This window comes from Benincasa hispida, chromosome 1, assembly GCF_027475165.1.
Source record: "Benincasa hispida cultivar pf3 chromosome 1, pf3_genome.v1.1, whole genome shotgun sequence".
Classification (NCBI taxonomy): Eukaryota; Viridiplantae; Streptophyta; class Magnoliopsida; order Cucurbitales; family Cucurbitaceae; genus Benincasa; species Benincasa hispida.
The window spans coordinates 29,835,949-29,980,127 of NC_143478.1; the positions used below are offsets into that span (position 1 = coordinate 29,835,949).

Consider the following 144,179-nt stretch of genomic DNA (forward strand, 5'->3'; position numbering starts at 1 on the left):
AATGTATCAAATACATTATAACAATTATATCATATATAATTGAATCAATTTAATTATATCATATATAATTAAATCCCACTTATTAATTTGAACAATTCAAATTAACCCAGAAACTGATTCTCAACTAAATCCATTTGAACAACCAAGGGGACCTTATGAACCTGTAGCTTGAAGCTCCAACGGTACATGAATAATTAATTAAACTCTTTAATTACATTATCCACCACCTGTTAATTGTCGGGCACTTAACTAAAGACAGACAACTGCACTCTTCGCACTACAGATATATTTTTGTGTCCATTAGATATAACCAATTAACAGTACGATGACCCTTCACAAATGTCTCGTAAGTACGGCTAGGCCAAATTACGTTTTGCCCCTATAGTTACATCTAACTTCTTAAGTACCACTGATCTCTCTAATGAACAATAAATCATAATCCCACTATGACTAAACCCCTCTTGGGCCAGGAGAAGGTGTGGCGTCATATTGTTCAAGACCTGGAATCAGCCCTTAAGGGAGCAATTTATCTACTTACCCCTGCTTCGGGGAAGGAGTGAATTCCATCTTGTGTAGCTGTGTTCTCAGCTCCCCAATCAGACGAATCCCCAAAATGGTAGGCTTGTTGAGTCGGTGATCTAGTCACTCTCACCCATACAAATCAAGGGACCACCCTCATAGACAGGAGTTCATAACTCACTCAAGATTCAGGTCATGTTACCTATAGTTATCCTGGTGAAATGAAAGTCTCTATTATGAACGGCGTTATATAGTGAGCCTAAACATTTCATGGTCCGGTCTTATACAAACTCCTTTGTATTGAATATCCCCGCTTGCATGTCTATACTGAAGGAACTCTAAATCTAGAGAACCAGTGAGTGGGCAGAACGTTCCAAAGCCCATTGTAAAAGAACATAAACATTTACAATCAAACCAAATAGTTATGCATTAAAGACTATATTACAACATGCTTCTTGTGTTGGGGATGATGCCCTAAACTCTCGTGTCCTATAGTTTGTAAACACAGTTTTGAACAAGCGTTTGTGATGTATAATATATAATATTTTCTTCACTTATTGTCTATGAACATTAGATGGTTTATTTGTTTTACCACAAACCAATAAACTAAAATCTCTGGTTATCGTTTGTAACTTAAGCATGTATGTGGAGACATACAAGTGGATCATGTCTTAAAGGATAACCAAAATGGTCTGTAGTATATGGACATAGGAGGGAAACCTTATCCTGGTAACGTTATGGATGTGGCCAGTTTTGTAGAATAGATACAAGTGTTGTGACTTGCTACAGATGGCTTGATCCTGATCATTCATGTGGGGACATGTGAGCGGGGGTTTCCTATACAAAGGATTTTGTATAAGACTAGATCATAAAGTATTATAGTATCGTTATATAACGTCGTTCATGACAGAAACTTCACTTCACTAGGATGACCATAGGTAACATGACCTCAATCCTGAGTGAGTTGGGAACTCCTGCCTTTGAGGGCAGTTCTTTGATTTGCATGGGTGCAAGTGGCTAGATCGCTGACTCAAACCTACCACTTTTGAGATTCGTCTGATTTGGGCATTAGGAACTCAGCTACACAAGATGGAATTCACTTCTTCCCCAAAGTAAGGGTAAGTAGATAGATTACTCCCTTAAGGGCTGATCTCGGGGCTTGAACGATGTGGCGCCTCACATCTTCTCATGGCCCGAGAGGTGTCCACACATAGTAGAACTATGTTGTATTGTTCATTAGAGGGATCAGCGGTACTTAAGGAGTTAGATGTAACTACAAGGGCAAAACGGTAAGTTGGCCCAGTTGTACTTACCATCGCATAGCGTTGTCGCATAGCACCATCGTATAGCGTTGCCATATAGCACCATCGCATAGTGTTGTCGCGTAGCACCATCGCATAGTGTTGCTGCATAGTACCAGTCTACCACATAGCTCTTGCTCATTGTGTAGTGTTGCACCCATCATCTAGCGAAGCACGACTATCGTCTATCACACCCGCCCATCGCGTAGCGCCATCACCCAGCATCATCGTCTAATGCTGATGTCGATCGTGCAGTGTCAACGCCTCATCGTCTAACGCTATCGCCTATCGCATAGCGCTATCATCCGTCACATAACGCATCGCTTAGCTCCCCGCATTGCTACACGATTGTCTAGCGCCCGCTTACACGATCGTCTACCTCATTGTGTAGCGTTACTCACTTACTATACGATCGTCTACCTCATCGTGTAACGACACTCCTTTGCTACACGATCGTCCACCTCATCGTGTAGCACTGCTTATTTACTACACGATCAACTAGCGCACGCAACTCCAATGCCCAACGCCCATGTCCGTGCAACTTGAGGCTGCCGCATGCTTTGCTAACCTCTCAAGACATAGTTTGCCGCATGCTTGTCCCCGCATAGCCTTTCTTCTCAGCCATACTTCAGCCACTTTCAATGCCCAAATAACCTCTAAAATGAGCAAGGCCAACGCATTGTCTAATACTTAGCCATTTTCTAGCTTCCAATGCATAGTTTGTTTTGGCTTCCTACTTAACCCAATTTTCACTAGTTAAGGCTTATTTCAAAGCTACTTAACAAATTTGTTTAAACACTTGGATTTTTCCTTCTTTTTAACATAGGATTTAACTTTCACTTAGTTAATTCCTTTTATCACCTACTTAAGTAGGGAAAATGGAAATCCGGGTTTCACATAGACTCTATAGTAAGAATATGCCCAAAGACACAAGGGCCTTTAAAAACCAAATTTATAAACAAACAAAGCCTTAAAGCAGAGTATTTTATCGGGAAACATCCACCAACAAAACCACATTCACAAACATTCATCATATGAAACAGAATGCAGAATTTGTAAAACCCACCATTACTGTAAAATCGATTCAATAAAAGAAATGAAATTTGGGATCAGATAACTAGCAACCTAACTTTGATACCTATTGAAGGAACCCAAACTGAAGGGAACCGTAAGCGGAAGAAAGATCAACCCAAATCTCATTTTTATTGAATATAAATTTTATAGTAAAACAAAGAAACAATATATGCATTTATATATAAATTACAACATGCTATAAAAAGGTTTTAGAAACCTTACCTTTGAAGATCTTTCTTCAAGATTCCCTAGAATAGCACACGAAGACGTGAAGACTTTCTTCAAGGAAATTTCAATCAAGAACGAACATGACCACAAAGACTTTCTCCGTATTCTCAGGCTGAGAACCCAGGAGTGGTGGGCTCTAGCTATTTTGGATTGAGGAAAACTTAGTAGAGAGGAGAAAGAAGATTTGCAAATTGTTCAACAACAATTCCAAAAACACAGAACTCTTCTGTTTCTTTTCTCACTGTGTTAAAAAAACGATCTCTCTCTCTTTTTATCAAGCAAGAAGAAGAAAAACTCTTTTTTCAATATGTCAAATATATCAACCATCCACTTAATGGGTGGAGAGAAAAAAGCGGGAAGGGAGTTGTAACTCCCTTCCTTATTTTTATTTTAAAAATATAACATTTAATATGTATATATATATATATAAATATGATAACTAACTTATCATATATTATATATATTAAATTATATGTTATATCAAATATAACATATAACCTATAGTTTTAATATTGTATCACATACAATATAACCTATAGTTTCTTTTCTCTCTTATATGACATTTAATATAAATCACATTTATATTAAATTTAATAACTATGAATCCAATGCATAGAATTTATATTTGAATCTTATTCAAATATTTATTTTCTCTCACTAAAGCTATAATGTATTAAATACATTATAATAATTATATCAAATATAATTAAAACAGCTTAATTATATCATATATAATTAAATTTCTCTATTAATTTGAACAATTCAAATTAATCAAAAAACTGATTCTCAATTAATCCTATTGAGCTACCAAAGGAACCTCATGGACCTATAGCTTGAAGCTCCAACGGTACATGAATAATTAATTAAACTCTTTAATTAAATTATTCATAATCCGTTAACCGTCAAGCACTCCACTCTTCGCACTACAAATATATTTTTATGTCAATTGGATATAACCAATCAACAGTACGATGACCCTTCACAAATTGCTCGTAAGTACATCTAGACCCAAATTACCGTTTTACCCCTGTAGCTACATCTAACTCCTTAAGTACCATTGAATCCCTCTAATGAACAATAGATCATAATCCAACTATGACTAAACCCATCTCGAGCCAAGAGAGGGTGTGGCACCACATTATTCAAACCCCAAAATAAGCCCTTAAAGGAGCAATTTATCTACTTACCGCGACCTTGGGAAAGGAGTGAATTCCTTCATGTGTAGTTGTGTTCCCAACTCTCCAATCAGATGAATCCCTAAAATGGTAGGCTTATTGTCAGCGATCTGGCCACTTTTACCCATACAAATTAAAGGACCGCCCTCATAGGCAGGAGTTCACAACTCACTCAGGATTCAAGTCGTATTACCTATGGTCATCCTATGAAATGTAAGTCTCTATTATGAATGATATTATATAATGAGACTAAACATTTCATGGTCCAGTCTTATACAAACTCTTTTGCATAGAATGTCCCAGCTCACATGTCTATACATGAATTATCAGAATTAAATCATTTGTAGCACTTTACAACAATTGTAACACCTATAAAACGGGTCATACTCGTAATGTCACCAAGATAAGGTACCCAACCTTATCCATCTACTACAGACCATTTAGGTTATCTCTTAAACATGATCCGCCTGTATGTCTCTACATACATGTTTAAGTTACAAGAATAACCTTGGATGTTAGTTTATTGGTTTGTGGTTAATGCAACTAAAATATCACATATTTTATTAAATAGACAATGAGTTTGAATAAAATATCATATATTTTATTAAATACACAATGAGTTTGTTAAATAATGTTTCAAATTATAAAACCCTACAAGATTTAGGGCATCGACCCCAACATGTTCTACGGATCCAGATTGTCAGAGATCGTAAAAACAAAAGGTTGGCTTTGTCTCAGGCTTCGTATATTGACAAGATGCTTGCCGAATATTTGATGTACAATTTCAAGAAGGGTTTATTACCTTTCAAGCATGGAATTGTATTGTTTAAGGAATAATGTCCTAAGACTCCTCAATAAGTTGAGGAAATGAGACAAATTCCCTATGCATCAGTTGTTGGTAGTCTTATGTATGCAATTTTATGTACCAAACCAAACATTTGCTATGCAATAGGGATAGTCCGTCGATATCTATCCAACCCAAGATTAGATCACTGGATAACGGTCAAAACAATCCTCAAGTATCTTCGAAGAATGAGGAACTATATGCTTATGTATAGAGATAAGATTTGATTTTTACAGGATAGACCGACTCTGACTTTTAGATTGATCGGGATTCTCGAAAATCCACACGAGGGTCAGTATTTACTCTAAATGGAGGAGCTATAGTTTGGCAAAGCATCAAGTAAGGATGCATCGCAGACTCCACTATAGAAGCTGAATATGTAGCTACTTGTGAAGCTGCTAAAGAGGTCGTTTGGCTTAAGAAGTTCTGTACTGATTTGAAAGTTGTTCCAGATATTTCTTTGCCCATCACACTTTATTGTGATAACAGTGGTGCTGTAACAAATTCCCAAGGAACTATGAATTCATCGAAGAGGAAAACACATTGAACGGATCACTTGATTCGGAAGATTGTGCATTGAGGTGACGTGATTGTCATGAAGATTGCTTTAGAGCATAACGTTACTTATCAGTTTACGAAGGCTCTCGCGGCTAAAGGGTTCGAGGGTCATCTAAAAAGTCTGGTCTATGATTGCAGCATATTGTATAGGACGAGTGGGAGATGTTATTGGGGTATAGTGTATGCCCTAGTTTATTTCATTTTTTACTTTATATATATTGTACATTAGGCTCCTTAAGCTTTAGAATAAGTGGGAGATTTTTGGGATTAATGTCCTAAATCTCTTGTATTCTTGTAGTTTGTAATCATTGTATAAACAAATTGTTATTTTATGAACATATACTCAATTTAATAAACTAAGATCATAGGTTATTTTATGTAAACAAGTATGTAGATACATACAGGTGGATCTTGTTTAAATAATGACCTAAATAGTTTGTAGTCGATGGATAAGGTCGAGTACCTTATTCCTGTGACACTATAGATACGACCCGCTTTCAAGTGTTATAAATCGCTACAAATGATCTAATGATCATTCATGTGGAGATATGTGAGTGGAGGTATCCTATACAAAGAGTTTGTATAAGATCGGACCACGAAATGATTAATCTCATTATATAACACTGTTAACAGTAAAGACTTACATTTCACTAGGATGACCATATGTGACATGACCTGAATCCTAAGTGAGTTGTGAAATCCTGCTCATGAAGACAGTTCTTTGATTTTTATGGGTGAAGGTGGCTAGATTGTCAACTCAATAAGCCTACCATTTTGGGGATTCATCTGATTGGGGAGCTAGGAACATAGTTACACAAGACGAAATTCACTCCTTCCCTAATGTTGGGTCAAGTAGATAAATTGCTCCCTTAAGAGTTGATTCGGGGTTTGCACAATGTGGCCACACCTTCTCGTGGCCCGAGAAGAACTTGATCATAGTTGAACTATGATTAGAGGAATTAGTGGTACTTAAGGAGTTAGATGTAACTACAGGGAAAAAACAGTAATTCTGACCCAGCTGTACTTACGAGCAATTTGTGAAGGGTCATCACATTGTTTATTGGTTATATCTAATGGACATAAAAATATATCTGTAGTGCGAAGAGTGCAATTGTCGTTCTTTAGTGGAATGACCGACAATTAATGGATGTTGGGTAATTTAATTAAAGAGTTTAATTAATTATTCAAACACCATTGGAGCTTCAATCTGCAGGTTCATAAGGTCCCCTCTGTAGCTCAACAGAGTTTTAATTGAGAATTAATTTTGGATTAATTTGAATTGTTCAAACTAATTAAAGGAATTAATTATATATGATATAATTAACTAAATTAATTATTTGTGATATAATAAATATAATGTATACTATATATAAAGTTTTTTTAGAAGAATTTGAATATGATTCAAATACTAATTATGTGAATGAGATTCATATAATTAAATTTAATATAAATATGATTTATAATAAATATCATAAATAGTTGAGAGGAATTAAATGTTTGGATATGATTCAAATATTAATTATATAGATGAGATTCATATAATTGAATTTAGTATAAATGTGATTTATATTAAATACCATGCATTGTGGAGTGAAAATAAATCTATAGGTTATATTGTATTTGATACAATATAAAACAATAGGTTATATGTTATATTTGATATAACATATAGTATATATACATATAATAAGGTTATTATTATGTATATTATTATTATTAATTTAATTTGATTAAATTGATTAAATTGATTTTTAATTTAATTATAGGGAGTCCTTAATTTCTCTGACAAAAACATGCAAAGAGGTGGTGGAGAATGGGAGAGGGTCATCTTCTTCCTTTTTTGGTGGAATTGAAATCTCTCACAAAAAAACTCTCTCTGCAGAAAATCACAGAGAAGAAAAAGTTATTTTTTTCCTCCTCTTCCTCTTCTTCCTCTTCTTCACTCTTCTAATTATTGGGTAGAGTCCACAACTCCTGCCAATTCTCAACCCTAAAGAAAACAAAGGGTTCGTTTTGTGGTTGTGTCTACCAATTGGAGATCGAAGAGGTTCGAGATTCATTCAAGGGAATTCGTGAAGAAATTGGCTTCAAAGGTAAGATCTCCTTCCCAATTTCTTATGGTTTAGCATACTGTAAAATTAGTTTTGATTAATGCATAATTCTATTTATTCTGTAGTTTTAGAATTCCGTAAAACTAAAATTGGGATTGATCCCCGCTTCCACTCAGAAACCGTCACTGATTTCCCTTCAGAAAATTTGTCTCTAAAAGTTAAATTTTAGCAACATATAAAGTTGTTGCTAAATGTGGATCAATAGTCATTGCAAATATCTTTTGCAATATATGTCAGTGTTGGTAAAAGTATTTCATTAATTAAAAAATAATATTCAATTTAATATATAAACCTGTTATCACTGGTACAAAACTTGGGAATTAACTCTTTCACTTCAACCAAAGTAATATAATTATTCGTCCCTCCACAAGCTATAATCAACTTACAAAGATTAAAAAAAAAAAAAAAAGAATAGAAAAGAAAAGAAAAATTAGTAACTATAAAAAGTACAAGACTCTAAAACCTTAAAATTACTTGTTGACCCTAAATAATTGTCTTTTTGAACTTAAATACTTCAAGAAGTCTCATTGTTAGTTTCACCACACTTAGCTTTTTTCTAATGAAGTTGTCAGTATCACCACACCCAACTTAAACTCAAGCATCTTTCTACTTCCGTCCTGAATGTTTTCAAACTAAGAAGAAAGACTAATAAATCTCAAATTCATTTGGTAAAATGCATAAACATAAACACAAAGGTAGATATTCACAATTCCAACATAAACCTCTTTTCCAATATAGTTTAGAGAATTTATTCCAATAATCTTAATTAAACTACAATAATTTTTAAAGAAAATGTTCTTACTTTAACCATAACCTTGCAAATTAATTCAAACATTGAACTAGCTAGTCTTAAACTACAAAAAGAGTTTCCCAAGATTATAAACTACTTTATAGCTCATTAATTGAGTTTGCAAGGATCCAAAGAGAGTTTTTACCTAATAAAAAATGTTTAAAATAACTACAAATCCTTCCTTGCCAAGAAATTATAACAACTCAATGGAAACATAATCAATAACTAAGTTATGACTACCATAACTACAGGATAGTCAAAGCACTCCAACACATATTCTAATCTAACACTTTAAAACAAATTAAATTTTAAGAAGAATGTTTTATAATATTACCTTTTAAAGGGAACACATCTTGCTAGTTTGAACTCCACTTCTTTATTGTACTTCCAAAACAATTGCAAAATTTTCTAGACAACAAAAATATAGTTGTAGAGATTAAACTTAGTTCAGTAATAACCAAATGTTTGGGTCGATCTTAAAACACATTAATCTAGTTCAAAATTATATTCAAAGTCCTTAAGGAAATGAAGAGCTTAATACCTAAATTGTCAAAAAAAAAAAAAAAAAAGCTTCCTTATTCGCTGAAATGAGTATTACGGAGTCCAAAAATATAAAGAGATCATTTTTATAGTTAAAATGAAGAACTAGCTCAGAAGATTACACCAACTAATCATAGACTAGTCTCATATGTCCATACGTAATTTAAGCAAAACTTCTCATAGCAGAAAACCAATGAAATCAAAACAATTTCTCAACCCTCATTCAGCCATTCAAATCACCCCTAAATCCATTACAAAAATCTATAAAAAGAAACAGAAATGTCTTCAAGATTGATTAAACCTCAAGAACCCATGAAAATGGGAGTTGCAGACAATCAACGCGGCATCATTTCAGACCACCAATCTGCTATTTTTCTTCATTGGTCTACCTAAGAGTTTTTACCTAATAAACTTCACCAAAAGGGCTTAAATGCTTGTTGGAAAGTGATTTGAATTCTCTTAAATATTCACAATAAATATATTAATATGAATCATGAAAAGGATTAACAGAGTCTTTATCACTATAAATTTTGTAATTGCACATGTTTTCTTTCTTTTCCCTCCTACTAATTGTCCCTCAAAACTTTTATATAAATGTAAATGGGTCTCTAATTCTTAGCACATTTCTATTTTTGTGTATTAAACGCAAATGCCATATTCATATTGTTAGGTTTTATGTCCTAAAATTCGTGGTTTGTAAACGATAAAACTTATTCTGAAAATTCAATAAGTTTTTATTGAATATATCAATTACTTATTTTATTTTAGAAATAAATCCAATAAACTTAAAAGATCCATGACTATTACATGAGTACTTGAACTTTATGTGGAGACATAAAAGTAGATCAAGTTTGAGTAAATAGTCAAAATGATCTATAGTATATGAATGAGATTGGGTGTCTTATTCTAGTAACACTATTGGATGTCGCCCACTCTGTAATTGTTACAAAAGAGCTATAAAGTGCTACAAATGATGTGATCCTAATTTTTACATGTTATGACATGAGGAGTAAAGGTGTCCTGTGCAATGGGTTTGTACAAGATTAGATCACGAAATCAGTCACTCTTACTTTATCACGTTGTTTACTGTTTAAGACTGACTATTCAAAGTGATGTCCTAGGTAACTTCACCTTAATCCTGAGCTAACTATGAACTCCTGTTTATTAGAGATTATTCTTAGATTTGCAAAGGTGAGGGTTGACTCAACAGCGCCGGCTCAATAAACCTCCATTTCAAGGGTAAGAATGGGTAGATAGCTGGAGACATAGGGTACAAGATGGAATTCAATCCTACCCACTTTTAGGGATAGTAGAGAGGTTGTTTCCTTATGTGCTAACTCTAAGTCTTGAACAAGGGGCCTCACCCTCTCATTAGCTCGAGAGGGACTCGGTTTGTTGATCGAATCATAAACCAACTGTTAATTAGAGGATCAGTGGGACTTAAGAAACAAGAGGTAATCTCAGGGGTAAAATAGACATTTGACCCAGACGTTATTACGAACAACCTATGAAAGAGTTAACTTACTAATCATGGTTATATCGAGTGGACATAATATATCTACAGTGAGGGGAGTGCAACTATGGGCTTTAGTGGAGTGACCCATTAGTTAATGAATGGGGGTTAATTCAGTGTAAAGAGTTTAGTCAATTAATCTAGGATCGTTGGAGCCCATGATCTGTAGGTCCACGAGGTCCCTCTACTAGCTTGTAAATGGATCAGCCTTAGAATAACATGATAAGTAAATTTGAAACGTTTAAATTAGAATTAAGGGAATTGGTAATTATATATGATATAATTGAAGGAAATCGAACTCGAGATTTCCATGAGCAGTGAAAATAAGATCATTCCAAGTTACAAACATGAATGAACATTACATATTACAGTCGTATACAAAACATGTGGTTATGCAATTAATATAGAAATTACAGTATAAACACTACAAATGAACAAGGAAGAACTCTACAAACATTTATAGACTCGTCTCCATGCACCTTTCTCATGAACACTCGAACATAGCATCCTCGAATGCTCGAACAACATGACCACAACACTGCACGAACACTTCACGCTCGTCCTCAGTGATTGCCTCGATCACGAACTCCTCAGCAATACAAATGGTCTCCACAGAACCTCGACTGTGTCGAGTTGAGTATAACACCACCAAGAAGGCTACCTTGATATTCTCGGTGTGAGAATCTAGAAGGTGGGCTCTGTTCGGACTTGGAATGAAGTAGATGAAGGAGGAAACATTGATCGTGTACACAACTGGGCAAGTGGGAGATGGCGGAGACCTATCGTATAGGGCAGGTCGATGCCCAATCGTTTAGCTAAAACTATGTGGTCGTCTAGCAAAAGCTATGCGATCGTTTAGCTCGGTGTCTGTCGCCTACAAACACTACACGATCATTTGCTTCGGGCAAGCTGTCGTTTAGTAAACATTGCACGATCGTTTAGTTTGCCACTTCATGATAGTTTAGCTCGCCCAAGCTGCCGTTTAGTAAATCTATATTTACCTGAAGACTACCGTGAGATCCTTTCTGCGAGAGAGAAATCTCAAAAAACTTTTTATGAAAACTTTTGTAAAAACCTTACTAAAATTAGGAAAACAATTTTCCTTTTTAACTCACGGTTACCATGAATCTATAATAATCGCCTACTCAATTGGTTATTAAAGAAAAAGAATTAATTATCCAATAATTAATATTATTATAAATATAAATGATAACTAACTTATCATACTATATTTGTAACCTATAGTTTTAATATTTCATCTCATGAAACATATAAACCATAGTTCTTTTTCTATTCCATGATACTTAATGTAAATCTCATTTACATCAATCCTCCACTAGATGTATCTCATACATCATACCGGTTATATCATATATAATCAAAATACCTTTTGTCAATTTGAATATTTCAAATCAACACCAATAACTGATCCTCAACTGAATCTATTGAGCTACTAAGGGGACCTTATGGACCTGTAACTCGAAGCTCCAATGCTACGTGAATAACTGACTAAACTCTTTAGTCATGAGATCCACCATCTGTTAACTGCCAGACACTCCACTAAAGACCGACAACTGAACTTTCCTTACCACAGATATATTATGTGTCCATCTTAACCAATCAGTAGTGTGACAACCTTTCACAGATCACTCGCATGTACAATTAGGCCAATAACCGTCTCTGTAGTTACATCTGATTCTTTAAGTACCACTGATCCCTCTAATGAACATAGTCATAGTCCTACTATGACTGAGTCTTCTCTTCCAAAGAGAAGCTGTGGCCACTATGTTCAAGTCCCGGAATCAGCCCTACTTATCCTTACTTCGGGAAAGAAGTGAATTTCATCTTGTGGATTGAGTTCCCAGCACCTAGATCAGACAAGTCCCCAAAAAGGTAGGCATGTTGTGTTGACAATCTGGCCACTCTCACCCATACTAATCAAAGGACCGCCCTCAAAGGTAAGAGTTCCCAAAACACTTAGGATTGAGGTCGTGTCACCTATGATCGTTTAGGTGAGATGCAAGTCTCTAGTATCAATGGCGTTATATACGGAGTCTAGTCATCTCGTGGTCCAGGTCTTATACAAACTCTTTATATAAGACACCCTCACTCGTACGTCTCCAAATGAATGATTAGGATCGACCATCTGTAATAGTTTACAACACTTGCAAACCTCTACAAAGGGAGCCGTATACGTAGTATTACCAGGATCAAGTATCCCACCTTAATCCTTATACTACAGACCTATTTAGGTTATCACTTAAGGCATGATCCACCTGTATATCACATATACATGCTTAAGTTCACATAAGATAACCAAGGAGCTTTGTTTATTGGATATGAGTAAATGCCAGAATTAAATAACACTTATTTTATTCATCAAACAATGTGTATCATTACAAAACAACGAGACTCCGAGAGAATTAGGACACCAATCCCAACAATAATTACACGTTTAATTTTGGAATTAAATGAAACTGGAGAATAAATTAATATTTAAATATGATTTAAATATTAAATTCATGAATAGGGATTCATGATGGTGGAATTTATATAAAATTAATTTAATATTTGATATTCCATTAATTAGAATTAATTATTTATTATTAATTTTATTAGAAAATTAATTTATGAATTAATTTTGTAAAATTAATAAAGTTTTAATTTTGAAAAGCAAAATTGATTTTAGAAATAATTTTGAAAATCAAAATTTGAAAAAACACAAATGGAAAAATTGGGAGATTTCCACTATCCAACCATATAGCTCACTCATTTCCCACCTTATTCTTGATTCAATCTTCCAAGCATGAGGTGCTCTTCATGCAACCTTCTTCTTTGCATGATGGTCTTGCAATAAATAGGAAAGATTGAGTTGAGAATCAAGCATGCATTAGTTGAGTTTTTGCTGAAAAACTTAAGTTTAAGAAGGTATTCTTCAAAAGGTGCAGCAGTGTACTTCTTCTCCAAGTTCCCTTTATTCAAGCTTATTTTGAGTCCCACAACTCAATTTAAGGCTCCAAGAGAATAGTAGGGAAGGCCTTGAGGTGGTTCACAAGAAGATTTGGAGAAGATTTGTAGTTGAATTCAAGTTTCAAGAGGTTCTTCAAAGGTATGAACCGAATGGTAAACCATGGGTATGTGATGCCTAGTTTATTGTATTTCTCTGTAAAACTCAAAAACTCAGTATTATATATTAAGATATATAGGTTACCACTGGAGTTTTAGTCTAAGTGGGACTTTGTTGGGTTTTATGTCCTAAAACTCGTGGTTTGTAAACAATAAAACTTATTCTGAAAATTCAATAAGTTGTTATTGAATATATGAATTGCTTATTTCGTTTTAGAAATCTAATAAACTAAAAGATCCATGACTATTACATGAGTACTTGAATTTTATGTGGAGACATAAAAGTAGATCAGGTTTGAGTAAATAGTCAAAATGATCTATAGTATATGAATGAGATTGGGTGTCTTATTCTGGTAACACTATTGGATTTCGCCCACTCTATAGTTGTTACAAAGAAGTTATAAATTTGTAGTTTAACAAAGGAGTTATAAAGTGCTACAGACGATGTGATCCTAATTCGTACATATTATGACATAAGGAGTGAGGGCGTCCTGTACAATGAGCTTATACAAGATCGGACCACGAAATCAGTTACTCTTACTTTATAGCGTTGTTTACTATTTACGACTGACTATTTCAAAGCGATGACCTATGTAACTTAACCTTAATCCTTAGCTAACTATGAACTCCTGTTTATTCAGGATCATCCTTAGATTTGCATAGATGAGGGTTGGCTCAATAGCACTAGCTCAATAAACCTCCATTTCAAGGGTAAGAACGGGTAGGTAGCGGGGGACATAGGGTGCAAGATGGAACTCACTCCTATCCGTTTTTAGGGATAGTAGAAAGGTTGTTCCCTTAAGTGCTGACATCGGGTCTTAAATTAATTTAAATATTAAATTCATGAATAGAGATTCATGATGGTGGAATTTGTGTAAAATTAATTTAATATTTGATATTAAATTAATTAGAATTATTTAAATTGTTTAATTAATTAATTATTATTAATTTTATTAGAAAATTAATTTATGAATTAATTTTGTAAAATTAATAAAGTTTTAATTTTGAAAAACAAAATTGATTTTAGAAATCATTTTGGAAATCAAAATTTGAAAAACATAAATGGAAAAAGTGGGAGATTTCCACTATCCAACCCTTCTTTGCATGATGTTCTTGCAATAAATAGGAAAGATTGAGCTAAGAATCGAGCATGCATTAGTTGATTTTTTGCTGAAAAACTTGAGTTGAAGAAGGTGTTCTTCAATAGATGCAACAATATGCTTCTTCTCCAAATTCTCTTTATTCAAGCTTATTTTGAGTCTCACAACTCAATCTAAGGCTCCAAGAGAATAGTAGGGAAGGCCTTGAAGTAGTTCACAAGAAGATTTGCAGGTGAATTCGAGTTTCAAGAGGTTCTACAGAGGTATGACTTGAAACCCTCTTATTATTGTATGAGCATACTTTATTTATAGCCAAAATTAATGAATTAGAATGCTTATTGATCATTTTTGCTTCCGCAGCATACTGATATACTCTTACACATACACGTTTAACTACTAACAACTATAGAAGATTGCTACTTCAATCAGACACTTCAGTGATATATAGACCAACATGGAGGAATAGTATTCTAATTCCTTACAAATCATGAATCTCCCCGAACATTAAATTCAATAAAAATAAATAAATAAAAGTTATGTCAACTCCATCTTAGCTGGAAAGCTTCGACTTTAATCCATCCGAAAGAACACTATTAATATAGTTATCTTCTTATTGGCCTTTTCCAGCTATGGCTTCTTTCACTACTTTGTGGGTTGGAAAAAAACTGAAAAAAATGCATTAACATCTTGTAGTTTTTCATCTCTTATTTGTACAAAAATTGTGAAATTTGCGTATTTCTAAACTTTTGGTAACTGATAGTTGATATACTTCTTAAGTGAGGTTTCCATTTTTCCTCAATGTACTGGAATTTATACTTGATTGAGGGTTAATTGAGTTGAAAAAGTTCATGAATTATTTGGGAATTTTGTTTTTGGTTGAATACAAGTAAAGTAACTTCACTTACCCAAACCTTACCCTCATCTATCAGAATTGAATTTTGATATTCTTAAGAGCAGTTTTGATAAATTGAGAGGACAAAGATGGTGAAAGGGAGAGGGGGAAAACAACAAGGAGAGAGAAAAAAAACTCATCGATTGATGATTTTGAGAGATGTCGAACAGAGAAACCATGAGATTGTGGGGGATGCCAAGACTAGAAGAATGATGGAGAAGAGAATCGCCGAGAAGAGAGACAGGCACCAAAAGAGTGAATTGACGGGATGACGTGATACATTTAGGGAAATAGAAAGATGGATGTCAAAAGGGAAAGAGTTTGGGGAAATTGAAATGGGGGAAAGATGGAAGGGAAAACAAAATAAGAGGGGAAAATCGAGAGATTATGGAGAGGTCTAAAAATTTCACTTAATTTTCTTACGAAATATTGTTACTTCAAGCGATAAGGTTGAAAGAAATCTAAATAGAGAACTAGTGAGCGGAAGCGGATCGTTTCAAACTCCATTGAGAAAGAACACAAACAATTACAGTCTAAAAGAACAGATTATGCATAACGAGTAAATTATAGCATGCATCTTAATGAAATACAAGGGATCGAGTATAATACCTTTGAAGAACTTCTTCTTCACGTATTTCCCTCGATCAAACTTCAACGCGTCCAAACAGAAACTCGAACACAACGATAAACACAACAAACAACACGAACTGTAGAATCTTCAAACACAATCAAGTAGAACTCGATCCTCGACCTTCGAACGGAACTAAACACCACCACAAAGGCTACCTTAGTATTCTCGGTGTGAGAATCTAGGAGTTGTGGGCTCTGTATGGCTTTAGATAGAGGAATGGAGGAAGTGAATGATCGAGTATGCGACAAAAGAAGGAAGTCTATCGTATAGACTTGATACTCGATCGTGTAGTAAGAAAAAGCCTATCGTATAGACTTGCTACTCGATCATCTAGCAACGAGTAACTATCGTATAGAATACTCGAATACTTGATCGTTTAGGCTGTGAGATACTATCGTTTAGTAAAACTCTTTTACTCGATAGTTTTTCTTTTTGTGAGACGATACGATCGAGTAACTATCGTATAAAATACTCGAATACTTGATCCTTTTTATCTCACAATTACCATAAACAGAAAATAACCTTCCACTCAAGTCGATTATTAAAAAAAATAATAATAAATTATCACATAATTAATATATTATAAATAAATATAATAACCAACTTATCATATTATATTTATAACCTATAACTTTAATATTGCATCATATGCAACATATAAACCATAGTTCTTTTTCTATTTTATAGTATTTAATATAAATCATATTTATATTAATTCCTTCAATTTAATAATGTATCAAATACATCATATCAATTATATTACATATAACTAAATCAATTTAATTATATCATATATAATCAAATTTCTCTTGTTAATTTGAACACTTCAAACTAACCCAAAATCTGATTCTCAACTTGAACCCATTGAGCTACCAAAAGGACTTTATTGACCTGTAGCTTGAAGCTCCAACGGTATATGAATAACTGACTAAACTCTTTAATCACGATATCCACCATCCGTTAACTGTCGATCACTCTACTAAAGACTGACAGCTGCACTATTCACACTACAGATATATTTCTGTGTCCATATAACCTTCAACAGTACGATGACCCTTCATAAATCGCTCGTAAGTACAGCTGGGCCAATTTACTGTTTTGTCCCTGTAGTTACATCTAACTCCTTAAGTACCACTGATTCCTCTAATGAATAACAAGTCATAGTCCCACTATGACTGAGTCCTCTCTTCCCAAAAGAGGGTGTGACTACTAAGTTCAAGACCCGGAATCAGCCCTTAAGGAAGCAATTTATTTACTCACCCTTGCTTTGGGGAATGAGTGAATTTCGTCTTGTGTAGCTGAGTTCCTAGCTCCCCAATCAGGTGAATCCCCAAAATGGTAGGCTTTTTGAGTTGGCAATCTGGTCACTCTCACCCATACAAATCAAAGAACCGCCCTCGTAAGTAAGAGTTCCCAACTCACTAAGGATTAAGGTCATGTCACCTACAGTCATTCTAGTGAAATGTAAGTCTCAATTATCAACAATGTTATATAAAGAGACTAATCATTTCGTGGTCCAGTCTTATATAAACTCTTTATATAGGATATCTCCACTCGCATGTCTCCACATAATGGTCAGGATCAAACCATTTGTAGAACTTTACAATACTTGTAATATCTACAAAGTGGATCATATCTGTAGTGTCATCAGGATAAGGTATCCCTCCTTTATCCATCTACTACAGACTATTTAGGTTATTACTTAAGGCATGATTCACTTGTATGTCTTCACATACATGCTTAAGTTACATAAAATAACTACGGATCTTAGTTTATTGGATTGAGTAAATGTTTATAAAATAATACTTATTTTATTATAACAATATGTTTACAAACTACCAGACTACCAAGAGATTTAAGACACCAATCCCAACAAAGGTAAATACGTTGGTAAAATTTTTTAACATTTAGTGGCATTGATTAATACGATACAAACTGTTTTAGTGACGCTAGTGTAAATTTCGTTGTTAAAAAGGATATTTTGGGACATAATTTTAAAGCGTTACTATAACTTAGCTTTTAGCAACAAAAATGGTCTACATCGCTAAAATTTTGTCACTGAAAATGAATTTTCTTGTAGTGCAACTCCATTTTAGCTAAATAACTACTCATTTTTATATGTTTTTCGTGTTCTTTCCAACCATGCTTATAAATTGGGCAAAATATTAAAGCACCTTTACGTTTATAAATGACTTCAGAAAGTTTAAACTTAGATCATTTTTGGTATGTGAAGTTTTGTTAATATAAGAATGTGGAAAGAATATATGAATGAATAATTTTTATATATTAACTTGAGATTTACATAGGGAATTTATAGAAAAGACGATAACTTAATTATAGTCTAAATACATAAATTAAGGCCTAAATATCTCAACAAAGAAGAAACACTTAGGAGAAACTCAAAATTTAAAGATGAAATGAGAAGTGATTCATTTTAAAGTGAGAGTAAAGTGGGTATTTCACATCTTCAAAGACCAAAAAAACATGTTTTCAAAAATTGAGGTAAAGTATATAGAAGCTTTTAGATTTTGGATTAGTTTGGACAATTTTTCAATGAGGTAAAAAAAACTAGTTTTTAAAAAAGAGGTTTGTTTTGAAAGGAAAAAAGGGTTAAAAATATAAATCCCATATAATACATAACAAAAAATTGAAAAAATAAAAAGAATATATATATAAAGTTTAAGAATTTTTTTTTTTTTTTTTTTTTTTAAAAAAAAAGGAAGAAGATAATGTTGCTTTCAGCAAAAAGAAAAAAAGAGGATAATGTTTTCTCTTTCCCCTACTTTGTCATTTATATCCCGACACTTGCAAGTGGTCTGTTTTTATTTTATCAATTCCTAAAAACACATCAGGATGGAACTAATTTAATTATTAATTTCATTGATTATTAATATCATCTTTACTTTTTCAAAATGATTGCAGATAAAATAAATTAGACAGTTTTAAATATTTATAAATAATATTTTATTGTCTATCTACTATAGAGACTACTATTTGTATATATATATGTAATAATTTACATATAGACTGTGATTTTTTTTTGCTATTATTTATAAATATTTTTAACAGTTTTATCATTTAAAATAATTTATTTATACAAAATTAGTGAAATCTATTAATAAAAATTTGTATTATTAAATTATAGTTTTATAAACACACATTTAACAATAATCTGATAATATATTATCAGGTTTTGTTTAATAAATATCCATATGGAAATATTTAATTCAGAGTTCTTAATTCATGTTCAATTTTGAGATTTTTAAAATTTTAAAGAAAAACATAAATCTAAAAATATTACTCTTTGTTATTACTATTATTTTTTTTTACAAGGAGTGAGGAATTTAAGATAGAGAGATAACATATTGGAAAGAAAATTGTGTAATAATGACGAAGAGAAGAAAAATAATGGATATAAAATTCAGAAAGAAATATATTACAATACAAATATATAGTCTCATATTCTCATTAAGGTCATAAAACCTAATGTTAAATGACCAATAATTAGATGAAGACATTTTATTATAGCACATATCTTTGAATCATAGACTGTAAAGTAAAGAAAAAATAGGAAAAAAGAAAAAAAGAAGTTAGAAGTTGGAATCCTCTGACCTCCAAATGTTACGTTGAACTAAATAATAGAAATATAGGTGAGACGTGAAAAAAGTTAAGGGTGAAGAGGGGTAAGAATGAGAGGAATGCCATGGGTGGGTCTTAGAGAGAGTAGAATAGCAGGAGAATGAGAATAAGAAGGAGAAAGAGAGAGTGAAAAGGTAGAAAGAATTAGTGTTAGGACAATCTTATACTCCGTAGAAGATAAGTTTCTACCAATGCACATTCTCCCTCCAAAACCAAATGGCAAATATCCCATCTTGTGGTTGCACCCGCCATGAATGGTGTCGTGTTGGAACCTCTCGGGTTTGAACTCGTTAACGTCGTCGCCCCATAGGGTCGGGTCGTGATGCATCGCGACGATGTCTATCCATATGTTGGTCCCTTTTGGGATTTTCATGTCCCCTAAATCAATGTCTCCTTTTGCTTGTCTTTGTATGTTTGGGGCTGAGGGGTATAGCCTAAGTACCTCATTCCACACCCATCCCATCTGCATCCACACATTCTTATCATTATTTTTCATATTTATGAAAATTTAATAAAAGTTTATGTATTTTCATGTTCGTGTAAAAAATAACTCTATCTAATAGATTCCAAACTGTTAGTTTTTTTTTTTTTTTTTTTTTTTTTTTTTTTTTTTTTTTTTTTTTTTTAAAATAAATCCATGATATATTCAAAAGTTTTAAAAAGTAGCATGAGTTGAAATTTTCAATTTGATGTCTAAGTAATCGGTATTAAAAAGAAAAAAAATTGAATCGGTCAATGAAATGTTAGACTTTTGATTGAAAATTTAGAGACTTATTATTGAAGATAAAAGTAAAGGATTAGAACTCTTTTTAAAATTCAAATATCAAATAAAAATAATTTTTTAGAACAAAATATATACATAAATAAATTTGAAATTTAAAAAGAACAATTTGATAGTCATTTTGTTTTTAATTTTCCGTTTTCGATACTTATTCTTCTCTTCTTAATTTACACTATCCCTTAAAAGACATTTGAGTTGTTAGTCAAAATCTAAAAATAAAAACAAATTTTTAAAATTTTGACTTGATTTTTGAAAATATAGACAAAAATAGAAAACATAATATAGAAATTTAGAAATAAAAGTTTAATTTTCAAAAAAAATAAAAAATAAAATAAAATGACTACCAAACTAGACTTAAACTTTCACTTTAATTTTAATCGTCTGTTTGAAAAAAAAAATCAAAATATGAATTTAAATCTTGTAATTCGAAATCCAACAATGGGTTTTTAATTTTTTTTCTTGATTTTAAAATAAATATATATCTCAATTTTTGTATATAGAAGGTAACTCAAAAAAAAAAATTAGCAAGTTGACACATCAATAAAAACTCCTATTTTTTTAAAAGAAAAAAAAAATATATTTTTTTTACTGGATAAATGAAATGGTTGCACCTAATCGTGCTATCGACCCATTTTCAATGAGTTGTGTTATAAACATAAAATCATTGTTTTCTTGCATAGTTGAAAGTTAATGGAAAAAAAGTGAAAATATGTAGAAAACCTTTTTGAGAGCAGAAAGCATGGAGAAATCAATATCTTTATCTCCGATCACTTCTTTAATCTCCTCTCTTAAAATCTTTTGCCATTCCGGTCGCGTCGCCAGCAGCAGCAACGTCCAGCTGATGGCGAGCGCCGTCGTCTCATGTCCTCCGAAGAAGAAAGTCTTACACTCGTCCACCACTTCTCTCGGCGTCAGAGCGGCGCCGCCCTTGTACTTGTTACTTTGACTCTGAATCAAGCGGCTAAGCAAATCGGAATCGGAATCAGAACCGGAGGAGATGAGTTTCCTGTGAGATATGATGGAAAAGAAAAGGCGGTCGATTTGAGCACCGAGTCTCTTGGCGGCTAGGGTTCGGCCCGGGTACAGAAACAGACTGCTGAATGGGACACCCACGTAGCTGCTGTTCGAGAACAGAGTCAATTGAAGAGCTCTCAGGCTGTTCAACGCCTCTTCGCCGCCGCCGCCACTTGAAATTCCGAAGCTTGCTTTTGCGATTATGTCGCCGGCGGTTGCTGTGATTTCTCTCTCCACGTCTATTTCCGATTGCCCGGAGTTTACGAGGCTTCTCCACTCTTTTACCATTTTCGTGGTGGACTCCAACATGAACTTTGTCATTGCCTGAAATTTAAATTATGTTCTTAGACAAAATACTAGAAAAATGGATATCTCAATTAGTTGACACATATTCATCATATAAATCATTAAAGAAAAGCACATTATCCTTAACTCTCCGAAACTTATTATTGTTATTATTATTTTATTAAAAAAATTATTTTAAAGGACAAAATTATTTAAAAATATTTATAAATATAATAAAATGTTATCGTCTATCTACGGTAGAGTATGATAGACTACTATCTATAACTATCATGACACAAATAGTAATCTATCACAGTCTATATCGATCTATCACAGATAGACTGTGATATTTTTTTTATATTTATAGATATTTTAGTTTATTTTTCTGTCTTCGAAAACAACTCTTATTATTATTTGATTATTATTTATTTTTAATGTCGATGTTGTTTTTCTTTCATTGATAAGATTTTATATATCATTCACGAATTTTTATAACAGAAAAGGAGATCAATATAATTCATATCAATATAATTTATGTTTTTTATCCATGACTTTTTAGTATAGTCTTTATTTTTGGTCTTAGATTTCAATGATTAATTTTCTTGCTTTTTTCATTAAATATTAACTTTGATGTTAATTATAATTACTTTTTGCTAACAAGAGCGTAACTCAATTGACATAGTGTTTATATTATCAATCTCGTGGTCTGAGGTTCAATTTCCTCACCTCACACTTTAAATACAACCCCTTACCAAAAAAATTACTCTTTACTAATTTTTTGCCACTATTAAAATTAATTAGAAATTTTCACATCATAATTTTTTAAAATTAATTAATTGAATGTATATTGAAAATCAAAAGTGAGTTTTAGGATCCGTTTGGATTGATTTCTAAGTGTTTATAAACATTTTTTTTTTGTACTTAAACACTTATTTAAATACTTAAAAATTCAATCCATATCTTTAGTTTATTGACGAAACTCGAAGATAAAATTATAAAATATTGAAATCTAGAGAACAAAATGAAAATTAAAAGAAAAAAAAATGTAACATTTTCAAAAAAAAAAATGAAAGTCAATTAAACTCTAAATAGAGTTTATTTCTATCATTGAAAACTATAAACCAAATGAAAATATTAACCTGAAAAAAAGTAAAAATTTTGGAACGAAATGGGTATTTAAAAAAATAACAATAACAATAAGAAAGTAGAAAGTTTGTTTTTTAATATATAAACTATTTTATTACGAGAAAGAGACAAATCAATCTTATCAACCAAACCATCAACTAATCATCTAATTTATTTGGTCATTAAAGATATTGGTCCAAATAGATTGATGTCATACCCCCACCAACGGTTGCTTGTCTGTTTTCACATTATATATTAATAAACAAATAAAATTTGTCTTTTGCCAAAAAAGATATAATAATCATAAAGATAATAACAATAATTATTATATTTCTTACTGCCTAATTTCATAATAATACTACAACTTTAACGAGTTTGAATTTAGAGTATAAACAAAACGTAAAATTATTGTGCAATAGATAGGTATTTTGGCAAACATGTACAGACCTGATTCGTTACGAAAACTTAAATTAAGAGTGAAAAATGTAAGTTAAATTACCTTCAAATTGGTGGGGTTGAAGGCGGGAGTGAGGATATGGCGATGGCGGATCCAATCATCGCCTTCGGTCATGACGAGGCCATCGCCGAACATCGGTTCTCGGTCGTTTCTGAAGACAGCTGGCTTCCCCCAACTCTTCCCCATCACAGCTTCAGATATCTTCTTCACAAGCTGTGGATCTGCTATGTACAAAAATGGCTCTGTCCCCAACCAATACACAAACTTCTTCCCTGTCGTAATAACAAAAAAAAAAAAAAAAAAAAAAAATCATTCTTACGCTGCATTTCTAATAATTCTCTTACTAGTATTTCTGTAGTAAAATAATTAACAAGTTTATTCCAATTTCCGAATGCATTGTAATATTAAAATTAGCTAAAAATTTAGAAGTATTAAACTAGGTAATTGAGTAATTTGCTGCTTCCATGTGCATTTAAGTGACTTTCTATTGTGCCGTATTTTTGCTGGCTTTTATTTATTTAAAATCAATATAAATACGCCAATTAAAAAGTTGGTATATAATTGAGGTAATAATTAGGCTACACTTTAATCCCATGTATCCCATTGTCCTTGCATGATAAAAAAAACAAAATAAAAATAATTTATTTTATTTTATTTTTAATTCTGTTGCATGGTAGATTTTTATTGGTGCGTTTGCGCATGCTGCTCCAAGGTTTTTTTTTTCTTCTGTGATAGGATGAGAGATACTTGAATGCATATTAAAATATATACCAATATGTATGCATCTCACTTTCATCACACATCAAATGAAGTAATCATAATTTGTTACATGGCAAATTATGATTGGGCAATTTAGTAGGATGGGTAAGTATAGTTTCGTTACATGGGTGGAGGAATCGAACCTCAAACTTCTAGGTCGATAGTATGAACACTATGCCAGTTAAGCTACACTCTTGTTGGCTATGGATTGTATTATTATTTATACTCTTAGTACTTTACTTTATTAGGGTGTAAGTATATATTTACTATTTAGAAAAGATCCAATTATTATTATCTAAAAGAAAAGAAACAAAAATACTAAATTTCAATCTACAAAAAAAGAAATAGGTAAAATTCTAATTTGAGATAAACAAAAATTACCAATTCAAAACAAAAATCGAAAATAATTTTTTTTTTAAAAAAAACCCAAGAATAAGGAAAATGGCCAATTGAATCCAAAACTAAAAACCAAACCAACATGGAGCAAAACCAATCAAATATAAACTATTGGTTTTGTCCTTTATTGGATATCGATTTGGTTCTCTATTTTATAAAACCAATCAGTTTGGTTTGGATTTTAGTTGACCCCAAAATCGAGAAAATGGAATCTATTACTATAAAAAAAAAAGTTTGTGCATCAAAGAATCATAAAAGTAACAAAAGACCATTGCTATTTAAAAAAGTCAAATATATATAAGAAAGAGGGATTTTGTTTGATTTTACCATAAGAATTCTGCCATTGAGCAAAGTGAGGGAAGATAGTTGAATGAATATCATGGGAGAGATTATTTGAAGAAGCAAGGGATGATCCGCCATTAATGGCTGCAGCAGCTTTGATTATCTTCTTCATCTCTGTAATGTTTCCAAGAGGGAAAGTAGGAGAGGGACCTTCAAATCCATTTCTCTTCAAATTTTTATGAGCCAAAATTGGCAAAATCCACCATGAAACCACCACTTTTCCAAAAAAAACCATAATCGTACCCCTAATCGCCCACATGATTAACATAACCAACACACAAATCAACTCCATTTTCTATTAAAATTTAAAAACTTTTTTATGTTAAAGAAAACAAAATGAGAGAGTTGTGTTTTAATTTTGTGTATGTTTATGTATGGATATACACAATATATAGTTGAAAGTTGTGGCGTTGGGTCTAGGGTTTATATAGGAAAAAAGAGGGGAGAGATGGGTCCGGTGGGAATAATAATTGTGGGAATATTTGACTTTCCACTGATGAATATATAAATATATTAAATTGCATATATAATTTAGTAAATAAAAATTTGTTGTACTGTGTGAATGTATTTGACAAATTTTTATTTGTTTTCAATGTGAATATGGAAAATATTGATGTTGCTATATTGGAGAGAATAATGCAACAAAAAATAGACTACAGAAACCTCTGTTTTAAACATACATTTGATCTTTGAGGATTGAATCTTCACTATCGCGTGTTGATTATTTTCTTTTTTTATAAAAAAGATAAGGTTGAGATGAACATTATATTGTCCCATTTTTTACATTTTTTTAGTTTTAAAATCTTTCTATTTGACTGAGAAATGCATCAAAATGATATTCCTTTTTCTTAAAAAAAAAAAAAAAAGGAAAAAAATACATTGTAGAGGGAATTCTTTAAGTTAATTTTATAAGATTGTTTTTAATGTTAGATTATGTGACTAAATCTTGACTCATTAATTTTATAACATAACAATTAATAAATCCCAATAATTAAAACTAAAATGAACTACATTTTTTCTCTCTCCAAGCAGAAAAAAAAATCTTCTTTTCTCTCTCTAATGTCCAGCCCCTCCCTCTGCTTTCTATCTTCCTTTTTGGAATTTGATTTGGATTTTAAAATATAAATAAACCAAATAATTTAGATGAAAGTAAAATTATTTTTTCTCTCCTTTTTTCGGCAAAAATAGATGAGTAAAATTCTAGAGAAATTATTTTAAATAAAAAAAATAAAAATATTTTGAAATATAATAAAATGATAAAATGACAAATTAAATTCTTTTTTGTCATTTTACTATATTTATAAATAAATTGGCTATTTCGCTATATACAAAAAGAATCCAAAATTGCTACTACATACCATGAATGCAAAATTTTGGGTTAGTACTATGAATACAAAAGTTTGGGTTACAATCATAATTAGTATAGCTTAACCAACATCAAATATGTATAATAACCTCAAAATTAGAGGTCGATCCTCAATCCCATATATTATAAAAAAAAAAAATGCATTACACTATTAAATTGAACAATTTTATATTATGTTGTTATTAATTTTAGAAAAAGAACGACAAATGGTTATATAATTGACCTAATAATTAATTAAGCTTCATTAGATACCTATTTGTTTATTTATTTATTTATTCAATTTTTTTAATTTTAGAAAATTATGTTTAGAAGCACTATCCTATAAGCTTCTATTATTGTTATCCACAACCTTCTAAATTTCGTTGAGTAACTATTTAATTTTTTATTTTTTATTCTTAAAAAATTAAGTTTATAGATATTATTTCAATTTCTAAATTTTTTCATTTATATCTTCTTTTTACCAATTGTCTAAAAAACAAGTAAAATTTTGAGAACTAAAAAAAGTAACTTTTAAAAACTTGTTTTTGTTTTTTAAATTTGACTAAGAATTTAATCATTGTACTTGAGAAAGATGCAAATCATTGTAAGAAATTAGAAAGAAATAGACTTAATTTTTAAAAACAAAAACAAAAAATAAAATGGTTACTAAATAAGATTCTAATATTTTAAAAATTCAACTAAGTTTTGAAAACTAGAACAAAGTGGTTTCCAAATTTTATTTTTATTATTAAAGAAAAACCTAGCCATTCAAATGTTAAAATTTCAATATGAAAATCATAGTTGAAAGTCTTAAATAAAAAATATATAAATATTTAAAAAAAAAAAAAACAACTAAAAACAAAATAAGCTAAGTTGATATTTTAGGCAGTGGTATGGACGTTTCTGATATTGTCGGTGCATGAACAGCCTATGTTGTTTAGTGAATGTTTAAAATGTTTTGTTTTTGGTGTCTCTAAAATTGTTTTCATTTTGGATACTCAATTTGATGTTTTTTTTTTCTTTTTTATTTTTTTAAAGTGTCATTTTCGGTTCTTTTTATGTTCAATTAATTAAAAAAACACACACAAAAACATCCTGACCCTACAGACCCAACTTTAATTATTTGGGTAATTAGGTCATGGGTGCATTTTATTTATATATTATTCTTGTTATTAGATGAATCATTGTAAATGGATAATGAATTATCGACTTTTTGGATGGAAAGCAAGCGTTTTATCTACATTTTTGTTATTGATTTTGATTTTTTTTTTCCTTTTCGATCAACAAATTGCAGGATGAAGACATAATAATTGCCTTTTGAGAAGATAATGGATGTTTTATTTACTGTGTTATATTCAAATTGACTTTTAAAAAATGATAAAATGTATTTTATCTCTACTGTATTATATTCGAATTAACGATGAATTGGATTTATTTAAGTTGGCCGTTTGTGCAAAAACGATATCTTTATATATTTTATCAGAGCCCACACACTCTTGATATTCTCACCTTACCCTAAGGAGAATACACATGAAACTTTTATGGTGGCGGCCATCTTGGATCGTGATTGTTCGTGATCGAAGAGGAAGAAATTCGTGAAGAACGGTTCTTCAAGGGTAAGTTTTTTAATTTTTCAAACTCTTATTTCTCTTTTCTTCATCTTTTATGCATGCTGTAATTTTTTGTGATAATGCATAATGTTCTCTGTAATTTTATTGTTCCATAAAAAATAAAGAATTGGGCCAATCCCCACCTCCACAATGGAACTTCACCGTTCCCTCATAAGGTGTAGTCTTTTCGTGTATTGTTCTATGTGAGTTAAAGAATTCATTAAAGTCATCTGAGTCGAATTCAATTCCCTATCACTACGAAGTCTTTCAACCTTTCGGTTATACTAATTTTCTACTTCAGTTATAAACTATTTAAAAGTATCAAACACATCACTTTTATTTTTCAATAAGTATAGAAAGGTTGGAGAAATCATGAATAAAAATAATAAAATATCTTTTATTGTTCCTAGTCAAGATGCCATTAAATTCACATAAGTCAAAATGAATTAAATCTAGAGGCTTATATTCCCTAAGTACAAATTTATGCGAAGTCTTAGTTATTTTACCCTGACTACAATACTCGCATTTATCAAATTGATTCGTGGATAACTTAGGTATCATTTCTAGCTTAATCATGTTACAAATTAATCTCTTATTAACATGACAAAGTCTAGCATGCCAAACATTTAAAGAACACAACATATAAATAGAAGATTTTATTTTATTTATATCAAGGTTTAATTTGAACATGCCCTCGGTTGCATAACCCTTCCTTACAAATAAATTATTCTTAGTAAGGGTATATAAATTTGCCTCTTTTGTTTGGGTAAATTTGGCCTTGTTGAGAAGATAGCCCGAGACCAAGTTCTTTCTGATCTTTAGAGTGTGCAGAACATCCTTCAAGGTGAGAGTTTTCCCTAAGGTAAACTTTAGCTCCACCTCCTCATTTCCAACAACGTACTTTGAGTGGTGATCCCCCAACATAATGTCTTTATCCTTAGTTTCAATATAAGTTTTAAAGAGACTAAGGTCATGACAGACATGACATGTAGCGTCAATGTCTATCCACCACCCCTCAGATTCACCTATCATATTTACTTTTGTGATCATGGCTACTAACAGATCTTTTATCAGGTTAGCCTAACCAACAGGACGGTGTCTGTTCCTATAATTCTTAGCCCTGTGTCCAGGTTTATTACAATTAAAGCTAAGGAACTGTACCGTTTCTCTCGAGGAGGGTTTCTGCTTCTTATGATTGTTCTAATTGTTGAAACCACAGTTCTGACCTTTCCTCTTGGTTCCTTTGGACTTTTGGTCAGGCTTTATCACGGCAAAGGATTTCCTAGGAACAATGTTCACCTCCTCCTTCTGGTCCTGCTTCAGGCCCTTCTCCTCAATCCTCTGTCAGGTGATCAGACTCTCCAAAGAAAACTCATTGGTCTTATGCTTCAAGGTGTTCTTGAAATCCTTCCACAAAGGAGGTAATTTATCAATAATAATGACAACTTAGTATTACTCATTTAGGGGCTTACCTTCACTTATTCTTTCATGGGCTATTTTCTGTAGTTTATGGGGTTGGGTGTCCACAGATTTGTCATCCGTCATCTGGAACTTTAAGTAATGGCTGATGACATATTTTTTCGAACTAATCTCCTCGGTGTCATACTTTTCTGCAAGGCATCCCACATATCTTTTGTTGTCTTCATTCTACTGTAATAATCATACGAATCGTCAGTCAAATCATTTAAAATAATTTTTTTTGCATAAGAAATCCCTTTCTTCCCAATCAACGGCTTCTTTTATTTGTTGTTCAGTTGGATCTTCTTTTGAGACAGTTGGCTTCTTTGTAGTACAAACGTCGGCAAACTTCTTGACTGTGAGGAAAAGTAGCATCTTTTACTTCCACCATTTGAAGTTTGCTCCTTCGAACCGAAATGGACAATTGAGATCAAATGTCATAATGTTGTTCTGATTTGTAAGGGCCATTGTAGTAATGGCAAGTGAAAAATGTCTTAAAATTGTTGGAACAGCTACCTCCGTTGGGCAGAAAACGGTTACAAACGAATGGTGTCTAAAGTAAAAAATAAAAAATAAAAAAAAAATTGCAAAACAGAAAATCGGTTATAGGCTGAGTTACGGAGCTTGCTCTCTTTAAACGTTTTGCGGCTCTACCCCTTGTGCAAGTAATTCAAAAAATTTCCACGTCGTCCCTAGGATAAAACAACCCAGAAAAATGAAAGTTGTCTCGATCGAAGTGTACTGGAACCGACCGAAATACTCACAATCAGTAGCTTCTTTTATCTGTTGTTCAGTCGGATCGTTTTTCAGGACAGTTGACTTCCCCATAGTACAAACGTCGGCAACCTTCTTGACTGTGAGGAAAAACAACATATTATGCTTCCACCATTTGATGTTCGCTCCTTCGAACCGAAATGGACAGTTAAGGTCGAATGTCATAATGTCATTCTGATTTGTAAGGACCATAGCAATAATGGTAGATAAAAAACGTCTTAAAATTGTTGTAACAACTACCTCCGGTGGGCAGAAAACGGTTGCAAATGAACGGCGTTTAACTTAAAAAAAACCTACAAAGCAGAAAATCGGCTATAGGCTGAGTCACGGAGCTCGCTCTTTTTAAGTTGTACAAGCAATTCAAAAAATTGTCATGCCATCCCCAGGATAAAACAACTTAGAAAAATGAAATTTGTTTCGATTGGACCTACACCGAAACCGACCGGAATACTCACAATCAGTAGCTTCTTTTATTTGTTGTTTAGTTGGATCTTTTTTAGGACAGTTGGCTTCTCCGTAGTATAAACATCGGCAACCTTCTTGACTGTGAGGAAAACCAACATATTCTGTTTCCACTATTTGAAGTTCGCTCCTTCGAATCGGAATGGACGGTTGAGGTCGGATGTCATAATGTCGTTCTGATTTATAAGGGCCATGCAGTAATGGCAGATGAAAAACGTATTAAAATTGTTGGGACAGTTACCTTCGGTGGGCAGAAAACGGTTGCAAACGAACGACATCTAATATAAAAAAAAAACTACAAAATAGAAAATCGGTTATAGGTTGAGTCGCGGAGCTCGTTCTCATTAAAACGTTTTGCGGCTCTACCCCTTGTGCAAGTAGTTCAAAAAAATTTCATGCCATCCCCAAGATAAAACAGCCCAGAAAAATGAGATCTATCTCGATCGGAGCTATACCAGAACCGATCGGAATACTCACACCCTTCAATATGTAAATTGCACGTAAGAGTATAGGAAAGAATAGATAGAAGTAAGCAGAGAAGAGAGGAGAAAATTTTTGTTTGTTCAGAATGAAGGAATTTGGCGTATTTATAGCCCTTGAAGGCCAACGGTTATGCAAAACCGATGGGGAGAGGGACGCGTGCAATCACCGAACATGCACGAAGGCCACTTACACGGGAAGTTCCAAGGACCACATAAAAGGCGAACGACTGAAATTTTTATTTATTTTTAAAATTTGGATTGGTTGGGTTGGGTTGTCGGATTATAACTTATTTTTTTCTTATTAATTTTAAATACGTAAATTTATTTACAGCACATTACTAATAACTAAAATCTCATAAAATTTAAATGTTAAAAACCAAATATATATGATATTTATTACAAACTTTAAACAAATACAAACATCATAGCAATTTTAAAACAAAAATATTAAAAAATCATAAATCCATTAACTCAAGGTAGGCAAACTTTAAACAAAAAGAAATATATTTATGGAAAATTTTCCTTTTCAGTAATTTTTTTTAGCAAAAAAAATAAAAAAATAAAAAAATTTCAATATTGGAAGGATAATTAGAGTATTTGACATATTATATAAAAAATTTATAATTATTTCGTGGCAGACATATATGTAAATATTGAAATTTTTAATATTTCTTTAATATCCGATCTTTTTTCTATCCATTTATGGAAAGATGTCCCTTTTTTTTAGTAGATTTCTCACTAACACATTTGATTTTTTAAGAAAAAAACTACCACATTTGTTAAGTTAAAAAATAAAATATACATTTAACATGAATATTATTGAAGATATTTCTTGTGAGTACAATTCACATATAACGCCAAGTTTAGAAAGGTATATAAATGAATCAAGACCACATTCGAATATGAAAGATTTGAAGGATATTTAAGGATTGAAAGTTATAATTTTTTTTAACAAGGCACATATTCCTTTTCGGTAGTTCAATCATAAAAACTCCAAAATTTAACGAGTACACGTGGACTCAAAATTTTTCTGATCCTAAAAGCCTATGAAATATTCTATACCACCGTTAAAAAAAAAAAAAAAAAAAAATCTTTTTCTTAGGGTTGTGATTAATTGAATCAATTTTATAGTTTATATTATTTTTTCTATAATATTCAATGAATCATGACATAACAAAAACATGTCACATTTTCATTAAAATAAAGTAATAAAGTAATAAAAGCAACATAAATCATTTGCGAAATAAAGGCAAATAAAAATTGATTCAGATAAAATAAGAATATGTTATAATTTAAAATAAACAATTAATCACATGCATGAAACATGAGCAACTACCTAGCCACCATATAACAGCAAGTGGCTCTCATGTCGTATAACGGTCAACCCTTCGGTCAGTTGACTGGTGCAAAGTCCAGGTGGACGGCGAAGATGAACTCTATAATAAGATATAGAAATTATGGATCTCTAATTTAATTTTGATTTTACTTTTTAAAGACTTTCAAAGTGTATCAACTTCAATGAGTTAAAAATTCCTTTTTCTCTTCTAAGATTTATAAATGGGGCTTGCTGACTCAGCTCGGTTGAAAATTTACGGATAAAATCATGAGATTTTTTATTTTATTTTATTTTATTTATTTATTAGGATAATAGGACCATGAGATTCATGATATTTCAAAAAAAAATATATATATATATAGTAGGGTCGTTTTTTTTTAATAAAAATATTGGAGATATAAGTCTATGACGTAAAAATTGACTTGGTCTCATGTATTTTGCACATAAGTTATCATGAGGTTATTTGAGTCTTTTTCAAAATATTTTCTCGTACTTTCGTCAAATCATGTGTTTTTTTAATATGTTGTTATAGAGATTTATGCATATCTTTAATTTTGATTTTTCATTATGTTTTTCTCATTTTCTACCGTCCAAAAAATAGTAATATATATATATATATATATGAATGAGTTGATAAAAATAAATGATCTACATTTATACCTAGAACATGTTAACCTCTTTAAAATGATTTGCATGTGGTCAAGTTACAAGATAAAAAATATGAAATGCTTATTTTGGATGAAAATAAATTTTAGAAATATTTAAAATGGTAAATGAAGAAAGTGAATATTTTTGAGAACTTACTAGTTTTCAATCAACATGATTAAAATGCATCATTAAAACATGTACGATAATTTTTCAAATAAAATAACAATTCGAATGTAAATACTTAAAAGGTTAAAGTAAAACATTTCATGTTATAATATAATATACTATAGTATTGTAGGTAACAATATTTAAAAAGATGTGCGCAAATGATAGAGAGGAAAGTGTTTTGGCACTAGATGTTGCTTTTAAAAAAAATGTTCCATTCATGGCGGTAAGTACTTTTAGGATAAATGTCAAAATTAAATAAAGTACAAAGCAATTTAATCTTTCAAAATTAAAGAGGGAAGATGAGTATTAATTCAAAATCTAGAGAAGTAATTAATCTCTTTTTTTTTTTTTTTTGGTTACATTAAGACTTTAGTCTTCAAATTTTACATTTTATTATTTTAAGTCTCTAGATTAAAAAGTATTTAACAGATTTAAAACTTTTAGTTTTATATTAAATAGATCTGTAAACTTAAAAAATGTTAAATTGTTATAAACTTTTAATTTTTATATCTAATGTCTTAAAACATATTCAAAATTTTTAAAATCAATAATTTTATTATTCATTAAATTGAATTGTATATTCTACTAATTTATTAAATTTTCAATTTGGTGTTTAATAGGTATATAAATTTTAAAAATGTTCGTCAAAAGACCTTTAGGAATTTTTTAAAGTTTAATGGCTTCTAGAATTAATTTTAAAAATGGGATTCTTTGCAAATATATTTGCAAAAAGCAAGTTGGCTGGAAATTATTTGAAAATAGAGCAGGTTTTTTAAGTCTATCGTAAAGACTGAATTCATATGCACGTGCCACGTGGAAAGCCCTCAGTTCAATGACTTTTTTTTACTTTTTTATTTTATTTTTTCTTTACCAACTTCAGAATTTTTTTACTGCTACCCTATTAACTCTTCCAACACAAATTTTTTTAACCTCACATCCCAAACCCTCATTTTCTTTTTTTTTTTTTAATTTTATTTGAATTTGTCTAGGAATTTTTTAGAAAAATATTGGATATTACTTGAAGAGAAAAGATCTTCAAAGATAATGTATCTTGAACCATTTTCTTGCATCAAGCATGTTGTAATTTATTTTGAATGCATATCTTGTATGTTTACTATAAATTATATTTTTGATAATTAATGGAATTTGGACGATCCGTTTCCGCTCAGGGATCTCCTTCAATACAAGTTCCTTCATAGGTTATATTGTATTTGATACAATATGAAAACTATAGGTTATGTGTTATATTTGATATAACATATAAATTATATGTTATGTGTTATAAATTATGTGTTATAAGTTATAAATTATGTGTTATAGGTTATTTGATATAACATAATTTATAGGTTATAAATTATGTGTTATATTTACTATAAATTATATTTTCAATAATTAATGGAATTTGGACGATCCGCTTTCGCTCAAGGATTTCCTTCAATACGAGTTCCTTCAATAGGTTATATTGTATTTGATACAATACGAAAACTATAGGTTATGTGTTATATTTGATATAACATATAGTTATATATACATTTAATGGGTTCCAAGTGAGCTGCTAATTATTAATTAAATTTATTTAATTTTAATTTTAATTTAACTTCAAAATTAAAGGGATGGAGTTGTAACTCCCTTCCCCTTAATTTTCTCTCATTAAATGTGTAGGGAGTGGTTGTTCAATTTCCACATTTTCATCTTCTCACAGAAAAGGTCTTTGTGAGTTTTTTTACTCGATATATAATCTCCCTACAAGAAATTTCCTTCCACTAAAAATCTCTCTCCCTCTTCCCAGAAGATAGGAGAGCTCACACCTCCTATTAATTCTCAACTCCGTAAGAAGAATACATGAGGTTCACTTTGGTGATGGCCACTTGGTTTTGTTGGAATATTTTGGAAGATCAAGTTTCAAGGAGAGTTTGTGACCGGCTCGAGGGACTACATGAAGAAGTGGTTCTTCAAGGGTAAGTTAATCCCTAACCCTTTTCTCTTTATTTTATTAAAAAGCATGCTGTAAATTTTCTATTTATGTATAATTGTATGTTTACTGTATTTAATTCTCTGAAAATTGAAATTGGGAATGATCCTGTTTTCGTTGCGGACCTCACAGTACCTTTACTTATATCATATATAATTAATTTCCTCAATTAAGTTGAATTATTCAAATTAATCCAAAATGAATTAGATTCTCATAAATCTCAATTGAGCTACCAAATGGACCTTATGAACCTATAGATTGAAGTTCCAATGATACTTGATTAATTAATTAAACTCTTTAATTAAATTAACCAACTTTCATTAACTGTCGGTCACTCCATTAAAGATCAACAGTTGCACTTTTTTGCATTACATATATATTTATGTGTCCAGTGGATATAATCAATCAACGGTGTGTTGACCTTTCACAAATTACTCATAAGTACAGTTGGGCCAAAATTACCGTTTTTCCCTTGTAGTTACATCTAACTCCTTAAGTAACATCAATTCCTTTAATGAATAATAAGTTATAGTCCAACTATAACCAAACCCCTCCCAAGCCAAGAGAGGGTGTGACACCACATTATTCAAACCTCAAAATCAACCTTTAAGGGAGCAATTTCTCTACTTACTCTAACTATAGAGAAGGAGTGGATTTCTTCTTGTGAAGTTGCGTTCCCTGTTCCTCAATCAGACGAATCCCCAAAATGGTAGGCATATTAAGTCGATAATACAGGCCACTCTCACCCATGCAGATCAAAGAACCGCCTTCATAGGTAAGAGTTCACAAGTCACTCAGGATTCAGGTCAAGTCATATATGGTCATCCTAGTGAAATGTAAGTCTCTTCTATCGACGATGTTATATAGAGAGACTATTCATTGCGTGGTCAAGTCTTATACAAACTCTTCGTATAGCACACCCTCGCTCATATGTCTCCACCTGAATTATCAGGATTAAATCATTTGTAGCACTTTACAACAATTATAACAACTATAAAGCGGGTTATATTTGTAATGTCACCAGGATAAGGTATTCAGCCTTATCCATCTACTACAAATCGTTTAGGTTATCACTTAAACATGATCCACCTATATGTCTCCACATACATGTATAAGTTATAGAAGATAACATTGGATCTTAGTTTATTGATTTTGTGGGTTAATGCTACTAAAATATCAAATAAAATACCTCTTATTTTATTAGATAAATAAATTGTTTGTACAATACAATTACAAACTACAAGACCCACGAGATTTAGAACATTAACTCCAACATTGAAAACTTAAACCAAACATGCCCTTAGTTAAATTCTAAAAGTAAAAACTATTTTTCTTTGTGTTATGGGTGATTTTGGACTAAATAATATAATTGACATAAAATAGAGAGAGAAGTAACGAGGCCGAGAAAATAATAAGAGTTAGTTTGTGTCAAGTCCCAAATCAACATGCTCGACAAGGTCGAGACCAAGCCTAGCGAAATAGCTAATGGGGCATGTCACGTGCATGCTCCAACCTAAAACATCAGTCTAGAAGCAAAATAGACCTAGGCGAAGATGTTTGATGACTTATAGAAATACATGTTATTGTTCTCTCAAAGTTGGAATAATTAGGATCTTTAGTGATATAAACGCATTCGTTATAAAGAAAAACGCAAGAAATTCCATACATGTAGTAAACTCATACGAAAGTATCTTTTTTAGTAAAAAGCTACTTCACTAATGCATTTCAACGCAGGAATCAAAGAAATTTACCAACATAAGGGTATGCGTCCGAGAATATTCGACGCATGAAGGATACATTGGCTCATGCATTTCATATCAAATCATCACTTGCAGTCATGGTGGCAGCGTCTGAGCATTTAAGAAGTAGCAAACTGCTATTCCAAGATATGAAATTTAATGCAAGTCCAATCATCAAGTTGTTGGAATTTGCCTATAAAAGGAGAAGCCACCTTCAGAATAAAAAATTAGACACCTTAGAGCCAAAAGTTAGAAACTTTCTTCAGCACCAGTAGATAAACTCTGTCATTTGCAAGCAAAAAGTAGGAGAGAAAACACCATTTCACCCTTAATCAAGAGGTACGGTTGTAGAGAAGCTTGAGAAAGATATCTTCTTCAACTCTTCAGCCACGTTGGTTGTAGCAAGCATTAAAAACAAGCCAAAGAGGACAAGAGATTGAACTTGCAGCTTGACTCTTCTTTTTACACTTCATTTCTATTCACCGTTTCATTTCATTAAGCTGAAATTGTTTGTATAAACACTTGTTATCTTTAATTCAATCTCATCTTTGGCCATATATCATTTCTCCATCTGTTTACCTTCGACATGTGTGTGTTTGTAAATTTTCTGACTTAATGAAAGTATGAAATTTATAGCTTAAATCTCCATGCTTAGTTGATTAAAGTGATTAAGTAGTTAAGTCACTCGAGAGAGCAATTTAACTATTGAGCGCATTAAGTCAGGGCGTGAAGTCTAGAGATATAGTTGCTCACGTCTTTTGCCTGTTCTTTATGACCAACGCATGCACCCTAGAGATAGAATTACATGTGGTTTTCGCATCGAGAGATATTGAACTTAGCATGAACTGAAGAATATAATTTCCAATGCATAGCACATTCATTTGGATTTTAAACAACCATCTGTATCATCTCCATCTCATCTTCATTGTGCTCACATAGGCTTGCTAAACTTGCTAGGAAATCAACACATACTACTTACATTTAGAACCATTCATCCATAAATCTCTTTCTCCTTATGAAATTCTATTTCTTCTTGTGTGTGTGCAATTAGCTTAGTGTAAATAAACAACATTTTTTAAGTTAAATAGGAAACATCTACATTAGATCAAAAACAAGGTCTACGTTAGAACATTCTATAATCCCTCCGTTCGACCCTGGACTTACCAGGAACTTAAGTTAGATTTATACTTGGTCTAACTTGAGAGAACTTTTACGCATTCGCAAGGTGTGAATGCATCTACTATCAACGCATCGTTTAATTTTCTTTCCAAAAGAGAAATCAATCCGTCAACCAATTCCATCCCTTATAATTATTTATCACCATTCTCCTTCATCATTTTAAGCACTTTTAGAATCAAAATCACGGGGCAAACAATGCTCAGCCTCGATGGAAGTCGAAGAAGTCCTTAGCCAAACACAAAACAGGGTATGCCCCTCGGCCTAATACATTGAAGGATTTTTAAAGTGACTTTGAAGTCCTGTTGGGACAACCTAGGTTAACCACTTCTATAACCACTTCCATATTGAGCTTAGATTTTGAAACTCAATATGGTTAAATATTGTACATTTAGAGTTTTTTTTTTTTCTTAAGATTTTAACATTACATTCATTGAACTCATTTCTTATCATAGTTCAAGTATAAAAAGATTAGTATTTTTTAATTATTTCATTTAAGATTAATTGGAATAAGCATAAGTTATGAAGTGAATAATAAAATTGGTCAACTAAACGTCATTGGGTTTTAATGGGTTAAAAGATGATAACAATATAGAAATTTGAGATATTCACGGAAAAATTAAGTAAATTTTGTGTGAGCGTAAAATTGCTTTTAAAACAAAAATAATTTCAAAATCCAAAATTGAACTATGATATGAAATGAGTTCAATGAAATAATTAAAAGATCACTATTATTTTATGCTTAAAATATGATATCAAATAAGTTCTCAATTTATAGCCTTAAACTTGGGGCGTTTTATCAATTTAAAATTAAACCTTAAATTTGAGAGTTGAATAAATTTAAATCCCAAACTAATAATTATATCAATCTAAACCTTGAGTTTTCATAATATCCAAATAAAACACAATGAAAATTTTAAATGGATACACTTATAAAAATTCAAAATTCAAATTGATATACTTAAATGAAAGCTCAATGTTTAAATTGATACAATTATTAGTTTGAGACCTCTAAAATGAAAGTTTAAATGGACACTATTATTAATTTAGGGTTTAAATTGATACAACCCCTACAATTCAAGGATATAACTTGATTATTTGCCCTTCATGACAATGAAATCTAAAAAAAAAAAAAAAATTAGACTCTAAATCAACATAGTTAACCACATTGATTTCAAAATCTAAGCTTTAAATATAAAATACATGCATTGAATCTAAAATAATCTTAATAAGATCATTCAAAATAGGTTTTGAAACCTTTCTAATGTTATACATAATATCCACGATTTTTTTAAAAAAGAAAATATATTCCTAGACAATTTTTTTTAAAAAAATAAAATGAAAATGAAAATTTGATATGAGAGGTTAAAAAAAATTGTGTTAGAAGAGTTAATAGGGTAGCTCTATTTTATCAAGGGGGAGAGATTAAAAAAAATAAAGAAAAAAACGCTGAAATGGGTAAAAAAAAAAAAAAAAAAAAAAAAATAGCGAGAAAAAATTTCTAGCTCACTTATTTTTTGCAAATATTTCTGCAAACTACCCAATTTTTATACTTAATGCTTAGGCACTTCTTAAAATTTACGAGTCTCTTTGGTACAAACTTAAAAATTAAAAAACTAAACTTATAATTTGACCTAAAATTTTTAAAAAAATTTAGACTAATGATAAGTTTGGTTTAATTTTGAAAAATAAGTTGGTTTAAAAAAATTTGAAGTGTTTGACCACTACTCAAAATAGTTTTTGAGACACTTTCAAACGTTATTTTAAACCCTTTTTTTATATCAAAAGGGTTTTAAAAAATGATTTTTTGAAAAACATCTTTTCCTTTAGTTGAGTTAAATGAGTACTAAAAAAAATACGAAACTCATTGAGAGAAACTTAAAAATTTAACCTAAAGAAAGTAAGTTTGAAATGTTGTTATGGTACTTATCACTATCAAAAGAGAAGGAGGCATGTCTTTGAAAACAGTATTGGAGAATTGTTAGCAGCTAATGTTTACTAAAGATTAATTGGTTTGAACTTTGAACAAAGAAAAAAAAGAGTTGAATATGTGTTAAGAAGTTCATGTTAAAGGTGGGTATAGTAACCCTTTAATTTTAAAGAAAGTATAATTTGAAGTTTGTTTATGGGTCAACCAAAAATCTTGTGTCAGTCAAAAGTATTATTTGTAGCAAAGTTAAATGCTCAAAGGTCTTATAGTTTGACATAGCTGACTTTGGAGGTCAATAAACAATCATTCTCAAAATAATGTATTTTTCCGTCCATTTTTTTCTTTTTTTCTTTTTTCAAAATAAATAGACTGCAAAGGGGGAATTAACTTTCTCGTCCTATCTAATGTATTTTCCTTATGCCAAAAAAAAGGAAGAAAAAACAAAAAACCACTTTTGTTTTCTACATTTTATGTGAGTTTTCAAAAACTCAAGTTTTCAAACCTACAAAATGTAGGATTTTTTTGTTTGAAATTTGTTTTCTTTTAAAAAAAAAAATTGACTAAGAATTTAAATCTTTTATTTAAGGAAAGAGAAAAAAAATTATGAGAAAATAAGAATTTTTAAAATCAAATAATTATCAATGAGATTTTAGTTTTGTAGTTTCAAATTTATAATAATTTAATCTCTAATTTATAATGAATATAGCTCAATTAGTATAGTGTTTAACCAGCAGTAAGAGGTTGAATTCCCTCCACCCAATGTATTGTAAAAAAATCATGAAAAATTAAATGTTTTTTTAAAAAAAAAATTATGCTACTTAATTTTTGTTATTTATAAACACGATTTCCCCAATAACCAACATATAATATAAGATTTCTCATTAAATCTTATATTTCATGATAAAAACCTAAATCATTATAATTTTCAAAATACTAAGACTTTGTTTGGTATAATCTGATTTTAGTTTTAGTTTTTGAAAATTGTATTTGTTTTCTTACAATATCTCCTTCATAGTTTTCATATTCTCCACATAACCATTTGAATTCTTAGCCAATTTACAAAGACAATAATAAATTTTTCAAATCTATTTTTTAGACCTTGTTTGGTAACCATTTCAATTTTTTATTTTTGGTTTATGAAAATTAAGTCTATTTCTCTCCATTTCTTACCATGATTTGCATCTTTCTTAAATAAAACGGTTGAATTCTTAGCCAAATTCTAAAAGTAAAAACAAGTTCTTAAAAATTATACCCTATTTGGCAGCTATTTCGTTTTTTAATTTTTTGTTTTTGAAAATTAAGCCTACAAACGTTCTTCCACCTCAAATTTTTTTTCTTTGTTACATACATTTTACCAACAATTTAAAAAAAAAAAAAAAAAAAGACAAATTTTGAAAACTAAAAAAAAAAAAAAAAAAAAAAAAAACCTGTTTTTGTTTCTAGAATTTGGCTAAGAATTCAACTATTGTATTTAAGATATAGGCAAATCATAGTAAAGAATGAGAAGAAAATAGTCTTAATTTTGAAAAACTAGAAATAAAAAAATTGAAATAGTTACCAAACGCGGCTTGCATTTTTTAGTTATCAAAGTTTAGCTTAGTTTTTTAAAACATTCGTAAAAAGTAGATAAAAAAACAAGAAATTAAAGATGAAGTGGGTATTTATAGACTTATTTTTAAAAAAAAACCTAAAAACCAAAATCAAATGGTTACCAAACGATACCTTAATTTTCAAATTTTGTTTTTTATTTTGAAAATACTCATAAAATATAGACAACAAAATATATAAACCAATAGATGAAAGTTGTGTTTTTAGGCTTAATTTTTAAAAATCAAAATTCAAAAATAAAATAGTTACCAAACAGAGCATAAATTGTTACATATCGAAGTCGAAAGACTAAGACCCCGTTTGATAACCATTTGGTTTTTTATTTTTGTTTTTAAAAATTAAGCTTATAGACACTACTTCTACCTCTAAATTTTTTCATTTATTATATACTTTTTACCGATGGTTTAGAAAACCAAGCCAAATTTTGAAAATTTTAAAAAGTAGCTTTTAAAATTTGTCTTTGTGTTTGGAAGTTTTCTAAAAATTCAACTATGATACTTAAGAAAGATGCAAAATATTATAAGAAATTGAGAGTAAACTTAATTTTCAAAAGTTAAAATAAAATCAAAATGATTATTAAAGGACCTAAATTATTATAAATTAAAAGTATAAAAACTATGTGTCACAAATCAAAGTTGAACTAAATCAATGTGCATGAGAGTTCAAAGCCTAGAAGTATTTTTATTCAATAAATTATTAAGTTAATCGTCATTATTTCCATTGAAAAACAGAGTTATGATCTAAAAATAATAATAAGAGTAAATGGTAAAAATCACTCCTAAAATATGGGAGAAGTTGCAATTATATCCTTAAATTTTCAATTTTAAAAATTAAGCCCTCAAACTTATACAAGTGTTAAAATTAGACCTAATTGTATAAATTTGAGAGTTCAATTTTCTAATCATTTTTTGGTCTAATTTATATAATTATTGTAAGCTTGAGAGTCCAATTTTAACACTTTTAGAAGTTAAGGGATCCAATTTTTATAATGGAAAGTTTAATAGTGCAATTGCAACTACCACCATTCTTCAAGAGTGGTTTTTGCAATTTGCCCTAATAATAATTATTATTATTTTGGATGAAATTCCTTTAAAATCTATGCCTCTCCATATTTTCATCAAGTGGCAAACCATGATTTGAACTTGTAACATTCCCCAATGGATTGGCCAAGGTAGGGGTGAAAACGGTTCGATTTAGTTCGATTTCATGACCAAACCGAACAAAATCGATTTTTTAAAGAAAATTATGTGCAAAACCGAACCACAACATTTTTACAGTTTGAATTGAACCGTACCGCACCACATATATAACTATTGGATTTAAAAGGCAACTTATCCACAAATTAAATCCCTGGTATTCTAAGAATTTAAATGACAACTCATTAATTGTAATCATCTCAGTAATTAGTTTTCGAACACTCTTAAAGGTAAACATCTTATAGCTAACAGATGAACAAGAACTATCTCCCACACTCTAATTAAATACCAACTTATTTTGTGTTACATCTAACTTACTCTTCTTAATTTAGTAAGGATTTTTTTTTTTTAACAATAGTGTTTAAAATGCATTTTCATAGTTGAATTTCCATTCCTTCTAAGATGACATGCATACACCTTATCATAATAATTACGTTTAACATGAGGATTGTTATCACTATATTCAGAACCCACACCATAGACAATTTTTTCCTCTTTCTTCTTTTTGAAATGGCGTGCACCACCTATGGGTGTACCCCAATGCACAAAAAGCACGAAACGGTCTTCTCTTTATAGCTCTCCCCGTAAGGAAGGCTGTATGTCTGGACCAGTAACATAGTATATTATTCGTTTGGATTTGTTTAGCTTTGCTTTGTCCAAATGTTTGGCTTTCTCAGTCTTGGAAAGGTGGACCCACCGAAGATGGGAGCCCTTTAACATGTTTACAAAGACTTTCGACTTATTAGAGAAAGGGGGTTCGATTAGTAGAGGGGACGACTTTGCCTCCCCGGAAGAAAAAGAGCCCCGCTCGAGGGACTGTATTTGAAATCGTCTCACCACTTCGATCTTGTTGTGGTGGTGGAAGCATCTCAATAACATCATCATTGAAATTGTTGTTAATTGTGATGGTACCTATAATATATAAAACATAGGTGGGTCATATTACAAACAGATTAAAAGTGAAAAAAGTTAAATGAATTAAATTAAATTATCCACAAGTTAATAAGTAATTGAAAGCGTGGAGTGGAATAAGCAAACAAAAACCCCATAAACAGAGAAAATCAGAGGGAAAAAAAGAGCTCAATTTAAACCAGCAAGAAGAGGAAAAACAACTACTTCATCAACAACAACCACCTCTTTTACAAACTCCAAGCTTTATCATCTCATCAAACTCAAAAAATTCCTCATTATTCAACTTCCAAAACCCCAATTTCCCTGATCATCATCATTAATTACCCTTCTCCATGAATCTCCCTTCCACACACTAACAATTTTGAATTATTACTCTCAAAATTCAAAATGAAAACTCTATTTTAACAGTCTAATTTGGGGTTCTCTATAAAGATTCTTTCACACGAATAACATAGGATTTTACTGATATTAACAGTCTAATTTGTTTATTAAAGGAAAAGAAGAGTTGTGGAGTGAAATAATAAACAAACAAAAACCCTTTAACAGAGAAAATCGAGAAAATCGGTGTGTATGTCTGTGTATGAGAAAATCAGAGAAAATTTGATGCAGATCTTGAAAAGGAAAAAGAACTTGAAAAGGGCTTCAATTGACCAGTTAGTATGACAAATTTTAAAGAACTTGAAAGAGGGAGAAGAACCTACCGAGCAAAGGGAGAGACTAAGAGAGACTTGAGACTTGAGAGAGACGTTCGTGTCCACGTTCGAAGAGTCGTGGGCCCGTGCCCATGGAGGTGGAACCGTGGATAGGTATGGAGGAGGTGTTGATGAGGGTCTCAGCGTCTCACCATGAATTGTGAAGGGGGAGGATGACGACTGACGGGACTTGAGAGCCGAGATTGAGAGGTCTAGTGTGTGTGTGACAAATTTAAACCAAACTGAACCGATTAATTCAGTTTCAGTATTACATGGAACCGCACTAAATCGCGGTTGTCGATTTTGTTGGTTTCTGCAGTTTCACTGTCCACCCCTAGATCAAAGGCATGTAAGAGTAAACTATTAACTAATAAACATTACAAGAGTATCATTTGAGATTTAAGACACTTGCAAATAATATTAACTGTATTTTTTTAACAAACAAAAATAATATAATTTTCTTTCAATTTAAATATAAAATTTCAAATGTACAAAACATTATGGGGAAAAAAATACCTCTATGTTAATCCCAAAAACTAAAACCTATTGTGATAGAGAAGTCTCTCATATCCCACACTCCATAATTAACCTCAATCAAACAACATTTATAAGGACAATGAAATTCTTGTATTCTAATAGAAGGAAGAAAACAGTGCTAACCACAATTTTTCTTCTGAAGTTCGAAAGAAGCTTCCTCCACATACACTCCTCAATGCCACTAATCTACATCATTTACAAGTCATGAAAATGCTAGAATCTTTGAGCTTCAGCAGCGACGGCTGCAGGAGTCCTCTGACATTCCTTAAACGATTAAATCGTTTCTTGAGCGGCTCATTGTGATTATCTGGTGGAATACTCAGAAGCTGAAAAATAGTTGCCACAGGAAGAAGTCAGTATTTGAACTTGTCCACATACACAGTATACACACATTGAGAAAGCATGGAAGAAATAGTCACCAGAATGAGATCTTCATTACAATACTATTGTTTTAAGTAATGATAATGAAAGTAATAGTTTTGTAAGTGCACAGGCAAAAGCCAAAATTAATCAAACTAAGATGAACGACATAGAGAATAAGCTTAAAGGGGTATTTATACAAAATGGGTTCCGACACCGGTTGGCACACTTCGGGTAAGTTTGGGCTGAGTTTAAGAAGCCCTTGGATCTACATCTCAAAGCTGTGGAAAGATTTTGGGTCCCTTGCACACTTTAAACTTGGAGATGGTAGGAACATCTACTTTTGGTCCGATTCTTGGTGCTCGGATTTATCTTTTAAGAACTATCCAAGACTATTTCATGTGGCCTCATTTCCTAATGGAAGTATTAATGACCACTAGGATTTTAATAGAGTTCTTGGAACTTAATTTTCAGCAGACAACTCAAAGAGGAAGAGACCTTAAAATTCCAGCAATTATTATCTCAAATAGAAAACAGAAGAGTTAATTACAATTCAGATTCCCGGATATGGTCTTTGGAGTCATCTGGAAGATTTTCGATTAAATCTGTCTAAATATTTGAATTCCTTCACCGGTTAGACAAAGAAATTTATCAAAACCTTTGGAAATCCAAAAGCACCAAAAGAATTAACATGCTGATTTGGATTCTATTTTTTGGATCCCTAAATCGTTCGGCTACTCTTCAACACAAATTTCGAGACAAATGCCTCTCTTTCTATGTGTCCATTGTCAAGCTAATAGAGAAGATCTACAACACCTACTGTTTGAATGCTCTTATACAAGGAAATGTTGGTGGAAGTTATTTTCATTCTTCAACTTATCTCATGCCTTCGGAAAGTCAACTAGAGAAAATATGTCTCAAGTTTTAGTTGGTCTTCTACTCCCCCTCTAAAGCTCAAATACTTTGGAATAACACAGTTAAAACTCTAACCTCATAGATCTGGTTTGAAAGAAATCAGAGAGTTTTCCACGACAAGGCTCTGGTTTGGACAGATCGTTTTGATTCTAACCGTCTACGATACACAAAAATGAAGAAACAAAGACAAGCAATCATTATGTTACCTGATTAAATATTAACTATCCTTTCAATGTTTTTTCTAGTTACATCTAGAGTTGGACAAAATTGAACCGAACCGAACCAACTGGTTCGGTCCAGTTTCTTTTTAATAAATAACACCTTCAGTTCACTGATGTATAGAACCGACCACTTCGATTCGGTTTTCAATTCAAGACCTAAAAGACCATAATTTCTTTTAATTTAAAAGCCCAAAAGTCCATCAGCCCATCTGCCTTTAGCCTATACCCAATATTTAAAAATACAAAATTGAAACAAATAAAACGCTAAAAACTAAAGAGATCCATCCACCATTTCTTCAACTTTAATGTCTACCATCGCCGTCAGTCGCCACCTCCACGCTCTCCTTTCCTTAGCTTTAGCTGCACTTCAGCCGCACACCCCTGAGTCCCTAACCCATCGCCAGTTGCCACTTCGACGGTCCACCACGATCTTCTCAGCTCCACCGCCTGTCACCACATCCAGCGGAACTTCAACAGCACACTCTACGATCTCCTCAGCTCCAGCTCCATTTATTTAACGCAACAAAGAAACTAAAATTGATTTGGTATTTAAAATGGATTTTGTATTTGGGTTCGGGAAGAAATTATTAAAAAAAAAAAAAAAAAAAAAAACTGGTTCTAAACTAACCGACTTGGACCGAATCAAGATGGTTCGGTTCAGAAACCTAAACCGATTACGGTCAGTTTTCAGCGGTTCAATGTTGTTGCAAACCGATCTGTTCGGTTTGGTCATTGGTTTTGCTGAAAATCGGACCGAATCAAACCGTGCATTAAGGATGTACACGGATTAGGTTGGGTTCAGGAAATTTTTGGATCAATCCAAAAATTTGGATTGGTCAAGTTAGCTATCCGAATGACCCAAATAGGGTCACCAACCCAACATTCGGGTTGGGTTGGATTGGACTGTCGGGTTATGTTTTTTTTTCTTTTTTCCTTTTTCCTTTTTTTTAGATACATTTAAAATCGTCATAACAAGAACATTAACAACCACCTTAAAAGGAAAACATGAATCAAAATATCTAATATATATTACAAATTCCAAACTTCAAACTTCAAACAAACATCGTAATAACCCCACTTTAAAAGAAAAGTATTAAAAACCCACAAATCCATTTCTTCAAGCTGTGGAGGAAGATCGCTTTGCCACGAGAAAAATGTCAAACGAATGTAAAAGATTTAAGAGATCAAACTTATAGATCAAAAGAAGTAGATGAACGGATCAAACTTACAGATTGAAAGAAGTCTAGAAACCCACAGCCTGAAGCTGAACAACAGTTGAATGATGACGAAAGTAGATGACCGAAGAATGGAACGACTGAACGCTAAAGCTGACAAATGAAATGATTGAACGCTGAAGCTAATGAACAAAATGGTTGAATGTTGAACGAAGGACTAAGTACTAACGTGAATCGAAAGAGGCAGATGGAATCGAGCCTGAAGCTGACGAATGACTGAATCAAAAGTGGGAGAGCTAAAGATGAGAGCAAATCGAAGGAGGGAGAGTATAGGAAGTACGTCGACTAACCTCCGAACACCACTTCCGACAATCGCCGTCAACCAACTCCGGCCGCCACCTTCCAACGACCACCGTCGGCCAACCACCACGAGCCAACTCTGATTTCCACCTCCAACAACCTCCAGTGACTGCCATTAGCCAACCTTAAAAAACATTAATAAAAAGACTCCTAGTATATAACAAACTAGACAAATTTATATAAAAACACTTTTAAGAAAGAATTGCAAGATTTTTTATTTTAAGGAGTTTTTATCAAAAATATTTAAATAAAAATGAATTTTCGTAAGATTTTTTTTCTAAGTTCACTACAGAAAAACGGGAACTCCCGACGCCGGGTGTCGATGGATCTCCCGACACCCGTCAGGCGACATCGAGAGAGGGGTCTGGAGTTTAAACCAGACCCCTTCTTCTTCCCCACTCCCCCAAAATTTTTTCTCTCTCCCTCTCAAAAAACCCTAACCCCCCTCCTCCGCCGCCCCCCTTCACACCTGCCACCCCATTTTCCTTCTTCCCTTCACGCCCCCGCCACTCCCCCCCTGTCGCCGCCCCTCTTCACGCCTGCACTGCCGCCTGCCCTTCCCCCTTCGCGCCGCCTTCCCCCTTCATTGCTTGCAAATTTGTTGTTGATTTTCAAGCTTTCATCAAGGTTCGTGCACATCCATTTCATTTATTTTCTCTTATTTTGTATCTTATTTTAAGCCATTGTTTTTAATTTCTAGCATGTTGGTAATGTTGATAATGTTTAATTTTTAGCATGTTACTAATGTTGGTAATTAATGTTGCTAATGTTTAATTTCTAGCATGTTGGTAATCTAATGTGAATTATGAATTATGGATTGTGGATGTTATTGTGGATTGAGTTTTTTTTCCTTTTAATTCTTAAGGTCATGGATTACTTAAATTACTGTAATATATGTTACAATTTCTGCAATTTGGTGGATTATTATGAATTGGTTGGAAATAAATCAATGGTTTTTTTATTTTGTTGGTGATCTCTATCTGAAGAATTCAGCTCAAACTTATGGAGATTCCGCTGAAATCTGAAGAGAACTACAAAGGTATTGTCTTGTTCAAACCCTCTTATGAAAACCTCATGACTAGTATGTTTAAAACTCAAATTAATGAGAATTCCTCGTTCCCTTTCGTGTGAATTCCCCAGCGGCACTAACTGTGTAGATAGAGACTCTTTCCTCTTGCGGGCATAAAAGACCAGTTTCGGAAATATCCCCATTCATAGGTCCGAGATCCATATTATCACTCCCCCAAAATTATGGTTTAAACCAGATCCCTTCTTCTTCCCCACTTTTTTAAAATATTGTACTTAACGCATTTAATATTTTAAAAAAGTTTAAAGAATTTACTAGACATAAAACTAAATTTTGTGTCTAATAGAAAATTGAACTTTAAATTTTGTGTCCAATAGGCTTGTAAATTTTAGAAGATGTTAAATAGATGAAAAGCCTATATTAGACACAAAATTGAAAGCTTGGAGACGTACTAAATAAAACATTTGAAAGTTGTTAAGACAATTTAAACAGTTTAGGGATCTATGTGTTTATTTTGCCTTAAGAAATGAAAATTATGGAACTCAATGCTTAATAATACTTTGTACTTTGTCCTCTAATCCAAGTTATTGTTTTGGATTACAAGTTGGTTAGAAAATATTTATTTTTAAGGATGAATAAAGAATGGATTAAACTAAAGAATAAGTTATCAATGGAATATAGAGGAGTATCATAGTTCTTAGATATGGCAAGGTTTCATGTAAATGATTCCGAACGAAAAAGATGTTCATGCAAGAATTGTATGAATTCAATTTGGGAAAAAATAGATATTGTGGAACGACATCTATTAACATATGGAATATCTCCCTCATATTGTGAATGGGTATATCATGAAAAGCCAGTAAACTTATATAGAAGTCATACAAGTCATTCAATACAGGATGTTGAAGTAGATAGTATAGAGAGTAATGTTGTCGAAGAAAATGAGATGTTGAATCTTATAAACGATTTACAAGTTCTAATTGAAAACGAAAATGCAAATGAATGAAGGATTGAGAATAATGAAATGTCCTTTAATGGTCAAGAAAGAGATACCACGAACTTATTCGAGGATTCAATGACCGAAGCACGTAATGAATTATACCCTGGGTGTTCGCAATTTTCGTCCTTAAACTTTTTAGTGAAGTTGATGCATATCAAAGTTCTAAACGGCTGGAGAAACAAATCGTTTGATATGTTGCTGGAATTGTTAAAAGCAGCGTTTCCAGTTGGCACCTCTATACCTACTTCCTTTTACGAAGCCAAGCGAAAATTGCATGATTTAGGCCTAGGTTATGAGTCTATTCGTGCGTGCAAATATGATTGTGTATTGTATTGGAAAAAGTTTGCAGATTTGCAACAATGCCCTATTTATGGTGAGTCTCGGTACAAAGTTAATGATGGCAAGGGTAAAAAAATACCACATAAGGTATTGTATCATTTTCCATTGATACCGAGATTAAAACGATTGTTCGCATCAAAAGAAGGCGCTTCTGACATGAGATGGCATAAAGATAAGCGAGTTGAAACGGATGATGTATTGCGACATCCAGCTGATGCAGAGGGGTGAAAACATTTTGATCGTGAATTCCCTCATTTCGCTTTAGATCCTCGAAATGTTCGTTTGGGATTAGCTTCAGATGGCTTCAATCCGTTTGGAAATATGAGCACTTCTTATAGTATGTGGCCTGTGGTGATAATTCCTTATAATTTGCTCCCTTGGAAATGCATGAAGGAAACAAACTTCTTCATGTCTTTGCTCATACCTGGTCCAAAATCTCCTGGAAAGGAAATTGATGTTTACTTGCAACTATTGATTGAAGAGTTGAAAGAGTTATGGACAATTGGTGTGCGAACTTATGATTCTGTTGCTGGTGGGTTTTTTCAATTATATGCTACATTATTATGGACGATTAATGACTTCCCTGCGTATGGTGACTTATTTGGGTGGAGTATAAAAGGTTATCCAACATGTCCAATATGCAAATAAGATAACTCGTCCTTCAGGATAAGAGGGAAAATATCATTTATGGGACATCGACGTTATCTTCCGGAGAATCATAGTTGGCGTCGAAGTAGACAACATGATGGAAAAGTTGAACGTAGACCTCCACCAGTCGTAATGAATGGGGAAAAGATGTTACAACAAATAAATACGTTAAACTTTTCTGTGCTTAGCAAACATCCATCGAAGCAAGATAAAAAAAGAAGACGAATTCTAAACTGGACTAAAAAAAGTATTTTTTTCCAACTTCCATATTGGTCCAGACTATTGTTACGACATAAATTGGATGTAATGCATATTGAAAAAAACATATGCGACAATTTGATGGGCACATTGTTAAATATTGAAGGAAAGACAAAGGATACAACGAACGTTCGATTAGACTTACAAGATTTGAAGATAAGAAAGGATCTACACTTGATACAGGTCGAGAACAGATTTATAAAACCACACGCAGCATACACATTAACAAATGGTGAACGGATTTCATTTTGTAAGTATTTGAAATCAGTGAAATTCCCTGATGGATTCGTATCTAACATATCACGATGTGTCAATGACAAAGATGGAAAAATATCGGGGTTGAAAACACACGACTGTCATGTGTTGCTTCACAGACTACTCCCTATTGGTATTCGAGCATACCTACCGAAGAACGTATCCACTGCTATTGTTGAGTTGTGTACATTCTTTCGCGACTTATGTGCAAAGACAATATGTGTAAGTGATTTGAACGGACTACAAGCAAACATCATAATCATACTTTGTAAATTGGAGAGAATATTCCCATCTGCCTTTTTCGATGTGTAGTTCATCTACCATATGAAACCAAAGTGGTGGGTCCAGTTAGTTACAGTTGGATGTATCCTATTGAAAGAAGTTTACGAACAATTTGTACGGAACAAAGCACATCCTGAGGGGTCTATAACGGAAGCATATGCAATGAATGAATCATGGAACTTCTGCTCGCGATATCTAAGTGGGATTGAAACGAGATTCAATAAAGATGAACGAAATGATGATAACATTCCCGATCATGAGATATTTGGTGAATTTGAATTATTTAGGCAGTGGGTACGACCATTAGGGGCATCAATTTTACGGACGCTATCAGCGGAGGGAAAACGTATTACACATTGGTACATTCTCAACAATTGTAAAGAAATAACAGACTATCACAAGTACGTTTCAAACTTTTTCCTTTTCTAAATTCTAGGGTATCTCCTTTGATATAACATTTAAATGATCAATTTTGTAGGCAACATTTGAGGTTAATTCGTCGTGAAGCTCAAAGTGCCTCTGACTTATATATAAAACATCAACGCAAATTTCCCGATTGGTTCAAATCTCAGGTATACATAATCATTTTGTAGGCAACAGTTGAGGGATGATTCATTTTCCGTATTCATTTTTAATGTATAAGTAATTATCAAGTTCTACAACAGCGCGAAAGAGAAGATATCTCTGATGATTTCTTTTCACTTGCAATAGGACCTTCGTTTGAGGTGCGCTCTTACAATGGATGCATTGTTAATGGGGTACGATTTCACACTGTTGAGCGTGATAATCGTCGAGCTACACAAAATAGTCGAGTCCTAGTGGCCGGGGAGATAAGTGAGAACACAAGTGTAGATAACAATTTCTATGGTGTTATAGACGAAGTATTAGATTTCTAATATGTGAACAGAAGACGCGTTTTCTTGTTGAAGTGTAGATGGTTTGACACAAATAACAACAAAAGTAATAGGACACATGTGGATTTAGGATACAAATCGATCAATACATCACACTTTTGGTATGTCGACGAGCCTTTCATCTTTGCTATCCAAGCACAACAAGTCTTTTACATTGATGACATCAAACATGGTAGCAATTGGAAAGTTGTTCAAGTAGTCCAAAATAAACGAATATGGGATGTACCGGAAGTGGATGATGTTGAAAACGCACAACTAGATTCCTACAGTTGTGGAAAGACCAATTACTATACATGGCGATCCTGACTTCATAAACATGATGATGAAGAACAATTATCTCCCAATAATAGTTCAAGTGCTGATGAATAATTTGAATTAGATTACGATGATGAGTAATGATGTATCTACTCAATTCTCTTTTTCTCTAACTTACACGTATTTATTGTTAACTTACACGTATTTAGGAGAGATTTTAAAATCATCAAAAATCACTTTTTTTCATTTTTAAAATCACTCAAAAACACACTTTTAATTACTCAAAATTAATTTAGTTTTAAATTTTATACTTTTAAATGCACTTTTCATATCATCAAAATTAGTTTTGAAGAATTAAACATGTCATAGTGATTTTGAAAATGACAAAAGTGATTTCAACCATTTTAAAATTACTTCCAAACATAAAAGTCCACTTAAATTGAGCAATCCAAAACAAAATAAATTAAAAATGATAAAATATAAAAAAAAATTAAAAAAAACCCGAAACATAATTAAATCTTCATTCTTCTCTTCTCTTTCACTATTTAAATCATGGTTCACACTCCCTTCATCCACAACTTCATTCTTCAATCTTCATATTCTACTTCTTTCCTACCATCTACTCTAATTGCTCAACAATCACTCGACATTACTAGATTTTTTTTCAAGTTTTCACTCTTTTCTTGAATCTATTTTAATCTAACTTAAAATAAGTATTAAAACAATTAATTAGACATTATATATATATATATATATAACGTATCTTCGACGTATCCGTATCTTAGTTTTTTAAAAATTAACGTATCGTCGTACCGTATCGTATCCGTAACATGTATCCGTATCTGTGTTTGTACTTCTTAGAGGACAAGGATTTGGGCTCAAGGGCAAAACGCTAAAGTCATTAAGCCAACAAAGCTCTATTGCGTGAACTTAAATTTCCAAGCTCTAACCCCCCTGATTCATTGATTTCCCAACAGCTTCCCAACTGACGAGATGAGGCCCATTCCCTTCCTCCACTCTTTTCCAGAGAATCTCTCATGAGCTTCTAAATGTTCTTACAAATCGAAACAGGCGCATAGAAAAGGGAAAAGTAAAACATGGGGATCCCGCTCCACACTGATCTGATAAGGGTCAATCTCCAAGCTTAGGAGAAAAAACTTCTCTTCCACGAAGCTAACTTCTTTCTTATCTTCTCTGTGGGACCATCTCAGAACGAGCTAGCTCAGATTAACTCCCAACGGGAAAACCAAAATGGGAAGAGGGAAAAGAACCAACCTCACAACCCACCAGATTCATCTATCTAATAAGGTTATCATGCTCATCGTTTATTCCCAAAATCTAACACTTGCTTATATTAATTTTAAACCTAACATTGCCTTAAAAAAACCCCATGAAGTAATTGAGAATAAAGAAGGAATCCTCCTTACCAGAGCAAAACATCGTGTCATCAGCAAATTGCAAATGCAAAAGAGTCACCTCCTTAAAACCCACCTTAAAAGGTTAAAAAATGCTTCTTTCCACTCCCCTATAAATGATAAAACTTAAAACATCCACAACCAAAGAAACAACAAGGGACATAAAGGATCCCCTAGTCTCAATCCTCTTAAGGCCTTTATCAAACCCTTTGAAGAGCCATTGATAAAAATCGAGTAATTCACATTCCTGATATATCCCCACATCCACATTCTCCATTTATATCCAAACCCTTTCTTATCCAACACCTATCCAAAAAATCTCAATCAACATGGTCGTAGGCTTTCTGGAAGTCAATTTTAAAAATTACACCCTCCTTTGTATTCGCCTTATAATCCTCAATGGCCTTATTCCCAATGAGGGCCTAATCGATAATTTGTCTCCCAACTATAAAAGCTCCTTGGGCCTTAGAAATAGTCGAAGGGAGAACTTTCCTCAAATGGTTGACGAGAACCTTAGCGAGGATTTTATATGCACTAGTAATAAGACTGGTCGGTTTGAAATCCTTAACCCTATCAGCACTCTCCTTCTTAGGAATAAGGCACACAAAGGTTTCCAAAAGGGAACGGTTCAATCAAAATGCCTCTTTCAAAGAATTCTTTAAAACATCCACAACCAAGAGAAACAACAAGGGGCATAAAGGATCCCCTAGTCTCAATCCTCTTGAGGCCTTTATCGAACCTTTCGGAGAGCCATTGATAAAATCGAGTAATTCACATTCCTAATATATCCCCACATCCACATTCTCCATTTATATCCAAACCTTTTTTTATCCAACACCCTATCCAAAAAATCCCAATCAACATGGTCGTAGGCTTTCTAGAAGTCAATTTTAAAAATTACACCCTCCTTTGTCTTCGCCATATAATCCTCAATGGCCTTATTCCCAGTGAAGGCTTGATCAATAATTTGTCTCTCAACTATAAAAGCTTCTTGGGCCTTAGAAATAGTCGAAGGGATAACTTTCCTCAAATGGTTAACGAGAACTTTAGCGAGGATTTTATATGCACTAGTAGTAAGACTGGTCGGTTTGAAATCCTTAACCCTATCAGCACTCTCCTTCTTAGGAATAAGGCACACAAAGGTTTCCAAAAGGGAACGGTTCAATCAAAATGCCTCTTTCAAAGAATTCTTTAAAACATCCACAACCAAGAGAAACAACAAAGGACATAAAGGATCCCCTAGTCTCAATCCTCTTGAGGCCTTTATCGAACCCTTCGGAGAGCCATTGATAAAAATTGAGTAATTCACATTCCTGATATATCCCCACATCCACATTCTCCATTTATATCCAAACCCTTTCTTATCCAACACCCTATCCAAAAAATCCCAATCAACATGGTTGTAGGCTTTATGGAAGTCGATTTTAAAAATTACACCCTCCTTTGTCTTCGCCATATAATCCTCGATGGCCTTATTCCAATTGAGGGCTTGATCAATAATTTGTCTCCCAACTAAAAAACTCATTGGGCCTTAGAAATATTCGAAGGGAGAACTTTCCTCAAATGGTTAACGAGAACCTTAGCGAGGATTTTATACGCACTAGTAATAAGACTAGTCAATTTGAAATCCTTAACCCTATCAACACTCTCCTTCTTAGGAATAAGGCACACAAAGGTTTTCAAAAGGGAACGGTTCAATCAAAATGCCTCTTTCAAAGAATTCTTTAAAACATTTTCCAAATTCCTCTTTATGCAAACGGCAGATTAAATTCTTGTGTTAAGGAGAACTTCATTTGCTTGATTCAAAAAAAGGAAAACGCTACCTTTATAAGGGATTTTAGACCGATTAGCTTAACTACAATAACATACAAGATTGTAGCGAAAGTGTTAACCGAGTGTGTAAAGAAAATTATGCCAAGCATAATTGCTCCTACACAAAGCGCTTTCATTGGGGGAAGACAAATTCTAGATCCAATCCTCATAGCCAATGAAGTGGTAGAAGAATATCGTTCTAAGAAGAAAAAAATGGTGGATTCTAGAACTTGATCTAGAAAAAGCCTTTGACCGAATTGATTGAGTCTTCCTTGAAAAAGTTATTGCTGGAAAAAACTTTGATCCTAGATGAATTTCATGGATAATGGGATGTGTTTCTAGTCCAAAATTCTCAATCTTTATTAATAGAAGACCACAAGGAAGAATTAAAGCTACAAGGGACATTAGGCAAGGGGATCCTCTCCCACCTTTTCTTTTTCTATTAGTTAGCGAGGTATTGAGTGCATTATTGGCCAGACTGCATGAAAAAGACATATTTGAAGGATTTATGGTAGGGAAAGATACAGTTCATGTCTCCATCCTTCAATTCACCGATGATACCTAGATCTTTTATAAATATGAGGATAAGATGATAGAAATTTTAAGAAAGACTATTGAATTCTTTGAGTGGTGCTTGGAGCAAAAGGTTAATTGGAAAAAATCTGCATTATGTGGTATTAACATTTATGACAGCAAGCTGTATGCCATGGCATCCAAGCTAAATTATAAGGCTAACCACCTTTCTTTTATGTATCTTGGTTTACATTTAGGTGGTTATCCAAAAGTTACATTTTGGCAACCGGTGATTAAAAAACTCAAGGAAAATTGGAGAAATGGAAGCGATACAACCTTTCTAAAGGAGGTCGTGCCACTCTATGTAAGTCCGTCCTTTCTCATCTCCCTACTTATTATATATCAATTTTCTTGATGTCGGAAAAGGTAGCCCTAATTGTAGAATGGCTATTAAGGAATTTCTTTTGGGAACGATACAAATGGGACAAACTAAATCACTTAGTCAAATGGGATTATGTCTCTAGATCTCAAGTGGATGGTGGCCTCAGTCTTAGTGGCCTAAAAACAAAAAATTTAGCCCGGTTAGCTAAATGGGAATGGAGATTTATGTTTGAACAAAATGCGCTATGGAACCAAGTTGTGAAAAGCATACACGGAAGAAGCTGGTTTGGGTGGAACACTGATGGAAAAGTTAATTGCAGTCTCTATAGTCCTTGGATTAGCATTTCAAGAACTTGGTTAAAAGTCGATGCTTTGGCTTCTTACAAATTAGGAAACGGAAGAAGAATAGCTTTTTGGCATGACCCTTGGACGGACATTATACCCCTAAAGGATCTCTTTCCAAGAATTTATAGAATATCCCTGAATCCTAATGGTGATGCTTTCGCATTTTGGGACTCCTCAATCACTTCTTGGTCCATTAATTTCAGAAGGCTGTTAAAAGAGGAAGAGTGTGATGATTTTCGAACCCTCATTTGCATTATTTCAGCAAAAACAATTACACAAATTGCTGATAAACGAAGTTGGGAACTAGAAACTAATAGAATTTTCACAGTAAAATCCCTTGTAGATCAAATCTCCAAAGCTTCCCCTATTGAGAAAAGTTTAGAAACTGCACTACGGAAAACTAAAAGTCCCAGGAGGATTAATATCACAATTTGGATAATACTCAACGGCCTTCTCAATTGTGCAGCTATAATGCAATTGAAGCTTCCCTCTCACAGCCTTTCTCCACAGGTTTGTCCCCTTTGCTTGGCAGATTCGAAAGACCTACTGCATTTGTTCTTCAATTGCAGCTATGTTGTAAACTGTTGCCATCTCTTATTTGAATGTTTCAATATTAGTTGGAGTTTTGGTAATATATTCAAGGATAATATGGAGAAGCTGCTTATTGGTCCCACATTTAAAGAAAAACCAAGGTTGATTTGGACAAATGCAGTGAAAGTTTTGCTAGCTGAATTGTGATTTGAAAGAAATCAACGTGTATCTTATGATAAAGCTTTACCTTGGATGATCTGCTTCGAGATTGCTCGGCTCAACACTTCTTCATGGTGCTACCTTGCCAAAGCCTTCGAAGACTTCTCCATCCAAGACATCGGTCTCAATTGGAAGGCTTTCATCTTCCCTCCACTATAGTATATTCTGTTAGAATTGTCTTTTAATGCAGGTTGTACTTTGTTGTAGTCATCTAGTTTTAGTTTATGGGTTCTGTACCGTTTCGTTCCTGATCATATATTGTTTGTAACGGATCCTATTTATTCTTGGAGCCTAGTTTTTGGATTGTCTCGATTGTATCGGAAATGATGAGAGTGGTAAAAAGGTGTCAACCTAGTTGAAATGTCTTAGTGCACTCGTTGATCCTTAGGCTTTAGTTTTGTCTTTTCATTGTATTATTACTCTCACTTTGTATTGTCTCATTTCATTATCTTAATGAAGAATCTCGTTTCCTTTTTCAAAAAAAAATTCCAAAGATTCAATTATCTTGGAAAATAAGCCATGGAGAAGTTTACACCCATTTATAAAGCTATTTAAGGATCTCATGGATCAAGTGATACTACCACCTGAAGCTTTCTCTACCAGAGACCGAACAACATTAAAATCCCCAGTCACACACCAGCTAGGGCCACACACACCATAAAGATCCCCCAATTCATCCCAAAAATCATTCCTCCCACAAATCCTCGGAGGTTTGTAGACCCCCGTGACCCAAAACTCCTTCCCCTCCAAATCGAGAAACGAGATCGTAAGGGAGAAAAAACCTCTAATCACTTCTCATGCTATACAAAAACTTGTCTTCCACAAAATCAAAATCCCCTCGAGGTCCCAACTAAATCAAGGCTTTCCCACCGAACCTTCCTACTTATCCAAATACTACAAATCCTCCTACAACAAAAAAAGTTTCTCTTGGTCTCCATCAAAACAACAATATTCGGGTTCTCCTGCACCAACAGCTCTTTAACTAACCTCTGACATTCCAAGAAATGATTTGCAAAATTGTAAGAAAACTTGCCCTGCTTCCCAAGAAGCTTTCTTCCTGTCATAATTTATCGAACAGTCAAGCTTTCTAAGCTCCCTAGAAAGTTTATTACTTCCTTCTCCCCCTAGTCGTTTTTCCTTGCCCACTACACAAAACAAGATATTTTGATTTTGAATAAGGCAATAATAGAACTTGTGATTTTAAATACCGTTTCTCTCCGTTCTTGATTACCAAGTATCAACCACCAACTTGTGACCACATTCGGTATACAACCTCAAATAAATCGAGTGCTTTACACAAATCCTATTGTAATATTCCTTCTCTCCTCATTTTTTAGATCGGGGCATTTTGTTTGATTCCTCCTTCGTAGGCTCAGGGTCCCCATAGGTCACCGTAAGGCTTTTAGGTTGTGCTTTTTTTCCTTGGTTTACATATATTATAAAATTAGAAAAATAATAATGATAATATCAATATCCCTGAAAGTGTTGCACGCAGAAGTACCCTATCAATAGGTTTCAAGTGAGTAAATGGCTCACGTTTGTCATGCCCGATTTTCTTTCCCATCATTAATATGAATGCAAGTAAAGGGGCGTGGCATTCCCTGTAATAGTGTATTTCATATCACCTTGTTAGAAGGTATTAAAAATTCCTAAGGATAAAACATAAAGTAATACTAACCTTATGTCTAAGACATCTTATAAACTCATCAAAGTTGGCACGCCAAAGAATAACACCATCTGCATCTCCAGGATCTTGTACCATCTCCAGATCATCGTGCTTGCATTACAGAAAAATTATGAGCAAGTACTAAACATGTTTCAACCTGGTAATTTGATACAACATTCTCATACCTTCTCATATATACCTTCTGTCCAGAAATTTGTGAATATTGTTCACTCTTTTCAGCCCCTCTGGTATCACCCATTGAAAATCTTAGTACTTCCATTGGACATGCTGATTCTACAAGACGTTGTTCTAAGGTCTCTGGCACCTTAGATATCTGTAATGAATCCATTTAATGATTCAAAGGTAATAGTCAACCGACACCATATTGCACGAAAAGTTTCAGGCATGAAGTTACCTTGGCAGCCTTAGCACCTCTTTTTTTAGGAGGAGGCTATTCTTCAACTTTGGGTGAAAGAGTTGGTTCAGGGGCTGGACAGCGTTCATCAAAATGGGCATTCAAAAGTTTAAATAGATTGTCATGTACAACATCGAGAATTGGATGATTTCCTAAAAATGCACAAACAATACCTCAGAGACCAAACATTTGTAATAGTAGATGTATTATAAGAAAATACATGTTCCAAACACTTTTAGTGCAGGAGCCGCCTTCTAAATTATGTTTATTTCTTCATTAATGTGCTTGTTGAGATTATTCATAAAATTATGTTCAGCAAAACGTATCACAGTTTTAGCCTTTAGGAAATGAACACCAATTTGATACACCTCATACAGCACAACATATCTGTTATATTTATTCAAGGAAGAAAGGCAACAACATCAATCTCGAAGGAAGCTGAATGAGGATAAGGGAGTTATGCCAGAGAGTTGGTTTCTCTAAAGTTGGGTCTGGACAGTTATTAGGAATTATGTTGTGTATGGTATATGGATTCGTATTTAAGTAAATTAATTACGTAAGGGAAAAACTTGTCTTTGTTTTGTGAAGGGAGAGTCCAAACCTCTTGAATGTTTGGGTTGTATGAAACTTTCCTTGAATGTTTATGAATAATCTCTGGCATTTCTATCCAGTTGTGTATCACAATCTTACTCTTCTAAACAAGATGAAGATGAAAGAAAAACAAGTTTTTCTTTTCTTTTGAAACAGATAGAAATTTAATCGATAAATGAAACCCCAACGAAGTCAAGGGGTGACAAAAGTGGCCAATTAGCTAGAATCAGAGAAATATAGTAGTTAGAGAAAAGCTTTGACATCCTTCGCCCTCCTTAGTAATTCCACTTGTTCAAAGAAATGAGCTTCTTGCTTGAATAATAAAATTTGATATTGGGACTAATATGATCTCTGGGATATGTCCATCTAAAAATCTCCCCATAATGAATCATAACGTTCCATTTAAAATTTGAAATCAATACATGATTTTTAGACACTGAGAGAAAGTAGCATATTAAATAATACTGCAGATAGAAGAAAATAATAATATGCAAATAAAAATACCAGGTAACAAACTTGCCTGCATGTTTACTTGACTGGGCTCTTTCAACCATTTGTTCCATGGAAAGCCTGCCATTCTGCAGCAGACCCTCGAGAAGTTTTCTACACTACAAAATCAGAAACATAAGCCGAGAAAATAAATTAATTTGAAGCTGAAAATTCTCGATAAGACATATGAGTAAATGAACTAACATCTGTATAGGCAATTACAAAAACGATGATAAGAAGCTCAATCTGTACACAAATGATGTGCTTTCCGATAATATAACTACCATTTCGAAACCCCATTTATCCAATAATGTGTCAAGGTGATTCCATATAATATCTTCCTATCAAAGCTAATAAATTTAGGAAACGAATGGGCTTAGACTGAGTCACAACATAAATAAATTCTTTCAAAACACTATATAATCCCAGTCATGTGGGACTCAGTTCTAAAGTCCAGATTCAATTTGAGATAAAAGGGTTGGTGCTCTTTTAGCCCGTGAGTGTTTTTTCTCAATAATTAACGAAGCTTTAATTTAATTAGCTTTAGCAAAAAATACAAAGACACAGAACTCTCTACCTTATGCCACTGCAGTGAAGGCTTGGACATAATTATGTTGGATGAGAATAAGAAGGGAGTTGTTGACCAGTGATGAGGTAAGTTCTGTGAATCGTATAAGAAGTCTGCGTCAGAGGTCCCTTTCGGAGCAGGGTTTCGCACACTTTCTGTCAATGCACAAACAATACAAATGAACAACGATAATACGAAGGAGAAGGAGAAGAAGAAGAAGAAGAAGACGAGGCTGATAATTTCTGAAGCAAAGATTGAGCATTAGTCTCTGGAAAGCATACAGTGACGAGATTTCCGAAGTGTGCAGTGATAATGTGGACGGCATATTTGATGCCGTACTGAGTCAGCACCATGATTCCCTTCTTTAAGATTGCTGTCGTTGGTACTCGCCGTCGTAGTCGCCGTCGGAAAAGAATGAAGTGAAAATAAGGGGTTTTTCTTTTTTTCTTTTTTTCTTTTTTTCTCTCCTTGACAAAAGATTAGGGTTTTTCTCGAGGAAAATTTTTGTTTTTAACAATATATGAGGTGGAGAATCGAATTTTCAGACTTCAAACTTAATAATGTGCTCATCTGGAACAAAAGTGATTGTTCATTGTCTCAAATTCCAATTATGTTACCAAACAATATTTGGATGGCAAAAAAAAAGGTAGACATTAACTCAACCACGAGGTTGATAGTATAAACAGTATGCCAGAGCTATGCTCTTGTTGGCATAATGAATCTTTTTGAACTCATTCTTCTAAGTTCTTTTATTAAACTCATAATGATTTAGCATATATAAGGGAAAATTGTTAGAATTAGCATCAAAAACTTTTCATCATTCACAACTAGTATCATTTGAGAAAATTCGTTGAAATAGTTTTTCTCGATTCATCTCGGTCGAGATCGACCACTGAAATTTAAATAAAAAAAACAAACATTTTTGGACCTTTTTAGTGAAATATTGAGCAAGATTAATACGATTCTTTATATTTGGCCTTTCTTGGTGAAATGTTGCACACAATCTTTTTATATCCATAAGTGTCCGAGCCAGCTTATGCGCACCTCAACTAATCTCATGGGACAACCAACCCGATATTACAACATTTTTCGGTGAAATATCACGCACAATTAACACCAAGATTCAATATATTTCCCAAATCTTGCCTAATTTTTCACAAAATCTTATCTTTCCCAAAATTTAAACATCACCAAGCAATCGCTTAAGATCCATGTAGAAAATCCATTGAAAATTAAGATAATCGAAGTGATAAGGGAACTAAGTACGACTCAAATAGCTTTGATGAGTTCTTTAACTCACATAGAATAATACACGAAAAGACTGCACCTTACTCTCCTAAAATGAACGAAAAAACCGAAAGGAAAAATATAACTTTAGCTGAGTTAGTAGTTGATGCTTTACTTAGTTTAGGAGTTGCGTCTTATTGGTGGAGCGAAATCATCCTTACCGTGTGTTATGTCCCAAATAGAATCCCAAAGTTTAAAAACACAATTCCATCTTACAAAATCCTCAAGAATAAAAAACCAAACCTGTCATATTTTAGAACATGGGGTTATATAGCCTGTGTAAGGATTCTATACCCCAAAAGAAGAAAGCTAGTTAGTAGAGTCTATGAGTGCGTTTTTATAGGTTATGCCATAAATAGTAAAGTTTATAGGTTCTATGATCTAGTAAACTGAGTGATCATTAAGTCAAATGACAGTGACTTCTTTGAGGATAGATTTCTTTTTAAATCAAGAAATAGTGGAGCTCGGTATCCTATAGTCTAACCCTAGTTAGAAATCCTACCTCTACAGAGGAAACCGACCCAAAACCTAGAGGAAGCAAAAGAGCTAAAATCGCCAAGAATTTTGGGGATGACTTCCAGATCTATAATGTAGAAGAAGATCCTAAAGATCTAAAAGCTGCCTTATCCTCAGTAGATGCCAACTTATGCCAAAAAGCCATAAATGATGAGATGGACTCTCTTGAGTCAAATAGAACTTGGCACTTAGTAGATCTAACCCCAGGTTGCAAGACAATAGGGTGCAAATGGATCTTAAGGAAGAAACTTAGACCTTATGGAATAGTTGACAAGTTTAAAGCCAGGTTAGTGGCAAAGGACTTTAATTAAAAGAGAAAACATAGACTTCTTTGACATATTCTCCCCTGTCACTAGAATTACCTCAATCCGTGTCTTGTTCTCTCTCACTGCCCTTTATAACCTCTTTAATTAACTTAGATCTGTAAAGACCGCTTTCCTAAACGGTCAACTTGAATAAGAGATTTACATAGAACAACTTCAGAGTTTTGTAGTCCATAGTCAAGAAAATAAGGTTTGTAAACTAGACAAATCTCTCTATGGTCTGAAACAAGCTCCTAAGCAATGACATGAAAAGTTTGATAACCCAATCCTATCTAAAGGGTTAATGAAAGTGACAAATGCATTTATATAAGGCTGAAAATTATCTTTGCACTATCTTGTGTCTGTATGTAGACGATTTGTTAATCTTTGGGCCAAACTTGCATGTCATAAATGATGTGAAATTTACATTTAGTGCAAACTTCGACATGAAAGACTTAGGAGAAGCAAGTGTAATCTCAAGCATAAAAATGGTTAGGTCTGAAAAGGGAATTTCTTTGGATCAAACTCATTATGTAGAAAAGGTTCTAAAGAAATATAATGTTGGGGTTAATGCCCTAAATCTCATAGGGTCCTATAGTTTGTAAATGTTTTGAACAAACTCATTGTTTATTTAATAAAATATATGATATTTTATTCATATTTTAATTGCATTAACCACAAACCAATAAACTAACATCCAATGTTATCTTGTAGCTTAACATGTATGTAGAGACATAATAATGGATCATGTGTAAGTGATAACCTAAATGGTCTATAGTAGATGGATAAGGCTGGGTACCTTATCCTGACACTATGAGTGTGGCTCGCTTTGTAGGTGTTACAATTGTTGTAAAGTGCTACAAATGATCTGATCCTGATCATTCATGTATAGACATGTGAGCGGGGATATTCTATACAAAGGAGTTTGTATAAGACCGGACCACGAAATGTTTAGTCTCATTATATAATGTTGTTCATAATAAAGACTTACATTTCACCACGATGACCATAAGTAACATGACCTGAATCCTAAGTGAGTTGTGAATTTCTGCCTATGAGTTGTGAATTTCTGGGAACACAGCTACATAAGAAGGAATTCACTCCTTCTCCGAGGTCGGGTAAGTAAATAAATTGTTCCCTTAAGAGCTGATTCTGGGGCTTAAACAATGTGGCACCACACCCTCTCCTGGCTCGAGAGGGGTTTAGTCATAGTTGGACTATGATCTATTGTTCATTAGAGGGATCGGTAGTACTTAAGGAGTTAGATGTAACTATAGAGGAAAACCGGTAATTTTGGCCCACCTGTACTTACGAGCAATTTGTGAAGGGTCATCGTACTGATGATGGGTAGCAATTTGTGAAGGGTTATCGTACTGATGATGGGTTATATCTAATACGCACATAAATATATCTGTAGTGCGAAAAGTGTAGTTGTTGGTCTTTAGTGGAGTGACCGACAATTAACGGACGATAAATAATTTAATTAAAGAGTTTGATTAATCATTCATATACAATTGGAGCTTCAAACGACAGGTGCATGAGGTCCCCTTGGTAGCTCAATAAGTTTTAATGAGAATCATTTTTTGAATTAATTTGAATTGTTCAAATTAATTGAGGGATTTAATTATATATGATATAATTAAGTTATTTTAATTATATATGATATAATTATTATAATGTATTTGATATATTATAGTATTTGAAAGAGAAAATAAATATTTTAATGAGCTTCAAATATTAATTATATGAATTGGATTCATAATTATTAAATTTAATATAAATGCGATTTATATTAAATGTCATATGAGAGAGAAAAGAAACTATAGGTTATATTGTATATGATACAATATTTAAACTATAGCTTATAAGTTATATACTATATAACATGTAGCTTAATATATATATTATGATAAGTTAGTTATCATGTTTATATATATTAAATATGTATTTTATATAAATTAAATTTATTATTTATATATTAAATTTAATTTATTTGAATTAAGGAAGGAGTTACAACTCTCTCCCCTCTTTTCTCACGTGGGTGGTTGAAGTTTTATGGGCATTTGATAGGAGAGAGTCTCCTTCATCATTGGGCAAGAAAAAGGAATTAAAAAAAAAAAGATACGTTATTGAACAGAGAAAATAATTCTCTCTGTAAGTTTCTGAAAAATTCCTTTCCCTCCTCTCTTCTCTCAAATCATTCCTTCACTAATCAGAAATAGTAGTGGGTTCTCTACCTAAGAATACTAAGATCGCCATTGTGGTAGTACCCGTTGTTAGTTCGAGGGAATCTTGAAGTTTTGTCTTAAAAGGTAAGGGTTTGAAACCCTAAGTTTTTGTTTATAAGTATGTTGTAGTTTATGTAAATGCATAATTTTTGTTTTATTTTCTGTAAAAAAAAAATTATTCTATAAAAAATGGAGATTAGGACGATCCCCCTTCCGCTCAAGGTTCTCTTCATTGAGATCCTTCATATAATTACTTTGAATGTAAACCAACATGTACTCCTTATGACCTTAGTGTTAAGTTGTTCAAGAACACTGGTGACAGTGTTAATCAATCTGAGTATACGAGCATCATGGGTAGTCTTAGATACGTTGTTGACTGCACTATGCCTGACATAGCTTATGCTATAGGATTACTTTGTAGGTTTACAAGCAGACATAGTAAAGAGCATTGGAATGCTATAGAAAGGGTTATGAGGTACTTGAAGAAAACCCAAAACCTAGGATTACATTATCAAAAGTTTCTGCTATCCTGGAAGGGTTTAGTGTGAAGGATCTCATATCGATAGTTCCATGAGCGGGTTCAGATCGCTCCGATTTCACAATGACCGAAACACAAAAGATATACATTCAATACTAACGGTTATGCATATAAACCTAATTATCGTCATGCTCAAAACACAATGAATAAAAGGAAAGGGTTCATACCAGTTGAAGACTCTATTCGCACATTTGAACCCTAAGCATTGGAAAACCTCCAACAGATCTACCAGCACCCGACGAGTATGTCGACTGCAACAGCACGATCAAAACGTACACGAACACTATAGCGTGGACGACACAACCACAAGTGAAATCAAGGTATCCTCGGAGTCAAAAATCCAAAGAGTGGGCTTTGGTGAGTTTGGTAGAGGAAGGAGGATAACGCGTCGTGTAAATGATAAGCAAGTGGGAGATGAAATTGTGCTATCGATAGCGGAAATGCTTATCGTATAGAGGAGCTACACGATCGTGTATGAAAGGCTGAACGATCGTTTAGGAAAAACGTATACGATCGTTTAGAGAAAACGTGAGGCAGATGATCATTTAGACGGATGAGCTTCTATCGTATAGGCTATCGCGATCGTTTTCACGAATTCTTTTGGGCGTGGACGAAATTCTGAATGCACGATTGTGAAAAATGAAAACGATTATCATTTTTAATCCGTTGGTTATCATAACCATCACAGCCCACTTCCCACGTCCGAACGTGGATAAATCATTAATTATCATATAATTAATCAATTAATTAAATTAATAAATATAATCATATTATATTTATATCCTATAGTTTGATATCACATATCTATTATAGTATTTTCTCTTCTACTTGATATAAATCATATTTATATCTAATTTCTTCCAAATTAATGTATCTCATACATTTAGCCAATTATATCATATATAATTAACCAGTCCAATTATATCATATATAATTGAACTTCCTCTTGTCAATTTGAACATTTCAAATTAACCCAAACACCGGTTCTTGACTTTATCCAAGCTACCCAAGTGACCTAATGGACCTGTGGCTCGAAGCTCCAACGCTACGTGAATAGCTGACTAAACTCTTTAGCCACGAGATCCACCATCCATTAACTCTCAGCAATTCCACTAAAGACCAATAACTGAACTCTTCTTACCACAGATATATTTATGTGTCCATCGGATATAACCAATCATGAGTACGATAACTATTCACAAATACTCGTAAGTACAGGTGGGCCAATTTATACCTCTGTAGTTACATCTCACTCCTTAAGTACCACTGATTCTGTAATGACCCGACCCCCTAGGACTTAGGTAAGGCCGTTACTAAAATAAATGTATGCATAGGATTTGAAAATGACGCTCATTTATTTGAAATAAATGTTAATTAGATAAGAGAAGTTCAAAAGCCATTTATTAAATGCAATTGTTAAACAATAATAGGGTACCCATGATTCGTAAAGGCTATTAAAAGTATATAAAAGACATAATCATTAAAAATAAGTTTAAGACGGTAAAACTAAATTTCAAGGGAAAAAAATATAAGGACTCTAAATTTCATAATGCGGAAGCGTAAAAACTAATCCCAGTGGCTCGATCACGAATTTCGCTGCGCCATCGCCGGTGCATCTCTACCCTTACCTGAAACATCAACATAAGAAAGAATGAGTATGAAATACTCAGTAAGTAGCCCCACCATTGGGGTCAGGCTAGGCATCTATGTCTTCTAGATACCCGCATATGACACATAAATACATGAAACAGGCAAAAAACTGAGTCCTATCCTATTGTAGTTAAGTATGCCCACAAAACTGGTGAATCCCGGAGGAAACACAAAACTGGTGAATCCCGAAGGAAACACAAACTGGTGAATCCCAAAGGAAACACAAAACTGGTGAATCCCGAAGGAAACACAAACTGGTGAATCCCGAAGGAAACACAAAACTGGTGAATCCCGAAGGAAACACAAATTGGTGAATCCCGAAGGAAACACAAAACTGGTGAGCATCTAATTAATCAATGAGGATATTCACACAGTCTCAACGTGCTAAGATTCAACATTGTACATTTCTAAAACATACATAAAAATCCTTGATACTATGGCTTCATTACATACATATATTTCTTAATAACATATTATACATCATCCATGTATAACTTACATCATAAATCCACAACATGCAAGTATGCCTCAACACCAGTAGATCAGACATCGACATATGAAAACACATACTATCACATACTAACGATCAAGTACTTAGGTGTGTATGTAAATAAATCAGAATTCGTGCCAGAACATACTTTGATTCAGGTCATACTATCAATCAACATGCTAACATTTACTATAACATACACTTATCATGCTAGCATACAACTAAAGCCTGGCCCGTGGGCAGTTCTAGTGGTAAGATTACTTACCTTAAATTTGGTCCCAAATTAACCCGAGTAATTAACCTTCTTACAACTCTTAGAAGACTTTGAATCCACCCTATAACATACATTACAAATATTAATTTAGCACCCCTAGTCCAAAAATAATAAATCCAAAGTTTTAAACTCGTCTTTGGGGTCTAAATCTAATTAACCAAATTAAATCAAATGACCACAAATTTCACTTACCGAAGTCGCAGCTTGGTTCGAGGCCAGTTCCAAAGTTCTATTTATTTGTCCAAACTGAACCTAAATTAAAACCAAAGTGTAATAACTAAATTTTTAACGATTACCCTTAATAAAAAAGGGAACCAAACCAACTACTCACCCAAAACTTACCAAAATTAACGGAACCCATAATCTTGTCGGTAGCACCCAAAAGACTTTAAAATGCCTCCAAACTTTGTATCTAAAATCCAAAATCACAATTAATCCAGTAATTAGGCCCATAATTGGTTGGTTATTCAAAACCTGAACCACAAATCCTCAAATTTCTAACAAAACTCACCCAAACTAGTAGATCCAGCAAGTGGCGATGACATCCTGCTTGACGGTGGTATCGGAGTGGAGTCGCACAACCTAGGCAGCAGCGACTCGTAACTAGATGCGGCAAGCTACAGATTCTTGGGTCAGAGAGAAAGGCGGGCGTGTGAAGCTCTCCGTCGAGTGGTGCATCGTTGGCGGGAGTCGAATCCAGCCGACTGAGAAAGCGGCGGTGCCAGATCGCGAACGGCGAGGTGGCGCTTCAGATCTGGATTTTCCGGCGGGGTCGACACGAAGGTAGAGGGCAAGCGGCTGGGTCTGGGACTAAGACAGCTAGGACGTGCATCTCATATCTATGACTCTATGTCGACTTCAGCGGCTGGGAGGAAGCGCCGACGCAACGAGCAGTGCGAAAGAGGGCGAGCGGCGTGAGAGGCAAGCGGTGCGGAGGCTGGGTCGGCGGTGTGGCTGGGAGAGTTTCGAATCAGATCTGGCGGTTGACGAGGTTGGGTGACTGAGGCGGAGCGATGGAGGTCGGGGAGGGGGGTCTCGATGGCTGCTAGAAGAAAGGGGGAAAGAAAGAAAAAAGAGATAAAAAAAAAGAAAGAAAATGGAAGGATTAAATAAAATAAAAATAAAATATTTTATTTTATTTTATTCTTCTCCTAATCCCCATTATTTTCTTAAATTCCCTCATTTTCCAATTTGGAATTAATTCCTGCCATCAATTTCCAACATAAATTTCCAACATAAATTTCCAACTTCAATAATCAAATTCCAGTAATTACTCTTAAATGTCCAAAATTCCAAAAATTTCCCCAATTAATATAAATTAATGAAATTACACTACAACAAAATTTTGAGGTGTTACATTCTTCCCCACTTACAGAACTTTTGTCCGCGAAAGTTACTGTTGGAACAACTCCGGGTACTGGATTCTCATCTCATCTTCTCGCTCCCAGGTGGCTTCCTTGAACTGACGATTCTGCCATAACACTTTTACAAAAGTTATCTCCCTATGGTGCAATGTCTTTACCTTTGTGGCGAGAATTTCTACAGGTTTCTCCTCGTAGCTCAATTTGTCATTCAACTGAAAAGGCTCAAAATTCACTATATAGAACGGATTTGTCACATACTTTTTCAGCATCGAAGCATGGAAGACATTATGGAATGAAGACAATGCTGGAGGTAATGCCAATCGGTAAGCTACGGGGCCAATTTGCTCTAAGACCTCGAAAGGTCTAACGAACCTCAGACTTAGCTTCCCTTTCCTGCCAAACCTCAGAATACCTTTCATAGGTGCCACCTTTAAGAATACTTTATCATCAGTCACAAATCCCAGGTCCTTACGTCTCAAATCAACATAACTCTTCTGTCCGCTTTGAGTTGTTTGCATACAAACCCTGATCTTCTGCATTGCCCTCTTCGTGGTTTGTACTAGCTCATGTCCTAGCAACTTCCTCTCACCAACCTCATCCCAGCATACTGAAGACCTGCACTTCCATATAGGGCCTCAATGGTGAAGTGCCAGTGGCAGTCTGATAGCTATTATTATATGCAAATTCCATTAAATGTAAGTGAGGGTCCCAACTCCCTGAAAAATCTAGTGCCCAAGCGCACAACATATCTCTCAATATCTGGTCCAGACATTCTATTTGACCATCAGTCTATGGGTGAAAATTGTACCAAAATCCAATCGAGTACCCAATGCTAAATGGAGACTCATAAAAAAAAAACTAGATGCAAAACGAGGGTCATCGTTTGACATAGCTAAAACTAGTACCAAAAGTGGTGTAACAACCCTTTCTATAAATAAATGTTGAAAATCAGCAACACTTCTACACGTTCGAGCTGAGAACTGTGAAAATGGTCATGAAGTTAAGAAAGTCTTATATACCAAAAACATATATCTGAGCCTACCATGTCACAAGGAAAACTTCATACGAGCAGTGAAGAAACTGGTCATGCTATATAATGCGTCATCTGAAGATATGTACCAGTACAAATCTAGTCAACTAAAAACTGCTTCTACTCTAGAAGCGCCGACTGTGATGTCTTTCTTAGGATCTACATGTCTGAGAATAACTATGTCTAATTAAGTCTCACATTCAGCAGAAATTCATCATGAGGCTCTATACTGCCATGGGCTATAAAACTTGCTTTAGCCAATCCTCATATTATTCCTCAGTCTTAAAACAATTATATATCATTGCGTAGACCCTGTTGCGGATGAATCTAAAATTCCCTCTAAAAATGAGGTTTTGAAGTCCCTGGATGCTAAAGCATTAGTCAATTGATAAAACAAAATTCTATAACCTCGTAATAGCCGAAATTGTCCCCTGAAGTTCGTTTTTTTTTTTACGATAAAACCTTCTTGACTCATAAGTCGTAGCTTGAATTACTCGTACTCCCCAGAGCTAGTTAACTCATTGTCAATGCAAGGGAAAACATATTATATGGTACTGCTCCAAACCCACTTATAGCAACTTCTTGCTATCAACTCAACTTTATTACCAGTCTATCCCTTATGTCAACGGTGATATTGGAAGATCCAACTTACTTCCTTTTTCTGCATATACCACTTTTGCCTATCTTGAGCTGGATTAATTTCCTTTTTCAATCAAATTAATGGTCTTGCTAGTTCATGTTTCCAACTTGCACACAAATTCAAAATCCCTTAAATCCTACTAATACCCTCAATGATTTATCTCTTAACTAATGAAGCCTCAATATACCATATCAATAGTTCTCGATCATGTTTATCCTTTCTCAACCTTCTATTTCGACAACAGATTCTTGTGTTAAAACAAAGTTCCATACCAAATCATCTATGTAAGCTATCTTTCCATCTAATACATATTGTCCTAAAGTCCCACATGATCATTAGATATTTTTCTTTTACACCAAAACAAATACCTTGTAACCCCTCTTATCAAGCCTTCAAACCATACTTAACTAGGAGTTTCGAACACATTAAATTTCTTTCTCTTTCCAAAAGAGTAAACTTTCTTGGATACTTTTCTCTCATTCACCCTTATCTCTGATAAAACTACTAAATTCAAGACACCTTTTTTTTTTTTTTTTCACTTTCCATGTGGAACATAATCTCTTTATTAAATTATATTTTACTTAACTCCTCCATAAATCTTATCTCTCTCATTAAGAATTCTACAAGATGGAAATCTTGTAGAATTCTCTTTGCAAATTTGCATACTTTTAAACTCCAAAAGACTTTTGTTTCTTCAAATTTGCCTAAATTAGATCTCCTCATCACAATAAGACTCCGGTTTTTGTCTAGGTATACTAGAATAATCCTTCAACCTAAACAAATAATACCTTACTTTATCCCCTTTAAGTCCAAAGTCATGTCCAACTATTTTAGCTTCCTTTAATGACATCAACTTAGCTAAATATTCCAAAATAATTCTTCATATCATCACATATACTTTATCTACTCCATCAAGTTGTAGTATTATCCAAGTGATTATGACTTATGAATCCTTTCTAAATTTCTTCTCAAAATGTTGGGTTTTTAATATCTTAAAACCTTTAATAAATCCATCGTCTCTTCTTCTTATTCTTCATATCCATAAAACAATTTTTAACCTTATTTTCGAGAAGGTGCCATGTGAAGGAATTTATTTATACTGTCTCTAATTGCACCACAAAACATAACACTAGTCCTTAATGAATTCTTGTCAAGACAATTTTATTCCTAGGCTTAAACATATACATACCTTTATTTCTAAACTGTCATAACTCTATATAGTTTCATCAAACTTTAAGATCTCTGAACTGAGGTATATGTATTTATTCGTTTCTAACATAATTTCCATGAGATAAACTAGTGCCAAGTGACCTTATAATTTATTTTATTTTATTTTTCTCCTTTTGTAGGTCATACCTGATAATCCTCTTATAATAACTTCTAACGAGTCACTGACCTAGCATTAGAACCTGGTGCATTTTAAGCTAAACAAATATTTTAATGCACAACTATCATAAAACTTGTAATTGATAGGACATACTTGTCGATGACGAGGAATCCGTTCATGGGCCACAGGGACAATCTAGACTTACATAGTAAGTCGGTCTACATAACCCAAAACATGGGCTCTGATACGACCTGTAACGACCCGACCCCTTAGGACTTAGGTAAGGTCGTTACTAAAATAAATGCGTGCATAGGATTTGAAAATGACGCTTAATTTTTTTTGAAATAAATGCTGATTAGATAAGAGAAGTTCAAAAGTCATTTATTAAATGTAATTTTTAAACCAATAATAGGGTACCCATGATTCGTAGGCTATTAAAAGTATATAAAAGACATAATCCTTAAAAATAAAGAAAAGGCCCCTTCCTATATCGTATCGAGAGATAGGCTCAGGCGCCTTTACTAATATTCTAAAAGAGGGCCATGCTTTGATTCGAAAGCCCTAGCCTGAATCCCCAGTAGGTGTCGCACTCCAACTTGCTTAATATAACAAAAAGGAATCCAGTGAGCAATCTTAATAGCAGTAGTGAATAATGCCATGTCCTAATATTCTCACTCCTGAAAGCAAGTCAAGCCCGCACTTCGCCATAAGGCCAACACTCTCTCCCAAATGCTATTTGCACCAGAAGACGAGATGAAAGGAGCGGGCATCATAGACTTTCCTTTTTCTCGGTAGCTAGATCAAGAGTCAGATCAGAGTGCAACCCGATAGCTGCAGAAGTAGGGATAATGGCACCAGAAACTATATCGGGAGTTACTCCACGTATTGCTTGACGTAAAACATCTCGTGGATTTGTTTGTCTTTTGTTGAATCTTTTTAATGGTGATAAGCCAATGATTTTTTTTCGTGTTTCAGAATACGGCCAAGTGTAGTGTGGTGTAGTAGTAGGCACTTCTAGGCCCCTTCCCGGCGAGTACATTCACCTACTCCTCCAAATACGGATACACCTCCATGAGCTTTGGCAATGTTGTTGATCAATTCCATAATGAGTAAAGACAGTAAATCTAAATATTAAAAGAAAAAAATATAAGGACTCTAAATTTCATGATGTGGAAGAGTAAAAACTAGTCCCAGTGGCTCGATCACGAATTCCGTTGCACCATCGCCGGTGCATCTTTACCCTTACCTGAAACATCAACATAAGAAAGAATGAGTATGAAATACTCAGTAAATAGCCCCACCACTGGGGTCAGGCTAGGCATCTATGTCCTCTAGATACCCGCATATGGTACATAAATACATGAAACAGACAAGAGACTGAGTCCTATACTATTGTAGTTAAGTATGCCCACAAAACTGGTGAATCCCGAAGGAAACACAAAACTGGTGAATCCCGGAGGAAACACAAAGCTGGTGAATCCCGAAGGAAACACAAAACTGGTGAATCCCAAAGGAAACACAAAACTGGTGAATCCCGAAAGAAACACAAACTGGTGAATTCCGAAGGAAACACAAACTGATGAATCCCGAAGGAAACACAAACTGGTGAATCCCGAAGGAAACACAAAACTGGTGAATCCTAAAGGAAACAAAAAACTGGTGAATTCCGAAGGAAACAAAAACTTGTGAGCATTTAACTAATCAATGAGGATATTCACATAGTCTCAACGTGCTAAGATTCAACATTGTACAGTTCTAAAACATACATAAAAATCCTTGATACCATGGCTTCATCACATACATATATTTCTTAATAACATATTATACATCATCCATGTATAACTTACATCATAAATCCACAACATGCAAGTATGCCTCAACACCAGTAGATCAGACATCGACATATGAAAACACATACTATCACATACTAACGATCAAGTACTTAGGTGTGTATGTAAATAAATCAGAATTCGTGCCAGAACATACTTTGATTCAGGTCATACTATCAATCAACATGCTAACATTTACTATAACATACACTTATCATGCTAGCATACAACTAAAGCCTGGCCCGTGGGCAGTTCTAGTGGTAAGATTACTTACCTTAAATTTGGTCCCAAATTAACCCGAGTAATTAACCTTCTTACAACTCTTAGAAGACTTTGAATCCACCCTATAACATACATTACAAATATTAATTTAGCACCCCTAGTCCAAAAATATTAAATCCAAAGTTTTAAACTCATCTTTGGGGTCTAAATCCAATTAACCAAATTAAATCAAATGACCACAAATTTAACTTACCAAAGTTGCGGCTTAGTTTGAGGCAAATTCCAAAGTTCTATTTATTTGTCCAAACTGAACCTAAATCAAAACCAAAGTATAATAACTAAATTTTCAACGATTACCCTTAATAAAAAAGGGAACCAAACCAACTACTCACCCAAAACTTACCAAAATTGACGAAACTCATATTCTTGTCGGTAGCACCCAAAAGACTTTAAAATGCCTCCAAACTTTGTATCTAAAATCCAAAATCACAATTAATCCAGTAATTAGGCCCATAATTGGTTGGTTATTCAAAACCTGAACCACAAATCCTCAAATTCCCAACAAACTCACCCAAACTAGTAGATCCAGCAAGTGGCGACGACATCCTGCTTGACGGTGGTGTCGGAGTAGAGTCGCATAACCTAGGCAGCAACGACTCGCAACCAGAGGCAGAAAGCTACAGATTCGTGGGTTAGAGAGAGAGAGGCGGGCGTTTGAAGCTCGCCGTCGAACGACGCATCGCTGGTGGGAGTTGGATCCAGCCGACTGAGAAAGGGGCGGTGTTGGGTTGCGAACGGCGAGCCGACGCTTCAAATCTGGATTTTCCGGCGGAGTCAACACGAAAGTAGAGGGCAAGTAGCTGGATCTAGGACTGAGACAGCTAGGACGTGCATCTCAGATCTATGACTCGGTGTCGACTTCAGCAGCTGGGAAGAAGTGCCAACGCGACGAGCAGTGCGAAGAAGGGCAAGCAACGCGAGAGGCAAGCGGTGCGGAGGCTGGGTCGGCAGTGTGGCTGGGAGAGTTTCGACTCAGATCTGGCGGCTGACGAGGCTGGGTGACTGAGGCGGCGGCAGAGCGATGGAGGTCGGGGAGGGGGGTCTCGGTGGCTGCTAGAAGAAAGGGGGAGAGAAAGAAAAGAAAAAGAGAAAGAAAAGAGAGAAAAAAAAAAAGAAAGAAAAGGGAAGGGAAGGATTAAATAAAATAAAAATAAAAATAAAATATTTTATTTTATTTTATTCTTCTCCTAATCCCCATTATTTTCTTAAATTCCCTCATTTTCTAATTTGGAATTAATTCTTGCCATCAATTTACAACATAAATTTCCAACTTCAATAATCAAATTCCAGTAATTACTCTTAAATATCCAAAATTCCAAAAATTTCCCCAATTAATATAAATTAATGAATTACACTAAAACAAAATTTTGAGGTGTTACAGATTCCTCTAATGAACAATACAACATAATCCAACTATGTGTGAACACCTCTCAAGCCAAGAGAAGGTATGTGGCGCCAGATCGTTCAAGCCCCGGAATCAGCCCTTAAGGGAGCCATCTATCTACTTACCCTTGCCTCGGGGAATGAGTAAACTCCATCTTGTGTAGCTAAGTTCCCAGCTCTCAAATTAGACAAATCCTTAAAATGGTAGGTTTGAATCAGCAATCTGGCCACTCCCACCCATACAAATCAAAGGACCGCCCTCAATAGCAGGAGTTCCAAGCTCACTCAGGATTGAGGTCATGTTACCTATGGGCATCCTAGTGAAGTGAAGTCTATGTCATGAACGATGTTATATAACGAGACATTAACACTTCGCCATCAGGTCTTATACAAACTCTTTGTATAGGACGCCCCCGCTCGCATGTCCTCAACACGAATGATCAGGATCAGACCATCTGTGACAAATCATAACACTTGTGACCATTCCACAAAGCGGGTCTCATCCGTAACATTACCAGGATAAGGTTTCCCTCTTTTATCCATTTACTACAGACTATTTTGGTTATCACTAAAGACATTTTCCACTTGTATGTCACCACATACATGCTTGAGTCACATACAGATAACCAGGGATTTTATGTTTATTGGTTTGAGGTAAAGCAAATAAAACAATTAACTGAGTAAAATACAAGATGTGAAGTAAATATCATATATTAACAACACAAGTGTTCGTACATACTGTTTACAAACTACAAGACACGAGACTTTAGGGCATCAACCCCAACAATCTCCCACTTATCCTAAAGCAAAGTGGGATGTACAAAAACTTAGTACAAAACAATAAATTAGGGCATAAAAGCCTAGTACAATAAAATCTCTCACTTACCCTAGTTCAGCCGCGGGCGATCATGTAGTACCCATGCTCCGTAGGTGACCCTCAAACATTGTAGCCGTGAGAGCCTTCGTAAATGGGCCAGCAACATTGTGCTTCAAAGCGATCTGCGTGACGATCACGTCCCCTCGATGCACTATCTCGCGGATCAGATGATACTTCCGCTTTATGTGTTTATTGCGCCGGTGACTCCTTGGCTCCTTGGAGTTCACCACTGACCCACTATTATCACAATAGAGGGTAATGGGCCTAGAAATATCTGGAATAATTTTCAGGTCTGTCAAGAACTTTCAGAGCCAGACGACCTTCTTAGTAGCTTCGCAAGCCGCTACGTACTCCGCCTCCATAGTGGAGTCGGCGATGCACCCTACTTAGTGTTTCGTCACACTACAGCTTCTCAGTTAAAAGTAAAGACTGACCCTAATGTGGACTTGCGAGAGTCCTTATCAGTCTGAAAGTCAGAATCCGTGTATCCTGTAAGGATCAAATCCCTCGAACCATACGCAAGCATGTAGTCCCTCGTTCTCCGAAGATACTTGAGGATATTCTTCATTGCGGTCCAGTGACCCTGGCCTGGGTTAGACTGATACCTACTGACTATGCCCACAACGTAGCAGATGTCTGGACGAATACAGAGCATCGCGTACATCAAATGCCAACGGCAGAACATATGGGACCCGTCTTATCTCCTCAACCTCTTGAGACGTCTTAGGACACATTTCCTTAGACAAAGTGACTCCATGCTTGAACAGCAGTAGGCCCCTCATGGAGTCCTACATCGAGTACTTGAGCAATATCTTGTCAATGTATGATGTCTGAGACAGTGCTAGCACTTTGTTCTTTCGATCCCGAAAGATCTGGATACCTAGAACAAATTGATCCTCTCCCAAATCTTTCATTTGGAATTGGGTAGCTAGCCAGTTCTTAACTGCAGTCAGTAAACCTACATCATTCCCAATGAGTAGTATATCATCTACATACAACACTAAGAAGAATATTGAAGCGTTGATGATCTTCTTGTAGACACAAGATTCATCAACGTTTTGGTCAAAGCCATATGACTTGATCGCAATATCAAACCATATGTTCCAAGATCGAGACACCTGTTTCAATCCATAAATGGATCGATTCAGTTTGTAAACTTTTTGCTCTTGACCTTGGGCTATGAATCCCTCGGGCTACACCATATAAATGGTCTCCTCAAGATTTCCATTCAGAAAGGTCGTCTTGACGTCCATTTTCCAGATCTCATAATTATAATAAGCTGCAATGGACATGAGGATGCAGATCAACTTTAACATGGCAACAGGCGAGAAAGTCTCCTCATAGTCGACTCCCTCTACCTAGGTATAACCCTTTGCCACAAGTCGAGCCTTGAAGGTCTGTACCTTCCCATCAACACCTCGTTTGCACTTGTAGATCCATTTACAACCTATAGGGCGAACCCCATCAGGTTGATCTACAAGATCCCATACTGAGTTGAAATACATCAACTTCATCTCGAGATCCATGGCCTTGACCCATTCATCTCGGTCAACATCCTTCATTGCCTTCTTATAAGACAACGGATCCTCAATGTCGCCACCTGCTACCATAGCAAGGATTTCTGTGAAACCCAGATAGCGAACGGGTGGGTTCGCAACCTTCCCATTATGTCGAGGTTCCTTCAACTCTTGAGGTGGAACCGACCTACTGGATGAACTCCCATCAACAACTTTTGTTGATGTAGCAGGCTTTTCAACAACTCTTGTTGAAGTTTCAGTAGTTTGATTGGAAAGCTCACGTAACACGACTTTGCTTCGTGGACTGTGCTATATTATATGATCCTCCTCTAGGAAAGTAGCGTTTGATGAAACAAACACCCTATTTTCCATTGGATCATAAAAATAACCCCCTCATGTACCTTTGGGGTAGCTTACAAAGAGGCATAACCTCGACCGTGGTTCCAACTTCTTGGGATTAGGCTCAAGCACATGTGTAGGGAAACTCTAAATGCGGAAGTGACGTAAACTAGCTTTACGCCCGTTCCTCAACTCCATAGATGTTTTGGCAAAACTCTTGAAGGGAATACAGTTAAGTATGTACACCGCAGTCTCCATTGCGAAACCCCAAAATGAGTCTAATAAGGAAGCGTAACTCATCATCGAGCGAACCATGTCTAACAAGGTCCTATTTCTCCGCTACACCATTCTGCTGAGGTGTACACGGTGCTGAGAATTGGGAAACGATTCCATGTTCTATCAAATAGTCCTGGAATGCAGAGTCCAAAAACTCTCCCCCTCGATCCGATCTAAGCGTTTTAATCCGTCTATCTAATGCATTTTCAACTTCAGCATTGAACTCTTTGAACTTTTCAAAAGATTCAAACTTCCATTGCATAAGATAAACATACCCATACCTGGAGTAATCATCAGTAAAACTGATAAAATACTCATAGCCACCTCGGGCTCGCACATTCATAGGACCACAAAGGTCAGAATGTACTAACTTAAAAGGCTCATTGGCTCTAGAACCTTTTCCAGTAAAAGGTCATTTAGTCATCTACTCTCGAGGCAAGATTCGCACACTGGTAAAGAATTTTCTTCTAACTCACTTAGAATTCCATTATTCACCAATCTCTTAATTCTATTGAGATTGATGTGCCCTAAATGTAGATGCCAAAGTTGGGCATTTTCTTTTAGAGAAATTCGTTGACGTTTTGATTGAGGCACGACAGTTCTAAACATTTCAGTATTATAGAGGGAATTAATGGCTAATGACCTTAGCACATATAAATTCGATTATAGATTTGCTGTGCAAATAAAAACACCATATTTATGAATAAATGTTTTATTCAAACCAAAGGAAACAATGTATTTACATTGCAATAAACACTTTAAAGAAATAAGGTTCCTTTTTAGGCCAGAAACAATGTATACATCATTTAAAATTAGAAACCTATTCTGTAAAGCTAACTAAAGTCCTTCCACTGCCACAACTGAGACGATGTGCCCGGTGCCTATTCGCATCGTCATCTCACCAGCCTCTAGCTATCGCCAGGATCTAATCCCCTGAAAAAAAAAGAACAAACATGGTTTGTGGCGCCTGAATCAATTATCCAGGCAGAATCATCATTTTCCATTAAACAAGTTTGAAGCACAAGTAAATCATATTTACCTTTATCCACCTTGGCCTTAGCCTTAGCTGCTTTCTTCTCCTTCAGATAACGAGGACAGTTCCTCTTCTAGTGTCCATCTTGATTGCAATGGAAACACTTTCCTTTAGCAACTTGTGAACGCCTCCATGGGGCGACAGACGGTGGGTTGGCAGGTTCCTTCCCTTTTCCCTTACCACCCTTCTACTTCTACTTCCCCTTTGCAGAGTTAGAAGTAGAAGGTGCAGACTTCGTTCCTAAGGTCGAACCTCTATGGAATGTCCTGGAGGATGAAGCAACATTTGCCTCACCCTTCTACCTCTCCTTACTTTTCAATAAAGATTGGTATATCTACAACTCGTTGAGGAGAGTTGTAAGGTTATACTTCACTTTGTTAAGAATAACATTACTAACAAAGTGCAGGAAGCTCTCCGACAAAGAATGCAGGATTATGCTAACCTGGTTGCCCTCATCGATGGTAGACCCATTCAACTCTGACACATTGAAGTGGACCATAATGTTTAGCATATTTTCACGAACAAAGGTACCTTCTTGCATTTTGGAGTTGAATACGTATTTAAGAGCCTCACGCATAAGTTGTTCAGACGGTTGTCCAAACATCCCCCGCAGGGACTCTATGATATCATGGGCTGAGACCATAGGCTCATGCTTCTTGGCCAAGACGTCAGAAAGACTTGCCAAGATATAGGCTCGGGCCTTCTCATTCGCCTTTGTCCATCGCTCGTATGCATCCCGAACATTTCGAGCGGCATTTAGAGCTGGAATAGAAGGACAAGCCTCTGTGAGAGCGAACATGAGATCCTCGATGATTAGTACCCTAAGTTATAAACTTCTATTTTGCAATGATGCCCCAGTGAGACAGGATAAACGCCACCGGTGGGGTGATCAGTTGCCTCTTCACTGGGATGAGACATTCTTCACCATTAGGCAGAACCAACTCTTGGAACTGAACCTAACAGCCACCATTTTTCGGTCCAAAATCGTTAAACTTTAACTATTCCGTGTAAGTGTAACCCCTCGTTTTCGGTGCCAGAGTCCCACCCTAATGCGCTTACTGTAGGGAAAAGACAGATTATGACAAGAGACTAAGTTACCTTATCCTCTTACAAAAGATCAAATAAAGAAACGTGCAAAACTGCCATTTTTTAGGGGGACACTCCCAGAGTACCTCGAGGCGATGCGCAGTAATTTTATTCAACCTAACGAGGGAGACCGAGGGATATGTTGTCGCACTTCTCGCTCCCACTTACTATGAACATTCTTTCCATCCACCTTAATATTGACCTACCCAAACACCATCTGTTGGGGGGACATGCCAAAGGTGCCGCGAGGCCGAGGATAGATCTTACGGTGTGGACTTTAGGAGAAAAGTGAAAGGTTTAAGTGAAACATCTTATGCCCCAAGTACCTCCCACTGAATGTTCTACCTAGGGATTCATTAACCTAGACAATCCAACTACTGATTTTAGTCTAAGTCTTCTTTTTAAAGTCAGCTCATAAACAACGTTTGTTTATGAAATATAAAAAAGTTCAAGTAGTCACATTTAAACACTTTAATGAACTGTTCTTAACTTACATGTAAGCATCAAATCTATCTAATTCACCTTTCCAAGTAAGTTCCCAGCTAGGGGTGTTACGTTTTCGTCAACTTAAATACCCGAACCTAGACAGAACCCGCCTTAGAGAAAAGGTCCCTTATAGATAGATTTGCTACACTTTAACCTTTTATTAGCCAATTTAATCCTAATAAACTGATTAAAAGATTAAAGCCTTAGGGTTTCTAATCATATTAGAACCGTGATCTTAGGTCTATGTGATCCAAGTTTTAAACATTTCAAAACCATGAATTAAACCTAAGTGAGCATGCATGTCTTTCTTATTTCTTTTAGTTCTAATTTCTCTTTAACTCTTAAAAAGAAACAACTAAAAAACATTATACATAACGAGGCATTTATAACATTTATAAAGTAACCTATGTGTCATGCTTCATGCAATGTCCGGTCATTACTATATAACTTTTATATTACGCGTAATAACCAAGCAAACATGCTATCATTCACCCTTATAATATAACGTTTATAATATAAAGATGATGCATGTCAATGCTTTTTATGCATGCATAAATATAACCCTTATATTATATGATGCATGAGCACGCTCTTACATAATTAAATCATGTTTCTTTAAATTATAACAATTACAATAAAGAGATGATGCATGATCATTGCATAACCTAAGGTGGGATTTACTATATGTGCATACCATATGACATATAAAACATACATCGCATGTATTAAACAAAGAGATTAATGGACTGGGATGAGCCTTTAAACCAAAAAAAAGGAATGAAAAACCCTATCTATTACATTTTTTTCATTGAACAAATCGGTTCACAGGTGACCGGGTCTTGAACTGCTAGGAGGTCTTCATCATGTAGCAAACTCCAGCAGGTAGATGATCGCTCAGCGCGTACTAGACGATAGGAGCATTAGCAAACGATCGCGTAGACGATGACGAGGCTGTGAAGCCTGATCGTGCATGCGATCGTGTAACGCGACGACGGGTAAACGATTTACCTTGAGTTACTAAGCGATCGTTTAGTCAGTTACTAAGCGATAAAACTTGCTGACCTAAACGATCGTCTAGCGCGCTTTAAACGATACGTGAGTGTCTCATCATCTAACCGATGCGTGCAACTTGGTAAACGATTTACCTTAAATGCTAAGCGATCGTTTAGTCAGTTACTAAGCGATGAAGCTTGCTGACCTAAATGATCGTCTAGCGTGCGAGCATTAAATGATACTCAGCGATCGCGTGCCCGATAGTCAACCCAATACGACCAACTCTTGATCGCATACCCCATCGTTTAATCGATGCGTTCAACCACGATCGCGTACCCCTTCATCTTTATGATGTGATGGATAGTGATCGCATAGAACCTATTTTGCACGATGAAATCAACTCTAGATCGTCTCCTTCCTCAAAGAGCCACAATACTTGTCCAGAACTTCGACGAACGACTCAAAACTTCAAATAAAATTTGAATACAAACTCGATAATGATTATTTATCCCAAAAATGCAGGGGCCTTTACAAACAACTGCAAATGTAAAAGGAATTAAACAAACTGAGGCAATTCATCCCAAAAACATCCATTAATCCGGCACATCTATAACAGATTTAACATTTAAAACATCGTAGAAATGCACCCACCATGAATGTATATGTTATTTCATTGCAACAGATGAAATCGGAGTATCAGAAACCTGGCTCTGATACCAATAGAAGGATCTCATACCGAGAGTTCCATGAGCGGGTTCAAATTGCTCCGATTTCACAGTGACCGAAACACAAAAGATATACATTCAGTACTAACAGTTATGCATATAAACCTAATTATCGGCATGCTCAGAACATAATGAATAAGAGGGAAAGGGTTCATACCGGTTGAAGACTCTATTCGCACGTCTGAACCCTAAGTAGCGGAAAACCTCCAACAGATCTACCAGCACCCGGCGAGTATGTCGACTGCAACAGCACGATCAGAACGTACACGAACACTGTAGTGGGGATGACACAACCACAAGTGAAACCCAGGTATCCTCGGAGTAAAAAACCCAAAGAGTGGGCTTTGGTGAGTTTGGTAGAGGACGGAGGATAACGCGTCGTGTAAACGATAAACAAGTGGGAGATGAAATTGTGCTATCGTATAGCGAAAATGCTTATCGTATAGAAGAGCTACACGATCGTGTATGAAAGATTGAATGATCGTTTAGGAAAAACGTATACGATCGTTTAGAGAAAACGTGAGGCAGACAATCGTTTAGACGGACGAGCTTCTATCGTATAGGCTCTTGCGATCGCTTTCACGAATTCTTTTGGGCGCAGATGAAATTCTAAATGCACGATTGTGAAAAATGAAAACGATTTTCATTTTTAATCCACTGGTTACCATAACCATCGCAACCCACTTCTCACGTCCAAACGTGGATAAATTCATTAATTATCATATAATTAATCAATTAATTAAATTAATAAATATAATCATATTATATTTATATCCTATAGTTTGATATCACATATCTACTATAGTATTTTCTCCTCTACTTGATATAAATCATATTTATATCTAATTTTCTCCAAATTAATGTATCTCATACATTTAGCCAATTATATCATATATAATTAACCAGTCCAATTATATCATATATAATTGAACTTCCTCTTGTCAATTTGAACATTTTAAATTAACACAAACACCGGTTCTCGACTTTATCCAAGCTACCCAGGTGACCTAATGGACCTGTGGCTCGAAGCTCCAACGCTACGTGAATAGCTAACTAAACTCTTTAGCCACGAGATCCACCATCCGTTAACTGTCAGTGATTCCACTAAAGACCAATAACTGAACTATTCTTACCACAGATATATTTCTGTGTCCATCGGATATAACCAATCATGAGTACGATGACCCTTCACAGATGTTCGTAAGTACAGGTGGGCCAATTTACCGTTTTCCCCTGTAGTTACATCTCACTCCTTAAGTACCACTGATTCCTTTAATGAACAATACAACATAGTCCAACTATGTGTGAACACCTCTCGGGCCAAGAGAAGGTGTGTGGCGCCACATCGTTCAAGCCTCGAAATCAGCCCTTAAGGAAGCCATCTATCTACTTACCCCTGCCTCGGGGAAGGAGTGAATTCCATCTTGTGTATCTAAGTTCCCAGCTCCCAAATCAGACGAATCCCCAAAATGGTAGGTTTAAATCGGCGACCTGGCCACTCCCACCCATACAAATTAAAGGACCGCCCTTAATAGCAGGAGTTCCCAACTCACCCAGGATTGAGGTCATGTTACCTATGGTCATCCTAGTGAAGTGAAGTCTCTGTCATGAATGGTGTTATATAACGAGACATTAATACTTCGTGGTCAGGTCTTATACAAACTCTTTGTATAGGATGCCCCCGCTCGCATGTCCCCAACACGAATGATCAGGATCAGATCATTTGTGACAAGTCACAACATTCGTGATCATTCCTTAAAGCGGGTCGCGTCCGTAGCATTACCAAGATAAGGTTTCCCTCCTTTATCCATTTACTACTGACCATTTTGGTTATCACTCAAGACATGATCCACTTATAAGTCACCACATACATGCTTGAGTCACATACAGATAACTAGGGATTTTATGTTTATTGGTTTGTGGTAAAGCAAATAAAATAATTAACTGAGCAAAATACAAGATGTGAAGTAAATATCATATATTAACAATATAAGTGTTCATACATACTATTTACAAACTACAGGACACGAAAATTTAGGGCATCAACCCCAACATAGTGATGCTGACTGGAACTTCCTCTTGGATAATTCAAAGGCTACAAGTGGCTATATCTTTAATATAGCAGGCAGAGCTATCTCTTGAAAGTCCAAGAAACAGACCATTTTAACCCAATCTACAATGGAGTTAGAAATGATAGTACTAGCGACAACTCATGAAGAAGCAGTCTGCTTAGAAGTATGCTATTAGAGATTTCCCTATGGGAAAAACTGGTACCAGCCAAATTGATCCATTGCAATAGTACTGCAACAATTGCAAAAGTTCATAACTATTATTACAATGAAAAGAGACGAAAAATACATCGTAAACATAGTACCATTAGATAGTTTCTCACTACTGGTGCAGTTAGAGTGGATCATATATGGACTGATGAAAATTTGGTAGATTCTTTGACAAAAGGTGGCCAGAGAGAAGGTTTTCAGAACGTTAGAAAGGATAAAACTCATGCCTATAGAAAGATGAATCACTATGAGGAACATCCAACATGTAGACTAGAGATCCCAAGAAACAAGTTCAACAGGTAATAACTTATCACAAGTGATATATAGTGAATCATGCTAAAATAAACATAGAGTTCCATTCCTACGACCTAGAGTCTGAGCATGATATCCTGAAGCGTAGGAGAGGTTGAACTCAGTTCTTAATGAGATCTATACTTGATGTCAAGTGTGGTATCTAGCTACAGGAGTACTCTTAATAGACTCACCTATGTGAATGTGGAAGTGGGAGCCGCTTCCTATAGAATTTTTTAGGCAAACTCTCTAGAGCGTTCACTACATCGGGATACACGTGCTAGGCCTTAAAGCATGGGCTTTTGAACTACACCCTAATGACATTGTGTGTGAGATGTTATTAGAGATAGAATTCAAAACCAAGGGTTACTCTAATATATTCTGAATCATCTACACTACGTAAAGGTTCAAGTCGTAAGACACCTTTGCTTATGCACAATGTTGTATAGATTGAAACGACTCGATGGAAAATATTTTTCTTATATTTTCAATTTTCAAGTGGGGGATTGTTGGTGAAAATTGAGTTTTAAATGAAAATTGGCTTTTGAAAATCCCACATTGGTTAAATTGGGGAATGCACTCTCCTTTTTATACTCCCATGTTAAACCTTGGGTTTGGGCCCCAAGGGATACCTATGTTTTAGAGGGAGTGAGAAGATAGATCAATGTGGGTACAGTGAAAATTCCACATGCGTGTCGCCGTCTGGTCGGTCGGACGTGGCGAGCTTGTGTATCTTTTTAATAACAATTATCATTTTATTATTATTATTTTATAATAATTATTTTTTTAATTATAAAAAAATTTCTTAATAGTTTCGCATTGCAGTTGGGTTTCAAGGCTTATAAAAGGCGCAACTCTCAACATTTTTTTTATCATATCACTCATTCTCTTCACAATGAAATCTCGCCCAATCCTTTCCATCTTTTTTTTTTTTCATTTTTTTCGAGCAAATCAGTTTGAAGGTATGAGTTCCCAGTTGGTAACAGTGCATTTTCGATCAAGACTTGTTTGGGTTGTTTTATCCTAGGGATGACATGGTAGTAGTATTGACCTGCTTGCACACTTGGACAGAGTCGTGAAACGTCTTAAAGAGAATGAGATCCGTGACTCAGCCTATAACGAGCTTTTATTTTATAGGTTTCGTTCTCTGCCCGATCGCCGTTTTCTAACCGTTCGTTACTGTCCCATTTCACATAAGAGGGTTTCCGTTTCCAACACCTCTCACAAATTTGAAACGTAGAAAAACCTTTCTTTTTAGACTAAAACTTTTCATTTGTTGCAAAAAGGATTGTGGCCAAATAAAGTAAGATTGCAACAAAATCAGATTGAGAATAATAATAATGAAGAAGAAGAATAGAAAGAAAACACACAATGATTTTGTGTGGGAAACCCCTATATAAAATAGGAGTTACAAACTTTATTTCTTATCAAGGAATAACAAGCTCTCTTATAAAATAATCTCTCTCTCTTTTATCTCCCACTTTGATCACTTGGGCGAGATCTTGGAATGGTATGGCAACCATGAGTCTTACCTATTTTATAGTCTAAAGAAATTTGACCATCAAGCAAATCCAATGGCTCCAAATGGTCCTCGATCAATATGAAGGATCTAATGACTGCAAATTGTCTTTGATTAATGTGAAAGAGCTAAGGGCTCCGAATTGATCTTGGACAAAGTATAAGATCTAATGATCCAAAATTGTTTTCCAAAAAATTTCTTGAATAATAAGAAATATTCTTGAAGCATCTTGAATATTATTTAACAGCTTTGTGAAATTTTTTTTTTATGGAAAATAATGAAAACAAAGAAGAGGGAAAGATGTGGGTTGTTTCAAATATAGTAAAATGAGCCAAAATATTTATAAATATAGCAAAATGTCACAGTCTATTTGTGATAGACAGCGATAGACATCTATTAGTGTCTATTAGTGATAGATGATATTAGTCTATCAGTGTCTATTAGTATCTATCATGGATAAACTGTGACATTTTTTTATATTTGAAAATATTTTCAACAGTTTTGAATTTAGAATAATTTTTCTAATTAAAAAGTTAGAAAAAAAAACTAATAAAAAAAATAAGTGTTACGTTAGTTTTCATTAAAAAAAAAAAAAAAACTTAGTAAAAGTCCAAAATGAAAGTAAACTCAAACCTCAAGGATAAAATTGTTGGGTTTGAAAATTCAAGTACTCAAATTCAACCTAACCCAAACCCTCAATAATCAAAGGTATAATTTTTTTCCAAAAATAAAAAATAAAGTTACAAAATTGAAAGTTCAAGAATTTATTAGGTATTTTTTTAAAGTCTAATGACCACTTTATCACAAATGAAAGTTTAGAGACTAAACTTAATAATTCAATATTTTTTTTTCATTTTTGTTAAAGTACTATTTTTTTCTTATATCTCGAAACTTATTCTGTTTTAGTTCATACTAACGTTCCCTTAAAATAATTTGGGAAGCATATTATTTTCTCCCTCAAAATTATGAAAACATATATAGTTTTTTAATTTGTAAGTTAAATAACATGCGGTGTATGAATTAGAACTTTGACCTTTTGATCAATGATATGATATCTTAACCAAAGATTGAAGATATAGCATTTTAATCAAGTGAAATACACTCATATTTGTTAAAGTAGAAGACAACACTAACGATTCTATAAATTTTTTGAAGTATCTACAATAGATTTCTCTAGAATTATGTTGAACATGCATACGAAGAAATATCTAGAAACATCTCAGTCTTTATTTTAGAATCCAAGAAATTTTAGAGGATTCCTTTACATAAAGATACTCCCATAGAAATATCTAGAAATGGTTAGATCAAAGAAATGTTTAGAAAAATCCTCTTGCTTGAGATCCAAGGATCTCATGCTTATAAATATAGGACATCTATCCTCATTTATAAAGCAAACAAGCGAAGAGAGGAAGAAAAAAAGCAAGAGAGTTAGAAATAAATTGAGAGTGAAAAGTGAGTGTGTCTTGAGAGAGTGAAAAAAATATTCTCTTAAAAGTATCTATCTTTGTACATTCTCAATAAACGTTTCTTTCTTCTAAAGAGATTGTCTCTCTTTCTTTTGTGCCAATTTCTTCAACAATATTGACAAGACTTGAGATCAAATATTCAAAGACTATCAAAATGATCATAACAATTGACCTAAACTCGCTTACTTGAAATTGAAAGATTCAAACGTATCATATTTGTTACTAGAAGGAAAAACAAGTGAAGAATAAGAAGAAAGAAAAAGATGCATATTCTCTCTCCTTTTTTGAGGAAATAGACATTAATTTATGAGGTGTTTGATTTAACTCTTCAAGTGTTTAATTTTGAAAATAACTAATTTTTAAAAGAAAATTGAAGTGTTTATTAACCACTCAAAAGAGCTTTTCAAAACACTTTCAAGTTTCAAAATGTATTTTAAACAATTTCGATCGAAAGAGTTTAAATAATAATGACTTTTCTTTAAAAAAAAAAAACATTTTTTCTCTAATCAATCAAAATAGTCGTTAACCATTTATCAATTTATCTCATTTTGGTCAATTAGAGGCCCATTTTTGTGGTATTTGGTATTTTTTAACACTTTTAAAAGTTAAATGATAGAAAATACGTCTCAACTTTAGTGTATGTTTTAGTTATGTCTTTAGATTTTGAATTTTTTATTTTTAGTATTGAACTTATAAATCGGTCCACATAATATGTTTTATGCTAAAATAAATTAATAAAAATTGACATAGGAGTTGCCAATACGAGAATAGTTCTGCAATAATTTTCGTTTTTTATCCCAACTCTAAATATTAAGGCCTCATTTGATAATTATTTGGCTATTGGTTTTTAAAGATTAAGTATCCTTTGAATTTTTAAAGATTAAGTATCCTTTGAATTTCTTACCATGTTTTTTATTTTCCTAAGTTAAATTTTTTAAATTTTAGCCAAATTCCAAAAACAAAAACTAAGGCCCCGTTTGGTAATCATTTGATTTTTTTTTTTTTATAAAAAAATTAAGCCTATATCTCTACATTTTTTACAATGATTTGCATCTTTATTAAGTACAATTGTTGAATTCTTGGCCAAATTCCAAATTCCAAAAACAACTTTTTGAAAGTACTTTTTGAGTTCTCAAAATTTGACTTGGTTTTTTAACTATTAGTAAAAAGTAGATAACAAAAGAATAAATTTGGAGGTGGAAGTAGTATCCATAAATTTAATTTTCAAAAACAAAAAACAAAATAATTACCAAACGAGGACAATTTTTTTGTTTTCAAAACATGGCTTGGTTTTTGAAAACATTGGTAAAAATAGAACAAAGCAATAAATTTAAAGGTGAAAATAGTACCTCTAGGCATAATTTTCAAAAAATAAAAATAAAAAGTCAAATGTTTATCAAGCAAGGTCTAAATGACGATGTTTATAACGCCAAAGAATTAAAATATAAATATAATCGTAAGAAAATTTCAAGGATTGAAGGGATATGTATTTTAGTTTTTAAAACCAAAATTCAATTGGATTGACTTCCTAAATGTTTTAAAAGTAAAAAAAAAAAATGTTTATAAATACTTAAAAGGCCAATTTAAAAAAGTATTATAACTTAAGTTGTCGATTGCGTTACAACAAATATATCCTAAACTATGAGACAGACATCATCAAATAAATAGTATAACATTCTTTACCATGCATGTGAATGGAATTAAAGAGCAAACTAACCAAAGGGGAAAAAAAGGGGAAAATGATTTTGACCTTGAACTAGGTAAATTGTATCATAGTTTACCATGTATAAACTTGCAACTTTATTAATTTAAAAACCTAAAACTTGACAAATTGTATCGAGTTTAATTTTAAACTTTCAATTTCATAAACTTAAATATCAAATTTAGTAGATCGTATCAATTTTAATTTTGATATGACTGAATCGTGAGTGTAAATTGATATAATCATTCAAATTTGAAATTTAAATTGATGAAAGCAAAAAAAAAATGTGCTTAAAATTGATATAAAGTTTAGGAAAATGAATGAACCTTTTTTATATTTTTTACTGTTGAGATCGAAAATTACTAGACAACTTTTAAAAGTCAGCAAAATATTCACATGAAAACTTTAAATATTTCTAGTTTTGAAGAACCCAAATATTTGAGACCCACATGCATCAAATCAAGGGGACAAATATATGTATGAAAATTAAAAAATGAAATTCATAATTATTGTGAGATGGAGTGGCGTAAATTACTACAACAAATTTCTTTTATCAGTTGAACTTTTTTTTCTTTTTAAGTGTAATAGAAGTAAAGAAATTTAAACTACAGATATCTTGATCGTTAACACTAATTAGTCTAGTTGAGTTAGGTTCGATTTGACTTTATCAAGTATATTCAGAATAGAATGTTTGAAAACAAATTTTAAATAATTATTAAATAATTTTTTCAGCTTACAAAGTTTTTCAAATGACTTTTGGGTGCTTTTTATTATTATTTTTTTTTAAGGAAACAAGTCCTCACTTTGCTAAACTTTACATAAAAATGAGATGCATGTGAAGCTGCAGCTCTCAAAGTCCCATAAGTTTATCATTTCAGGTGATGGAAAGGACATTAATGGCTTTCACATTCTTTCAATTGAAAACCCCAATTTCATTAAGACAATGTAAAATGCAGCCATGTGAATGGTGGAACCTTTTCACAATAGTTTTCTTTCTGTTAACCATGAAACTGTGATTAATTCGTAAAAGTTAGTTTTGTTTGATAATAATTTTATTTTTGTTATTTGTTTTTTAAATTTATATTTATTTATTTGTTTCTTCCGATCAATTATGGTTACCCTTTTCTTTTCTTTAAAAAAAAAAAATCTTAAACTTCTAATAAAAAATAAAAAAAAAAGGTATATTTGAAGAACTATTTTTTTTAATTTTCAAAACTTGTCATGATTTTTCTTTTAAAGAAGGACTTCGTTTTCAAAACACCTGTAGAAAGTAGAAAATACAATAAATAAAAAAATAAAAAAAAACTTTTTAAAAAATAGTTTAATCGAAAAATGTTTTCCCTTAGCTACCAAATAGTTCTTAAATCAAATGGGTTGTTCTACCAACTTTGTCTGTGCATTGTCCACATTTTGCTTTGCTTAACCTAACATGATGGTAGTGGACGTACCATCAAACTTTGTATTGATCGATTAGATAAAAAGATTACAAGTACATGTAAATAATGATAAAATACATCTTAATTGATATTAACTTTTGTCAATAAAATTAAAAACCAAACCACATGATCAATTTATGTTTAAAGCGAACAATATCATAATAGTGTATAAATTATAAAACACCAATTAACTCTAAAAAATCATTTTTTTATAGTATAATAAAGTCTCAAGCTTTACCATTGCATTTTGTATTGGTAAAGAACATAGTGATAATTGATTCCCATGATATTGAAATATTAAGAAAGGTAGCACAAAAAAGAAGGGGGAAAGAATAGGAATATGTCATTTTCTGAAATGGACTAATTGCTAAGTTTCTTCCCTGCAATATTAGCTGTTTGATTACAACTTTTATCTGTCTTTACAAAACAAATAGAATCATCTTCTTTATATCAATGCTAATGCTCTCTACACTATTTTCTTTTAATTTGTGTCTTTTTCTTTCTGTCCTCACTCTAACTATCAAACTTTAATTTGTGATTAACCAAAATTTAATGCAATAGAGCGCACGTGTCGTGTTCTCATTGCTCGCCGTGTCCAAAAAGTCAAGACGATGGGAGCTTTAGATCGACCCGTTGGAAGCGTCATTATATTCTTAAAAAGAAAAATAACTCATCTTTTGAGAATACGGTACATTTGTGGTCTCAAATTATAGATAAAAAAAGGGTAAAATATTTGAGATTCTTTTTAGTGAAAACAATCTCTCTTTCCTTTAGTTTAAATTCAAAAGAAGTATTCTAGACGTAAATTTATTTTTCTATTTTAGATAGAGTGAGAATTCGAACATTAAATGTCTTAGCCAAATATATATATCTAAACGTAAAGATCTTATTTTTACCTATAAGATAAAATGAAGATTAATAATTTTTTTTAATAGACAATATTATTATACAACAACAAGAGGGATCCCACAGCTAGGATCAAGGCATCACAGCAAACAAAGTATCTATATAAATAACGCACAATTGGAAGACACAAAACAACCAATCTAAACCAACACAACCTAAAAACAATGAGACGAACAAACCAAACACAATCCAAAGAAATTTAGGCATTAGTTATCAAATTTGCCAAAATTACTCCAAACACACTAAAAACATGAGTACACAAGGAATAACAAATATATAAGGTAAGCTAGTGGGACAAACAAAGCCCACTTGCCCATCTTTTCTTCTATAAATAACCTACAAAAAGGACTATGCTAATTAAGATAAAAATATATTGAAGACAACAGAGTTTCTCTCTCTCTCTCTTTATAAATAATCTAACCATTTTCCCTTTTTTTCTTTTTTTTTTTAAAAAAAATCTTTTCTTTTTTCCATATTTGAGAGTATGAATCTTAGGTGCAGGTGGAGAGTTCCAAAGGGATCGCATTGATCCAATGTTTGTGGAGTTCATTCCCGATTGATTATTGGATCGTGCGATCCCTTAGGAATCTTCCATCAGTAGCTCTAACACTTGTGTTGCTAACTTGATGAATTTCTCCAGGTATGGAAGACTAGTTCTTGTTATATATATGTGTGTTTTATTGGTTTCTTTCATCTATAATAACTTTGTATTATTTACCCATGTAACTTGATTGATCATCATATCTACAAAATAGCCATTTGATCCCTTATGTAATTTTGTTCGATTTAATCTCATCTATTCTCTTATTAATATGCATTTTATACATGTAAATTACCTTCAAAATTATGGCTTTACCCTCAAAACATGTTTTTAAACACGCCATCGAATTTGAATAATTAAATGCATGTATTTAGAATGATTTTGGACATGACAAAACCAAATACGTCATTAAATTTTATTAGTCAAGATGTACAAATGAATTAAGTAATAAAGTAAAAAACTAACCTCACTTAGGCCTTCTTGTAATTACAGTACATATTTTATGTTCAAATTATTTTGATCAAATGTCGTAAAGTTTGTGTTAATCAAGAGATGTGTAGTTCAAATCCTCACACTCTATTGTAAATTAAAAAAAAAAAAAAAAAAAAAACTCAAATCCTGATTTTTGTTAGATTAATTTATCTCGCGAACTTATCTTCTATAGATACATTTTCTTTAAAATTGCTATTCACCTCTAAAAATATTTGGAGGATCATTAATGAATTGATATTTGAGTAAAATATTTATTATTATTATTATTATTTTTTGTGGTTTGTTTTTTTGGTCTTTTGTCTTTTTTGATTATATATATAAAATTAGTTGGATAAATATTTTGGAATAAAGCAATAACATTTTTGTTCGGGTCGGGTCAGACCCATATGGGCCGGTTACTTGGCAAGGGCCAAGCCCAAATTTTCATTGTACAGGGACTGAATCAAATGGGTTTTCTTTTGCGTGGCCCGTACCCATCCTTACTCATTTACCCTTTCTTGTAGTATTTTTAGGGATAATAATTAAAAATATATCAATATTTAAAAAGAACTGCATATATAGCAAAATCTATTAGTAATAGGTTTTATTGTTGATAGACTCTTACTAGTGATATGATCTATCACCGATAACTTTGAAAGTAAAATCTAAATTTTGCTATATCTACAAATTCTTTTGTATTGTACTATATCTGCAAATACTTTAAGCTTGATTATTATATTTGCAACTATCCCTTTTTTAAAATTGACAACCGCTTAGATTTGAATTCTTCTTGATGTTCCTCTATTTGGACGTCACTGCATAGATTCTTTTTACTCAAATTCGTTGATCGTGGATTTTTCCATCGTTTATTTTATTGTCTTTCACTTTCAATCGTCTATATAAATTTCAAATAGGAAAAGATTTGAAACGGACTTTGTAGATGTTGAGAAGGTAAATATTTAATTAAAAATATTTAAATTATAAATATTGAATTTGTGACAGATTTCTTAGGGATACTCCTTCCATTGATATTTTTTTAGGGATGACTTAGGATGCATTTTCAAAATTAAAAAACAAAAAGGTAGAGTGGGAAAAACATAATAAATGACTACACAAATTTAGACATTTTTCACTAAAAACTAAAATAGACTTCTTTCAATTCCAAGCCATTGTTTTAGACATATCCTATAGTTTCTCTTCTTCAATTTCATCTCTTTGGACCTACTAATTTTTACTCTATTTAAATTCTACTAATTTACCCACTAACTTTTAACAAATAATAATACAGGCAACCCCAATAACTTTAACAAAAGTCAAGTTTGGTACAAAATTTGCCTTGAAATAGTTCCACCAGAACTTAGAATTTTCATCAAGAAAAAAAAGAAAAATTCAATTCTAGTACCATACTTGTTCCATTGTATTTCAGATGTACGTTTTATAATTTATTAAATGCACCCGAGAATACTTTTTCGACAATTTTTCGAATAAAAACCTACCATAAAGTATGCATAACAATGCTATTTAAATTTTAAAGTGTAAAATTGTGACACTTATCTGAATATGTGTTTTATCAATCAATAAATGTGTATGAGAATACTTTCTTCGACAATATCTCAAATGAAAACCTATTTATAAATATAAATTGTAACACTCTTTAAAGTTTAAACGAGAGTTGTGACTGTTTGAAAAAAAAAATGGCCAATTGAATAATGGATAATTGCATGTCTTCAACTAAAAAGTCAGTATTTGAATCCTTACCATATAAAAATTTGTGATAAAAACTAATACACCTTATGAAGTTAATGGTTAAAAATATCATTTCCCTTTCGTCAGTTAGTTTTATTTTGACTAAATTATATAAAATATCTCTAAACTTTGTACTTTTTATCAGAAATATATTTGATCTTTCAAAAGTTTAAAAAATATCCTCAAACTTCCAAAAATGAGTTTAAAAAAATATTATTTTCGTTAGTTTTGGATGAAAATCGTTAATGTATTATGTCAAGTCCTCCTAAGCTTTCATAAGATTAAAAAATACCCTTAAACTTAAGAAGATATTAAAAAATATCCTTACTGTTATATGAACAAAATCCGTTAATGTCGTTTTATTTCTCTATATTTCTTTTTTTTTTTTTTCTTCCCTCATCTTCACTGTCCTCTTGTTTGACATTTATTTATTTGAAAAAAAAAAAAATAAAACTACACACTTCAATAGTAAAGATATATGAATTATAATGAGAAGAAAGAGAATAAAGTAAGACCAAGATGTTTTAGGACTTAAATATTTTAACAAAATTGTACGGTCAGTACTTGAGTGTGTTTTAATAATCAAATACATTTTTTATTTTATTTATCATTTTGGTATGTTTTAAGAGGAGATTTTAGTTTTGAATGTAAAATTTTGTGGGATTTTATGTTTGAACTTAAATTTTTTATTTCCGTTATGGATGCTAAGAAGTGTAAGAATTAATAAAATAGAAGAAAAATGGGAGTATCCATATATATAAAAAAATAAAGATATCAATATAGTTTATTTTGAAATTGATTTTTTTCAAACTCAATAAAACTTTAAATAAATTGATCACCATACTAATGACAGAAATACTTTTAAAGGGTTTTTTTTCTCTCGAAATTTTAGAGTTATTTTGCAATGAGTTAATAGTGGGTTCTGTTCATATAATAATGGTGAGGGTACTTTTGAATCTTTTTAAGTTTAAAGGCACTTTTGAAACTTTTGAAAGTTCAATGGTACTTTTGACACAAAACTTTAATTGTTTTCATCCAAAACTAATGACAATGGTATTTTTGAACTTTTCTTTTTAAAGTTTAAGAATACATTTGAAACTTTTGAGAGTTGAGAAATATTTTTTTGACACAAAGTACAAACGTCAAGGACATTTTTATAATTTAACCTTTTATTTTTGCCTCTTTAAATTTTCTTGTATACCCTTCTTAAATACTGTTTTTCAAACAAAAGTTGGTGAGATATTTTTTCTTTATTTGTTTATGAAGGAATCAAATTTCTTGTGCAGAAGCATGTGATCACTGTTTGCCTTAATTTGTGTGATATGAACTTTTTAGAGAATAATAACAAAGCTATAGGATTAAGCATGCTCTTAAGAATTTCAAAAGAAATAGAATGTTACCTTTAAAGATCGATCTTCAATGTTTTTTCTCCCTGTCTTGGCAATTACAATACGTTCAAAACAATGCGACATGACCAATAATCTTCTCTACTATCCTCTTTGGATAAGGAGGTTTGTGGGAACCTTGTGGAAGGGAAGAGAAAAACAGAGAACTCCTTTCTCTGAGAGTATGTGTGATGGAGAGATTGTGAGAGAGAGCATGTGTGAGAGTATAATTTTTTTTTAACGTGAATCTGATTCAAGCCTCTTTTAAATAATTGCAGACTATTTTACCGATTAAGAAAGAGAGAGGGAAATTGCCCTATCTCCACTCTCCTACTCTCTCACTCCCCCAGTCCCCTGCAATGCAAAGTAGTTTAGTTTAGTTTAATTTAATTAGATAAATCAATTTAATTCAAATGTGCATCTCTCACATAACCTATACTTTTAATGTGAATCTTATTCATATCAATTATAACCTATAGTTTTAATATAAATCTAATTAATTTAATATTTGAATCTTGTTCAAATATTAATACTATATAGTTTAATTATGAATCTAGTTCAAAATTAACTCTATATGATAATGTATATTAATTGTATCATATACAATCAACATTATATATATATATATATATATACACACACACACACACACAATTAATTATCTTTAAAATAATTTGAACTCTTTAAATTCTTTCCACTTTAAAATCCTTGTTTAATCCATTTGTGAGCTAGTAAATGAACCTAAGGGACATACAGTTATAAGCTCAAAGGATACAAGATTAATTAATTAAACTCTTTAATTAAATTAATCAACATTAATTAACTATGAGACTCTTCACTAAAGAACTATTGTTGCACTCCTATGAAGCAGTATATTTATATGTCTATTGAATTAACCATATTTTGTAAGTCAACCATTCATAAATTGTTCGTAATTACATCTGGATCAAATTACCATTTTATCGTTGTAGTTACCTTAAGTACCACTGATCATTTAATGAACAATTTCGTTTATGGTTAAAAAATAAATAAAGTCCCTCTCGGGACAGTGAGAGGGTGAGGTCTCATTGTTCAAGTCTCAGAATTAGCACTTAAGGGAATAATCTATCTACTTTCCCTAAAGTCAAGAAGAAGTGAATTCCATCTCGTGAAGTTATGTTCTCAGCTTCTCACTCGGTATCATTCCCAAAATGTTAGACATATTGAGTCAATAGTTAAGGTCACTCTGACTCATATAAATCAAAGAATGGCCCTTATGAGCAGGAGTTCATAACTCACTCAGGATTGAAAGCGAGTTACATATTTATTGTTTGAAATAAAAATTTCTTCAACTAACGGTGTTACAAAGATAGACTATATTTCGTGGTTCGATCTTATACAGGCTCACTATAGAGGATACCTCCACTTGCATGTCATCACATGAACGATTTGGATCAAATTGTTTGTAACACTTACAACTGTTGTAACATTTATAAAGTTGGTTGTATCCATAATGTTACTAGGATAATGTACCCAACTCTATCCATATACTATAAACATTTCAGGTTATTCGTTGAACACGATTTAATTGTATGTCAACTACATACGGTTCAAATTACATTAAATAACCTTAGATATTAGTTTATTGAAATTTGAATTATACAAATAATAGAATACTTTATTCATGAAATAAACACTTTATTTATGTATTAATATTTTGTTTACAAATTTACACATATTACAAGATTTAGGACATAAATCCTAACAATTTAGGCATTGTTTAGTAAAACGATAACCATTTTGTTTTTTATTTTTAGTTCTTAAACTTATGCTTGTTTTCATGGGGTTCTTGCTCATGATTTTCATATTGATATATAAACATTTAAATTATCAGCCATTTAAAAAAAAAAACTATTTTTTTTTTTCAAAATATGATTTTGATTTTAAAAACACTCCTAAATTCTAGACAATAAAATATATAAACCAATAAATGAAACTAGTATTTATAAACATAATTAAAAAGGAAAAAAGAAAAAAACTAAAAGATTATCAAAAGTTACCTTAAATTCAGTCAATAGTTGTTTAGAAATTATTATTTCTTGTTTTTCACTTTCAGATTTTTTCAAAAAAATGATTGTTATTAGTATTAGTAATTAAAAATGTTCATTTATACATAAAAATGGAGAGTAGGGGATTAGATGCAATCTTTTGAAAACCAAAATGAAATATGACTTACTTTCTAAATTTTAAAAATTTGATCCTTTTATTTACAAATTACCAAAACGGATCATCGTGCATGACCTTTCGCTCTATTGCTCTCTTTTCTCACTTTGGATTTCATCTCTCGATTTCCTCTCTTTTCTCACTTCTACCAACAAATCCACTTTCAGCGAAAGCCAACACCACACATGGAGAGATTTAAATGAGGCAAAACCCAAAGTGGTGGAAGGCGATCCCGGCGACACCCCTCTGGTGAAACTCCACGTCCTGGTGGCCCCTTCTTCGACAAATACCCACATTTTGACCCAGAACCCCATGCATTGACGACCGATAATCATCGATGCATATTTTCCAATGTGTGTAAATTTCTTCCATTATTGGTTTTCTCAAAATGGACGATATAAGTGTGTGCACGATTCTCAAAGGAAAGGTTGATGATTAGTAGATTAAATACATATATTTATAAAGTTAAACATTTAAATTTGTATTATTATTAGTTTAGAATTTAAACTAATGCAACAAAGTTTAGGGGTATAAATTGTTATATAAAATAAAATACAAAACATGCCTTCTTTACTTCTCAAATGTATAGTAAATATTAAAAATATTATATAAACACAATGATTGTTAAATATTTTAGTTGTAATTTTTTTTAATGCAATTTCACCCCAATCAAAATTTACCACGTCATGACCATAAAAGTTAATATTATTAAATTTAGGATCAATTAAGAATTATTATGTATTCTTAAATTAAAATTTGGAGACAAATAAATGGCCAACTAAAATATACCACATGTCTTTGGCTATCTAATCACATGGATAGATTTATCAAGTTCAACTGACTACTAAAAAAAAAAAAAAAAAAAAGTTCAACCGACTACAATGGATAAATTTGGCTAAATGCTCGATTGAGCTTGGAATTACAAATTGGAGTAGGTCAAATAATTAAAGTTGCTCGGATTCAATGCCAATCTAATTCAAGTTCATGGTGGAAATTTGGGTCAAAGAAAAGATTAGGCCTCAGCCTAATTTTAACTCAAGCTCAAGCCCAATTTTTGGACCCAAAAGCAACTGGGCCCAAGGCTATGTAAGCCCATGAGAACTCCTTACCCTTCATTTATGGGAGATGGAAAAATCGAAGACGAAGTGTTGAAGCTATGAAGACTTGAAAATTGAAGCTCCGGTTGATCTCAAGAGTACAACTTTCTGGAGATTGAATACTTGGAGGACTAAAATTTCCTTCAATTCTAGAAGAATGAAACTCTAATCGATCTCAAGATTATAACCTTTTAACGACTAAAGACTTGAGAGGTTAAGACTTCGTTCAACATTTGAGAGAAAGTATGAAAGGAACATATATTAAAAACTATCCCTACAATTACTTAAATCAATATAAGTATATGTTTATTCAATGAAGTAATTTTTTTAAAAAAAAAAATATTGTCGAACAATTTTTTATGTAAATTTTTAATTTGAGAATTGAGAGAATAAGTAGTAACGAAGTGTTACGAGACTTTAAAGGAATAACATTATACAAATATGATACGCATTTTCCCCCAATATAATTAGAAAAATGGAAAATGTCACAACTAATACTTTTTATGTACTTTAAAGCGCGACTAAAATTTTTAAGGCATGATCAAATTTTCATCTACCGGAAATGGAAATATGTGACAAAAAAATATATAAATATTGGTTTTTGTTATACACAGTATTTTGGTTTAAATTATGAGGTAAGTATTGGAGATGTCCACGGAGGTGGGATGGGGCTAGGGATGGCTTCTCCGTCCTCCGTTTTCGCTACCTATTTTATTCCACATTCTGCGAAATTCTCCACAGGAATCGCGACAGGGATTTCCCACGGGGAATTCATGGGGATTGAGTTCCTTACAGGGAATTTTTCCTCGTTTGGATTTTTTTTACAAAAAAAGATTACAATTGTAACATCCAAAATTTTGTTAGTAACGTAATTTCAATAATTTTCTTTAATTAAGGTCGTTTTTGGAATTTTGGACTTTTAAGTACAACTACGATTGATGGAATTTATTTAATTAAATTTGGAAATTTATGTTTGAAATTAATGTCAGGATTTAATTTCATTTTTAAGTGGGTTAATTAAATTCTTTTTGAATTGGAAGTGTTGGGGAGAAGGATTTAATAAGGAAAATTTGTACGGATGACCCAATTTTTAGGTCCAAAATGTCAAATGACCCATTTTAAAAAAATAATATCAATTGACCCTCTGCTTACGTCATCACGATATGAGATTGTCCCTCTAGTTATACGATACTCGTGCGCTCAAACTCAACGGTCGTCCCATTCTGCTCAAAATTATCGTGCAAGTGTCGTCCAACCTCACTCTGCAAAACCATCATCCATCTACTGTAGTAATCGAAGTTCTCTACTACTGTAATCGAAGTTCTCTACTGGGTTAGTGAATTTAATTTTTATCTTCCATGTTGTGTTGCATCTGTTTAGGTTGGTTTTGTTTGATCGATCGTCACATTCATAACTGGTTTCAGGGTTTAATTGGTCGCGTTTATTTTTTATTTTGGGTTTTGATGTGTTCTGCATTGGTTGAGGATGAAGAAGATATAGTTAGAGTCAAAGCAGGTAGTGGATAAGTTTTGTGAGAGCAAGATGGGCTAGAGCGAGATGGACAAAAAACGAGATGGGCTAGAGTGAGATGGGATAGAGCGAGAAGAGCGAAAGCGAGATGGGCTAGAGTGAGACGAGCGAAAGTGAGATGGGCGAGAGCGAGATTAGTGAGAGCGAGACTTTAACAGTATGTTTTGTTAGTGATTTTTTAGTACGAACCTGTTAACTGATATATTGAATGTTCATACAATGCAGGAGTAATTTAAGATGTCAAAATCTTTGAAAATTCGTGAAGTTGATAGGTTTCCCAAGCAAATAACGTGCCTGGCCCATGTTGCCAATACCAACAAGATTGTAAAGTAGAACTTGTATTTGGTCACTTTGTAGACACTGAACTTGTATTCAACAGCCCACTAATCCACTATATGTTATTGAGGGAAGTGAAGAAGTCGGGTGTGGACTCGATTAGTTTCTTTGTCAGAGGAAATGTTGTCACATTTTCGAAGGACGACTTTTTATTAATCACTGGTTTGTGGCAGTCTCCTACGCGAGTTGTATGGAGTGAGGAGTCCTCACAAGAACTTTTGACGAGGTACTTTGGTAATCGGTCGACCTCAGATTCATTTCATTTGAATTTACTTGAAGAAGAATACAAAAAATTGGTATTTGAAAATGACGCTAATGCTGTTAAAATTACCCTAGTATATTACACAGAGGTTGCAATGATGAGCAAAAACAAGCAAAAGAATGTTATTGATCATACTCTATTTGACGATGTTGAAGACATAGATTACTACAACAATCTTGATTGGGGTAAAATTATTTGGCAGAGGACATTTGATGCCCTGAAGACCGCACTAAACGACAAGGTTGGTTTATACAAGGTGATAACTTGTAGAAATACAAGTTATTGTGGCTCAAAAGTTGGAACAATTAAGGTCTTTAATGATAAAATCTCATAATTTTTAGAGAAAATGTATGGAATTATTCAAACACTATCAAACTCATGTAAAAGAATGTTTATTGCTAAAATACTACAGCACTAATGCATGATATTGATTGAGGTTGTTTGTGTCAAATCACCACTTGCAAGCATGGGAATTTGCAGCGGACGGCGTCTGAAAAGCATCTGAGTGTCAGACAGCTGACTAGGGTATGGAATTTAATGTTGCCCATCATCAAGTTGGAGAAGACCGACGCCTATAAATAGAAGAAATCCCACTAGATCAACGGATCTTTTAGCTTATTGCATAATTTTGAAATTTTGAGACCTTAGAGCTGTGTTGTGGTGGCAAGAAGGACAAGAGGGAAGCGAACCACCACTATCGCCGATCAAGGAGCGGAGAAAGCTGAGCTCGAGAGAGAACTTTCTTCCAATTCTTCCACAATTGGTTGTATGCAAACTAGAATTGAGCCAAAGAGGACAAGAGATTGTACTCTGTGGCTTGACTCCTTTCATTTCATCTTACTTATCATTTTCATCTTCGCATTTGATTAAGTGTTGGTTTTGTAAAGACAACCAGTTTCTTTATAAATTCACATATTTGATCTACCATACTTCGCCACTGTTTATTTCTTGTTTTATGTCGGATGCATTTATAACTTCATGCAAAATTCCATTTCGAAACGCTTAAGCCAACTAAATCAATTGGTAAAAGCATTTTAGCTTAAATTATTTGAGAGAATAAGCAAGCTAGCATCAGGTTAGAACACTTAGTACATCTAGAGATAGACGCACTAGTGTTTTATTGCATTCTGTGATTGACATATACATCCTAGAGATAGGTATTGTATGACATTCGCATTGAGAAGTGTCGAATACAAGTCTAATGCATAGACGGAGAAAAAAAAGTCATCTGATTCGCATCATATTCTTGTTTGTGTACATCTAACTTAGATCGACGCATATCACTTGCATCAAACTCCATTTTCACACGACCCCTTATTTTTTACTTGACCCTTTTGTATCTTCTTACATGCACACAACAGTTTAGTGTAAATAACTCATTTCTACATTCACTTAGGATATTTATACAACAGTTACAATGCAAGGTCTGCGTTAGCTTTAATCTGAATCCCTGAGTTTGACCCTAGACTTACCAGGAACCTGAGTTAGATTTATACTTGGATCTGAGTCAGGAAAACTTGAATGCATATAGAGAAGTGTCATGTGTCCTGTTGCACATCATTAACGTCAACGCGTCACTAATGCATCATTCACATTTACACTTATTTTTCCAATTACTTTATACAATACACTCCTAAGCTTGAAGCACGAAATCAATGAACACAAGGAGAGGGTGAGGGGAAATAAAAATTATGTTGTAAAGTAATCGCTCTGTGGATTTCCCCAAGCATTTTAGGTAGATGTTCCTTAACTTAACTTTATCTTTGGTTTAACATTAACATAGTTATAAATTTGAGTTGTTTGGATTTATGTGTAGACGTACGAGATCCTATTGTCAATAACAGGAAACGTTGCCACTCGAAAGAGCAAGGTAGTTGTGGCTCGTGTATTACGGTGGTCATGCTCTCACTCAGTGTCATTCAAAGCACTCGAGAGAGATGTTTTTTAGTCTCAAAATGTAAATATAATCTATATAGCCACATTATGTTTATTCGGTAGTTAAATGTACACTAACCATCTTACTGGGTTCCTTAATGCAGACAAAAGTCAAAGAGGGTCTTGTCATGTCCGCTAAGAAAGAGTTTTGAGACACCCCAATTGATAGACGGGCCGTAAGACAAGCACAGTCTGACACCGAGAGTTCAGGGAGCTCTAGTAGTTCAAAGAGTGGCAATAGTTCAGATAATAGTTTAGAAGATGGGAAAGGTGAACAACAGGGTAATCAGAAGGTGGAGTGAGGGATGACGAATCTGATGGGGACAAAAACATCTACCAACCTACTCACACCCCTAGCGAGGATATGTTTCATGATGTGCTGGTGAGTGACGCACGTCCTGAGCCTGAAGAGAAGTGTTCTATCCCAAAAGTTTCGGGCCATAGGAAGGGAGGCAATGTTGATCCTGATGTATATTCGAACCTGCGGAGCATTGACAACCCAATATCAAGCTTGGATACCCATGTATTGAACCTAGAGACAGACACGAGAGACATGAAAGCATAATTGTCAACTATTTCTCTCTATTACAGTCTATGAAGGGTTTCGCGGTTTTTAAGGCGACGAGGTCTCCCACTCCATAGACAGGCCACGATGCCACCATGTCCCCCATCCCGACTTTATCTCGGTCACCCACCCAACCTATACTTAGGTCACCTACCCCACATGTACATAGGTCACCTACCCTACCTCCACCTAAGTCACCTACCCCACCTCCACCAAAGTCACTGATCCCACCTCTACCTCTCAATTCATATGTATAGCTTGATATCATAACCTCCTCTAACACCCTCCATTTCGATTCACAACTAGGATCATTACGTGATTCAAAAATTTCTTTCTTCATATTTGTTATTCAACATGTTCACCATTTTGTTCTATTTCTGTAGGTTATGGTCAAGAGTAGAAAAACAACACGTAAGAGAAAGGTCGTTGATAAATACACACCTCCTGTCGAACCAAAAAAGAAAATAACAAAAGAGAAGGAAATGGTTAAACTTCCTTTGGATCGTCCAACTATTAAGTACCCTCTCCCTGAGGTACCTACGAAGTTTAAAGCGATGATCCAATACTCCTTGAAGTATGAGGTTCCAGCTGCTATATCAAGGAAATGCTGAACTGGATTGCCGATAAGAATACGGACAAAGAGGTTCGAGAAAATGCAGTTCAACCATTATCCAAATCCTTTTTCCAAGAGTTGACTGAACTAAGTTCATGGGTTGAGTGTGACGTAAGTTTACGATTCTTGTCCTTTTTACCAAGTATATATGGTTTACTCCTTTTTCCTAACATATATCTTGTTCTGGATGCAGACCCTAAATATCCTATTTCAGTTCATGAAAGATAAATTATATAGGTGACTAAACATGTGTATGGCCCTTTTCACTATCCTGCCAATTGGAATAACGGTAACCATTTATTGCACTTTTGAATAGGAATACGTTGGTTAACTATTATGTGTTTTTAATGTTCTTTCTCCGTGTAAAGTCACTTAAATTCTCGAGATGGAGTCTACAAACATATTAAGAACAAGTCGACTTTAGATGCTGCCGTAGAATGGGGGGGAGAGACATTACCGGATTATGTCGTGGGTAAATTCGATATCAAGTGGTCAGATGTGGAGTTCGTATACACAGCAACAAACATTGATCAACATTGGATGTTGATAGCATTCGATCTAAATAGAGGTCGGTTGTTCGTATTTGATTCACTACCATCCATGACATCGAAGAAAAAGCTAGAGTCTTTCCTTGAACCGTTGATTTACACTCTACCATCGGTTCTTCACTACTGTGACTTGGAATGTTGGAAGCCGAACATCGAAACGTCTCATTGGAAGATATCCCAACCTACCTCTACGATTACACAGCACGGGTCATTAGATTGTGGAATATTTGTTGTAAAATTCTTAGAACATTTAGTGATTGGTAGTGCCCCATCTGTAATAACTCAGGATAAGATGACTGACTATAGGATGCAATTGGCATGTTAATTGTAGACGAACACTCCATATTATTGACGTACATATATATTATTGATGTAATTTTACTAACATTTTAGTTAAATTGTTAGTGTAGAACTACCATGAATATAGAAGATTCATTCATGAATGGAACAAGTTAAATTACACTTATAAAAGGGAGAGCGAGATAAGCGAGACATCTGAAGAGTTTCATGAATAGACAAACTTTAGTAATCAAACTTATAAGCGAGACATTTTAAAAGGGATTACAAGTGAGAGCGAGATTCACGAAAGCGAGATATGCAAGAGCGAGATTCGCGAGAGCGAGACATTTCCATAATGATTCACGAATAGCCAACAATTTAATTACACTTATAAAAGGAAGAGCGAGCTAAGCGAGACATCTGAAGAGATTCATGAACAGAAAAACTTTAGTAATCAAACTTATAAGTGAGACATTTTAAAAGGGATTACAAATGATAGCGAGATTCACGAGAGTGAGATACACGAGAGCGAGAAGTTTCCAGAATGGTTCATGAATAGCCAACAATTTAATTACACTTATAAAAGGGAGAGCGAGATAAGCGAGACATCTGAAGAGATTCATGAATAGACAACCTTTAGTAATCAAACTTATAAGTGAGATATTTTAAAAGGGATTACAAGTGATAACGAGATTGGCTTAGCGAGACATTTCCAAAATGGTTCAGGAATAGCCAACAATTTAATTAACCTTATAAAAGGGAGAGCGAGATAAACGATACATTTGAAGAGATTTGTGAGTAGACAAGTGGCACATAGAAAATTACAGTTTTGAGGATTAAATTGGCACATAAAAGGTTACAGTTTTGAGGATTCATGAATAGACAAGTGGCACATAGACAATTACATAGACAAGTGGCACATAGATAATTACAAAAAAAAATGGCACATAGACAATTACATAGACAAGTGACACATAGATAATTACAAACAAAAAGTGACACATAGACAATTACAATCGACTGACATTTGAATCATTTGGATTAGAATCAATAGGTCGCCCAGACGTGAGCGGTTCACTACAGTTTTGTCGATTATGCCTGTAGTTCCTGCACCTACCACATTTTACTTGTTTGCATTGTTCTCCTCTTGATAGTATTCTTTGTACTCTTCGTCGCCCAATCTGTACCACTCTTCTAGGAGGTACAATATGCTCTTCCACATATCTCAGAGGTCTCTTCCATTCATATATGTGATCGAGTGGATTTACGGGTTCTGCATAAGCAATTATGAGGGAGTCAATGCTATAGAATAGACTGCACAAACCATGGATGAGAATGTTTCATTCTCACGTAGCCATAATTGCATGCGAACATGGGATACCGAGTGAGTCAAATTCCTTGCATGTGAATTCCTTCGTATGAAGGTTCAAAATACCGTACAATCGATTATCCCGCACATGGATCCTATAACAATCAATCGGCTCAACTCGATATCGTCTGCCCTTGTCACACTAAGTTGCTAATCGATTTTCACAGTAGTCTAAATATGATGTCGTTCGAGATGCCCAATAATTTCTCCGTTTATAAAATCATGACTGGATGAGGCCTCGAACATGTTCCAACAAGTACATTATGGGCAGTTGTTGATATTCTTTGGTCAATGAATCGAAACACTCTGCACTATTTGACGTTATGTTATCGTATCTTCGTTCTATTTGGTAAATACGAACCCACATTTCAAGACCAATATCCTCCAAATATTTCGATACCGCACCATTTCGAAAAGTATGTAGTTGGTCCCAGTGTGCTTGGAACTCTGACATACAAAATGCCCTAGCTGCATCCTTGAACATCCCAACAATTGTGTTGTCCTTAAAGTTGGAAAGAATATTATTTTCTAGGTGGTAGGTGCACAATCCATGAAATGTTGTAGGAAAAACTGCACGAATGACATTGCTAATAGATACCGCTTGATCGGACACGAACACCAAGTTAGGGGGTTCTCCAATGGCACACTTCAAGTTCGACATAAACCACTTCCAAGCTCGATCAGTTTCATTGTCCACTATGGCATATGCTAGTGGGTAGACTTGGATGTTACCATCCATGGAGATGGTCCCTTTGTATTTTTCTTTCAAATGCGATCCATAAAAAATTATCACAGGTCAACAACTTGAAAAACCTCTAATACAAGGTCCTAATGCCATAAACATGTACTTGAAATGGACATCATTTTCAAGTTCAATTTCAAACCTTGTACTTGGATTCTCCATCTTTAACACTTCACCATATGCATGTAAAATAGCATACGACTCTTCTGGAGTACCCCTATGATGGAACACGAGACATACGCAACGAAATTAGGACCTAATTACACTATAATTGCTTTTAATTTAAAGGAAAAATTGCATGCAATTGAAGGAAAAATAGTAATTAAAAATTACCTTTGAAGCTCCAAAAACCCACTTTTCCTCGCTAAATCTAGACCCGAACATGAATAGACCACCACTAGAGTTGACCTACTATCCTCTGGACTCATAATTAGGTTGTGGGACCCGATGGATGAAAAACCCGAGAGAGAGAAAGAGATTGAAATGAAGATGGAATTTGGGTAGGGTTTGGGTTTGTTTTTTCAACCCAATTTTGAAAACAAAAATTGGCAAATTGTCAAAACTTTTTCATCCAAATTCAAAAGCCCATATTTATAGAAAAGGGTCATGCAACAATTGCATGAAATCAATTCATAAAAAACCCAAGACCTAGAATCCACTATCTAAGTGGGCTTAATGTCTCCACTATAAGCCAACACCTAGCCCACTATTTGCTAGTGGAATTATCCAACAAAAGTTTGGATTTTCCCACTAACTTTAGTCAAAGGGCAAAATAGTCATTTGATCAAAGTCAAACTTTGACCAAAAGTCAACATTTTGACTTTTTATTATTTTTTCCTTGTTGACTAATTTTGACCTCCCGAGCATGAATCCACATTCATTTTCTCGAAATTCAAATCACATTTGAATATAAGGTCAAAGTTTGACTTTTCAAAATCAAAAGTCAACTCTTTGATTTTTTACATCTTTGACCATTTCCATTCTTTCCGAGCTTCTGAATATAAATGTATTCATATTCTTGATATTTAAATCACATTTAAATATTAAAGCTATATCTCTAAACTGAAAAGCTCGACCAGTATATCACATATACTTGTCAGTTTCTCTCTTTTCACCTAATTCAAACAATTCAAATCATTCTATCATACTGTTCTAAGTTTATTCCATATGAGCTAGTAGGGGAACCTAATGAACCTATAGATCATGGGCTGCAACGATCCAAGATTAGTTGGCTAAACTCTTCAGACGGAGCTAATCAACATTCGTTAACTAACGGGTCATTCCACTATAGTTCCGTAGTTGCAGTCCCTTCACTATAGATATATTTGTGTCCATTTGATATAACCATGATTAGTAAGCCAATCCTTCACAGGTTGTTCGTAATCTCGGCTGGGTCACAAAAATCGTTTTACCCCCAAGACTACATCTTGTTCCTTAAGCTCCATTGATCCTCTAATGAACAATTAGTTTAAGGTCTAAACTATAAACCGAATCCCTCTCGGGCCAAGGAGAGGGTGGGGCCCCTTGTTCAAGATCTGGATTCAGTACTAAAGGGAACAACCTATCTACTATCCCTATAATGGGAAGGAGTGAATTCTGTCTTGTACCCTATGTTCCCAGCTATCCACCTGATCTTACCCTTGAAATGGGAGGCTTATTGGGCCAACGATGATAAGCTGCCCTCACCTATGTAGATCTAAGAATAATTCTGAGTGAACAGGAGTTCATAGTTAGCTCAGGATTAAGATTAAGTTACCTAGGTCATCAATTAACGAAATAGTCAGTTTTATACATAAAACGACATTTAGAACGTAAAAAGTGACTATTTCATGATTCAGTCTTATGCAAACAAATTGCATAGGATGCCCTCACTCACATATCTCTATATGAACGATTCGGGATCACATAGTTTGTACTAACTACAAAGTGGGCCGCATCCATAGTGTCTTCAGCATAAAACGCCTAACCTTATTCATATACTGTAGTCCATTTTGGCTATATATTTGAACTTGATCCATATTTATGTCACTACATAAAGTTCAAACTACATTAAATAGCCCTAGGACCTTAGTTTATTGGATTTAAGATTACAATTTCAATAAAAACTTTATCGAAAAACAAAACCATATGTTTATTAATTTACAAACTACGAGTTTTAGGACATAAAATCTAACAAACTCCCACTTGGACTAAAACTCCTAGTGGAGTACCACAATGTTGAATTTAAGTGAGAAACATATGCGTACAATAAATATATGAATACAATAAACTAGAGCATATACCCAAAAGTTCTCCCACTTGTCCTAGTTTACAAACTTTGTAGACCTAGACTCTATAGATGACCTTCAAACACTTTAGCCATGAGGGCCTTTGAAAAAGGATCAATAATGTTTTGCTCAGAAGATATCTGGGTTACTACAACGTCTCCACGATGTACAATCTCCCGGATCAGATGATATTTGTGCTCAATATGCTTGTCGCGCTTGTGGCTTCTTGATTCTCTTGAATTTGCAACTGCACCACTCGATCTGATCGTAGTGTCTTAATTGTTTTACCTAACCGGTTCTCAACCTCAGCCTTATATTCTTTGAACTTTTCAAAAGAATCAAACTTGTGATGCATTAGGTAAATATGACCATACCTTGAATAATCATCAATAAAACTGATGAAATATTCATACCCACCTTGAGCTTTAACATTCATCGATCCACAGAGGTCCGAATGTACGAGCTCTAAGGGTATTGTGGCTCTGAGACATTTTCCAGTAAAAGATCTCTTAGTCATTTTTCCCTCAAGACAAGACTCACATAGAGGTAAAGAATTGTCTTCTAACTGATTTAGAAGTCCATTCTTAACCAATCTCTCAATCCTTTTGAGATTTATGTGGCCAAGTCTTAGGTGCCATAGATAGACATTAGAAGAAACTTTTTGTCTTTTATTTTGAGTTTCGGCTGTTCTAAACATTTCAGTATTTAAGAAAATTTTTCTTTAGTTGGTCTTAACTTATATAAGTTATTTTCATGTATAGCAGAACAAATTTGAATACCTTTTCTGAAAATGAACGCTTCATTAACTTCAAAATATATTTTATACATGTGTTCCATAATACAAGTGATAGATATTAAATTCCTCTTCATAAGAGGTGCATACAAAACATCTTTAAGTATGATATATCTAACGTTGAAAAATAACTTCAAATCTCCCACTGCTTCGGCCGAGACAGAATAATAGATTGAGATTATGACATGATAGATTGAGATTATGACAGAACGATAGCATGACAGTATGATAGTATAGTATAATTGATGTATGTTTTCGTATGAGGATCTGAAAGATTAAATGCGCATATAAATACTTGAATGCTAGTATGAGGTGATATTTTAGTCCATGAGATTGTATTTGATATAGGATGATGAGATGTATATGTATGCTATAGAACCATGATAATGAGATGTTTATGTATGTTATAGCACCATGATAATGAGATGTATATGTACGTTGTAATACCATGATGATGAGATGTATATGTTATAGAACCATGATATGATACTTGTGATGTTGAGATCATGATAGTTTCCTCACTGATTAGTTAGATGCCTACCAGAGGTTGTGTTTCCTTCGGAATTCACCAGAGGTGGTGGTTTCCTTCGGGATCCACCATAGGTTGTGTTTCCTTTGGGATTCACTAAAGGTGGTGCTTTCCTTTGAGATTCACTAGCAGTTGTAGGTCTTATGGGACTTATTAGAGGTAGTGGGTATACTTAACTATAGTAGGATCAAAAAAAGTTATTCATGTATGAGTCCCATGAGGACTAGAGGAGTTTTTATGTTCCACTAGAGGTAGGCATCTAAAGGACATAGATGCCTAGCCTGACCCAGTAGTAGGGTTACTTACTGAGTATTTTATACTCATAATTTCTCATGTTGTTGTTTCAGGTAAGGGTAGAGATGCACCAGCGACTGACAAGAGGAATTCTTGATCAAGCCACCGAGGACTAGTTTACATGCTTTCGCTCATATTTTAATATTTCTATTATGTTTTACATTTTCAATTTTGAGATTCAGACTACCGTTTATGTTTTGTTTTCATACTTTTGTTTCTTTTCATGATTTATGGGTACCCTATCCTTTGACTTTAAGTATTTGAATTTAATGTAAATCTTTTTAGTTGTCTCATTAATTTAGCATTTATTTCATTATAAAAAAAAGGTCGTTTTAACTTATATACTTGCATGCGTTAGTAACGGCCTAGCTTGAGTCTTAGGGGGTCGGATGGATACAGTTGGTATCAAAGCCCATGTTTTGGGTTCTGAAGACTGACTTACTACGTAAGTCTAGATAGTTCTTGTGGCCCAGTAACAGATTCCTCGTCATCGCTAGGTATGTCTTACTAATGAAAATTTTCAGTACATATATGAGATTAGTGATGTAATGTTTCAGTAGCATGTCTTTTAGAGAAAGATCTAGAGAGAGAGAGAGCTGATTTGTGAGTTCATGACAGAACATAGCACCTAAGCTTAAAGCAAGAAAGACTGTTAGAGGAGGGGTTCAGGACCTCCAAGTGCAACATCCACGAGTTCAGGATCCTCCCCTTCCAGGGGTGCAAGAAGAGGGAGTCGAGGGTAGCCATACCGTCCCAACAACTCCGAATCCACCTATAACCCAAGTCAATGAGAAGGCAATGGAGGGAAGGATTGGTGAAGCTGTTGCATCCTCCCTAATGGAAAGACATGAGTTGATCCGTAATACGATGTCAAGATAGACTGTCTAGAACTAGGCTCAGAAAGAACAAGTGCCACCTAAGCAGTTGCAGTAGACCCATTCGCAGAATCGAGACTGCAGAACCTGTCTCTTGAGGCTAAACACTTGAGAGATTTCAGGAAGTTTGACCCTCGCTTCTTTGATGGATCGTTGAGGGATCCCACTAAAGCAGAGATGTGGTTATCATCGATCAAGATGATTTTCTGATTTATGAGGTGCCCGAAAGAGCACAAGCTCCAATGTGCAGTTTTTATGCTGACTGGCAACGCAAAGATTTGGTGGCATTGAACAAAGAAAATGATTGATACTAGTGGGGGACTTGCAACCTGGGAGCAGTTTAAGGAGCGTTTTTATGAGAAGTATTTTTCAGCCAACACCTGGTACAACAAGCAGGCAAAATTCTTGAACTTGTAATAGGGAGTTATGTTCGTAGAGGAATATGAGCAGGAATTCCATAAGTTGTCCCACTTTTCTCCTGAGCTAGTAGCCACTAAGGTAGTGAGGACAGAGAGGTTCATCGAGGGTCTGAGGAGTGGATTGCGAGGTATGGTACATGTCTTGGACCTCAAGACGTATGCTTTGGCACTGTGGGCCACCGTGAGGATTGATATTGACTTCCAAGAGGGAGAAAAGTAGGAAGTCGCTCAAGATTGGGATCTTTGCAGGTTAGAAAAGGAAGGCTGAGCCAAGGCTCCTAAGCATTAGCAAAGGAACCAAAACACAGTTAATGCTTCACGTTAGTAGGAATAGCAGGGCTCTCAAGTTATGACTGTCAAGGAAGATAAGCCGATTTGTACTACTTATGGTAGGCGTCACTAGGGACGTTGCCTAGCCGGCTCTGGGCTTATTTTCAGTGTGGTCAGAAGGGGCATATGTCAGAGAAATACTCAAGGAGTAATGTGTCTGAACCTAGGGGCCAACCTGTAAGCTTATTTTAGAGAGGCCCGAGTCGTCAACAGCAACAAGGTAGAGTGTTTTCTACCACTCGACATGGGGCCGAGAAATCAGGCACAGTTGTGACAAGTACGTTTCCCATTTTGTGGCATCATGCTTTAGTTTTGTTTGACTCCGGCTCTTCGTACTCATTTATATCCTTCATATTTGTAAAGCATCTCATGTTAGAGTCAGAATCTTTGCTCTTTACACTGTCTATTTCCACTCCATTAGGAGAGATCATGTTAGCTATTAAAAAGATAAAGGCATGTCAGGAAGAGATAGCAAATCATGCATTAGATGTGACCTTGATAATTCTAGATATGCATGATTTTGATGTGATATTGGGCATAGATTGGCTAACTGCTAATCATCTAGCTTAGATTGCTCCCAGAGGACAACTTTAATCTTCCTACAGGAGCTAGTTTTATGTTTAAAGGGGTTGAGACCGTGGTCTTACCCAAAGTGATTTCAACATTGAAGGCCAGTAGACTGTTTGACTAAGGAGCCTGGGGTATTAGGGCCAGTGTGGTTGATACTAGAGAGGCTGAAGTCACCTTGACTTCAGAGCCAATAGTAAAATATTTTCCAGACATTTTTTCAGAGGATCTTTCCAGACTGCCCCCGCAGCGGGAGATAGATTTTGCTATTGGGTTGGAGCCAAGCGCAACTCCCATCTCAAAAGCTCCGTACAGAATGGCACCAGAAGAATTGAGAGAGCTTAAGGTTCAGTTGTAGAAGTTGTTCGACAAGGGTTTCATATGCCCTAGTGTGTCGCCATGGGGTGCACCCGTTTTGTTTGTGAAAAAGAAGAATGGATCGTTATGTCTGTGCATTGACTACAAAGAGCTAAATAAAGTAACCATAAAGAATAAATATCCACTCCCCAGGATTGATGACTTGTTCGAGCAGTTTGCAGGGAGTTACTGTGTTCTCAAAGATTGATCTCCGGTCAGGATACCATCAATTGAAAATAAAGGATAGTGATATACCCAAGATGATTTTTCGTTCAAGGTATGGGCATTATGAGTTCATAGGGATGTTGTTCGGTTTGACGAAAGCTCCAACCGTATTCATGGATTTGATGAATAAAGTGTTCAAGGAATTCCTCGACACCTTTGTGATTGTTTTTATTTATGATATCTTGGTTTATTCCAAGACAGAGGCTGAACATGAGAAGCATTTGCGAAAAGTTTTGGAGACGTTGAATGCCAATAAGTTGTATGCTAAGTTCTCTAAATGTGAGTTTTGGTTGAGGCATGTGTCTTTTCTAGGGCATCTAGTATCGAAGGAAGGAGTCTTCGTGGATTCTACAAAGATTGATGCAATTACAAGTTGGGCTTATCCAACCATAATCAGTAAGGTGTGCAGTTTCCTGGGGTTAGCAGACTACTATAGACGATTTGTGAAGGATTTTTCTTGCGTAGCCACCCTATTGACTCAGTTGACCCGGAAGGGTGCTCATTTTGTTTGGAATGATGCTTGTGAGAGTAGTTTCCAAGATCTCAAGCAGAGACTGGTTTCAGCCCCAGTTCTTACAGTGCCAGATGGATCATGTGGTTTTGTCATTTACAGTGACACGTCCAAGAAATGATTGGGATGCGTATTGATGCAGCAAGGCAGAGTGGTTGCTTACGTTTCTTGTCAATTAAAGAAGCATGAACAGAATTATCTCACACACAATTTGGAATTAACAACAGTGGTTTTCGTTCTCAAGATCTGAAGGCATTACTTATATGGAGAGAAGATACAAATTTTCATTGACCACAAGAGTTTAAAGTATTTTTTCACTTAGAAGAAGTTAAACATGAGGCAAAGAAGGTGGTTAAAGTTAGTGAAAGATTATGACTGTGAAATTTTGTACCACCTAAGGAAGGCGAATATAGTGGCAGATGCCTTAAGCAGAAAGGTAGCCCATTCAGCAGCCCTCATTACTAGACAGACTCATTTGTGCAAGGAGCTAGAGCGGGCAGAGATTGAGGTGCCAGTGGGGAAAGTCATAGCACAGTTAGCATAGTTGCCAGTGCAACTGAGTGTAAGGCAGAGAATTGTTGATGCGCAACAATGTGACCCTTATCTGGAGGAGAGAATTCGTAGGGTGGAGTCAAGCCATAATGGTGAATTCTCGGTATCAGCGGAAGGTGTCCTTTATCAGGGATGCTTATACGTGCTAGTGGATAGTGATATTAAGAATTAGTTATTATCGGAGGCTCACAGTTCCCTATTTTCGATTCATCCCGGAAGCATCAAGATGTACTAGGACTTGAAGTGTTATTACTAGTGGAATGACATGAAGAGAGAGATTGTTGAGTTCTTCAGTAAGTGTTTGGTGTGCCAGTAGGTGAAAGCCCCGAGATAGAAGCCAGCAGACTTATTACAACCATTGAGTGTGCTAGAATAGAAGTGGGAGCACGTGTCTATGGACTTCATTGTGGGGTTGCCCCGGACCGTAAAGGGTTTCACTGTGATTTGGTTGTGGTAGACAGACTCGCTAAATTAGCATACTTCATACTTGGAAAGTCTACTTTTTCAGTAAATAAGTAAGCACATATATACATGAAAGAGGTGGTGAGATTGCACGAAGTGCCAATGTCCATTGTTTCGGACAGAGACCCTCGTTTCACGTCTAACTTCTGGAGGAGTCTTCAGGCAGCACTGGAAATGCGGTTGGATTTCAGTATAGCCTTTCACCCATAGACCGATAGGCAGACAAAACGTTTGAATCAGATATTGGAAGATATGTTGCGTGTTTGTGCCATAGAGTTTTCAAGAAGCTGGGATGCTCACCTGCATTTGATGGAATTTACTTATAATAACAACTACCAGTCTACTATTGGGATGTCACCATTTGAGGCTGTATATGGAAAGAGCTGCAGGTCTCCTGTGTGTTGGGATGAGGTAGGAGAGAAGAAATTGCTAGGACTTGAGCTAGTGCAGACCACGAATGAAGCAATACAGAAGATCAGGGCTCGTATGCAAATAGCTCAAAGCAGACAGAAGAGTTATGCTGATGTGAGACGTAAGGACCTAGAATTTGAGATTGGTGATAAAGTGTTCTTAAAGGTGGCACCTATGAAAGGTATTCTGAGGTTTGGCAGGAAAGAGAAGTTAAGTCCGAGATTCATTGGACTTTTCTAGGTCTTGGAGCGAATTGGCCCCGTAGCTTACTGTTTGGCATTACCTCACTATCTTTAGTTCATAATGTCTTCCATGTTTCGATGTTGAGGAAGTATGTGACAGATCCATCCCATGCAGTTGACTTTGAGCCATTGCAGTTGAATGACAACCTGAGTTATGAGGAGAAGCCTGTAGAAATTCTTGCCAGAGAGGTGAAGACATTATGCTGCAGGGAGATAGTATTTGTGAAAGTCCTGTGGTAGAATCACTAGTTTAAGGAAGCCACTTGGGAGCGAGAGGATGAGATGAGGACCCAGTATCTAGAGTTGTTCCATGAGTAACTTTTGAGAACGAAAGTTTTGTAAGTGAGGAAGAATGTAACACCTCAAATTTTGTTAGTAATGTAATTTCAGTAATTTCCTCTAATTGAGAGCGTTTTTGGAATTTTAGACTTTTAAGTGTAACTGCTGAAATTTATTTAATTAAAATTGGAAATTTATGTTTGAAATTAATGTCAGGAATTAATTTCATTTTTAATTTATGTTTGAAGAGGGTTAATTAAATTCTTTTTGAATTGGAAGTGTTGGGAGAAGGATTTAGTAACATAGAATAAAATATAATAGATTAAAATAAAATAAAATAAATATTTTATTTTTTTTCTTTTCTTCAGCGTCGCCCGAGACCCTTCCCCAGCCCTAGCTTCGCCACCCGCTCGTCGTTCGTGGTCACCGAAATCGACTTCAGCCGAGCTACCGTGAGTCGCCCAGCCTCGCACCTTTGCTCGACTCAAATCCCTCGTTGTCGACGTTCTAAGCGCCTCGTCTCACCGCGAAGCCCAGCGCCGTACGTCCCTTCGCTCAAACGTCGCCGCCGTTTTTCGTGTCGAGCACGGGTTCGAAGACCAGCCACTCCCACCCGTGAAGCTGTACACCGCATCACCCCTTCAATGCCGGACAGGAAGCCGCACGCGGCCATTGATGCTTTGCTGTACCCGATGTATAGTAAATATTAAAAAAATTATATAAACACAATGATTGTTAAATATTTTAGTTGTAATTTTTTTTAATGCAATTTTACCCCAATCAAAATTTACCACGTCATGACATAAAAGTCAATATTATTGAATTTAGGGTCAATTAAGAATTATTATGTATTCTTAAATTAAAATTCGGAGACAAATTAATGGCCAACTAAAATATACCACGTGTCTTCTTTTTGGCTATCTAATCACAAGGATAGATTTATCAAGTTCAACTGACTACTCTATCAAAAAAAAAAAAAAAAAAAATCCAACCGACTACAATCGGTAAATTTGGCTAAATGCTTGATTGAGCTTGGAATTATAAATTGGAGTAGCTCGGACTCAATGTCAATCTAATTCAAGCTCATGGTGGAAATTTGGGCCAAAGAAAAGATTAGACCTAAGCCTAATTTTAACCCAAGCTCAAGCCCAATTTTTGGGCTCAGTTGCTATGTAAGCCTGTGAGAACTCCTTACCCTTCATTTATGGGAGATTGAAAAATTGAAAACGAAGTGTTGAAGCTATGAAGACTTGAAAATTGAAGTTCCGGTTGATCTCAAGAGTACAACTTTTTGGTGATTGAAGACTTGGAAGACTAAAACTTCTTTCAATTCTAGAAGAATGAAACTCTAATCGATCTCAAGATTATAATCTTTCGAAAACTAAAGACTCGAGAAGTTAATACTTCGTTCAACATTTGAGAGAAAGCATGAAAGGAACCTATACTAAAAAAATATACCTACTATTACTTAAATCAATATAAGTATATGTTCATTCCATGAATTAATTTGTTTAAAAAAATATTGTCGAATAATTTTTATGTAAATTTTTAAATTGAGAATCGAGAGAATAAGTAGTAATGAACTGTTACGAGATTTTCAAGAAATAACATTATACAAGTACGATAGGCATTTTTTCCCAATATAATTAGAAAAATGGAAAATGTCACTTAACTAATACTTTTTACGTACTTTAAGGTGCAACTAAAATTGTTAAGGCATGATCAAATTTTCATCTATTGGAATTGGAAATATGTGAAGAAAAAAAAAATATATAAATATTGGTTTTTATTGTACACAGTATTTTGGTTTAAATTAAGAAGTAAAAATTAGAGAGGTCTACCGGGTGCGATGGAGTTGGGATGACTTCCCCATCTCTTCCACTACCCATCTTATTTCCCATTTTGCAAAATTTTCCATAGGGATCACGTTGGTGATTCTCCACGGGAAATTCACAAGGATCAAATTTTCTATGGGAATTTTTTTTTCCGTTTTGATTTTTTTACAAAAAAAAAAAAAAAAATAGTAATTAACTTAAATCACTATATCAAATTTTTTTACTTAGATAGTTAAAAATCTCACTCAAATATGACAAATATATTATTAAAATGTTTAATTTTCATAATTTCTAAAAATAAAAATTTAAATATAACAATAATATATCCTAATCTTTACTTAATAAGAAATAAATATATCAAATAAAAAGATATACATAATTAATTAATTTTATATATAATTATATATATAATTAATTATATATATAGATATTAAAATCTTATATAAAAATTAGATAAGTATAACTGGAACAGGGCAGGGCCATGGACGGGGAATATACTCCCCGTCCCTATCCCCGTTTACCCAAGGGGAAAAAATTTCTCCCCGCTCCCTCCCCCATTCTCCGTTTAATCGGAAATTCCCCACTCATTTGAAATGGGACCCATGGGTCCTGGCCTCGGGGGTTAAATGGAAATTTCTAGTAAAAATAAAATAGCTAAAACAAGTTTAGTTTAATGATAAGTTACATGATTTTCTTTTCTAGAAGTTAAAGGTTTGATTATCCATTCCCGTAGTTCTTGTACTAGAAGTTAAAAGATTCGATTTTCTTCTCTATGATGAAAGTAGAATGCAGAAAGATGCACATTTTAGATATTGCATTGTATTGCTCTTCTCAATATTAGTTAATGTTGGGACCTCATAAACTATCTCTTTCTCTTTTTCTTTTACAAATTTATATTTTCTTGTTGCTCCTAAAAATAAAAATAATCTTATATATATATATATATATACACACTCTTACATATTTTTGTTAGTGCGCAGGTTGGACTCCATCGAGCCCAAGTTGCACCCATGTTTTTATCATATAAAATAGGATTGACATTTCCCCCATCTTTAAGAGTTGAACAACTTGTGGTGGAGAGATTCTAAACCTTTCATAAAGATCAAACATATATGTCTTAATTAGTTAAATTATGTTTAAATTAGTCGAGACTTAACAATATATTAAGAACTATAATATCATTCTTAAAAGAAAAAAGGAAAAAAAAAACTATTAGTCTTATATTGATATTGGCCAAAATGAATATAGCTCAATTATAATTGACATGATCTAATTTCTCTCTACAAGTTGTAGGTTCAATCCCTCATTATATAATTGTTGTACTAAAAAAATTATATAAATATGAAATTATAGGAGCATTCGATGTAGATAGATTAAAATGAAAGATTAGGCAAAATTTGAATTAGGCATGTAAAAGTCTCAAGATTTGAAAACTAGGGATGTTAAGAAAGTGTCTCCATGGAAAGAAAAGGAGAAAAAAAAAAACATGTTAAACATAAAAGAAAAAAGAAAAAAGAAAAAAAAATGCAATTACTTATAATATAACTATAAAAAGCTAATAAAATGTCCCTAAATTTTGATTAAAAGTCCAACATGGAAGTTTGAAAATGTCTCCCATGGCAACTTTTCGTTTAATGAGTTTGCCCCGTAATCAGTGGACACACTATTGTTTGCTTTAAATAGAATGACAACTAAATTCAAATAACTATAATAATAATAAATGAATGAATGAATAGAATGATAAATATTTTTCTTTTCTTTTTGAAAATTTTCAGTTTCTTCTTGAAAGATTTCAATTTACTCTTATAAACTCGGGTTTAAATTAATTAAAACTATCTACTAATAATTTTATCTAGAAGTGTGTCAATTTACACTCTTCTATCAATTTATTTTAAAAATTATTGTGTGAGACATTTAATTTTTTAATCAAAATTTTAAATTGTTATAAGTGAATTATTTTGAAGTTCTTATATATAAAAATTATCAATGCATTTAATTCTTAAACATTTGTATACATATTAATATAATGGACACTTAGAATTTATGCATGGATAATTTAGAGAGTATAAATTGATTCATTTATGAAATTAAATTTAAGGTTCAAGTAGTAAAACCGTAAATCTCCCACTATGTAAATCTAAATAGACGTAATAGAAGATTTAAATTGATAAAATTATTAGTTTGAGATTTAAATTGATATTTAAATGAATGTAACCCCAAAATGTAAGAATATAAATTGAACCCTATAATTGTTTTATCTCAAATCTTCTACCGTTTGGTATTTGGAGAAATTATTAGCTATGATTCAATAATTGCAAAGTTCATATGAAATCAACGACTTTTTAAATAATGTTTTTATTTAGAATCGAATACACTATTTTTTATTATTTGATATGTGAAAAAAAAAGAGTTTGATATTTGAATAGCTATTCTTCTATTTTGTGAATGTTGAAAATTCACAACAAAATAATGATGTAATATTAAAATATGTTTATTTATTGAATTGATTTTGAATTACCTTTTAATTTCATGGCTTAGATATATCCACTCAAAAATTTGTACATTCATTTTTTTATACATAATTAATTTGGTTCATAAATAATTCATAATATCTAAACTTTTTTTTTTTTTTTTAATTGGATATACTTCAATAGAAAACATGAAACTTTCTTGGTACAACATTTTCTTTTACAAACAGTACTTTGTTTGACTATATAGAAAAGTTTAAGGAAGTTTGTTATTGAACTTGGTCTTGGAATAACCTAGGTGTTTGGTCCTTTAATACTTTCCTAACAAAGCCAACAAAAATTTGTTTGATTTAGTTTCATTTTCCAATTAGTACATCTTTCCTTTTGATTTTTCTCTCAGAAAATGATATGAAATTAAATACTCTAAAACTATCATTTTAAGTTTTTAACAACTTTTGATTTGATGTAAACCTTACAAAAATTAAAGTAATGTCATTTAAAACGCACCAAATTACATAGTGAAAAAGGACGTCATAAATGCATATGTAATAATGTAAGAGTTGTCCAAATAAAAATGCTTACATTTTAAATAGTTTAGGCCTTAAAAAATCACGTGGAAAGACACAAATGAAGTACTTGGTAACAATAGAATTTAAAAAAATAACAAGATTTAATTTGTATTAATTTTAATGATAAATGGTAAAAACCACCCCTGAAATATGGTGATTTTTATAATTACATCATCAAATTTTAAATTGTAAAAATTGAACACCTAAACTTCTACAAGTGTTCAAATTAGACCCCAAACTTGCAATAATTATAGAAATTAGACCCACAAATGATAAAAATTGAATTCTCAAACTTACACAAATGTTACAATTTAAACAATTATGTAAATTTGAATGTCTAATTTGATCTAATTTTAGCACTTATATAAATTTGAGAACTTAATTTTGAAAATTGAAAGTTTGAGAGTATAATTGCAACTATTACCATATTTTAGGATAGTTTTTACCATATACCCTAATTTTAATGATAGAAAAATTCATTTTCTGTTTTTTTTCCATCTAAGTTTGTTATTCTTGTTATAACGTTGGAGCTGTTTGGAGTGTTGAGTTGTAATAGAATGTCTAGAGTTTATCTGTCTGTAGAGTTCATATGTCTGTAGAGTTCATATGTCTGTGTTTGGGGTGCAATTACTGGTCTGAGTTCATATGTTTGTGTGGGGTGCATAGTTGAGTTCATATGTCTGGAGAATATGGTACGGTTTTTGGAACTTGAAATAATCTGCTTTTATGATTACTATTTTTGTTTTGAAAATTTTTTATTCAATAATTCTACCAATTTTTGTTTGAATAAAATTTGGATTGCAATTTTTCTTTTAATTTTTAAATCTTTTATTTCTTTCTTTCTTTCTTTTTTTTTTTTTTTTGGTAATGAACAATAATTAACCCGTTACATTTTTTCAAGAAATATGGTTAAATAAAATGAAAAAACAAAGAAAAATAAAATTTATTCCTAATTTTTCTCCATGAATTTTATTATCATTTTCTTCATTTTCTTATTCTTTCTATTGTTGCTTTGTATTTTTACTCTATCATCAAGTTTCTTTAATTGAATCTCCCTCATCATCTTAGTAGCCAATTGGAGGATCATCAGAGAAAAAAAAAAACTCAATTTTCACTAATTCTTGCTAGAAAATGTTCCAAGAAAAAAAATCTTCATTTTATGGTTTTATTATTATATGTTACATACTTTTCAACTACATACATACTTTTCGTCTAAATATTCTTAACACTCTTTTGATATGTGAACTCAATTAAATAAAAATATATTTTACATTTTTTTATGTATAAATATTACACTTAATGTAGACAAAATACTACTATTTATATAATCAACGACCCTATAACATACTTTAATAGTCATCAATCTTATAATAGTCGGAAGTGGTTGTCAAAGTTGATTATCAAAGATGATTTTCGTTGGAGTTTGTAGTCGGAGGTGGTTGTTGAAGCTTAAAGTTGGTCGCATGGAGGTGGTATTGGAGTTGGTCGTTGAAGTTTGTCGTCGGAGGTAGTTTTTGGAGCTTGGAATTGGCCACACGAAGGTGGTCATTGAAGTTGATCATCAAAGATAATTTTCATCAGAGTTTGTAGTGGAGGTGGTTGTTTAAGCCTGGAATTGTTCGCATGAAGGTGATATTAGAGTTGGTTGCTTGAGTTTTGTTGGTTCAGGCAATCAAGCAGTGGAAGAAAACAAGATCATTAAGCACTCTAATTCATTAATTTTAGCAACAAATTAAGCATGTTCATATAATATGAAAATAGTTTTAGAAATACCTTTGAAGAACACCTTTGATCTTCAAATTCAGCTCCAATCTCCTCAGCAACTGGTCGTGAACCACCATAAGATCTTCCTTACTATTCACTAGGATCTTAGATTGAGTTGTAGGACTCAAAATAAGATGAATTTAGGGAAGAATTTGAGAAGAGAAGGCAATTTTTCTGGGTTATGTTGAAGAACTCTTCTTTAACCTCTCTAACCTGAAAAATCAATTGCATGACCATCCTCTTAGCTTAAATTTGCTGAATTTTATTTAGCCTCTTCATGCAATCACATTGCTTGATTTGAAGACAACAACTACTCGGCTGAACTAAATGGATTTGAGTGGGAATTGAGTTGTTATTTAAAGTGGGGAAATCCCACATTTTAGTGGATTTTTTCAAAAATAATTTTCTCTTTAATTTTGAAATTCTTTTCAAAATTAATGTCAAATTTCAATGTTTGATTTTAAAAATAAATTGAAATTCATTAATTTTAAAAAAATTAATTCAATTAATTAATTTTTCAAATAAAATTAATAATTAATTAAACCATTTAATTAATTTATATTAATATCAAATATTAAATTAATTAAATACCAATTCCACTACCATGAATTCCTATTCATGAAATTAATATTTAAATCATATTTAAATATTATCCTATTCTCCAATTTCATTTAATTCGATAATTAAATGCATAATTATATTGCATATAATTACTAATTTCCTTAATTCGAATTTGAACGTTTCAAATTCACTGATTACGCTATTCTAAGGTTTATCCCATTTGTGAACTAGTAAGGGGACATAATGGACCTTCAGATCATGAGTTCCAACGATCTGAGATTAACCGACTAAACTCTTTAATCTAATTAATCACAATTTCTTAACTACCGGGTCACTCCACTAAAGTCTATTAGTTGGGTGAAATGCATCACTTAGAATTCAGTTAGCTTTATGCTTAATTTGAGATCTTTTATGCTTTTATCGTTGGATTGTAGAAAATCGAGCAATTGGATGAGAAGAAACAATTTTGGAAGATTAAAAACCAAAATACCCCCAAAAAGGTCAAAGTTTTGACCTAAGGCATTGATCAATGGAGAGGAAGGAAAGAAAATGCAGAATTCGAAGGCAGAGCAGCATTAAACAAGCGTTGGAATGCTGCCCCGTGACGCTGCAAGGCAGAGAGCTCATGAAAATAGGGCATCGTCGCAATGCTGATGCTACAATTAGAAGAGACGTGCTATAAATGATTTAACGTTAACGTTGCAATGCTACCCTAGAGCGTTGCAACACTGCGATTGCTGCCTATATAAGCAGTTTATGGCCGAGACGATTGGGAGAGACTGATTTGAGGCCGATTTGAGGCCAATAGAGGCACTTTTAGGGTTATTTTGAGAATGTAAAGCAATATTTCGATGAGGCCTCCCTAGGGAGTGTAATTCTAGATAGAGGCGACATCTCAAATCTTCAAAGGATCGAATATTTGAAGACATCGTTGGTTGCGATTCCAGATTCAAGGACGAGAGTCAAGAACACGGCTTGCAATTTCTTCCCTTTTTTATTTTTTTTATTTTCTGTTCCTTTGTGTTTGGAAACCTCATGAATGATCTATGTTTGTATTGTAACCATGAGTAATTGATTTGTGTTCCTAGGGTGTTGATCTAGTTTTATGAATTGCGAAAACTAATTTGGTTATTTCTTGGATTGAATTTATGCATAATTATTTTACTTATTTTAGCATGTTTATTCGTAATGCTTTTGATTAACTGATCACTAACTGAATGTTCTTTACTTAATGTCTATCTCAAGAGATAAGGTGTTGAGTTGGACTAGCATGTTAAACTGTTAATCGAGTATGCACGAGAGTGATAGGAGATTAATAGAGATTGTCAACGGAGGAACTTAATGTTGTGGCTAGTCAAGCGATAGAAGAGATTTTGGTCGATGGTTAGTCATTAGAAAGGGTTGAGCTCGAGAGAGGATACCTGGATAAAAGACTCCTAGATCTATAATTTGAATGAATCAATCTAAGGTCAAAGTAATTAATTTGGTTAATATGTTTAACGAAATCATATCCTAGAACGTGACTTTGACTAGTTTCACTCCAAATTTATTTTTTTCTTGCTTTTTAGAATTAGATTAGTTAGGTTCACATCACAGTTCAGTCCCATAAATAAAATTAGAAGAATTTCTGAATAGCTAAAAGAGACAAACCAATTCCTCAGAGGATGATACTCGGTCTCTTGACCGTTTTACTATATTATAATTTGACATATGCGCTTGCACTCAACATCACTCACCCCTCACTGTAGATATATTGTATCCACTTGATATAACCATAATTAGTAAATTAACCCTTCATAGGTTGTTCATGATAACGGTTAGGTCAATCATTGTTTTACCCTTGAGATTACCTCTTATTCCTTAAGCCCCATTGATCCTCTATTGAACAATTGGTTTGTGATCCAATCATCAAACTGAGTCCCTCTCGGGCTAATGAGAGGGTGGGACCCCTTGTTCAAGACCCAAAGTTAGCACTTTAGGTAACAACCTCTCTACTATCCTAAAAGTAGGTAGGAATGAATTCCATCTTTCACTCTATGTTCCCAATTATCTATCTCGTCTTACCCTTGTGGGAGGCTTATTGAGCTGATGCAGTTGAACGGGAGTCCATAGTTAGCTTAGGATTGAGGCTAAGTTACCTAGGTCATCGTTTTGAAATAGTCATTCTTTAAACAGTAAACAACATTATAAAGTAAGAATGACTTATTTCTTGGTCCGATCTTATGCAAATTTATTGCATAGGACGCCCCCACTCATCATGTCCTCATATGAACAGATTAGGATCACTTCGTTTGTAGCACTTTACAACGATTGTAACAACTATAAAGTGGGGTGCATCCGATAGTGTTACCAGAATAAGGTATCCAACCTTATTTATATATTATAGATCATTTTGGCTATTTACTTAAACCTGATCCACTCTTATGTCTCCACATAAAGTTCAAATACTCATGTAATAGCCATGGATCTTAAGTTTATTGGATTTACTTCTAAAATGAAATGAACAATTTATATATTCAATAACTACTTTATCAAATCAAACTTCAATAACATCTTTATTGATTAACAAAATAAGTTTATTGTTTACAAACCACGATTTTTAGGACATAAAACCCAAAAAACTCCCACTTCGACTAAAACTCTAGTGGATACACACACACACACACACATATATATACAAATATATACAATATTGAGTAATAAGAGAATAAATACAATAAACTAGGGCATCAGATACCTAGTATTTCTCCCACTTGCCCTTGTTCTATTTCCCTCGTAGTCCTAGTCCCACTATGTGACCCTCAAACACTTTAGTTGGGAGAGCTGTTGTAAATGGATGAGTTAAGTTGTTTTCTGAGGCTATTTGCGTGACGATCATGTCTCCTCGGTGTATGATTTCCCTGATGAGATGGTACTTGCGCTCAATATGCTTTCCTAGCTTATGGCTTCTAGGTTCTTTGGAATTGGCAACTGCTCAACTATTGTCACAACAAAGAGTGTGTTAGGATTGGTGTCCTAATTCTCTCAGAGTCTCGTAGTTTGTAAACAGTTTGTACACATTGTTATTAATAAAATAAATGTTATTTTATTTGCATTTACTCATATCCAATAAACTAAGATCCGTGGTTATTTCATGTAAACTTAAGCATATATGTGAGAAATTTCCATGAGCAGCAGAAACAAGATTATTCCAAATCACAATCATGAATGAACAATGCATTTACAGTCGACTTCAAACAAGTGGTTATACAACTCATATAGAAATTACAGCATGAATAACTACAAATGCACAAAGGGAAAAACTATACGAACAATTGAAGATGCGTCTTCACGCTCCTTTGCGCACGACCACTCGAACAACAGTAACCACGAACGATCGATCTACATGACCACAATACAGCACGAACACTTCACGCTCGTCCTCAACGATTGCCTTGGCCACGAACTCCTCAGCAACAGTATGAACGGCCTCTAGAAAAGTTCGACGATGTCGAGTTGAGTATGATACCACCAACAAGGCTACCTTGGTATTCTCGGTGTGAGAATCCAGAGGGTGGGCTCTATTCGGACTTCGTATGAGGCAGACGAAAGAGGAAACACTGATTGTGTACACGATTGGGCAAGTGGAAGATAACGAAGACCTATCATATAGGTCGATGCCCAATCGTTTAGATAAAGCTAAGTGATCGTCTAGAAAAAGCTATGCAGTCGTTTAGCTCATCGTTTAGCTTGGTCTGTCACCTACAGACTCTACACGATCGTTTACTTTGGGCACGCGATCGTCTAGTAAAACTATGCGATCATTTAATAAATACTGTACGATCGTTTAGCTTGTCACTGCACAATCGTTTAGCTTACTCTAGCCGTCGTTTAGTAAATCTGTATTTACTTGACGACTCCGTGAGTTTCTTTTGCGCGAGAGAGAAAACTCAAAAAACTTTTTACGAAAACTTTTCAACATTTGTAAATCATACTAAAATTAGGAAAACCATTTTCTTTTTAAACTCACGGTTACCATGAATCCAATAACCATCCACTCATTTGGTTATTAAAGAAAAAGAATTAATTATCCAATAATTAATATTATTATAAATATAAATGATAACCAACTTATCACACTATATTTATAATCTATAGTTTTAATATTTCATCTCATGAAACATATAAACCATAGTTCTTTTTCTATTCCATAGTATTTAATGTAAATCTCATTTACATCAATCCTCCACTAGATATATCTCATACATCATACCGATTATATCATATATAATCAAAATACCTCTTGTCAATTTGAACATTTCAAATCAACACCAAGAACTGATCCTCAACTGAATCCATTGAGCTACCAAGGGGATCTCATGGACCTGTAGCTCGAAGCTCCAACATGACGTGAATAACTAACTAAACTTTTTAATCACAAGATCCACCATCTGTTAACTGCCAGACACTCCACTAAAGACCGATAGCTGAACTCTCTTTACCACAGTTATATTATGTGTCCATTTTAACCAATCAGCAGTGCGACAACCCTTCACAAGTCACTCGTAAGTATAGCTGGGCCAATAACCGTTATGCCTCTGTAGTAACATCTGTCTCCTTATGTACCACTGATCCCTCTAATGAACATAAGTCATAGTCCTACTATGACTAAGTCTTCTCTTTCAAAGAGAAACTTTGGCCACTATGTTCAAGCCCTGGAATCAGCCCTTAAGGGAGAATCTCTTTACTTATCCCTGCTTCGGGAAATGAGTGAATTCCATCTTGTGGATTGAGTTCCCAACTCCCAGATCAGACAAGTCCCTAAAAATGTAGGCATGTTGAGTTGGCAATCTGGCCCACTCTCACCCATACTAATCAAAGGATCGCCCTTAAAGGTAAAATTTCCCAAAACACTCAAGATTGAGGTTATGCCACCTATGGTCGTTTATGTGAGATGTAAGTCTCTAGTATCAACGACGTTATATACAAAGTCTATTCATCTCGTGATCCAAGTCTTATACAAACTCTTTGTATAAGACACCCACGCTCACACGTCTCCACATGAATGGTCAGGATCTACCATCTATAGTAGTTAACAATACTTACAAACCTCTACAAAGCTGGTCGTATCCGTATTGTCATCAAGATTAGGTATCCCACCTTAATTCTTATACTACATACCTATTTAGGTTATGACTTAACATGATCAACTTGTATATCATATATACATGCTTAAGTTCACATAAGATAACCAAGGAGCTTTTTTTTATTGGATATGAGTAAATGCCAGAATTAAATAAAACTTATTTTATTCATTGAACAATGTATATCTTTACAAAACAATGAGACTCCGGAGAATTAGGACATCAATCCCAACAAGACATACAAGTAGATCATGCCTTAAGTAATAACCTAAATGGTCTGTAGTATAAGGATAAAAGAGGGATACCTTATACTGGTGACACTATATGGCTCGCTTTGTAGATGTTTACAAGTGTTGTAAACTGTTATAGATGGTGTGATCCTGACCATTCATGTCGAGACATGTGAGCGGGGGTGTCCCATACAAAGAGTTTGTATAAGACCGGACCACGAGATCATTAGTCTCTTTATATAACGTCGTTGATAATTGAGACTTACATTTCACTAAAACAACCACAGGTGACATGACCTTAATCCTGAATGTTTTAGGAACTTCTGCCTTTGAGGACAGTCATTTGATTAGTATGGGTGAGAGTGACTAGATTGCCAACTCAACAAGCCTACCTTTTTGGGGATTTGTCTGATTGAGGAGCTGGGAACTCAGTTATACAAGATGGAATTCACTCCTTCCCTGAAGCAGGGGTAAGTAGATAAATTGATCCCTTAATGGCTGATTTCAAGTCTTGAACACAGTAGGAATTTTTTTGGAAGTGAGGACTCGGTCATAGTAGGACTATGATTTATTGTTCATTAGAGGAATCATGGTACTTAAGGAGTTAGATGTAATTATAGGGGCAAAACGGTAAATTGGTCCAGCTATACTTACAACCAATTTGTGAAGGGTTATTGCTCTATTAATTGGTTATATGGACACATAAATATATCTGTAGTGAGAAGAGTGTAGCTGTGGGTCTTTAGTGGAGTGTTTGGCAATTAATGGATGGTGGATCTCGTGATTAAAGAGTTTAATTAGTTATTCACGTACCATTGGAGCTTCGCGCTACAAGTTCATAAGATCCCCTTGGTAGTTCAATGGGTTCAAGTTGAGAATCAGATTTTGGGTTAGTTTGAAGTGTTCAAATTAACAAGAGAAAATTCAATTATATGTGATATAATTGATGTGATGTATGAGATACATTAATTGGAGGAATTAATATAAATATGATTTATATTGAGTACCATAAAATAGAAAAAGAACTATGGTTTATATGTTTTATATGATGAAATATTAAAACTATAGGTTATAAATATAATACGATAAGTTGGTTACCATATTTATTTATAATATATTAATTATATGATAATTAAGTCTTTTTCTCTAATAACCGATTGAGTGGGAGGTTATTGGAAGTATTATGGTAACCGTGAGATAAAAGGAAAATTGAAAAAAGCTATCAAGTAAAAGAGTTTTACTAAGCGATATCGTTGACAAAGTCTAAACGATCGTGTAAAAAGTTGACTATATGATAATTACTCAGCTGATCGTTGCTACACGATCGAGTAGAAAAGTCTATGTGATAGGCTTCATTTACTAAACGATCGAGTACATCTTCTATGCGATAGACAACCTCATATCTCTCACTTACTCGATCGTCTATTCGATTGCATACCTCCTCTATTCCTCAAGCCAAGATCATACAGATCCCATAACTCCTGGATTCTCACACCCAAAATACCAAGGCAACACTTGTGGTGGTGTTCTTATTTTGTTCATGAATCGAGCTGGACTCGATTGGGTTCGAGAAGTATCAAGTTGTTTGTGTTGTTGGTGGTTCGTTCATTGCGTTCGAGTGTTGCTGTTTTTGGATGCGAACTTTCAAGGGATTCTTGAAGAATGGTTCTTCAAAGGTACGCATACTCTATCCCTTGAATCTTATTGTAGCACGCTGTAATTTATGTGTATGCATGACCTGTTAGTTACTGTTTAACACTGTAATTATTTGTGTTCATTCAAATAGAATTTAGAACGATCCCTTCTGCTGCTTATGGAAATCCTCTAGTTTGATTTCCTTCAAAGTGATAGGCAAATGTATATTTGGAACAACTTCCAAATCAGTCAAGAACTTTCTTAGCCATACTACTTCTTTAGCTGCTTCACGTGCAGCTACATACTCAGCTTCTATGGTGGAGTCAGCAAAACAACTTTTCTTGATACTCATTTATACTATAACTCCTCCATTTAGAGTGAATACTGACCCTAAAGTTGATTTTCTTAAATCCACATCGGTCTGAAAGTCAGAATTAATGTATCTAGTAAGGATTAGATCCTTAGCACTATACACAAGCATATAGTCCCTCGTTCTTCTAAGATATTTAAGGATGTTTTTAACGGCGGTCCAATGATCATATCCAGGATTGGACTGAAATCTGCTAATAATTCCAACTGCATAGCACAGTCAGGTCGTGTACATGACATACATCAAACTCTCGACTACTGATGCATATGGATTTCATTTCATGTTCTCAACCTCTTGAGGTGTCTTAGGACAATGTTCCTTATACAAATGAATTCCATGCCTGAAAGGTAACATACTTTTCTTGGAATTTTGCATTTTATAAATGGATAATATCTTGTCAATATAAGATGTCTGAGATAATACTAGCGTCATGTTCTTGCGGTTCTGAACTATTTAAATCCTAGGAATATATTGTGTTTCTCTAAATCCTTCATTTGGAATTGCATGGCTAGCCATTTTTTAATGTTAGCTAGAAAATCTACTTCATTTCTAATGAATAGAATATCATCAATATATAAAACTAGAAAAGATACAGCTTTGTTGATGATCTTCTTGTATACACAAGGTTCATCAACATTCTGTTCAAAGTCATAAGATTTTATCGTAGTGTCAAATCTCACATTCCAAGATTAAGACACTTGTTTTAACCCATAAATGGATCTATTAAGCTTACAAACCTCTTGCTCTTAATCCTATTCTATAAACCTTTCTGATTGAGACAAATAGATACTCTCTTCAAGATAGCCATTAAGGAAACTGTCTTGACATCCATTTGCCAAATTTCATAATTATAAAAGACAGCAATGGACAAGAGTATTCTAATAGACTTGATCATGGCAACCGGAGAGAAGGTTTCTTCATAGTCTACTTTCTATCTTTAGGTAAACCCCTTTTTGCCACAAGCCTAGCTTTGTAGGTCTGCACCTTACCATCTTGGTCTTGTTTTCTCTTGTAAATTCATTTGCAACCAATAGGTTTTACCTTTTTTAGTTTATCTACAAGTTCCCAAACTGAATTGAAATACATTGACTCCATTTCGAGGTCCATGATTTTTAACCATTGGTCTTTATCCACATCTTCCATTGCATTTTTAAAAGTCAATGGATCTTCTAACCCATCATCAAGTATGATGACTTGAGTTTCTGTTAAACCCATATAACGGTCAGGCTGTTGAACAGCCCTCCCACTACGTCGAGGCATTCTCAACTCTTGAAAATAATGTGAAGTACCAGTTTCATCAACAATTCTTAGTGAAGGACTAGCTCGATCAATAACTCTTGTTGACCTATATGTAGTTTCTCTAGACATCTCACTTAATACTAGTTTACTGCGAGTTTGATGATTTTTAATGTGGTCTTTCTCTAGGAATGTTGCATTTGTCAATACAAATACTTTATCTTTCCGGGGATCATAAAATTAACCACCTTTTTGTCTCTTTAGAATAGCCTATAAATAGCATACCTTTGAAGAACGTTCCAATTTCTTTGGATTTTGCACCAACACATGTGTTAGACATCCACAGATCTTAAAGTGGTGTAAACTACCTTTACATTCTCTCCATAACTTGTAAGTTGTTTCTGAAACATTTTTCGAAGGAACCATATTCAATATATACACCGTAGTCTCTACTGCATGTCCCAAAAAAGAACTAACCAACTGAGCATAACTCATCATAGAATGAATCATGTCCAACATGGTTTTATTTCTCCTTTCTGCTACACCATTCTGTTAAGGTGTACCAGATGTTGTGAGTTGAAACTGAATTCTGTGTTCTATCAAATAGTCCTGGAATTTTATTTTTTTTACCTAATTGGTTCTTCACCTCTGCCTTATATTCCTTGAACTTTTCAAGTGTTTCATCCTTATGATGCATTAGGTAAATATAATCATATCTCGAATAATCATCTATAAAGCTAATGAAATATTCATACCTTCCTCTAACTTTAACATTCATTGGACCGCAAAGGCTTGAATATACTAGCTCTAAAGATTCTTTGGCTCTAAGACCTTTTTATATAAAAAATATTTTGGTCATCTTACCCTCAAAACAAGATTCACATGGAGGTAAAGAGTTACCTTCTAACTGGTTTAGAAGTCCACTTTTAACCAATCTCTCAATCCTATTGAGATTAATGTGTCATAATCTTAAGTTCCAAAGATATGCATTTGGAAATATCTTTCGTTTCTTATTTTGAGTTTCAGTTGTTTCAAACATCTCTATATTCAAAACGGCTCTTACTTCAGTTGGTTTTAACATGTACAAGTTATTCTCTAGATTTGCAGAATATATTTTATTACCTTTTGAAATAATGAACACTTCATTATTTTCAAAAGAAATTTTGTATTTTGTTCTAACAAACATGAGATAGAAATTAAATTCCTTTTCATAGAAGGAATGTAATAAAATAGAAATTAAATTCCTTTTCATAAAAGGAATGTAATAAATATTTTCAAGTGAAAAATGTGTCTATCTCCAACAAATAGCTTTATATCTCCACTGCTTTAGCTGAAATAACCTCCTCGGTCCTTACCTTAAATGTTGTTTCGTCTTTTATAAGCTGTCTCCAGGAACTAGTTTCCTGAGCAAAAGTATACATATGATTAGTGGCACCCGAATATATTATCGAGGTTAATTTATCATTTTCCACTAAGCATGTCTCAATGACAAGTAAATCATATTTACCTTGTTGTGCCTTCTAGTCTGCAGAAAAACTGGGTGATAGAGGACATTCCTTTGTTAAAATAAATTTTAAATCATCATTTGCTAGTATATTCTATTTCCATATTGAATAACTGTTAACCATGTTAGAAGCGATTAATTTTGAAGAATTCAACATATTGAAATCATAAATAAATTATATTGCTCTTAAACCCAATCAAATTTTAGCAAAGTAAAATATACCCAAAATTCATTATTTTGTTTGCAACGATACTATAGTGAGTCAGAATAAGTGCTACGGAGGGGCAGTTAAATACTCATTCACTTAAGCAAGACATTCTTGACTAAATACTATCTCCAGAATAACTCATATTCCGATAGTCATTTAGTTACCATTTTCAGTCAAGAACTTACTAGCACTTAGTAATTCAGTAAGTGTACCCTCCATTTCTAGATCTTAGAGGTTAGCGGCCCCAACGATGCTACCGAATTGGAGAATCAAGGTTGGGAATTGACCTAAGAAATCCTATCCATTCCTGAAGTTTGAGTTGTTCTGAATCCTATGTTACAACCCTACGAAGGGATAGTCGTTTAAAAAAAACTAGCGTAGATCGCATAAAGTCGACAAGCAGGCGCAACATAGGAATCTCACGGTCTAAACTAATGGAAGAGGCCGCAGGACACGTTGACACACATCCTTCACCCACTTACTATAAACTACTTTCCCTATTCACATTGCTATTGACCCACAACACTTTCCGAATGGAGGTCACTCCCAGGGTGACACGAAGCGTTGTATGGATCTCACAGTGTGAACTTTTAGGGATGTGAGAGCTAAGAACAACATATTGTATATATTATTAATCTCCCACTAAAGCGTTCTATTTGTTTTTTAGGGTAAATCCTTTCTTAGGTATGTTCTGGCTAATTAAACAACCTAAGTCTAGGTGATAAACCAGTTTTAAAACCTCACACCGCTCGCGTATGCTCATAAAACCAGGTTAACAACGTTCAATTACTCAACCATAATTCTCAGGTAGGAGGTGTTTTGTAGACCGTCAACTTAAGTACCTTCAGCCTTAGACAGGATCATATACCGGTTGAGTTCGTAACTACAATTTTACAAGATAACGACCTATTTTAACAATTAAAACAAGTGGTCATCCTACGCGAACATGCAACTTATCTTTGTTATGGATTTTAAATGTCTAACCCAATTTTATAACAACTTATAAAACTTTAGACATGCTTTGCATCCATAACATTAATCAAATGTATCATGATTTAATATAACACTTATATTAAAACACTAGAAACCCTAAACATGTATACTATATATTATAACTCCTTATAACATACTTTCAATGCATGCAACATGCTTCCTGTGGTGAGATTTTAAATCTACATGGCCTACTATATGCACATATCAAATTTATTTAATTATAATATACACCACATGTATAAATAATTAAACACACGCTGATATGGACTATATTTGGCATTTCAAGCAAGCAAACAATCTATATTATTACAATAATCAGCAAAACCGACTCCAAAACACTTATGGATTGTACAAACCGACCTGGACCAAATCCGAACCACTCGAACCAGACCTCTAAAGCATCAAAATAGGTTGAACCGGTCTGGAAAGTGTTGAACCAGACCTTCTTGACCCAACTCGACTGAACTGGTTCACTTAAACCGTTGGTTTAGGCTCGCGTGTTCTTTCTGGGCTGCGATGAGCAGCGTTGCAACGCTCCATCCCATCGTTGTGACGCCATGGGTTTGCTCGTTCAAATTTAGGCTGAAAGATGAATAGTGTTGCAATGATATAGAGGCAGTGTCGCGACGTTGCCTGACAGAATCTTCAAAACCAGAAACCTGCTGCTGACCTTTCTTGCTTCTTTCTTCAATTACATCCTAGTTCAACTCTATTGGCTCTAATAAATTGTCATTTAAACACACATTAAGGCCCATCAAACAAGAGCCAATTACAAGAATTACAATATAATTGAAGATAATTTAATGCCAAAACTGAGAAAAACTATATCAGTAAACTATTTTCATACATCTTATGAAAAACACCCACCAAGCTAAAATTAACACGAATTGAGTACTTAATCATGCCCTGATACTAGTTGTTGGTTTAGGCAATCAAGCAGTGGAAGAAAACAAGATCATTAAGCACTCTAATTCATTAATTTTATCAACAAATTAAGCATGTTCATACAATATGAAGAGGGTTTTAGAAATACCTTTGAAGAACACATTTGATCTTCAAATTCAGCTCCAATCTCCTCAGCAACTGGTTGTGAACCACCACAAGATCTTTCCTACTATTCTCTAGGACTTTAAATTGAGTCGTGAGACTCAAAATAAGCAGAATTTGGGGAAGAATTTGAGAAGAGAAGCAGTTTTTCTGGGTTATGTTGAAGAACTCTTCTTCAACCTCTCTAACCTAAAAAATCAGTTGCATGGCCATCCTTTCAGCTCAAATTTGCTTAATTTTATTTAGCCTCTTCATGCAATCAATTGCTTGATTTGAAGAAAACAACTACTTGGCTGAGTTAAATGGATTTGATTGGTTGAGTTGTTATTCGAAGTGGGAAAATCCCACATTTTAGTGAGTTTTTCCAAAAATCATTTTCTCTTTAATTTTGATTTTTTTTTTCAAAATTAATGACAATTTTCAATGTTTAATTCTATAATTAAATTGAAATTTATTAATTTTACAAAGACTAATTCAATTAATTAATTTCTCAAATAAAATTAATAATTAATTAAACCATTTAACTAATTTATTAATTTAATATCAAATATTAAATTAGTTAAACATCAATTCCACTACCATGAATCCCTATCCATGAAATTAATATTTAAATCATATTTAAATATTATCCTATTCTCCAATTTCATTTAATTCGATAATTAAATTCGTAATTATATCTCATATAATTACTAATTCCCTTAATTCGATTTGAACATTTCAAATTCACTCATTACACTATTCTAAGGTTTATCCATTTGTGAGTTAGTAGGGAGACCTAGTGAACTTACAGATCATGGGCTCCAACGATTTGAGATTAACTGGCTAAACTCTTTAACCTAATTAACCACCATTCGTTAATTACCATGTCACTCCATTAAAGTCCAGTAGTTGCACTCCCCTCACTCTAGATATATTGTGTCTACTTGATATAACTATAATTAGTAAGTTAACCTTTCAAGATTGTTCGTAATAACGGTTGGGTCAATCGTTGTTTTACCCCCGAGATTATCTTTTGTTCCTTAAATCCCACTGATCCTCTAATGAACAATAGGTTTATGATCCAATCATAAAACTGAGTCCCTCTCGGGCCAATAAGAGAGTGAGATCCCTTGTTCAAGACCCGGAGTCAGCACTTAAGGGAACAACCTCTCTACTATCCTAAAAGCGGGTAGAAGCGAATTCCATCTTCCACCCTATATTCCCAGCTATCTACTCGGTCTTACCCCTAAAATGGGAGGCTTATTGAGCCAGTGTTGTTGAGCCAACCCTCACATGCAAATTTAAGGATAATTCCGAATAAACAGGAGTTCATAGTTAGCTCAGGATTAAGGTTAAGTTACCTAGGTCATCGTTTTGAAATATTCAGTCTTTACATAGTAAACAACATTATAAAGTAAGAGTGACTTATTTCTTGATCCGATCTTATGAAAACTCATTGCATAGGACACCTTCACTCCTCATGTCCTCACATGAACGAATTAGGATCATTTCATTTGTAGCACTTTACAATGATTGTAATAACTACAAAGTGGGTTGCATCCTATAGTGTTATCAGAATAAGGTACCCAACCTTATTCGTATACTATAGATCATTTTGGCTATTTACTCGAACTTGATCCACTCTTATATCTCCACATAAAGTTCAAGTACTCATGTAATAGCCATGAATCTTAAATTTATTGGATTTACTTCTAAAATGAAATGAGTAATTCATATATTACTTTAATGAATCAAACTTCAATAACATCTTTATTGATTAATAGAATAAGTTTATTGTTTACAAACTACAAGTTTTAGAACATAAAACCCAACAGTGGTCAGAGGTGGTTATTGAAGAGTTGGTCATCGAAGTTGCTTGCTCGAAGGTGCTCGTCTAAGGTGATTTTCGTCGAAGTTTATACTCGGAGGTGGTTGTCGGAGTTAGTCATTAAAATTTGTTGTTGGAGGTGGTTGTCGAAACCTGAAATCGGTCATCAGAGTTGGTCGCGTGAAACTGGTCGTTGGAGTTGGATCACCGGAGTTGTTATCGGAGGTGGTTACCGTAGTTGGTCATGCGAAGGTTGTGCGAAGACCAGAGTTGGTCATTGAAATTGTCATTGGAGGTGGTTGTTGAAGCCTGAAGTTGATTGTTGGAGTTGTCACTGAAGGTGGTTATCGAAGCCCAGAGTTAGTTGTCGGAGTTGTCATCAAAGGTGGATGTTGAAGCACAAAGTTGTTCGCTAGAGTTTTCATCGGAGGTGGTTATCAGAGTCCGAAGTTGTCATTGGAGGTAGTTATCGGAGCCTGGAGTTAGTTCTTGGGATGTGATAGCAATAATTACTGACAATGGCCGATGGGTGGAGCCATTGAGAATATTGGAAGAAGGGAGAGTTGGGTGAATTGGGGTGAGTGGTAAAATATACCAACTCAACTCTACCAATATTTAAAATTGGCGAGCCAAACATTAAGTTGGTATATTATACCAACTCAATTTATTTCATATTGGTGAGTTAAACACCCCTTTGTCTCTTTCGCTATTTGCCTAACTTTGCTTCTATAATGAAGTTTCAATTACAAACAAGGGAAGGTAAAACAAAAGCATGCTTACAAGTCTTTGACTCATTTTATGTGCTACAATTATTTTATCACTTTTAATCTTCCCAAGTACAATTATTTTATCACTTTTAATCTTCCCATTTTGTTTGAGGGAGGAAAAGTCTCTTGGATAATTCCAACAATATAGAACTATAATAATTTTTTTACTTCTCAATTTCCTAAAAAAATTCATACTATAATTTTTCACATTTTTAGAAGAACACTTGAAATCTAGGTCAAATACTAAAAGAAAAAGTCGATTTCCCTCCAACCTCTCGAGGTGTTGCCAAACAAGCTCTATCCGACCGTCTTTCCTTTTTTTTCCCCAATTATTGAAAAATTATTTGTTTTCTTTTTTTAGTTTTCAAAATTTGACTTGATTTTTTAAAACATTAGTAGAAAGTAAAAAGCTAAGCAAATATATATATATATATATATATATATAAAATGTTCATAAACTTAATTTTTAAAAACCAAATAATTATCACATAGGACTTTAAGAATATTCCAATAAACCAATTTCATCTGCCAATTGGAAAGATATGAAAGCTATGAAATACAATGCCAATATTGATGTTTTTAGCCACAACAAAGTCAACTGACATACAATATATGTTAACGACTAAGAGGTCTGTTGATCGAATTTCCTACCTTTGATTATACTGAAAAAATATTGATGGTCTATGAAAAAGTTAGAGAAAATTTCTTATGCCACGATATTTCATCCTTCATTTATTATGTCTCACGTCAACATACTTTTAAAAATAGGGTAGGATTTAGTAATGTTAATATGATATTTTTTATAAAAATGAATTTATAATGTGAACAAAGAGAATTTGCACTAGGAGAATGCTAGGAATTTTTCCAAAAAGTTAATTATATGGAGGAAAAAGTGGGAACATGGAAGCCATCAATATCGACCAAATTCGTTTCCTTTGACACCAATTTAGGATTTCATGAAAAATGGGAAAGTTAAAGAGAGCAATATAAATTAAAATCTATTGCCGCCATTAATGGTGGTGTCATTGACCTTAAAGTAACTGTATTTTGGATTGTGGTGCCCATGGGGAGCCTACTTTTTGACCATTTCCATGGAAGTCCCATATGGTTTCAATAATATTGGTTGAACCCTTAATAGTTAGGGTTTGGTGCACAAGCAAGGGTTAATATGGTTGGTTTGACAATAATTTTAGTTTTATATTTTGATTTTTATAAAATAGCATCTTCTATTTTTACTAATTTATTTGGTTTGTAACCTAATTTCTAAAAACAATTCTAAAATTCAAATTCTATATATAGTGTGTTAAAATCATTTGATTTTTAGAATGGTAAGGATCGCATAAGACAAATCAATTAATATTTGATGATAATCTTTTTCATGATTTGAGATCATTAAAAAATTACATTTTATTATTATTTTTATAAATCACTTTCAAACATGTCACTGTTACTGTTAATTTTATGTTTTCTATAATCTTATTGTTTCAGCTCTTTATGCATCATTTTTCACAATATTTAAAAATACTACCAAATTTTTAGCTATATCTAAAAATTAAAATAAAGTGTTATAAAAAATAGTCGATATTTTAAATTTGTTTTCAACGGTTGAATTACAACAAATTATGAAAAAACAATGATGTTGTATTTTGTCCAAAGAAAAAAATAAAAAAATCACAAACTACTCTTGACCTAGTTATAATTACATCCATAAACTTTTAATTTAATTATTTAACCCTTGTAATTTGTTAATTATTGCAATAAGTCCTTATAGTTTAGTAAAATTTTACTTTTATACTTGTCTTTCAGTAACATATATATATATATATATATATATATATATATATATATATATATATATATATATTTTACCGAAGTGACATAAATTGAATAAAAGTGTAAAAATAAAATATAAAATTTCCAATTAAGACCATGAACTGTTAAAATTATTTTAGAGTGAATCATCTAGTTTAGTATTAATAATTAAAACTTAAATAAATACCCAACCAATTCTTCAGCAATCGAATTAATTTAGTTTATTAATTAACATCACCTAAAAAAAAGCGTATCCGACGGCCATAGAAGTCAAAGTCTAGATATTTAATACCATAAAATTGGAGAGGAGAATTTAATCAAAGTAGTTCGTTTTGACTATGAAGAACATATTTATTTTCTTTTTGGAAAATTAAATCCTTATAGAATTCCAATATTTTATTTTCTTAATTTATTTAATTATTTAATTAATTTCTTTTTCCCGTTCCCTTTGTAAACCATCTATAAATAATCCCCCATTATTCTTGAATCCTCAAAGGACTCAGAAGCAACATTTGAGTCACAACAAATAGCAAAGCTAATTAAGCTCTGTCAAAGTCTCCCATTAACATTCATTTGTGCTCTTTTTAAGCTTTGCTAAAATGAATTATTCTACATTTGGCTTCATCTTAGTCCTTCTTCTTGCTCTCTCTTTCCAAACAACACTAGGTATGCTTATATAAACTCTATCCTCTATCTATATATATATATATATTTCTTGTAGTATCGTATATTTTTAGAAGGTTAAATTATACGAATTAAGTATTTTAGAAGTTTGTAGTAGGTTTTAATCATATCTCTAAAGCTTCAAAATTTTCATTTTTATCATTGAATTTTGAAGTTTGTTACAAAAAATGTCCTTGAAATTTGAAATGGTTAAAAACAAAAACCGTCCTCATTATTAAAATAAAAGATGAAACTGGACGTGATGTGTAAAATTAGATTGAAGATAAATGTGATATTATTTACAACAATATAAAAGATCAATCAAATCATCGTTGTTATAATTAGTTATTTTTATATATATTTAAAAGGTAATGATCAAGTGGAGCTTAATCTCCATGTTCCATTACCTTTACATAGTAAAAGTTAAATAAAAAAATTTATTTTAAAAAATAGACTAATGACCATCTTTCATTAGTTGCCGTAGAGATGGATGTAGTCACTATTGCACCCAAATTTTTTTCTATATTTAAAATCATATATATATATATATGTTAGTTTATTATATTAATTTTAAATTTTATTA

The 144,179-nt window shown here is 33.7% G+C and overlaps 6 protein-coding genes and 1 pseudogene across 22 annotated transcripts in view; 4 read left to right on the top strand and 3 right to left on the bottom strand.

Moving 5' to 3' along the window:
- Window positions 1-19,790: 19,790 nt before the first annotated feature.
- On the bottom strand, window positions 19,791-25,597 carry CYP715A1 (cytochrome P450, family 715, subfamily A, polypeptide 1). Its single transcript, XM_039021919.2, has 4 exons — window positions 25,186-25,597; window positions 23,746-23,975; window positions 21,543-22,160; window positions 19,791-20,504 (listed from the first exon to the last, which is right to left on the bottom strand). The coding sequence occupies exons 1-4, from the start codon at window positions 25,490-25,492 to the stop codon at window positions 20,070-20,072; spliced, it is 1,590 nt and encodes a 529-aa protein (XP_038877847.1). The 5' UTR covers window positions 25,493-25,597; the 3' UTR covers window positions 19,791-20,069.
- A 17,878-nt stretch (window positions 25,598-43,475) lies between these two features.
- On the bottom strand, window positions 43,476-62,717 carry LOC120087353 (uncharacterized). 17 transcript variants are annotated; one of them, XR_016528473.1, is made up of 12 exons: window positions 62,481-62,717; window positions 62,209-62,354; window positions 61,663-61,745; window positions 60,552-60,703; window positions 60,322-60,470; window positions 60,149-60,247; window positions 48,267-48,385; window positions 48,146-48,192; window positions 47,971-48,069; window positions 45,369-45,571; window positions 44,718-45,042; window positions 43,476-44,016 (listed from the first exon to the last, which is right to left on the bottom strand). XR_016528473.1 is itself a non-coding variant. In XM_090312002.1 (10 exons), exons 5-10 carry the CDS (start codon window positions 60,414-60,416, stop codon window positions 45,549-45,551), a joined length of 468 nt encoding a protein of 155 aa, XP_090168128.1. In that variant the 5' UTR covers window positions 60,417-60,470; window positions 60,552-60,703; window positions 61,663-61,750; window positions 62,209-62,354; window positions 62,481-62,715; the 3' UTR covers window positions 45,157-45,548. The 17 variants fall into 17 exon arrangements, 1 of the variants encoding a protein (XP_090168128.1); XR_016528469.1 differs by having other exon boundaries at window positions 60,336-60,470; window positions 61,663-61,750; window positions 62,481-62,715; XR_016528472.1 differs by having other exon boundaries at window positions 61,663-61,750; window positions 62,481-62,714.
- LOC150038372 (uncharacterized) lies at window positions 49,204-51,309 on the top strand (annotated as a pseudogene).
- An 8,160-nt stretch (window positions 62,718-70,877) lies between the features above and the next one.
- Window positions 70,878-76,501, bottom strand: LOC120076502 (uncharacterized). Its single transcript, XM_039030350.2, has 3 exons — window positions 76,432-76,501; window positions 76,300-76,369; window positions 70,878-71,463 (listed from the first exon to the last, which is right to left on the bottom strand). The coding sequence occupies exons 1-3, from the start codon at window positions 76,499-76,501 to the stop codon at window positions 70,878-70,880; spliced, it is 726 nt and encodes a 241-aa protein (XP_038886278.2).
- Window positions 76,502-103,637: 27,136 nt separating this feature from the next.
- Window positions 103,638-107,826, top strand: LOC150038373 (uncharacterized). The gene is made up of 5 exons (XM_090312887.1): window positions 103,638-104,081; window positions 106,724-106,873; window positions 106,942-107,064; window positions 107,147-107,190; window positions 107,322-107,826. The coding sequence occupies exons 1-5, from the start codon at window positions 103,638-103,640 to the stop codon at window positions 107,824-107,826; spliced, it is 1,266 nt and encodes a 421-aa protein (XP_090169013.1).
- A 10,348-nt stretch (window positions 107,827-118,174) lies between these two features.
- LOC150038374 (uncharacterized) lies at window positions 118,175-118,965 on the top strand. The gene is made up of 3 exons (XM_090312890.1): window positions 118,175-118,262; window positions 118,347-118,628; window positions 118,826-118,965. Exons 1-3 carry the CDS (start codon window positions 118,175-118,177, stop codon window positions 118,963-118,965), a joined length of 510 nt encoding a protein of 169 aa, XP_090169016.1.
- Window positions 118,966-143,413: 24,448 nt separating this feature from the next.
- The window catches only part of LOC120089821 (PAR1 protein), a 1,819-nt gene continuing 1,053 nt past the window's right edge, over window positions 143,414-144,179 (top strand). Inside the window, exon 1 of the mRNA XM_039047227.2 lies at window positions 143,414-143,599. Within this exon, the coding sequence (XP_038903155.1) occupies window positions 143,533-143,599 (67 nt within the window). The 5' untranslated portion in view covers window positions 143,414-143,532. The remainder of the gene's footprint in view (window positions 143,600-144,179) is intronic.

Coding starts and splice junctions, on each gene's coding strand:
- CYP715A1 (XM_039021919.2), bottom strand. CDS start 25,492: ATGGAGTTGATTTGTGTGTTGGTTATGTTAATCATGTGGGCGATTAGG. Junction 23,976..25,185: donor TCAATGGCAGAATTCTTATG/GTAAAATCAAAC, acceptor TTATTACGACAG/GGAAGAAGTTTGTGTATTGG. Junction 20,505..21,542: donor TGCTTTCTGCTCTCAAAAAG/GTTTTCTACATA, acceptor GTGTGGATGCAG/ATGGGATGGGTGTGGAATGA.
- LOC120087353 (XM_090312002.1), bottom strand. CDS start 60,416: ATGGAAGTACTAAGATTTTCAATGGGTGATACCAGAGGGGCTGAAAAG. Junction 60,248..60,335: donor CACAAATTTCTGGACAGAAG/GTATATATGAGA, acceptor CTGTAATGCAAG/CACGATGATCTGGAGATGGT. Junction 48,193..48,266: donor GTCGGAAGTGGTGTTCGGAG/GTTAGTCGACGT, acceptor CTTTTGATTCAG/TCATTCGTCAGCTTCAGGCT.
- LOC120076502 (XM_039030350.2), bottom strand. CDS start 76,501: ATGTCGTCGCCACTTGCTGGATCTACTAGTTTGGGTGAGTTTGTTGGG. Junction 76,370..76,431: donor TTTGAGGATTTGTGGTTCAG/GTTTTGAATAAC, acceptor TTTGGATTTTAG/ATACAAAGTTTGGAGGCATT. Junction 71,464..76,299: donor TATGAGTTTCGTCAATTTTG/GTAAGTTTTGGG, acceptor ATGGAAGTGCAG/GTCTTCAGTATGCTGGGATG.
- LOC150038373 (XM_090312887.1), top strand. CDS start 103,638: ATGTTATTGAGGGAAGTGAAGAAGTCGGGTGTGGACTCGATTAGTTTC. Junction 104,082..106,723: donor AGACCGCACTAAACGACAAG/GTTGGTTTATAC, acceptor CTATTTCTGTAG/GTTATGGTCAAGAGTAGAAA. Junction 107,191..107,321: donor ATGAAAGATAAATTATATAG/GTGACTAAACAT, acceptor CTCCGTGTAAAG/TCACTTAAATTCTCGAGATG.
- LOC150038374 (XM_090312890.1), top strand. CDS start 118,175: ATGTCCATTGTTTCGGACAGAGACCCTCGTTTCACGTCTAACTTCTGG. Junction 118,263..118,346: donor GGAAATGCGGTTGGATTTCA/GTATAGCCTTTC, acceptor TTTGTGCCATAG/AGTTTTCAAGAAGCTGGGAT. Junction 118,629..118,825: donor GGACCTAGAATTTGAGATTG/GTGATAAAGTGT, acceptor AGTATGTGACAG/ATCCATCCCATGCAGTTGAC.